This window comes from Peromyscus maniculatus, chromosome 7 (genome assembly GCF_049852395.1).
Source record: "Peromyscus maniculatus bairdii isolate BWxNUB_F1_BW_parent chromosome 7, HU_Pman_BW_mat_3.1, whole genome shotgun sequence".
NCBI classification, from domain to species: Eukaryota; Metazoa; Chordata; class Mammalia; order Rodentia; family Cricetidae; genus Peromyscus; species Peromyscus maniculatus.
Window position 1 is genome coordinate 117400594 of NC_134858.1, and position 144179 is coordinate 117544772.

Consider the following 144179-nt stretch of genomic DNA (forward strand, 5'->3'; position numbering starts at 1 on the left):
CAAGAGTAGCAAGCGCCCTTAACGGCTGGGCCAGCCTCTAACTCTAATAGTTTCTCTTTAGATTATGTTGGATATTTTATGTACTCTACATCATTTTCTACAAGTTATAGCTTATTTGGTAATCTTACTCATGCACTTTTTTTATCCTTGCCTTACTGCACTGGCCAGAACCCACTCCGTGTAGTTGAACAGATGGGACTCGATGATATTTATTTTCCCTCTTTGATCTCAAAGTGAGATCTCCAAGCTCACAATTAACATTGGATAAGTGAACATCCTCTTAGGAGGATACTGCTTTTTGAAGAAGTGATACTTTTTATCAGAGTGTGACAATTTCTTTCTGTTCCAACTTTTCTAAGAGTTTTGAAATCATAAACGGAAATTGAACCTTATCAAATGGAGTTCCCTTCTGTATCAGTGAAAAGGGCCATGCACTCTCTCTCCCTTTACTATACTAACAGAGGTGGAGCATTTTATTGCGGCATGTGTTACTTTTAAAGTTAGCAAGAATGAATGGTGGGAAGAGAGAAAGCTTTTCGGAGACCCTGTTGTTACATCCAAAGGCTCGAACAAGGGCAGGAATGCCTGCCTCAGCTGGGGTGACACATCTGTGTTTAGAAAACTCTTTTGTTCTCAAACAATAGAGGTCTCATGTGCCAACCAGAGACACTGGCACCCTAGAAATGCTACAGTCCTTTAGAAGCATCTGAGCCGGGACAACTTACACACCTTCAGCCATGGATTATTCTGTGGCCATATCCCAGAGCCACTGTTCATAGTTTTTTCTTAGTTTGCCCCACCTCTTCAAGTATAGGCCTTCCCAGAACCTCATTCTCACATGCCTGTGTGTGTGTGTGTGTGTGTGTGTGTGTGTGTGTGTGTGTGTGTGTCTGTCCGTCCGGGAGGACTCACTTGCCCAGGGCATTACAGTCTAATGAAATCAGACCTTCCAGGCATGGGAGGTTTAAAGGACCTCCGTAAAGTTCCACTGTGGCGTTAAGGTTGAGAACCACTAATCTACACTGTCTTGAAGTTCAAAAACATATGTGTGCTTAGGAAATAGGCACACAGAAGAAACCTGACCATTGCAAAGTCAAGTGGGCAACAGAATTCAGACTCATCTAAATACAAACTAAGTGATATACAAAGGCTGCTAAGAAAGAGAAGACAAGGGAAAGACCCAGAATGGGGACGGTTTTACTCACTCGATTTTCTCTGGAAGATCGTTTTGAGTCATACACACACAGTTGAATAGAATAGTGATGGTAATAAATATGGAGAACCAGCTGTGAGGCCATGTTAAGGACAAGTGGGAGTCTCCATCGGCCCACAACCCCCATGTCGGATCACCTTGCTGCCGAATGAACAGTTCATGACTCAGCTACTATCAGCGTTATGGTCCTGTCCTGCGGTTGCTGTTCACATCTGCTGAGTACCTAGCCCATCTGAGAACTCGGTCTTTATTACAATTAGTAGAAGCAGTTGGAATAGCAATAATGAGGGTGTTGGTTATTGAACCCATGGCCTTGTACTAGGCAAACACTTGACCATTGAGCCAAATTTCCAAATCCCGTTCACATTATGCCTAGTACTAACCTGTGGGTAGCTTTTTATCATTTACATCTAGGATCTGAGCAAACAGCATGAAGAGGCTTAAATAGCCTTTCTGAATCATGCTGTGTCAAGCAGCCTGGTAACCATAGTTACCAGGTGGAGGTTTGTTACTTTTTATGAAAATCTGTTTAGTTAGATTGTTTTCCTAAGCTGAGATCAACCACATTGAAGCAATGGATTCTGGGTAGGGATGGCCAAAGCAGGCTGAGGAAGTGAAATGCTGGCTCTGGGAGGCTATTCCAAGGAGAATAAGAAGTTACTAGCCAGAGAGAGACTCTTAGGAACAGAGATTTGGCTAAGGGATACTCAGAAGGGGAGGGAGGCTTTGAAAGGAAGCAAATAAATGGAGGTAGCGAGAATCTACAAGCAGACCTCTCCTAGGCGGACATTTCCTCAGGGCTGATGAGCTCCAGCAGTCTCTTCTAAAGGAAAAACATCTCTCCTGGAGAGAAGTTTTACCTACAAGGTAAGGATGGTACTCATCCCTCATCATTTCCACTCAAGCGGAAATATTTAAAATCATTTTAGTTTTCTGTAAATACCTTTCATGTTTTTGTTTTAGATTAACTTAGGAAAACATCTGTCTGAATAGGGAAATTCTACTGATGAAAACACATTTTCCTCTTGATTTACAATTAAGAAATATGTTCACCTGGGGGAACAACACAAGGATAGAAATTTAGATCACATCTTCAGTTCTGTAAACCTTACAAGTTGTGTGATATCACATGTCTATGAAGGCATTCACACAAATGTGACGGAGTTCTGCTTTTGATTGATCTTGTTTGGGGCTGTAGTGACCAAACTGATTAAAATTAAGTATACCTGTGCACACTTTGTGAGGAGGAGACCCCTCAACAGACTTTCTGTCCAACTGGGACTCCACCAGGTAATTAGTTATCTATCAGATCTCTAGATAGAAAGACTACTCGCTGGTCACTTGGCTATTGATAGAGATTTTATTTCTAATTAGCCGTTATTTACTTATCTCAATGTAATTCAACTGGGATCCATGGAGGACAGTTTGTGCATTGGCTATTTCTCCTTATTTGAGATTTCTGTGGAGATATATATATATATATATATATATATATATATATATATATATATATACCTTTAAAACATAAAAAGACATTTTGATGAGTAGTGTAACTTTTAAAGAGCTGAATGAATGAAGTATGTTTAAAATCTTGAGTCTCGGTGTACTACTATTTTAAAAATAAAAGCCATGCTTTGTTTTATGTAGAACAATATAATTTATAAAGTAGATGGACTATAATGGAATGACTTGGTATAGTTTTAAACAGAAGAAAACCTGGAGAAAATTCAGTTTACCAAACCCCAACCTGCAAACAATTAAAAAAAATTCTATAAAATGTGTCCAAGCAACAGATGTTTCCAGTGGCCAGTTACATCTGATCACTGGTGCACTGAGCCCAATGGCATTTAAAAGAAAACCCAGATTTCCCATTCACTGTCCCAAAGCAGGAACACACTGGAGTCCTTTCATTGAAAAGCTGGGTCTTGCTGCTTCAACACCCAGAAGCTTAATTCAAATGTATTTTCAAAAAAAAGCAACACTTTGCTGGAGAAGAGAATGCCCACTGAGAGAATTATTACCTTAATCTCTGTCCATTCACTTGCTGTCTACTTCCTCGCTGAAGACACTGCCCCTGAGATGCCACAGGCTGGACCTGTGACCTTGGGACATTTATAAAATGCCTCTGAGTGTTGGTTTCATTATCTGTAAAATGAGGTTCTAATCTTTCATCCAAGACCCTTTTCCAGTGCCAGTGTTGACACTTGGGAAGTAGTTAGCCATTGGGGGCCCGCGATTATCGTAAAGTATTCTAAAGAATCTAAAATTCCAAGATTCAATTCGGAAAACAGAACTCCTGTTGGGTAGCCACAAAGATAACCGCAGCAAGGAAAAAGGCTGTACATCATCAAGCAGTTACACAGTGAGCGTGTGGATGGTTCTGTTCCAGGCTTCCTAGTTCAGGTGCCGTCGGGCAGTTTCCCAAGCTGTCCACTGTGACTGGGGTGGGGTAGAGAAAGAGAGAATCCTTTTCCACTAATGCAAATCAGGTATAGCAGCTGGCTACCATCTGTCATGCAACAGGGCAAGGCTGTTCTGAACATGAACTTCCCGGAAGCCAAAGCCGGATTTGCCGCTAAGAGTTTCCAGTTTGGAAGATGACTGGAAGCCAAGCCCAAGTCCTCCTTTGTCTAACTGTTTTGACTTGGGTTGAGTAAAAACACAAGACACTGAAGGTGGCTTCTGAAGCACCCTAAAGCAGCCAAGGTAATACAGACCTGGGGACAAAAATGTCTGATTCCGCTTCTCTGTGGAAGGGTCCTCAGACAATCATCTTTAACCTGCTGGTCGTTTGTGAGTAGTTCACGGTGTTGGCAGAGCCCCGTGATCAATCAGTGAGGTCCCATGGAAGATGATCGGGGCTCTGGCTGTCGTGGAATGTTCTCTTTGTTGTCGGGGAGACTTTGCTCTTTGGGGAATGAGCAATCACACACCCAGCATGGCCAAGGATAGTGTAAAGGGCCTGATGTCTTCTTGTCGGTCATTGTGTCTGGGGAAAGCGGGCCATCTTGATGGTAAGGCTGTGCCTGGGGCATCAGTAAAACTCACCTCATAAAGAGGACATTTGGGGGGTGTGGAGAGATGGCTCAGTGGCTAAGAGCACCAGGTGCTCTTCCAGAAGACCTGGGCTCAATCCCCAGCACCAACATGGCAGCTCACAATTCTCTGTAACTCTAGTTCAGGGTATTCTGGCATCCTCACACATACATGCATGCAAAGCACCAATGCACATGAAATAAAAAAATGAAATTAATGTGTGCACATAAAATAAAAATAAATAAATTTTTTTAAAAAGAGGACATTTGGGGTTTGGGTGGGGTTTCACATAGTCCATTCTGGCATCAAAGTCATTCTGTTGCTGAGAGTGATGTGGAATTATGATCCTCCAGTATCCAGTTTGTTAGTGAATGCTGGGGTTTTATATATACTTTATATAGACAAACCATGCCACACACCATCATGCATGGTTTCTATGGTCCTGGGGATTGAACCTTGGACTTCATGTGTTCAGGGAAAGCACTCTATCAGCTGAGCCTAGCAAGAAAATAATTTTTCAAGTTGTGTTTCCACAGCTGAATCCAGGTGAGTCTGCAGTGAACCTGAGCCACGCTGGTCTGTGTGAACATTTCTTCTGCTTGAGACTATTTGGGGGTCTTTGGGAACACCAAAATCATAAACAGAGGCTGGCAAAATGGCTTGGTAGGTAAGAACCCTCACTGCTCTATCACTGCTGGGGTCTCAATTTCAAGACTCACATCAGGTGGCTCACAAACATCTGGAACTCCAGCTTTGAGGGACCAGAAGGTCTCTCCTGGCTTCTGCAGGCACCTGTGCACACACAGGTGTGCATACATACACACAACACAAATAAGATGAAATTGAAAAAGCACACAAACAATGTTTTCATTGTGGTGACGTCACTGGCTCTCCTGCTAACCTCTAAGGAAGGCACCTGACGGCAGGGGCCGAGCCTGAGTCTACAGTGCAGAAGGCATGACTGTGCAAAGGATACGAGTGGACGGACACTTTGATGGCTGTTCTTCTGATCAGGTTGAAGGGACTGAAGAGCCACAGGGCCCAAGTGGCGCTGAACCTGGAAATGGTCCTGCCTTTATTCAATACCATGAATGTCTGCAACAAAAGCAGAAATGGACTGCAATGAGAAACGAGATCCTGGGTGGCCTCCTCTCAGGCTCATGAGCAAGACCTGTTGGAAGAACCACAACTCAGTGGCTATCTAGTAGAGGTGTAGAGAGTTAGAGAGGGTGAGGGAGCAGAGGCCACATCCTCACCCTCTCTGCAAGAATTTGGACTCCATGACTGACTGTGAGCCAAGGCAAGCTCACTGAGAGTGCTTCATGGACAGGCTGCTGACTCAAGGGCTGGATATATGCAGCATGCCCAGGAGCAAATTCTGACTGCAGATGGTTGAGCTCAGTTGCATTTAATTCATCGTGTGTGTGTGTGTGTGTGTGTGTGTGTGTGTGTGTGTGTGTGTGCATGATTTGAGAAGGTAGGGATCAACCTCAAGTGTCATTCCTCAGGATCCTTCCACCCTTTTTATTTTTTAAACAGTCTCCCACTGGCCTGAGGCTCACCAAGGTGAGGCTGGCCAACCAGTGAGCCCCAGGGATCCACCTGCCTCCTCCTCCTCCTCCTCCTCCTCCTCCTCCTCCTCTTCCTCCTCCTCCTCCTCCTCTTCCTCCTCCTCCTCCTCCTCCCCAGGAGTGAGATTACAATCATGTTCCACTCTGCCTGGCCTTTTTTTCCCACACGTGTTCCAGGGATCAAAATCAGATCCCCATGCTTGTTCAGCAAGCGCTCTGCCGACTGAGTCATGTGCCCAACCCCAACATTGAACTCACTTCCAGCCCTATGCAGCCCTGCTCTCCACTGCCCAGGTCTCTCTCCAAACCATCTCTCGGTTCCCTCCTCTGTGCATTTAGAAAGAGTGGGTTCTTGGCAACAGAGAGGATGGAGAAAAACCATGGCTCTGTGTCTTATCTCTTTTACAAACTGCATTTGCAATGGCTTGTTCCAGCTCCTTGTCGGTTCCAAACATGTACTTACCATGTTTGGGCTGCACAGAGCCTCTAAGGCGCAGCACAGGAGAGGAAGCTGTCATGGGCCCCTCTTTGCACTGTTAGCTCTCAACCTTTTTGATTTAAGAAAATCATTGAAGACTCTAGTTAATTATGTTCATACTTTTTTGCTTTGCTCATGTGTGTTTGTGTGTATACATATGATAGAAATTTATATATGTATGTATGCATCTATGTAACTCATCTGTCTGTATACCATCTACCATCTATCTATCTATCTATCTATCTATCTATCTATCTATCTATCTATCTATCTATCAATCATCTATCTATCATCTATCTATCTATCATCTATCTCCCCATCTACCTACCAACTTATCTATCTATCTACCTTCCTATTGTTGTCATGGTCTTGATCTTAGCGCTCAAAGCTCATGTATTGAATGAAGGCCTGGTTGTCAGCCTGTGCTGCTGCTGTAAGGCAATCAAAGCCTAAAAAACATGGGGTCAAGGGAGAGGAAGTTAGATAACTAGAGGTATGCCCTTAAAGGGAATCAGGGCCCCAGACTCTTCCTCTTTCTCTTTTGGCTTCCTGGCACTGTGAAGTGAGTGCTTTTCATCTGCATGTACCTGCTACATGATAAACTGTTTCACCCAAAGTGACAGGGCCAAGCAAGCACAGATGAACAGACACTTCCGAAACTGTGCACGAAAACCAACCTTTCCTCCCTTGTCTATTTCTCATGATATTTTGTTACAGCAAAGGGACACTGACAGGAACACACACACAATGTACATATCATGTTTGTATGTGTGTACACACCCTGTGGTGGCCAATGTTGTCAATTTGACATAATCTAGAATTCCCCAGGAAGAGTCTTGATGAGTGGTGGTCTAGATTAGGTTCACCTCTGGGCATGTTTTGGTGGGATTATCTTGATCGTGTTAATTAAGGTAGGAAGACCCAGTGTGTGTGGGTGGTACCGTCCCAGGCAGAATCCTGGACTGTGAGAGGAGGGAAGCCAGCCGCGCACTAGCATGCATGCACACATTGCTCTTGTCTTCAGACGACAGACAAAATGTAACCAGCTCCCCCAAGCTCCTGCGGCCGTGGCTTTGCTACCATGATGGAGTGGAGCCTGGAATGATGAGCTAATAAACCTTTTCTCCCTTTAGTTGCTTATGTCAGGGTATTTTATCAAGGCAGCAGGGAAGTAGGGCCCATGCCATAGTCTTTTTTCCCCTTTCCTTTCCTTTCTTTTTTTTTTTTTTTAATTTTGATTTTTGAGACAGGGTTTCTCTGTGTAGTTCTGGATGTCGTGGAACTCACTCTGTAGACCAGACTGGCCTTGCACCCACAGAGATCCATCTACCTCTGCTTCCCAAGTGCCACCACCGCCCTGCTCACATGCCATGTTCTTAAGAAACTTTAAAACCCAGGAGCACATAGGCACGCCTTCCAGTGGCTGTTGTTGATGCGGTCCCCTTGGTTACCACTGCAGGCTCACAAGACAATATAGGAAAGACAGTTGAGAGCAAACTATTATTTCAAGACAGTTTTGGCTTCAGTAACCCATAGAGAGCTTGGGAGACTCCAGGGGCTCCAAGGCTTCAGAGATCCCTGGCTTGGGCATCCCTCTCTCAACTTCAAATTCTCTGCTCCTGATCTGCAAAGAGAGCCAACACCTCTAGAGGCCCTAGGCTAGGTCTCACGCATGGGAACAAGCAACTTTCCATGCAAGTTCTGCAGCAGCTGTCTGCTTTGGAGCTTTGGGTTTTGTTTGTCCCCATCACAGAGTTCCTAAAGATCCAGAGAGAGGTGCGTTCAACTTTCCTTTCTCAGCCTTCTTTAGCCAACAGCCACTTCACCTGGGGGTAAGGACTTCCTGGGCGGGGTGGGACTGAGGCCTGCTCACCGAGAGCCAAGCGCAGATGTTCCCAGGGGCAGTGCTTACCCGGTGGGTGCTGTAGAATGGGTCTAGGTCCTCCAGGGGCTCCCCGACCAGTTCTGCCGGGAGCTCACCGTAGAACCTGGGCAGCTGGTTACAGGCTTTCAAGTCGAGCTGGGGCCTGGGCTTCTCATCCTGGCCCTTCCGCTCGCCGTGCTTCGCCCTGGCCTTCTTGGCAGCACGATGGGCAGCGATCTGCTTCTCAATCTCTGCCAGCGACTCCGGGGTGAACCGCCGGAAGTTAGTAGTTTTCAGGGACCCAAAGGGGAACTCCATCTTTTCATTCTTCTTGGGGAGGAATTCACACTCTTATGGGAGGGAAATAACCACAGAGAGATGACAACTTGCCCGCCGGAACTCTCCCTCCCCCCGCCCTCCTTGATTGCTAGAACAGCCTCCATCCTTGTCGCCGGCTCCTCACATAACCACTCCTGCCCCCCACTCCCTGCCCCCCAGGCCTGACAGAATCCCACCCTCTGCAGGCCCTTTACAGGATCCAGGTACGGAGTCTCCGCTCTGTATGCCCAAGCCATTGTCCCCTTATCACTGTAACAAGCCCCACCCTGATCCCCTCAAATCAGCTTTATACATGCTGTCGTCTTCCCTCATCTCCAGGGTGGCCTGGCTGCAGCCTACCCCTGCCTCACCCAGGACTTAGGATCCTGACCCCACCTTGAGTCCCATCCTGCTTTCTGACCAAACATTTTGTCTGCTGATATTTTCTTCTGTTTCTCCCAATTTTTGGACTTCCTGTAAGCCTCACTGTCCACAGCATGAGAGTTTTCTCCAGAACCACATTAGATTAGACTCTCCCACTCACACCCCAAGCCCAGGCCAACCTATATCAGTTGAATTCTGTTTTCTTTGAAATTAGGCTGCTCTAGGTTGAAGCGGTACAGTCTGGGGTCAGCTGGATTCCCTGGTCAGCAGTTTCCTCTAGTCTGAGATTTTAAAGACTCTAACTCTTTGCTAACTACTCCTGTCTCTTCATGGAGAAAGCCGATGGCGTGTTTTCTAGTTGATGGATAAAAACAGATCCCCAAATCTCTGGCTCACCTCCTGTATCCACAAGCCCGTCTTATGAGAGTATTGTCCTCATCCCAGCCAGGATCAGACCTTGCCTTCTCCTTCGGTTCTTGTCCCCTCCCCATCCCTGCCCCTTTCTCTCCCAGTCTCCTTTCTTTCCCAACCCCTTCCTATCAGCAGTTAGAGATGCTTAACTCTTTTCTTTCTTTCTTTCTTTCTTTCTTTCTTTCTTTCTTTCTTTCTTTCTTTCTTTCTTTCTTTCTTTCTTTCTTTCTTTCTTTCACTTTAACAATATTTGTTTGGGGCTGGTGAGCCAGTTCAATGGATAAAGGCGTTTGCTGTACAAGCCTGACAACCTCAGTTCCATCTCTGAAAGCCATGTAAGAAAGAAATTACCCCAGAAACTTATCCTCTGACCTCCATACATACTCTACGGCATATGTGTCCCACACACACACTGTGCACACGTGTGCATACACACACAAGTTAAATTGCAAATTTTAAAATATTTGCTTGGGGCTGGTGAGATACCTCAATGGGGGAAGGAGCTTGCTGTGCAAGTCTGGAAACCTGAGTTCCATTCCTGAAATCTTCATAGAGGAGGAAGGGGAGGACAGTCTACACACATGCACTCGAGTGCGCGCGCGCACACGCGCACACACACACACACACACACACACACACACACACACACACACACACACACGCCTGATACACATCCCCTGCTGCACTCTCCTCCTGTCCAGTCTCATTCTCTGCTGGTTTCACAGAGGGCTTGCTCTCACTGCGGGTCTCCAGTCACCCGACATCCGTGCAGCTGAGCTTTTACCCTGACTTCACTGAAACACTGCCAAAGACACCGGAGGCCTACTGGTGGCAAACTCAGGGACTGTTCTCCTTCTCCTCTTCATGGTCTTGTTGGCTGTTGTGACCACCCCCCACTTACAATCCTCTCGTCCTGGGTGCTGTATCACCTCTTGGATTCTCTCCTTGATGTCTGCTTCTCAATCCTTCTCCTCCAGCTTTCCATGCACATTGCTATCAACCTTTGGGTTCTCTATTATGCTGTGATATTTTAGAGAGTAGCAGCCCCTGCATCACTGATAATGGCCAACATTTATGGAGATCCCATTATGTTCCAGACTGTGGGTTAAGCAATCTGCACACATTATCACATAACCATCATGGGACCCTCTCAGGTATTAGCACAGACGGAGAGGTGCCATCAGACTTTCCAAGATGACGTGGCTAATGAGTGGTGGAACTCGGATCTGATCTCCAAAGAACAGCTCGTCTCTTCCCCCAAGTCAATTCTCATTGCTGTGCAACAGATTCCCTGAGTCTTTGTCTCCAGTGCCCACATCTGTAGGGCCCACAACCTCATTTGGTGTCTCCTCTTGAGGGTCTCATGGGCACCTTAAACTTAGCCTGCCTCAAACTGAGCCCATTTTCATCTTGCCACCCTTTCTAATCCTTGACTGTCTTCTATGACTCTCTGGCTCTATGAATGGCCCCAGAGAGCCTAGCCTGTCGGCAAGCTGTGTCTTTTCCGTCTCATTCCCTTCTACAGCTGCATGCTCCTTCCTTCTAATGTCTTCTCACCGCTGCTGCAGTCCCCAGCCATACCCTACAGGAGCTTCTCCTTGAAGTTCACCCCTTTCCCCCCAAGTCTATCTGTGTTCTGTTTCCTGCACCTGCAATCGCCTGCCCCTTTTCTTTTCCTGGATAATCCTGTCAGCCTTGAACTCTTCACTGTGAAACACCTTCCTCCTCCTTATATGAAGTTCTGTGCTTAGATTCCCATTTCATGCTTCTAAAGACTTCTCCATGTTCCTCCACAAACTTATGATCTAGAATTGCTTCTTGATTTTCTAGTTTCCCTACTAAAGTATAAGTACAGAGAAGCCTGGAAATGACCCCCTAGAAGGTCCAACATTTGGAAGCTATCACCAGTAGATTTTTGTTGAATGGATGGCAGGGATGATAAAAATGGACACGTTTCCTTAGAAAAGTAGAGGCAATCATCAAGTCCACGGAACCTAAGGAACAACGAAGTTTGGTGACTGTTTTATGTACTAATCAATTAAATCAGTTTCCCCAGCCCCATCACAGTTTCCCCTCCCTCCTCTCCTCCCAGTCTCTCCCCCAATCCATCTCCCCATCCACTCCCTCTCCCTTCCCTTCAGGAAAGTGCAGGCCTTCTAAGTATATCAACCAGCCATGGCATACCAAAGTGCAGCAAGACTAGGTACCTCCTCTCCTATTAAGGCTGGATGAGGCAACCCAGTAGGAGGCAAGGGTCCCAATAGTTAGAGACATCCTTGCCCCCACTGTTAGGAGTCCCACAAGAAGACCAAGCTACATAACTGTAACACATGTGCAGAGGGCCTAGGTCGGTCCCATATAAGTTCTCTGGTTGGAGGCTCAGTCTCCGTGAGTCCCCATGAAGCCAGGTCAGTCGACTTCGTGTGTTTTCTCGTGGTGTCCTTCGTCTCTCTGGCTCCCATAATCCTCCCTTCCCCTTTTGCACAGGGTTCCACCTAATTAGCTCCACCTAATGTTTGTCTGTGGGTCTCTGCATCTGTTTCCATCAGTTGCTGGATGAAGCCTCTCTGATGACAATTGGGCTAGGCACCAATCTGTGAGTACAGCAGAACATCATTAGGAATCATTTCATTGACTTTTTTCCTTTTGTCAGCCATGTTTGGTTCTATCCCAGGTCTCTGGGCCATCCAGCCTCTGGGTCCTGGCACTCTAGGCAATGTCAGCGGTGGGCTCACCCTCATAGTAAGGGTCCCAAGCTGGACTAGTCATTGGTTGGCCACTCCCATTTTGTTTCTGTGCCACCTTTGTCCCGGTTTATCTTGTAGGCAGGGCAAATTGTAGATCAAAGTGTTTGTGGCTGGGTTGGGGTCCCAATCCATCCACTGGAAGTCTTGCCTGGTCATGGGAGATGACCTGTTCAGGCTCTGTATCTCCCATTGCTAGGAGTCTTAGCTAGGGTCACCTTCATAGATTCCTGGGAGTTTCCTTTGCACTGGGTTTCTAGCTCATCCCAGAGATGCCTCTGATTCCAGTTGTCTCTCCCAGTAACTCTCTCCCTCCATCCTCCCATCATCTGACCTCTCCTGTTCCCATACCCACCCACCCCATCTAGACCTTTCCCTGCATCACCTGTGATGTCTATTTTATTTCCCTTTTGCCATGAGATTCACACACCCCACCTTGAGCCTTCCTTGTTACTTAGCTTCTTTGGGTCTATGGATTGTAGCATGGTTGTCCTTTACTTTACAGCTAATATCGACCTATAAGTGAGTACATACTATGTTTGTCTTTCTGGGTTTGAGTTGATCTTTTCTAGTCCCATCTATTTGCCTGCAAATTTCATGATGTCATTTTTTATGTCAATGGAGATGAGTAATACTCCATTGTGTATATGTACCACATTTTCTTTATCCATTCTTTAGTTAAGAGGCATCTAGGTTGTTTCCAGGTTCTGGCTATTATGAATAAAGCCACTATGAACATAGTTGAGCAAGTGTCCTTGTGGAGTGGTGGAGCGTCCTCTGGGTGTGTGCCCGGAGTGCTATAGCTGGGTCTGAAGTAGATTGATTCCCGATGTTCTAAGCAGTCGCCATATTGATTTCCAAAATGGCTATGCAAGTTTATACTCCCACCAGCAATGGAGGAGTGCTCCCCTTGCTCCACATCCTCTCTAGCATGAGCTGGTGCTTCTGTTCTTTATCTTAGCCATGCTGACGGGTGTAAAATGGAATCTCAATGTAGTTTTGATTTGCATTTCCCTGATGGCTAAGGATGTTAAACATTTCTGCAGGTTATTTGAGTTTCCTCTGTTTAGAATTCTGTTTAAATCTGCACCCCATTTTAAGTTGGATTATTTGGTTTGTTAATGTCTAGTTTCTTGAGTTCTTTATAAATTTTGGAAATCAGCCCTCTGTCAGCTGTGGGGCTGGTGAATATCTTTTCCCATTCTGTAGATATTGGTGTCCTTTGCCTTACAGAAGCTTTTCAGTTTCATGAGGTCCTGTTTATTAATTGTTGATCTTAGTGCCTGTGTGATTAGTGTTCTGTTCAGGAAGTTGTCTCCTATGTCAGTGTGTTCCCCACTTTGTCTTCTATCAGGTTCAGAGTATTGTGGTAATATATTGTGTACCCTAATAAACTTTGGCTGAAGATCAGAGAATAGAACAAGCTACTAGATTAAACATAGAGGCCAGGCAGTGGTGGCACACACCTTTAATGCTAGCATTTGGGAGGCAGAGATCCCTCTGGATCTCTGTGAGTTCAAAGACACCCTGGATTACATGAGATTGACTCAGTCTAGGAAAGAAACAGAGCCAGGCAGTGGTGGCACACACCTTTAATCCTAGTACTTGGGAATCACACACCTTTAATCCCAGCACTTGAGATCTCATGCCTTTGCTTGGGAAGCACACACGCTTTTAATCCCAGGAAGTGATGGCTTGGCAGAGAAAAGTATATAAGGCTTGAGGAGACAGGAACTAAAGCTTTTCTGCCTGAGGAGTCCTAGAGGTAAGAGGTGGCTCTTTCCTTTGTTTCTCTTATCTTCAGACAAATTTTGTTAGGTTACACAATATGTAACCACAGTGTATCTGGTTTTAATGCTGCGGTCTTTGATCCACTTAGACTTGAGTTTTGTTCAGGGTGATAGATATGGATCTATTTGCATTCTTCTACATGCTGACATCCAGTTAGACCAACACCATTTGTTGAAGGTGCTTTCTTTTTTCCATTGTATACTTCTGGCTTCTTTATCAAAAATCGGGTATCCATAGGTATATGGATTTATGTCTGTGTCTTCGATTCAGCTCCATTGATCAACCTGTCTGTTTTTATGCCAATACCATGTGGTTATTATTTCTACAGCTCTGTAGTAAAGCTTGAAATCGGGGATAATGATACCTCCAGAAGTTCTTTTATTGTACAGGATTGTTTTAGTTGTCCTGGGTTTTCTGTTTTTCCATATGAGGTTGAGTATTATTCTTTCAAATTCTGTAAAGAATTATGTTGAATCTGTGAATTGCTTTTGGTAGGATGGCCATTTTACTATGTTAATCCAAACAATCCATAAGCATGGGAAATCTTTCCATCTTCTGATATCTTCTTCAATTTCTTTCTTCAAAGACTTGAAGTTCTTGTCATAAAGGTCTTTCACTTGCTTGATTAGAGTTATCCCAAGGCATTTTATATGATTTGTGGCTAACATGAAGGGTGTTGTTTCCCTAATTTCTTTCTCAGCCTATTTACTGTTTGTGTATGGAAGGGCTACTGATTTTTTTTAGTTAATCTTGTATCCAGCCACTTTGCTAAAGGTGTTTATCAGCTGTAGGAGTTCCCTGGTAGAATTGGGGATTGCTTATGTATACTGCCACATCATCTGCAACTAACAATACTTTGACTTCTTCCTTTCCAATTTGTATCCCTTGATCTCCTTCAGCTGACTTATTACTCTAGCTAGAACTTCAAATACAATATTAAATAGATAGAGAGAGTGGACAGCCTTGTCTTGTCCCTGTTTTAGTGGAATTGCTTTGAGTTCCTCTCTATTTAATTTGATGTTGGCTATAGGCTTGCTCTAAATTACCTTTATTATGTTTAGGTATGTTCCTTGTATCCTAATCTCTCCAAGACTTTAATCATGAAGGGGTGTTGGATTTTGTCAAAGGCTTTGCTGGCATCTAATGAGATGATCATGTGGGTTTTTTCCTTTTCAGGTTGTTTATATGGTGGGTTACATGAACTGATTTTTGTATGTTGAACCATCCCTGCATCTCTGGGATGAAGTCCACTTGGTCATGGTGGATGATCTTTTTTATGTGTTCTTGGATTCTATTTGTGAATATTTTATTGAGTATTTTTGCATCTTTGTTTCTAAGAGAAATTGGTCTATAATTCTCTTTCTTTGTTGAATCTTTGTGTGGTTTGGGTATCAGGGTGACTGTGGCCTCATGAAATGAAGTTGGCAATGTTCCTTCTGTTTCTATTTTGTGGAATAATTTAAGGAGTATTGGTGTTAGCTCTTCTTTGAAAGTCTGGTAGAATTCTGTGCTAAAACCTCCTGCTTCTGGGCTAGGTTTTTTTTCCAGAAATTTTAATGACTGCTTCTATTTCATAAGGGGTTATAGGTCTACTTACATTGTTTATTTGATCTTGGTTCAGGTTGGTAATTGGTGTCTATTGAGGAAATTAGTCATTTCTTTTAGATTTTCCAATTTTGTGGAGTATAGGTTTTTAACCTGATAGAAGAGAAAGTTGGGAATATCCTTGAATGCATTAGCACAGGAGAGGCAACCTCTTGAACAGAATACCAGTAGCACAGACACTAAGATCAACAATTAATAAATGGGACTTCATGAAACTAAAAAGCTTCTGTAAGGCAAATGGCACTGTCAACAAGACAAAACAACAGCCTACAGAATGGGAAAAGATTTTTACCAACTCCACATCTGATAGAAGGCTAATATCCAAAATATATAAAGAACTCAAGAAACTAGATATCAACAAACCAAATAATCCTATTAAAAATAAGGTACAGATCTAAACAGAGAATTCTCAACAGAGGAATCTCAAATGGCTGAGAAACACTTAAAGGAATGTTCAGCATCCTTAGCCATCAGGGAAATGCAAATCAAAATGACTTTGAGATTCCATTTTACACCTGTAAGAATGGCTAAAATAAAAAACACAAGTGACAGCTCATGCTGGAGAGGACATGGAGGAAGAGGAACACTCCATTGCTGATGGGAATTCAAGCTTGTACAGCCACTTTGGAAATCAATATGGTAGATCTTTAGAAAATTGGGAGTTGATCTATCTCGAAATCCAGATATACCACTCTTGGGCATATACCTGAAAGATGCTCCATTCTGCCACAAAGGCACTTATTCAACTATGTTCCTAGTGGCTTTATTTATAATAGCCAGAACCTGGAAACAACCTAGATGCCCCTCAACTGAAGAATGAATAAAGAAAATGTGATGGTACATTTACACTGTTGTTCAAATTTTTGATGGTCTTTTAATAATAATAAAAAAAAACCCAGAACCAGTTATCAGAGTGAAAGCAGAGAAGAGCAGAGAAGCAGAATGGCTAGCCACTAGTTCTTACCTCTATGAAATCCTCAGTATAGAGTGAGTTCCTGTTTCCTCACGCTTTTTATACCTTTCTCTGCCCAGACATCACTTCCTGGGAGTAAAGGCGTTTATTACCACTGCTTGGCTCTGTTTTTCTCCTAGACTGGATCAGTCTCATATATCCCAGTGTGGCCTTGAGCTACAGAGATATGGATCTCTACCTCACTAGTACTAGGATTAAAGGTGTGTGCCACCACTGCCTGAGCTCTATGTCTAATCTAGTAGCTTGTTCTGTCCTCTGATCCTTAGGCAAGTTTATTAGGGTACACAATATATCACCACATTATACAGTGGAGTATTACTCAGCAGTTTTAAAAAATTGACCCAGAAAGACAAACGTGGTATGTATTCACTCATAAGTGGATAATAGTTGTTAAGTAATTGATAATCATAACACAATCCACAGACCCAGAGAGACTAAGTAACAATGAGGGCCCTAGGGAGGATGCAAGGATCTCCCTGGGAAGGGGAAATCAAATAGATTTTGCAGGTGGACTGGAGGCAAGTGAGGATGGGAACAGGAGGGATCGGGTTGGGGAGATGAAAGAAGGAAAAAATATGGGAACAGAACTGAAATTGGAGAGCATTTGGAGGGGGTCAATCTGGAAGCCTAGTGCAGAGGAAACTACCTGAAATCTATGAGGATGACCCTAGTGAGGACTTCTAGTAACGGAGGACATGGAGCCTGAAACATCCATCTTCTGTAACAAGGCAAGGCTTCAAGCGGTGGGACTGGGACACCAATTAACCTACAATTTATCTTGCCTGCAAGATGTGCTGGGTAACGATGACACAAAACTTGTGGGAGTGACCACCAAAGACTGGTGGCCCATGCCATGGGAGAGGGAGCCCATGCCTGACGCTGCCTGGATGACCAGGAACCAGAGGCTAGATAGCCCAGAAACCTAGGGTAGAACCAAACACAAATGGCCAAAAAAGAAGAAAAAAAAGAAAAGAAGATGTTCTTAATGATGCTCTAATATATTGATATACTCATAGATTGATGCCTAGCTCATTCATTATCAGAGAGGCTGCCTCTGGAAGATGATGGAAGCAGATGCAGAGACCCATAGCCAAACATTAGTCAGAGAGAGAACCAAAGTTGGAGGTCTCCATGGGGTTCCTCCCCTCAGAACCCCCAGGGAACCCTGCAGAAGAGGGGAGAAGGAACTGTATAAGTCAGAGGGGTCAAAGACACTGGGAGACCACAGCCTTGGGAATCAGCTAAGCAGGGCTCATGAGGGCTCACAGAGACTGGAGCAGCAATTGCAGAACCTGTGTGGGTCTGCACTAGGTCATGTTTGTATATGTTATGGTTGTTGGCTTGGCATCTTTGGGGAACTCCTGACGGTAGGAGTTGGGGGTGTCTCTGACTCTTTTGCCTGCTCTTGGGACCCTTTTCCTCCTACTGGTTTGCCTCACCCAGCCTTGATGTGAGGGTTTGTGCCTGGTCATGTTATATTTTCTGCTGTATTCAGTTGATGTCCCTGGGGGGCTGCTCTTTTCTGGGTAGAGAGAGGAGGGAGGTGGATCTGGGAGACAGAGGAAGTGGAGGGGAACTGGGAGAAGTGGAGGGTAAGCTGTGGTTGGGATGTATTATATAAGAGAAGAATAAGTAAAAATTAAAAAAAAAGAAACTTCATACCAATTGGAAACTCTTTCAGTCCCACATGTAGTCTCAGGTATCCCTGGTCCCTGGAGTGTAGCTATACACACTCCTCACAGCCATGGCCAATGCCATCCATTCCATTGCCACCCATCTCTACCACTGGGCCACCGCCCCATGACCCATCACCCTTCACCTGGACTGTGAATACATTATCTGAGCTTGTTCACTGCCCCACTTTCTGGCCCCTCTGAAGCCTACACTTGTTGCAGCAACCAGAGTGATCTTTCAAGCACACACCCTCTGGTGTATTCCCACGAATAGTCTCTCAGTGTTGTGATCTGGCATCAGTCTCTTGCTTCCAGGACCATGGACTGCCTCAGGGACTCCCTCCCTCCCTCTCCATTTCTCTCTGTCATTCCCGTTCATATGTGTGTGTGTGTGTTCACACACGATTGTGTGTTTGCATGTATAGTGCAGACACATACACACACATAAGTGTGGAGACCAGAAGACAGTCTCAGCTGCCATTCTTCAGATGCCATCTACCTTTTTTGATTCTTGAGAGAAGGTTCCTCACTGACCTATAACACACCAAGGAAACTAACCTAGCCACCAAGCCCAAGGAGTCTACCTGACTCCACCTCCCAGAGCTGAGGCTGTAACTGCACCGCCATGCTTGACTGGGTTTTGTTTGTTCGTCTATATGGTTTCTGGGGAGTCAAACTCAGGTCCTTATGTTTGTAAAGCAAACATTATACCAAGTAAGCTACCTCTCTAGCACCTTACCTTGCTATTTCTTAAACACAGAGAGCATAGTTTTTTGAGTCAGACTCTCACTATGTAGCCTGGTCTGGAACTCACTAAGATGCCCAGGCTGGCCTCAAATCTGCGATCCTCTTGCCTCATCCTCCGAAGTGCTGGGGCTACAGTGGTTTGGCCACCACACCTGGCTTATAAAGGTCATTTTGCCTCAGCATTTCCAGGTTCTGTTCCCACTGCCAGTATTCTATTCCCGTTTCTAAACACACACACACACACACACACACACACACACACACACACACACACACACCTTTCACAATGGCCTGGCTAGTCATGGTTCCCCCACACTCTTTCCTGAACAATAGTCCCTGTCCACTCTCTGTCCCTTTCCCTTCCATGCTTCTTATAGCATTTTACCACCTGATGTTAAGTGTCCACTTGCTCATTATTTATCACCTTTACAGGAATGTTTTCTCCAGAGTATGGGGTTTGTCTGCTTGTTAGCTGTGGAACCCCTAACACTGAAAAGAATACCCAGTGCATTGTAGGAGCTCTACAAATATTTGTTGAACAAAATTGATGAATAGTCAAGGGACCTGAAGGGGCATGAATAAAATATTTATGGACTATAATTTGTCATCTGTCCCAGGATTAAACTTTGGAAAGTCAAGAAAAAAAAATCAAATGTTTTTGAAATGCCAGTCTAGGGTGGTTAGAGACTGCCTCATGTTGCTGTGGGGAAAAAAGTGTCTTATATTCAATAAAAATGTACTAAAATCTACCCTGCTGTGCATAAATATGATCCTCTAAACAGAAGGATAAACCGGTGGGGGCTGGAAATGGAGGGACACTGGACAACAGAATGCCCAGTACATGGCAACAGCAGCCGGCAGGCAAGTTTTAAGAATGGATCGGACTTGTTTGGTGATTGTAGTTCTGAGGGCCACGAGTGAGTCAGCTCCCCAGAACAGAGACCCAAATTAGCATCAAGAAATGAAGAGGACACAGCTGGATTGCTGAGTTGCAAAGAGAGCAAAACCAGTATATTATACAAGTATAAATATGACCAAGCTGACTTTAAGAGTCACCCTCAAAGTGAAGCCATATGTAGTTGCAAGTCCTGCTGGCCAATGTGAGGTAAGTGTGCCCTGAAGGTGATGAGGTGGGGGACTGAGGCTGCTTGGATCTTTCATGTCTCTGTGAGAGTGACTGAGCTGGTGCCAGGAGAAAGCAGCTGAGAGTGTGCCTGAGTGAGAGTGACATGCCTGATGCTGGGGTGTGTTATGTCATAGAGAAAATAGAAGAGCTAGCCTGAGCACTGGCTCACACTGGGCTTTCCACTGCAGTGGGAATGTGGGGTTAGATGTCCCGGGTTTGGGAGAGATGGGCAGTGTGGACCAACCGATCAAGACTTAGAGGTTGTTTCTGAGATTCATGTACATGTATGTGTGTGTGTTCACATATGCACATACATCATATATAGGATGCTTTGTCGTGAAAGTTCTATCTTTAATGTGTCGTTGGAATAGCAGGGTTTCTGCATACATGAACTGTCTAGGTAAGAGACAGAGCAGAAGCAGCTATCCCATGAGGAAAGCAGGCCAGGTATGATCACACAATGAACAGAGGACAGCACTAGCCATGTCTCTGCACAGTCCCCACAGATGGAGCCTCAGCTATCTATGATACCAGAAAGAACTCACAGGTCAGAAGAGCCGAGTATTCTAGTTGTGTCTGTCATGGGACTAGATCTACCCTACTGCAAAAGCACGCCACCCTGCTCTGTCCATGGTGCTGATCTACAGAGTGAGGGTGGCTGTGCCCTGAGTCGGGGTTTTGCGCAAGCCTTGGGAGGGAATAATTTGCAGCACCAAGTGAGTGTGTCTGGACGGAGGCATGAGGATCACTGCATCTCTGTGGGAGTGAAAAAATAAGCAGAAGTTAACTGAAAAACTAAAACAAGGCTGAGTGTTTGGTTCAGGGAAGGGCCCAGTCAGTTATGAAGCCCAGATGAAGTTGAAGAAAAGGAACATTGATTCTCAAGAGCCCTTTTTCCCCCTAGACTACTGAAAATCAAAGAGTTTGTTTGCCAAGAATAAAAAAGATATTCCCGATCATATGATCTGGGCATGCTGTGGCCCCAGAAACTCGGAATAATGAGTCAAGTCAGAGCCACATAGTTTGAATTTAATTACACAGAAAGCCGAGAGATGGCTCTGCTGGCAAAGTGCTCACCTTGCATGCAGAAGGACCCAGTTCAATCCCCAGAGCCCATGTTTAAACAAACAAACAAACTGGGTGTGATGGATTGTGCTGGCAATCCCAGCGCTGACTGAGGAGGTAAAGACCGCCAGGACCCTGGAGCTCATTGGCTAGCCAGCAGCCTGCATGGTCAGGTACACACCAGGAGAGACCCTCTCTCAGAAACAACCAAGTGAGTGGTGCCTGGGGAACAACCCCGGAGGTTGTCCTCTGCTCTCTACATGTACACGCATGCACACAAACACATGTGCATCTAAACACACATGCACACACATGAAACACAGAAAGGTCCCATGGTTTTGTCGAAATAGCCACTGAGCTTGGAGACACATAGTATGAATTTGGACCCTTCCTAGGTCTTTTGAAATTCCATGACCCTCACTTCTGTGTTTCCAAACTGGAAGTGATTCCCTCTGCCCTGCTCATCTGACGCGGCTGTTGGGAGGAGCAGATAATGTATGTGAGAGCATTTGTAAGCTAAGTGCCACGCAAACTCGGAGTGCCGATGTTAACATTCTCATTACACGTGTGATTTAGTAGCCAATAGCCACTTAGCCTATTTCCATACCACACTGCGGCTCCCAGGCACATAAATTAAATAAACATGTGGGCTCATTTGCAATTAAATTCAATATAAAGGACTTACGGTGTCCCACTTATTTCTCTCCACGCCACTTTCAGTGTGTGAATACCTTTGAATAGGATTCAGCTGCCCAAAATAAAAGCACTCATTCCATGAGGTAATTTAAATGACAATAACCCAAAAAAAACTGAAGGAGATTTGTGCTGTGGGCGAGTTTGCTTAAAACATACAGAATCTACTTTCTTCTTCTTCTGGCCCAATCTTCTCTCCCCTTCACCCAGCTCCTGTGCTGCTCCACAGGGCCGATCTGAATACATCACTCACAGAGCTCTGGGAGGAGGGTGGCTGGCAAGAGCTGAATTCTTATCATTTTTAAGACCACAGCTTTCCATTGTCAGGTATATTTAAATAATGCAAAGATTCTATAAGGATGAAGCATAGACTTCATTCAATGGAACACTGAAATGACCAAGGTAAACAATTCCTTGCTATTTATAAAGTTCTGGTGATCAGTGAACTTCCTGGTAGAGAGCTGCTTAATAATTGTTAAGGTGTGTGTGTCTATGTGTATGGGTGTAAATAATGCATGTGCATATGTGTGCAGATGTGTATGAAAGCCAGAGAACAACCCCAGGTGTGTTCCTTTGGGTGTTAGTCACCTTACGTTGTTTTGTTTTATTTTGAGGCTGGGTCTCACTATGTAGCCCTGGCTGGCCTGGAACTTATTATATGGACCAGGCTGGTCTTGAACTTACAGAGATCTGCCTGCCTCTGCCTCCTGAGTGCTGGGATTAAAGGCGTGCGCCGCCACCTCCAGCTCACCTTGCTATTGAGACTGCCCCTCCTCCTCGTTGTGGGATTACAAGTGCTCACCATGAGGCTTGGAATGTTTACACACCATGAGGCTTGGCATGTTTACACACCATGAGGCTTGGCATGTTTACACACCATGAGGCTTGGCATGTTTACACAAGCTCGAGGCACAGACACAGGCCTTCGCGCTTGTACAGCAAGCATGTTACTGACCAGGCCACGTCCCCAGCCTTGGTTAAGCTTTTCTATGGAGGTGGCATCACTGGTTACTGCAGAGGACACGTGTGAAATGCGTCCATTCATGCTGTGCCTCTCAGTCCACTCCCTGTTCTCCACGGCCCCTTTCAACACAGCTTTTACTGAATGGCAACAACCACCAGGGTGCCAATTCCAGGCAGGCTCTCAGGCCTCTGTTTTTGCCTGTCTTGGCAGGATATGACATAATTGAACACTCCATTTTCCTTAAAATCTGCTCTGTGTGTTCTGTGTGGAACTTCATTAAAGGTTTCTTTTTTACCAAGCCATTAAATATTGGAGCTTCTTGGGATTCTGCACCAGCGCTCTCATACATGTCCTTTCTCAGAGTAACCTAATCCTTTCTCCTTGGGCTTCAACAACCACCCACACCTGCCGCCCATGCCAAGCCTGACATTTAACCTACTTGCTCTTTTGGAATATACCACTCTCCTCTAAATTGACTTCTTCTTCTGTATTGTCTACTACATTCAATGGTGCCATCAAGCACCCAGTGGCTTTACCATAAACCTATAGATCCTCTGTCCCCTGTTCCGATCACTCTCTCCCCTGCCCCAGCACCAAGTCCTGGTCATGTTGTTTAGCTTCTGGGTTTGTTCACTCATGGGCCTCTCTCCACACTCTTTCCCCCTATATTTGTAGCAACCAATATAATTTTTAAAAATACATTTATTGGTTGATTTACTTATATGTGTGTGCCCATGTGTGCATGTGTGTGCACATGCATGTGCACACATGCTATGACATGTGTGTTGAAGAGTCACTTCTCTCCTTTCACCATGTGGGTCCCAGGGGTCAAACAGGGGTCATCAGGTTTGGTGGCGGCCAGTGCCTTCACTGCTGAGCCCTCCCATCAGCCCCCAACACGATGCTTGAAAATGGAAACTGAATGGATTTTATTCCTATGGTTATAACTTTCGAAGGCTTCTCGTCGACTTCAGGCCACACTCACTCATGGGCACAGTCTGGTGTGTGCCGGCCCCTCCCCATTTTCACCCCCATTTTTCCTGGTTTCCTCCCTGGGAGTTCTCAGCGTCTCAGTTGCAGGACTTCTCCAGGTCGCTTTCTGCCCTGGCCTTTTCACACCTGCTTTGTCCCAGCACTGTTCCCCAACCCTGCTTCTGTCTGTCCTCTGAGCTGCCTTCTGCTGTCCCTCAGCTTCATGTAAACGTCCTGTCTTCAGGACAGTCTTCCCCGGTCCTCCAGACTAGGCAAGCTAGCTTCAGTGCCTTTCCACAGCAGCCTCCACCACGATCTGCTGAGATGCTCGCTCGTGTCCTAAAACATTCCGACACCCACCACCACACCGGTCCTTCTCCTTCTGCATCCTCAGCACCCCGATAATGGGACAGAGGTCACTGAATGATTCTTTGAGTAAAGAGATCAGTGGATAGATGTAGGGAGCTCTCCTAGAGATGCTTGGGGTAGAGTATCGTAAATGTGAAACAAACTTGTTCCGTCTCGTGTCTGATGTCGGTGTCTTGTTTGACCTGAGAGTGACAGCTATTGTCCCACCCCCATGAGCAGGACTGGGATTCTCTTCTGAAGGAAGAGGGGTCTGGAGCTGAAACATGAAGCTAAGAAAACTGAAGGGGGGGTGAAGGTAAAGTAAGAGTCACGGGATGCAGCGAGAAAGACTGATTGGAGAGGAAGAAAATCTGGAGGTAGCTAGCCCGAGGTTGAGCCCCGTTGTCATCTCTGAGAAGCAGTTACCACACAGAAAATGGCAGAGATCTATCTCCCAGTGTCCTCCTGCCTTAAGAGCCTGGAGGGCTTGTGAGGAATCCAAGGCTTTGCCTGGTTATGGGGAGAGTGAGGACCATAAGACAGAGGCTTCTGGGAAAGTCTGTGTCAGGGCTGGGTGGTCATGCATCCAGCAGGAGTATCGCTCACTAACATTTTTAAGGTGTCACTTTCTGGAAACAGCTCCTGGAGGAATAGAAACCACCATATACATCCATTTGAGTAAACACAGACTTCCATATTCCTGTCCGCAGCTAGATGTGGACAAGGCCTTGTTTCTTGACAGCTCGGGGCTTCTCTCTTGAAAGTGTCATGGACCAGAGGAGGGAGCTCGGTTCCTATAGGATGTTGGATGAGTCTGACTCATTCTTTCTCAATCTGTTACTTCATTTTCATTAATTGCTGAAATCCAGCTATGTACCGGATGTTATTAGACACCAAGGAAGGCAATATTGAGAGGAAAGAGCTCTGAGCTGGAAGTTGGGTGGCTGCAGCCCCAGACACAGGCTAACAAGCCTGACTCGACTTTTGGACACCTTCTGGGTCTGGATCTTTGCTTTCTCACATGTACAGTGAAGGGACTGGTCTAGGTTGTACACTAACATCTTCCATCTCAACAAGACACCATGTTCCATATTTTGCAGACCTATTTTGTGATCTATTCAGAGAAATAATCCCTAATAATCAGGACAGAATTAGAAAAAGAAATCATCATGTGGCTCTGACCATGCAGTTTTAAATAAAGTAGTTTAAAGTAGTAATAAAGTAGTTTGAAGTGTAAACGAAGTAACAGAGATGTCTGTGAGTGTCCTGGCTGAGCTATTAGTAGAGAGCTTTAAAAACAACAACAACTTTGTGAGTGTGTGTGTGTATGTGTTCCTATGTACAAATGCAGGCATACCTGTGCCAGGGAATGTGTGGATGTCAGAGCACAACCTCTAGTGTGGTTTTCCCTTTGCCCTTGCTTGAGACAGGGTCTCTTTGTTGTTCATTAGTGAATATACCAAGCTAGCTGGCCTACAAGCTTCTGGGATTCTTTGTCTTCTGCCTCTTATCTCACGACAGGAGCATGGGAATTAGAGATGCATGGAGGTGTGCAGCTTTGCATGAGTTCTGAGGGCTTGAACCCAGGCTCCTATCTGCATGGCAAGCACCTGCCCACTTAGCTATTGCCTTAACCTGAGTAGAGTTTAAATGATAGTTGTGTTGCGATATGCATGATGCTATCGTGCTGGCAGAGGCATGGTGCAGCCTGAGCTCTGGGACCCTGTGGGAGAGGCATGGTGCAGCCTGAGCTCTGGGACCCTGTGGGAGAGGCATGGTACACCCTGAGCTCTGGGACCCGTGGGAGAGGCATGGTGCAGCCTGAGCTCTGGGACCCTGTGGGAGAGGCATGGTACACCCTGAGCTCTGGGACCCTGTGGGAGAGGCATGGTGCAGCCTGAGCTCTGGGACCCTGTGGGAGAGGCATGGTGCAGCCTGAGCTCTGGGACCCTGTGGGAGAGGCATGGTGCAGCCTGAGCTCTGGGACCCGTGGGAGAGGCATGGTGCAGCCTGAGCTCTGGGACCCTGTGGCAGAGGCATGGTGTACCCTGAGCTCTGGGACCCTGTGGGAGAGGCATGGTGCAGCCTGAGCTCTGGGACCCTGTGGGAGAGGCATGGTGCACCCTGAGCTCTGGGACCCTGGAGATTATGCAAATTTACACCTGTCTGGAGGCCCCCACTGGGACCTTTTCCCTCTAAACCTGGTTTCTGTTGGTTATATCCTGAAAGCAGGGGCACCTATGTGGGACCCCTGTCCATGAAGCAATTCTATGGTTGTTAATCTTCTTAAGCATTAATTATTTTAGAGCCAAATACATTTCTTGCAAAGAGTAATTCCCCTTTTCTTTGCTAAATTTCTAAAGAAAAATATGCAAAGTCTAATAAAAATTGACAGGTAGAAATGGGTTTTGGACACAAAGTTCTAAGGCAAGAGCACTGTGAACATTATGTAAATGCCAAGCAATAAAATGCAGCCTTTTGGTTTATTCTGAGGAGGTAAAGGGCACTGGGAAAATCCCGAGCTGCCTTGCAGCTCTTGGCATTGAAGGAATTCGCCTTTTGTTCACAAGTCACATTTTGATTTTTGTGTCCAAATGAGGAGTTCTAACAGAATCATGCATCTTCTATTTGACACAGCCTCCGTGTGGCGTCCTCGGTGAGCCTTTCTGGGTCCTGCCTGTCTGAAGTAGGTGTGTCCAGGATACCTCCTGAAGAACACTGTCCTGCTATTCCTCATCACACTTGACAGTTGTACTTACCTGTGGGTTTGCTCAGTGTCTGTCCCATTGTCTGTGAGTTCTACACAGGCAGAAGTGACATTTATTTCTTTCTTATCTCTGTTCTCAATGCCCAGCACTGTGACCAGCACATAGCAGATGGTCCAAATGGGTTTGCTGATGTTTGCATCAAATGTTGTCATTGGATTAAAACCACGATCCAAGAAAAGCGTTACCTTTTATATTTTGGTTGTGAGCCTAGCCTTTAATGGCTAAGCCATCTCTCCAGCCCAAGAGTTACCTTTTAAAACTTGGTAACTAGTATGTTTAGTTTTAGACCTTCCAACATACAATAGATTGAATCCAACCTTCGCATTTCCTGAGGAATATTCCCTACATGTTTTTATACTTGTCACATAATCTCTTCCTGGCACAACAGAGCATGTGTCATTGATTAGGAAATCAATATTTAGAGAGACATCAAGTGCCATGGTGAAGTTGATAGATTGGGAGCCAGGATCTTTGGCTTTAAATCCCCGCTTTAAGGAATAAAGGGGAGGAAAAGAAGAGGGGAAGGAAAGAATGTAAGAGTTGGAGGGTGGGCAGGAGAGCCATGAAATACTGTCTTCTAGGTAAGGTTTGGCCATTTCATAGATGAACTCACAGATGCTCTGGTTACCTGTACAAGACAGCACATGACCTGCCAATCAACATTCCAGCACAGACGGGGGAGGAACTTGCAAAGCCCTGCCCCTAGCTGAGGAAACACTGACAGTTGATGACTCCTGAAGGAGAGAGAGTCCCTTTTCTTTGGGGACACAGTTGCTGGCAGGTTGCCGTACCCCGGGGCACATGGCAGTACTGAAAATAAGAATGTGAAGTTGGGAGGGAAGTTGTGTGGGGATGAGGGCCTGGTTGGATGGAGCTGGAGAGAGGTTAAGGGTAAAAATTATCAAAATTCATTGTATACTTGTATGAAATTTTCAGAAAACAAATCAAATATTAGTTAAAAATAAATGAAAAAACAAGCCCCAATTTACAAACCACTAGCTGTGGATTACGGGAGGTAATAGCACTTATCTGTGCCTCAGTTTCCTGGAAGCAGTCATGATAGCAGTCACCATGAGGCAGTCAGGTGAATTAATCAAGTGAATATAAAGATATTGCTTAAAAGTTCATTTCATTGTCGGTATTATAGTTGTTAAATAGTCGACGTAACAACAGCCAGCCTACCTGATTCACATCAAACTGTACAGACATTCCGAAATATGACTGTCTCCCTGATAGGCAGAGAACCTGAGAGTCAGGTGAGTCATGGACCCGTCTAAGGGAGAAGGAGCGGCAGACTAGCTAAGGTTTCCAGCACTAGTTACACCCTGAGTCAACACAATCTTGAGATCCCTTTCTCCTGCCCATATGCTGGAATCCCACAGGTCATGACTGGAAAGGACTGGCTCGGCAGTGTCAGGATAGCCACCCCACTGGCCCCCAGTAGCCTCTGAGTCAGTGGCCCAACTAAGCTGTCCTGAGTCCTTCCTCCCCCAGGGGGACGGTGAGCCAAGAAGCAGCCACTACCCAGTGCTCTGCTCATGCTTGGCTATGACCATCCAAGGCTCCAGCTAACGCTATAGGAAAGTGCATCTCAGCTACATCTGCTTAAAAACACAAACACAAGTAACATGGCTTTGCTAACCACACTGTTTGCCGTCTGTGGGCTGAGCACAGTGTTAAGCACTGCACACACGCAGAGTATTTTAATCCTCGCACCAGCCTACGAGGCTGACCCTTTTAACCCTTTTCTGACGATAAGGCACAGTCAACCTGGAGGCTGTCTTAGCCAAGGCCAAAGCCCGCTGGAGATCTGTCTTGATCTTATCTCTACTGCTCAGTAATGAGGAAAATACGCCAACACTGATTGCTCTTGGGGCGTGGTATTAAACACACACACAGTCTGCTTATCTTAAGCTGATAGTTGGATGTTTTCTTCCTAACGGTGCGGGCACCCCTCTGATCACCACCATGACTTGACACACAGAAAATCTCCCAGCAGAAGCATCTGAGCCAATCCCAGAGGCACACGTCTCCCACCTAGAGGCGACTGCAGCAGTTCTGATCTGTATCACCACAGTCAGCTCCTTCTAGGTGCTTCTGATGCTCTACCTACCATGGCACCGTGAGTACTCGGCTTTGCTTCTACCTAAAGCTCACCCACCATTCAACCACTCAAGTGCCCTTCCCTGGCCCCCTTTCTTGGAAAAAAAAATCCTCTGATTTATGCTGATAATCAGCTCTGTGAGCCGCACAATAACAAAACAAACACTAATAAAGAAAACACAGCTCATTCCTCCTTCCCTTTCCTTGGACCAGGTCTAGGACAAGGTCAAACTACACCCCGTGACACATTTCTGTGGGTTTTTGAACGCCTTGGCTTCTCTCTCCAGAGTGTGACAAGGCCTTGGACCCAGGCAGTGCCGAACCATGTGGTGGACAGTGGACAGGGCTTCTTGTTCTCTGTGCCAGAAATCAGTTCTGTGACCTGGATTAGTCATCAGAACAGAGAGTCCAGGTCTCAATTTCCACTGAATAACCCTGGGCTCTGGAGCTGCTGGGAAAGGCTCCTCCCTTTCTGTGCATCTGCCTGCTTAATCCTTACAGTCATCTTGTGACTTGGGTTTGTGGTCATTTCAGAATTGTAGAGACAAAGGAAGAGGGAGGCTAACCTATGGTGCTAATAACAGCCAAGTCTGAACCCCGAGGTCTGACTCAGGCCATGGGCCTGTGTTCTTAGTCACTGTACCCTGTGCTGGGCCATAGTCTCCTCCACTAGTTCATAACTCATGGCTTTCGTTATCTTTGGAGATGAAGAGAAACGCACAAATGAATACAAGGTAAGATGAACAAGTGTGAGATATGAGGAGCAGAAGGGACCAGCGGGACATCCGAGGACGCGGTGCAAAGCCTCTCAGAAAGGATGCTGACCGGGAAGGGAGGGGTGCACTTGCTTGAGCAGGGATAACAAGAGTGTGCTTGCACAGCTGAATCACATTCTCACGCACATCAGGACACCCAGCCACGGGTTTATTCAGTCCCTACCTATGGAGCTACTAACACATACAATGCCTTGATGAAGCTATGAAAACAGGAAGCTGAGACCCTGCCCTACCTAACCCACAGTTGGGCAGGAGATAGGCAAACAAAAGCAGCATTTCCACGGGAGATGTGAAAATAAGCACAAATGGAAAGGGGTGTCGCAGAGAAGGGGAGGAGGGCTGTGCCTGTGGGGGACAAGTGTGGCGGAAGTGGCAGAGAAGGCAGCTGTGGTCGGCAGTGAAGGAGAAGACGTGAGGGGCCGCAATGGGGACGGGGGCGTGGCAGAGGAAGAGGCTCCAAAGTCACAGGGTCGCTTCCTGTCTGCTCTGAGAGCAGGGGCCTTCTGAGAAGTGCAGGGCTGACGCTGAGCTTCTTAGGAACTTCCTGACTCGATTGGGCTCTGACACTCAGGAACATGTGACTCCACATGTCCAGACTAAAGACTGGCTTTCTCCTCCTGGAACAGCATTTCCTTGGCAATACTTATTAGTGGGGCTATAAAAACAACCTCTTTGCCACATTTTACCATTACAGACCATTCTAAGATTTCTCTTCCATTTCCTTCTGTGGTTATTAGGACCAGCCTTGTAGATATATGCTCTTTCATATGCGAGGGGAAATATGCTGGAAATCTCTATGATTGTGTATTATCATCATCATCATCATCATCATCATCATCATCATCATCATCGGCTTGCTGAGCAAGTGGACAAGGAACCAGGAAATCACATTTGAAGACTACTCTAAAAGCTCCTAACATTTCAAACCAACTTTATGCCATTTCAAAACAAATTTACCCATCAGTCTAAAAGCAATTCATTTCTCTATGTCATTTCAACCTTCCTCCCACACTGTGTGGTTAGAAAGCCCAACCTTTGGCTTCTGTTACTGAAAATATGTATCTGTGACTCCTTCTGCCCGCTTCTTTTTGCAGTAAAACTGATTCAAACTGCGCTTTGAAACCGCAGGCAACTGGCCTTCCTCTTTTCTTGTGGCACCAATCCAATCAGGTAGTCTCAAAGAACAGAACCATGATTAAAAGAGAAATTTTACACTAAGTGTACTAGGGCAAGAGGAAGAGAAGAGGAGGAGGAAGAGGAGGAGGAGGAAGAGGAGAAGGGGAGGAAGAAGAAAAGAAGGGGGAAGAAAAGAAAGGAGATGAAAGAGAGTCAGAAAGAGGAAGAGGTGAAGAGAGAGAGAAGGAGAAGTAGTTAGTAGTAATAGTAGTTAGTTAGCTGCTGCTGCTGCCCAGACAAAGCTAGAATCCCAGAGAGATCTGAATGAGTGGTTTTTCCTGGTCTCAGAGTGGTGACTATCACCCATCTCTGATTGCTTCTCTGAGAATATGTGAACATCCCACAGACGTGGGTCTGGTTGGAAAATTCTCTTGGCACCTCATCACCAGATCACAAGGCTCCACTGCTGTCTTTCAGAACTTGGAAAACTACAGATTCTCGTCTGTTACCCCTGAGAAGTCAGAGCCTTTCGGACCAGCGTGGTTGGTCCTGAAACATCTGTTGACTCTGGAGTGTTTCCAAACGGAAGCCACTGGTTTCCCTTTGCCTGGATCTCTCCACCAAGACTGTCTGCTGCCTTGAGATGGAGGAGAGGCTGAGGGAGGCTCTGGTGTGTGTCTCTTTTTTAGATTTAGACCTCGTCGTCGACGCCCCCAGGATTGGTGGCAGCTGTTACCATTGTTTTGGTAAAACTTTCTGAAATCACACCATCTAAAACATTTTTATATCAGTGCAACTCTTCGGAAAGCATAGACTTGATAGAGAATTCGGAAAAGATCAGTGCTTGAATTAGCCACAACCTTCCCAAAGGGAACACCAGATCTCTACACACATCAGTGAGTGTTTTGTGAAACATACAAGACTCACTTTGTTCATGGGTAAAATATGAACTTCTCCTCCTGACACCCCTAAGCGCGGGTCTCTACATTACCACTCACAGACTGGACCCTGAGCCCCACAGTCAAACCTTTGCTGCTCTCTAAGTCGGAGGTCTCTTCGCATCCCAGGTTGCCTCCACTGAAAACCACCAGCTCCTGGAGGAGGTCAGCTTAGCGCATGGCAAGAAGAAACTCCACCTGTCGTCTCTTCTCCAGTCCAAAGGCCTGGGGCTGCATTAGCAGAAGCGAGCTAGGGACCCCAGCTCTGCAAAACTTACACTGTCCGGGCTCCTCTGTGAAGGTGGCTGGTCGTGTCTGATGGGAACCTCACCCATCACTCAAGGAGCTACGAGGAATCATGCCTTCGTGGGTGCCGTTCCCATTTCCCGTCACGAGTTCCACCCTGCTTGCTGGATGGAGCTTCAGAAAGCACACTCTGGATGGGAGGAGGGTGGAGGGTATGGGGAGAGGCTTATGTGTGATTAGATGGTAAAGTAGCAAATGTGATTTTAAATGCTCTCCTGGGACACGCTGAAACCTAAGGAAGAGAAAAGGCTGCAATTAGATAATGATGCCTCTGATGCCTCTGGCCGCCATGACAGACGCCCAAGCCTGGGCCGGGCTTCGTCCTCAGCAGGATGGGCTGAGCCCTGCCACTGCCCTGGTATGGCAGAGTGGCACCATTGAAAGCAACCTTCTGGACTCTGGGTGTGTGTTCCAGAATAAACATTCGCCCCCATCAAATGTGTTTTGTTCCTCCGCCAAAAAGAAACCAATTTTAAAAACACTTTTTTGGGGTGGAGGGGGACGATTTAGAAATACTTCACTGAAAGGGTTTGGTGTTGTTTGTGTACTCTTTTTGCAGATTCAGTGACGAACTGAGTCCTGTGAAACTGCGGCCTCAAATGAAATGCTGAAATAAAAACATTTTCAGACCTCAGATGAGAGTTGAGAAGAAAACAGGGTAGGGGAAGTTCCCTATCTCCGGGGCTGTGGGACCAAAAGTGGGGAGGCGGCACAGGGGTCCCCAGTCTGAACCCTCAAGCCTCTCTGCGAGCAGCGGGAAGCCGCTCTACACTGCAGGAAACTGGTTAGGCGCCATGATTGTTTCCTTACCGCTTCGTTTATTCAGAACTCCGGAATCGACTCAAAGGCAACCTCTGTGGGTCAAGACTCCACTCTGTTTGGGGAGGTGGCTGTTTGGTTTTGATTTGTTTGATTTTTAAGGTGGAGTCTCTTTCTGGAGATCTGACTGGCCTAGAACTCACAGAGATCCACCTGCCTCTGCCTCCCAAGCACTGGAATTAAGGGTGTGGGGCACCACACCTAGCAAGACTGAATTGTAAGGGAATGGAGGGAGGGAGACGAACACTCTTGCTCCGACATTTTTGAGGTTTTATATGTATACAGTAGAATTATGGGCAATCCTAACTACTTTATTAAATTTCTTTGACAATTTCACACATGTATTCTGTTGCTCTCATTCCTACCTTCTCTCAGCTTCCTCCATCCATGTCTCTCCTTCCCCACTGACTCTTCCCTGCTGACCTCTTCCCTGCTGACCTCTTCCCCGCTGACCTCTTCCCCACTGACCTCTTCCCCACTGACCTCTTCCCCGCTGACCTCTTCCCCACTGACCTCTTCCCCACTGACCTCTTCCCCACTGACTCCTTCCCCACTGACCTCTTCCCCACTGACCTCTTCCCTGCTGACCCTTCCCCGCTGACCTCTTCCCCGCTGACCTCTTCTCTGCTGACCTCTTCCCCGCTGACCTCTTCCCCACTGACCTCTTCCCCACTGACCTCTTCCCCGCTGACCTCTTCCCTGCTGACCTCTTCCCCACTGACCTCTTCCCCGCTGACCTCTTCCCCACTGACCTCTTCCCCACTGACCTCTTCCCCACTGACCTCTTCCCCGCTGACCTCTTCCCCGCTGACCTCTTCCCCACTGACCTCTTCCCTGCTGACCCTTCCCTGCTGACCTCTTCCCCACTGACCTCTTCCCCGCTGACCTCTTCCCCACTGACCTCTTCCCAGCAGTCCTTGGTTGCTTTATGCTCCTCTGAGTTTGACCAGTGCCCCTGTGTGTTAAAAATCTTATAGAATTTGATGGCTGTGGAAGCTTGCTTCTGTAATCCCAGTACTTGGGGGGCTGAGGCAGGAGAATTGCCCCAAGTTCAAGGTCAGCCTGGGACAAACAATGATAAGTTCCAGGCTAACCTGGGTGACAGTGTAAAAATGATGGGAAAAAATTATCACGTAGAAGTTAGTGCGTGATACTTGGAGTTCTGTCCTAGGTTCCAAATAGAGTTTTCACCAAACTAGTAGCACTGTGTTAGTAGCACTGTGTTAGCAGCACTGTGTTAGCAGCACTGTGTTAGCAGCACTGTGTTAGCAGCACTGTGTTAGCAGCACTGTAGTAGTCCGTTTCCTCACTTGACAATGTACTCTGGTTAAGGCAGATATCATAACTGAGGGAACCGGGCTGGGGGTACATGGAAGCTGTGATGGTTTTGTAACCTTTTGTGAATTTTAAATTATGCCAGAGTAGAGTCAAGGATTTTTAAATGTCAGGGCTGGAGAGAGGACTCAGTGGCTAGGAGCACTTGCTGCTCTTGCAGAGGACCTGGGTTCCTTTCCCAGAATCCACACGGTGGCTCACAACTGTCTGTGACTCCAGCTCCAGGGCATCGAACAATCTTTTTCAGCCTCCACAGGCACCAGGCACACACATGGTGCACACGCAAACATACAGGTAAAACACACGTTCACATAAAATAAAAACATACAAACATCTGGAAAAAAGTTAACCTGCACATGGTTCTCATGTCTGTAGTCCTAGTACTTAGGAGACTGAGGCAGGAGGATTGCTGCAAATTCAAGATCAGCTTGGGCTGTTGTGTAAGAGCCTGTTTCAAAAAACAAAAACATACAAAGAATTTACTAAAAATACATGTTTTAAATTCCAGGGCAAACTGAAAGCAAATGGAAGGGTTGGAGATTGTCATGTGGAGGGCGGGAAGGCTGGTGAATCTCTGTCGTCATAGTACCTTAATCACTCCGGCACAGTTGTTAGTGTGTGTGCAAGTGTATGTATGTATACATACATGTGTGTATACATACATACAAGCATGTTTAAGTGTGTAAGCATTCATGTGCACATGTGTTTCATGGTGATACTTGGAGTTCTGTCCTAGGCTATGGTGGTATTTTATTTGTACTGAAATGTGATTTTCACTGTATGTTAATAAATAAAGTTGCCTAGGGATCAGAGCTATTAGAGCCATAGCAAGAGTGTGGCGGTGGTGGCACACGCCTTTAATCCCATAGATCTCTGTGTGTTCAGGGATACAGCCAGCATTGGAGACATATGCCTTTAAGACCTGGAGGGCGGTACTTACAGGGAGTGACGAGGCAGTCATGTGTTTGGGTTTACAACCAATGAGAAGGCAGAACAGAAAGACTATTTAAAGACAGACACACAGAAAGTAGCTCTCTTTCGGGGAAGCTAGGAGCACTGCAGGAGGTAAGATTTTAGCTCTGAGCTCTGACCTCTCGGCTTTCTCTTTTACATTGGTTCTGTGTTTCTTATTTTAATAAGATGGTTGGTTACATCTACACTAGGCTCCAAGGTTCTGTTGTCTGGAAAATGCTGTGGTCACACCGATAGACCTTCTTCCCCAGAAGTCTGCTGATCACATCTCGAGCAGGGCGTCTTGGTCAGCTGTCCCATAGGAATCAGACCAAGGGACAAAGGAGCAAAGGAAGCCGCTATTCAGTGTTCCGTGATGTCTGGGCTTGGGCGACACTTGTGGGTGCTGGTGTTAGAGGTAAGAAGGAGGCCTTTTCTGGAGGGTCCAGACTCCTGCTGTCGAGATGACGTATCGGCCTCTGAGTGATGATGTTGGCTGAGTGTGTGATGGGGAAGATTATCCTAAAGGCTCTTCAACGTGTCACTGGATGTCATTCCTCTCGCCGTCCTTCCAGAACAAACTGGATGAGACAGGAGAATGGGCACCCTGAGTGTATTGATTTAAATGAGATGTCCTCATAGTCCCCAGACATTAGAGTACTAGGTTCCTAGTTGGTGACGCCGTTTGGGTATTTTAGGAGGTGTCGCCTTGCTGGAGGGAGCATGCCACTGAAGGCAGGCTTGCAGGTTTTAAAGGCCACACACCATTCCAGTTTGCTTTCTCTGCTTCCTGCTTACAGTAAGCTCGTAGCCTCCCGCTCCAGCCACCATGGTTGTCTGCTACAGTGCTCCTCGCCATGATGGCGATGTGCTTGCTCCTATCCTTCTGCAGCCCTGAGCTCAACCAAAGCCTCTCACCCATGAGTTGCCTTGGTAAGATGCTTTATCACAGCAGCAGAAAAGTAACTAATACCCCAAGTAAGGAAGATATTTAGATCAGAGGCAGCCCTGGGACACCCAGAATCTTAAGAGGTTTCTCCCTGTGGTCATGTGATTCCCCTCAGTTGCTCTCTCCTCTGAGGGGTTTGGTATGATTGGCCGCATGGTCCTTGCAGACACATTCTGTTCTCTTGGCTTCTATCTCCAGGGAAGCTTCTCTGGCCACAGCTGCCTCCTCATCTTCTACCTGGCTGGTAGCTATGGATTCATTTTAAGATTCCTTATGAAGCCTCTTCCCCAGACCTTCAGTCCCCTCCCCCTTGAGATGGCACCCAAGTCTGTCATCTCCATCATAAATCTCCCCCCTGAATTCCAGACTTAAGTATACACTAATGTGGTGTAGTCCTGAGTTTCCCCTCATAGGCACCCCACCAGCATCCAGATATGTTTACAAATGAACTAACCATTTGTGCCCTTTTACACCACCTAAAATGATCCTCAGGAGCCCCTCCAAGAATGCTACCGCTTCCCTGGACACCCCAGCCAGGAGGCTAGAGATTATCCAAGAATGTCCCCGTCCCTCACCCACAACCCTAGCTCTCCAGGGCCTCTAACGTGAACTCCTGGAGCCCCCCTGAATGCATCAGCTTCTCTGCATCTCTGAGGCTGCCATCATGATGAAGTCACTAGATGACTTCAGGAACCTGCCGACAGGCCTCCCCACCGCCCCTCCGTGTTCCTCTGTTGGTGAAATTATTAAGGCCACTCCACATAGTTAAAAGGGAGGTTTATTTAGTGGTGTAACTTACAAATGAAGGGATAGGCAGGTTGCAGGGTCTTGGAAAGACACAGCACAGTCCGGCAGTGTTCTCTGGAGAACTCTGCTCGGTCTACCTCCAGCATCCAGGGTCCAGGAACTAGGAGAGACAGCGCATCCGGATCTTGGATCTCCAGGGTCGTCTCTTGGCCCCGCCTTGTAGGTGTGACAGTTACCGAAGCCTCAATGGGGGTGGTACTTCCAGGTCACGGTTGGAATGACTACCCACTAGAATATTCTCTATGAAAACAGCTGACTGATCAGAAAGTGCCTGTCAGCCCATTGATGCTACAATGAAGTTCCAGATCCCAGAGGTGGCTCAGGAGAGCTGTCTCCATGACTCTTGCATATCACTCTCGCTTTGGCACCCCAGCAGGCTGCAGCGCTTGCGGGTACCCAGACGCCCCACACTCCTGCAACGGGAGCCTTCTCGGACATTGCTTTCTTGTTCCCTCGCCTATCGCCCGTCTCCTTCCTCCCACCTGCTCATTTTGACCCATCCTTCTAGACTAGACATCACTCCCTTGAGAGCACCTTTCCTGCCCCTCCACATCAAGGTGGGTAAGGAAATTGCATTTGTTTGCTTTCTGTTGCTGTGATGAACACCATGGCCAAAAGCAGTCTGGGGAGGAAAGGCCTTGTTTTTCCGTACAGCTTACAGTCCATCACTGAGAAAGTCGGGGATGGGACGCAAGGCAGGAACCCAGAGGCAGGAACTGAAGCATGTGCCATGGAGGGGCACTGCTTGCTGGCTTGCTCCCCACTGGCTTGCTTGGCCTGCTTTCTTAAACATCTTAGGCTACTTGCCCAGGGGGACACCATCCCAAGTGGGCTAAGCCCTCCTACATCAATCATTAATCAAGAAAGTGCCCATAGGCTTAATCACAGGTTGATGGAGGCATTTTCACAATTACGGTTCCTCTTCCCAGGTGACTCTAGCTTGTATCAAGTTGACAAAATCCTAACCAGGACAGTTGCTCTTGTACAGCAGCAAGAAAGAGACAGACGAAGATGGAGACTGTGCCCCAGTCACCTTAATGTCGCAAGGGCCTAGCACAGACGGAATGCGCTGTGATCAATAAGACATAGCTCCAAGTGCTGAAACCCACCTTTGATTGGGGTGCGGCAGGAAGGCTAAAGCACCCCAAACCCAGCTTTCTTCTCTCAGGCTCTGAGACTGAGTCGAGCTGGTGGAGCTGCACAGAAGGGTGAATTTGGGCATCTGATCGCAGGTAGCATGTGTCCACAGCTGTCCCCATGGGAACGGTATCCAGCAAATCTCCAACTCCGAGCGAGCAGCATGTCCCAGATCTAAACTCCCTCCCTCCTGTCACGGCCCTAGAACCCAGCGGGGGCTGATGTGGGCACAAGGCCAGCTCAGGGCACCCATAGCCCCCGCCACAGGGCCTGTGGGGGGCTGCAGCTGCAGGGACAGGGTGGGCAGGTTGTCATGGAAACCAAACTGTTGGCCTTTCTCTGGTGTTTAGAGTTCTGACAGAGGCCAGGCTTTGCCAGCACAGACTCCCCCCGGGCTCCTCCCCGCCTCCTCAGCCTGTGTCCAAAGGACCCTGCAAGCAGAGATGGGTCAGAGCCAAGGAACAGGGGAGCAGAGGGACAGAAGATAGCCACAAGTCTCTCTTTTCTGACTCTGACCAGGTACAGCCATTGATAATTACAATGGACTGTGGCTGGGCAGCAGAGCAACTCTGAGATGGGAATGTGAGGATTCCCTCACTCTGAAAATTTTCAGATGAAGGGGACATCCCAGATGAGGGAGAGCCTACAGAGGCACATGCTGTACAGATCACAAAGTTTGGGGTGGAAACGGGGAAGCAGGGCACCTTCCTGGGGGTGAGCAGGACCTTCTAAACTGAGCCACCGTCTACAAGACTCTGAAGAGGTGGAGTTACATCCCACAAGACAAGAGAGGTCAGTGAAGTGTAGTGGCACACACACAGAATCTCAGCACTCAGGAGGCTGAGGCAGGAGGATTGTGGGTGTGAGACTCAGGCTTGAAACAGCAGCAGAGCAAACAATGGGTAGAACACTCTGTGCGGAAGGAAGTGTCTCTGAGATGGTACATTTGAGCAAAGGGGGAGGGCCAGGACAACAGTGCAGCTGCAGACATCCAGACAAGGATACAGAGGTGGGGGACCAACCACAAAGTCAGCCCCTGTCACTGTCAGGTGTGGCCAAGGCACTGGCTCTGTGCTACTGGAAATGACAGGAGCAGAAGCCAGTGGGACACTGGCGGACCAGGCTCACTCCCCTGCTCCAGGAGGTCGGTCCTTGAGAAACGCTCAGAGATGAAAGGCTGGGGAGTTAAAGAGAGTGTCCTTGATTCAGCTCCGGTGGTAGGGAGGCCTGGAGACAGGACTGGGGGAGACAGGCCTTTAGAGGCAGCTCTAGAGCCAAGGTTCTGCTAACACTGGCCGTGTCCGGTGAAACGCCCGGGTCAGCAGGTATGGAGCAACCTCGGACGGGCACAACCTAGGTCTAGCGCCCAGATGGTCCTGGTAAGGCTGACAGCTGCAGTCTGCCCTCAGGACTTCCAGAGCTGGTCTGGGAGTTTTCACTGGATATCCACGAATGGTTTAGGCCATGAACTCTGCAACAGTTGCCCTGCTCACTGTGGGAGTCTCAGCAGCTCTCAGGAATGGAAAATGAGTGGGTTTGGATGAAGCGGTCCAGACCCCATCTCCTAAATTGTGGCCTGTGACCTTTTATGGGGTCACATAACTGAATGCTGGGAGGTTCACAAAAAGGTTGGCAACAGTATAGGGTTTATGAATGCTCAGCCACCTAAAATTAATTAAAAATCAAAGACCATGAGTCCGAGGTTTTTCTGGCACATCAGCCATGTTGTGTTACATAACTTCATTGCAGCCTAACTTCTGAACACACATATGTGCACTTTGTATCACACACTCCCTCACACTTCACACCATGAACATTGCCCAAAAGACCTCAGCTCAGATTCAAAACTATTCCCTCTTATGAACTGCAATGTTTTTATTACAAATATGAAATCTGCTCTTACAGAAACATAGTTTAATTACAGAAAACAGAGGCTTTTCATATTCTCTGCCACTGTTACTCAATATGTAAGTATCAAGTTAGTACAACTTTACATTGTATTGTACCAGAATGCTTGGTCTTAAAAGCTAGTAGTTGAGTTGCTGAATTGAGTTTCATTTTTAAAAAAATTATTCAGTGAGCCAGGCGGTGGTGGCGCACGCCTTTAATCCCAGGACTTGGGAGACAGAAGCAGGTGGATCTCTGTGAGTTCGAGGCCAGCCTGGTCTACAGAGCGAGATCCAGAACAGGCTTCAAAGCTACACAGAGAAACCCTGTCTAGAAAGAAAAAAAAATTATTCAGTGAACTTGGGCTGGCCCTAAACACATGTCTACCACTTATACTATGAATTTATGCAAAAAAAACTGTATTCTTAGAATTGATGATTATAAAAAGAAAGTATCAATCCGTTCTGAAAAGCACTCAAGAGGCCCCATGTCCTCAGTATCAAATGTTCTGTCAAGATTGAATTCACATGTAAAATAAACAAGCATGGCCACCTCATGAGTATGTAAATTTTCTTTTGTTTTTAATAAATGGTAAAATTATATGTACACCAAAGAATTGTTTTAAATAAATGTATGATTTATTATCAGTGAATCTTTGATTTGTAAACCTATTTTATACACCTGTGTATCAAGGACTGCATTAAAATATATTGAATGCAAAGAGATTGTGAGTGGATAAAGTTTAAGAAGCCCTACTCTTGAGTCCTCTCGGGCTTGGGTCTAAGCTTGTGTTGCAGCCTCTAAGGTCAAGAGGCCGTAATAACAGCAAAAATTCTAAGGTGCTGGCACACAGCAGGGCATAGACTCCGGCTCTTTGAAGCATCTCATGAGACTGGTAGGCTTGTTAGCTTGTTCCATAAGAGAGAAAGCCGGGGTCAGAGATGTGGTGTGTCCTGCTTGAGCCCATGGTGCGTGGTGACGGAAGTGAGGCCTGGCATCCATGTCTGGCCCGTGTGGGTTACCTTCACCGAGCATCCTCGCTATGGCAGTGACTGGCTTCCAACCTGGCCCCAGACTTGTGGGAAGATATGGAGGATGAATGGAGCTAAGGAGATGGCCCAGTTGTTAAACCACTTACTGTGCAAGCGTGAATAACCAAATTCAATCCCCTTGAACCCATGGAAAAAGTAAGGCATGGTGGCATGTGCTTGTAATCCCAGCACTGATAGAAAGGTCCCTGGGGCTTGCTGTCCAGCCAGTCTAACCTAGTCAGTGACTCCCCAGACCAATGAGAGACCATGTCTCAAAAACCAACTAAGAACTGACACCCTGGGTTAATCTCTGACTTGCACATACACACACATATGTATATACAAATATGCATGCACAGAGACTTGGGAAATGAATATGTTAACTTGCCATGGGAACACAGGTCACTCAAAAAACCTTCTAGGGATGAAGCATGGAGGACCCTTCTCCTTTGCCCAGGCTGTGTGTCTAGGGTCCAAGACAGCTCGGCTTCCATCCCAAGGGCCTTGGCAGTGATACATGAAAGAAAAGATGGTATTTGAGGGGCTGAGGATGTAGTTTAGGTGGTAGAGTACTTCCCTAGCATGCATCAGAGCCCTGGGTTAAATCTATAGCACTACATAAAATGGACTTGGTGTCATATCCCTGTAATCTTAGCACTCTGGGGGTAGACAGGAAGATAGATGCTATCATCCTTGACTACATAGAGGGCTCAAAGCCAGCCTGGGCTACATGACTTTGTCTCAGAAACAAAACCAAAGGCAACCTTGAATCTTGATAAATGCATCTACATGGGTTTGAAGCACAATCCACTCAGTGAATGTGGGATGGGTTGGAGAACCAAGCTCTGAGAACTGTGCAGTTCACGTGGATAGTCTCCATCTAGGGTCTCCATCTCCTTCCCTTGTAAATACCGTGGTGAGGTGGACGCCCTTGTTTGGTCTACTGACAGCTACTTCTCTGCTCTGCCAGGCATGGGGACCTTTGCTTGCTTCACAATCAAAGCAGGTGCCACCATTCCAGTTCTACAGAAGAGAAAGTTGTCCAAATCACACAGCTGTTGTGAAGCAGATCTGTGTGCAGAGTGTCCATCCACACCGCCCTGGCAGCAGACAGACTGACAGGATCTGGATCATGGCGGTGGTATCACAGTGGGCACAAGTTCGCATGCTCCAGCAAGAAGGAGGGAGAAGGTGCCCAGAACTGAGGGCTGCTGGGGTTGGCTGCTGGAAGCTGAGGCAAGGGTTCTTTCTGAACCAGACTCCCCAGGTGGCACTTGAAGTCAGGAGAAAGGACATTGGGGGTGGCTGGTTTAGGGGGGTGTCCCAGGGAGTCTGGGAGAGCATTTGAAGTCTGAATGGCAATGAGTTATAGCTCAGGAGACCTGCTCTCTCCGTCTGGGTCTCAGCGTTCTTTAAGGCAGGCCGCAGGGTGCCCTCTAAGCCCTGCATGGTGCCTGGAGCTGCAACAGCCCAGAGTTCATTAGAACAACCTGGGGTGCTTGCTAAAGTGGATTAACCCTGAGCCCCACTCCAAGGATCTGACTCAGGAGGCCAGATTTTGAGGGAGTTTCCCTTCCTAAGAAACCTGGGGCAGCAGTGAAATTGCTGCCGTGCTGGGCTCCTGATTCACTCCCTGTGTGGAGCTCTGGGTACCCGCCTGCCCTGGTCACTCAGCTTCCCAGCCTCTCTAAGACTCCCCACTCCCACTCACTCAGAAAGGGCCAAGGTGGTCTTTTTGCTTTGGGAACCATGATAGAGAGTGGCCACAGCTGAGCGTGTGTGTGTGTGGGGGGGGGGGGGGGGTCACCATTGGATTTTATACCTCAGGCACTGTCTACCTCATTTTTTAAAGTTAGGCTCTTTCACTGGCCTGGATCAGGCCAAGCTGGCCAGTTAGCAAACCCTAGAGTTCCACCCATCTCACCTTCTCAGCCCTGCAATTACAGACATGCACACAACCAGCCCCGGTTTCTTCTAACACCGGGATCCAGGTCTGCATGCTTATCAGGCAAGCAGGAGCGCTCTCCCCAGCCCTGGGTGTATGTGTTTTGTTGCTGGTTTGTTTTTGTTCCAAATTTACAGATTCAAACCCAGAGCTCAGAAAGGCTTTTAGTCCAGGAGGCTCCCAAACTCACCAATGCTAGAGTCAGTGCCAAACCCTGGAGCTACCTGAGACCTTAGAGAGTCAGACACAGCACCACAGGAAGACACATGTGGGACCCTCCAAGGCCTTGAGTGGCCGTTGTTCTGTGGGGAGGTACAGAGGATATTTGGGAGGCCTGGGGCTCCAAGGATAGCAGATTCATTGACCTAGCCCCTGACCCAAGTGCCTGGGACGAGAAGGATGATGGGACAAATGAGGTGGAGTCTGTCCTCTGGGTCAGCACGGGTCACCTTGTCCTGCTGGGGTTCGGAGTTACCAGGATGGAGGTGAAACCAGAGTTACCAGGTTCACGGAGGTGAGAGCCGCAGAGTTCAGGAAGAAAGCCCTTCTCAAGGAGCAGCTGGGAACCCGGGTCACGTTCGCTGGAATATGAAAAGAGGTATGTTTTGTTTTGTTGCCCAAGCTCCTTCCTACAATAGCCTGGGATGGGGGTGGTGTTGGGAAGAAAGCAACACGCGAATTATGATCGTTTAAAATAGATTCATATTTGTTGAAATGACAATTGTTTCAGAGTCATAATTGATTCCTGTTTTTATCATTCAAAGTCTGAGGGAGAAAGTAGGTAAAAGAAGCATCACCTAAGCGGAGACGCCTTGGCATCTGAAGCTGCCGCCTTCCAAACAAAGGCACCTTTTGTAGAGAGCCGGGCTCAAAGGAGGCCTCCTCTGCTGCTGCGGATGCTGTGGGGCTTCTGTGGAGCTGCAGGAAGCCGCTGCCGCTGTAACAGAAGCCATTTGAGATGTCTGCCCTCCCAGTTCTGGGCAGGAGGAAAACTCAGAGAGGGCTGAAGTAAGCGAGCAAGGGTGTGCCCTAAGAGCTACGGCGTGCCCAGGAGAGCTGGAATCGGAATGCAACTGCATCTAAATGGACAAAGGAAATACTCAGTGGATGTTAATGGAGATTTCAATCTAAGAGGAAATTTGAGTACAAGGAGCATTTCAGTATAATATATATTTAATTGAAATGAACTACATATCTTAAACCAGAAATGATGTAGCAATTCCATGCAGGATGAGAACTGCCCTACAATCTTCCTTTTCTCTGTCTGTAATGTTCATTTCAGAGAAGACTGTTAACCCAAATATTTGCTGAATTAATGATTTGCTTAAGTGAATGAATGATAGAAACTGAAATCAGCAAAGAAGGCTTTTAAAAAATATCCTTTGAGGGGATTGAGGACAGAGCTCGTGGGTAAGAACATCTGCTGGTGCACGCGTGAGGATCTGAGTTAGGTCTCAGCACCTAGTTTAAACCAAGCAGAGCTGCATACATCCATGACTCCAGCCCTGTGGGGAGCAACAGCCAGCAGAGTGGAAGCACACTCTGAGTTTCTGAGTTCTGAGTTCAATGAGTCTCAAGAGACTAAGGTGGAGAGTATTAGAGGAGAATATCCAACATCTTCCTCTGGCCTCCATGCATGTGCACATACTTAAAACATACAACACACACACACACACACACACACACACACACACACACACAAAATGTACCTTGAACGATGCAATTAATTTCCTGTGCTTTCCAGGCTTTCCCACAGTGAAGAGATATTACTTTGATGATTGGAATAGATTGAAAACTGGATGTGGAGGAAGAGTTCTGGAAAGGAATTCCCTGAAGGGAACTGGTGAGATCTCCTGGGTCAGAGACAGTTCCCATGAGCCAAGGATAAACCATGAAGGGACAGTTGGAGGAGGATGCTGGTCACAAGACTGGGCCACCAGCAGCTGGGACTGGGCTCCTCTAAATAGAAACTGTGGCAGACAAGGGAGCGATATTAATATTTATTGCACATCACTCTCTTTGAGATTGTGATGTACACTGCAAATGCAGAGCTGGGTGAGGCAAGGCACCGGGCAGGTCTGGGGCTGGGATTTGACCCCTCTGATCACAGTAATTGCTACACTTCAGACACCTGTCCAGAACACAGCCGGTCTCTCTAGTCTCTTCCCGGCCTTTGCTCCAGCAACTACTCACCGAAACAATTGTGTATTGTAAGAGATTCTATTTTTTTAATCCATGTTTGGACCTTATCGTTCAGTATTTTCCATGTTTAAATCTTTTCTTTTTAGTAGATTATAAACGAAGACACTGGTTTGAGCTGTTGCATTGCTCGTGGCAGCTTGTGAATAATTAATTTTCAGTTGTTAGCTATTGATTTGATTTTCGTGGGTGTGAAGGAAATAATTCACAATTGAGCTGCCCTGAAATATAAATCACAGAATCATTTTTGAGGTATTTAAGATATGTAGAGTTCATAGGACTTTGTGAAATTTAGATTACACTTTTAAAGGTGTGTGTGTGGCGTGTGTGTGTGTGTGTGTGTGTGTGGCGTGTGTGTGTGTGTGTGTGTGTGTGTGTGTGTGTGGCGTGTGTGTGATGTGTGTGTGGTGTTTATGGGGGTGTGTGGTGTGTGTCTATGTGTGGTGTGGTGTGTGTATGGTGTGTGTCTATGTGTGGTGTGGTGTGTGTGTATGTTGTGTGTGTGTGTGGTGTGTGTGTGTCTCTGTGTGTGTGTGGTATGTGTGTGTATGTGTGTCTCTGTGTGGTGTGTGTGGTATGTGTGTGTCTCTGTGTGTTGTGTGTGTGTGTGTGGTGTCTGTGTGTCTATGTGTGTGTGTGGTGTGTGTCTCTGTGTGGTGTGTGTGTTGTGTCTGTGTGTGTGTGTCTGTGTGTGTGGTGTCTGTGTGTCTCTGTGTGTGTGGTGTGTGTGTGTCTCTGTGTGTGTGTGTTGTGTGTTGTGTGTGTGTCTGTGTGTGTCTCTGTGTGTGATGTGTGTGTGTGTGGTGTGTGTGTGTGTGTGTATGTATGTGTGTGTGTGTGTGTGTGTGTGTGTGTGTGTGTGTGTCCCACAGTGCCCTGGTATACGTGTGGAGGTCAGAGTTGAGCTGGCAGGATCCACTTCTTCTCTTTCACCGCGCAGGTGCCATGGACTGAACTCAGTTGTTAGGCTTGATGACAAGCACTTCTACTGCCATGTTCCAGTCCTCGAGGGACTTTTACATTAGAGATTCAGGGACATTGGTGGAGGAATAAACAGAATGCTGATTCTGAGAAGGTCTGTATTGTTAAGAATTTGAGTTTAAAATTTTCCTTACACACACACACACACACACACACACACACACACACACCGGAAGGGCACACCGATGACCTCTCCCTCCAAATGTTCAGACTCCCGTGAGTCCAGAGCCAACTGTCCATGCCTGTGACCGTGAGGCCGTGTGTGGGGTGGGAGTGGGACTGAAGGGCAGCCGAGGGCCTAATGAGAAACTGTGAAGACCGCAAAGACGCGTAGGCCACTGGTCAGAGATGATGGGGACCGGGGAACCACTTTCCATGTCTTCCTGTGTTTCCTGGACTCAGCAGAGGATCCGTGTAAGGATTTCCCTTGGAGCTGGGATGAGAGGGGCCTGGCCAGGGTCCCCAGCAGGTCCATGTGTAAGAAGTGAGAGACAGGGCAGTGTTAGAATCGGAGGTGTCTCCCAGTGTCTCACATGTTGAAGGCTTTGTCCCCAGCCTGTGGTGCTATTGGTGGGTGTGGGGACCTTTAAGATGTGGAACCTGATGTGAGGAGGTCGGGTCACTGGGGGTGTGCCCTTGAAGGGGACACCGAGCCTCTGGTCTCTCTTGTTGCTTCCTGGTTGTTGTGAGTGAAGATTTCTCTACAACACACTGTCCTTCAGCAGGCTCAGGCAACCGTGGACCGAATTCACGAGCCAGGGTAAAGCTCGCCTCACCTAAGCTGCTCCTGCCAGCTGCAGTTGGGGAGAGGACATAGGACCAGCAAGAGAGGCCTCAAAAGTAACCCGAGGCAGCAGATGAGCAGGAAGTCTAGAAACCCCTGCCCCCCAGGGCTACATGCCGTGGACAGAGCATGCACAAGAAAAGTGTGTGTTGTGTACAATGTATGTAAATGACCTGTAAAGGGTCATGACCCCCACCTACCCCCTAACCCCCATCCTAGGGCCTTTGGACTTCTAACCACTCTTTTGGCCCACTTTATTTTCTCTTTCTTAATAACCGTTCCATTTCTACCGCTATCCACATGTACCTGGGTGAATTCTTTGTTCTGAGACATCAGAAGCTGGAAATTCCAGCAGGTGCCCTCTGCCTTCCCACTCCCTATAAAATCATGTCATGGGGCAGAAAACTGAAGACCACAAGCAAGGATGGCCCCAGGATCCTCTGGAGGAGTGCCCTGTGTGGGCTCCAGAACCACCCAGGAGCCACCCTACTCGGTAAAACCAAGTGTCCTGTCCTGCTGACCAACAGCTCCCAAAATGAGACCAGAGGAAGCCACAGGAGGGAAAATTGTCTGATTATAGGCCCCAACTACACCTTAGTTCCCAGGTCCTGACCTAGGCTGACAGCAGGAGTCACTCTCAGGAAGATTAGGAACACGTTCACTAAGGCTGTTTCTTCTCCTGAGAGGCACAACCTGACCTGAGCCTAAACAACCTCAGTGGGCAGCCTCGGAGAGGCAGACAGCAGTGGACCCTCATCAGACCTCATGACGGTAGGTGACAAGGACAGCCCATGTGCCCCACCTTCACCTGGGTTCTCTGAGTTCCCACAACAGCCCCAGCTACAGTCGGTCCTCTGTCTTGTGTCTGTTTGCTTGTTTGTCTGTTTGTGATGGGCTCTCACGTAGTCGAGACAGACTGGCCTCAACTCCTGAGCCCCCGCCACCGCCTCCCGGCCATGATTACAGGCCGGCACCATGTCTGGCCTTCTCTTGCATCTTAAACAGAAGCAGTGATGTGCTTCCTCCGGAGGAAGGCTAGCTGAGATGCTGAGGAGGCCTGGCCCAAGCACATGGGAAGTTCTTTGGGAATCCCCCAGGTCCGCAGGTCCCTCACACGTGGCTCCCCTCTGCAGCTGGACCCCAGGCTGTTCTACAGCCTCTCACGACTTCTTGACAATTGAGGCAGGAAGCCATTATTCCAGGAGCCTACTTTGCACCCTATATCAACCCTTCAAAGTTTAGCAAAAGTGCAGAAAATGCAATGAATATTTGATACAGCCTAGCGGTGTTCGATACTAACCGCTACTTTGCTTATGGCGCTTGGCTGCCTTGCAAATCGCCATCATTATCGCCTTTGGTTTTTATATGATTAGAGCCTTAGAGAGACGAGGAGCGGGGCCAAGGTCACCCACTCACTGTCCACCTCTACTTCCGTCCAGAGAAAGTCACACTCTGGAACCACTGAACACTCCGACCCACAGACCAACCCAGCCAAATCTGTCTATTTCTGGTCTTTTAGAATCCAGTTTCAAACCCATTATTTCATTCTGGGAATAGATTTATACAAGAGAACATTTGCATCCCCCTTCAGGTTTTATGACACACTATCGTATCAGTTAGAAAATCCCCACAACCACTTGAGGAGAAGCTGAGAGGCTTAATGAACACTCGGCATCCTTTGCTCTGACGCGATGTGGTGCGCAGGAGCAGGTGGCCCCAGGCTAATGCTGCAAAGCCACCCTTCTGTCAAGTCTCACCCACATTCCCTCCTTTAGCTTCCGTTCTACTGCAGCCCTGCTTTCACATCTGTATTCCAGGCAGCAGGAAGGAGAGATAAATGGGGTATGCTTTTAAATTGTACATACTCATGAATTTATTTTTTTAATTGTATTTCTTTATTTATTGGGGGATTCGTGCCACAATGTGTTTATGGAGGTCAGTTCTCTCTTTCCATCATGTGGGTCCTGGGGATCCGACTCAGGTTGTCAGGCTGCATGGCAAGGGCCTTTGCTGGCTGAGCCATCTTGCTGGCCCATTACTTGCACCTTATCTGGTGACCTCTATCTACACTTTATGGCTGGAGCTTAGCTGCAAGCTTTCATGGTCCGGGAAACCCAGTGCAGAACCTGGAGGCAGGAACCGAAGCAGAGACTATGGAGGAATGCTGCTTACGACTTGCTCCTCATGGCTTGTTCAGCCTGCTTCCTTATAGCACCTGAACCATCCGCCCAGGGATGGCACTTGCCCACAGTGGGCTGGACCCTCAAACATTGATCACTAGTTAAGAGAATGTTCCACAAATTTGCCTACAGCCCTAATGGAGACATTTTTCTCAATCGTGGTTCCATCTTCTCGGATAATGCTAGCCTGTGTAAAGTTGAAACAAACAAACAAACAAACCAAAAACAGGATAGGAATGAATACTGAGCCTGGTTCCCATCAGGCTGTGGCTTTGCTCATGTGTGTCAGGGTTTGCTCTTTGGAACATTTCACAGAGGCTAAGCTGGGAGTCACTTCCATCATCAGAAGCCTTGAGGGGTGCCTGCCTCTGCTTTAAAGACCTTCTCCCACAGCAACCTTCCAGCAAAGCCCGGGTGGGGCAGGAAGGGAGAAAGAACGCCTTTGGCTTGGCGGTACCCTGGTCTGTCTGTGCCCAAGGCCCCTGAGCCAGCCTTAATACCACTCATCTCAATTGGATGGTGTTGCTATCATAGAATACTTGAGACAGGGCAAGATGAAAAGAAGATAAACATTTCCTCGCCATTCTAGAGGCCAGAAGCCCAAGGCTGAATTGGGCACCTGCTGAGGCTTTTTTATAAGTCAGAGGGCAGAGAGAGGTGAGGGGCTGTGCACACCGATTAGAAACATTTATATTAAGATCATTGATCCTAGCCATGAAGGCAGATCTCACACAGTATAATCACCTCTCAAAAGTGCCGCATCTTGGGGCTGGAGAAAGAGCTCAGTCGGTAGAGTACTGAAAAGGTAAGAACGTGAGCTTGAGTCCACAGAACACACATGCAATCAGACATGGTGGTGTGAGCTGTGATCCCAACTGTAGGGAGGAGAGACACTCACCAGCCAGTCAGATTAGCCTACTTGGCTAATTCCAAGCCAGTGATGGACAGCCCCCATGGAATGACATCTGAGACAGAACCTTTGACGGTTGCCTGTGTGTGCGAATATCATTAATAAAAAAGTCTTGCCTTGCCGGGCGGTGGTGGCACACGCCTTTAATCCCAGCACTCGGGAGGCAGAGCCAGGCGGATCTCTGTGAGTTCAAGGCCAGCCTGGGCTACCAAGTGAGTCCTAGGAAAGGTGCAAAGCTACACAGAGAAACCCTGTCTCGAAAAACCAAAAAAAAAAAAAAAAAAAGTCTTGCCTTCAATGTCAACCTGTATTTAAAGACTACATACACATGCACGCACACATGGATGCAGACAAGCATGTCTCTCCGTCTCTCTCTCTCTCTCTCTCTCTCTCTCTCTCTCTCTCTCTCTCTCTCTCCCTCTCTCTCTCCCTCTCTCCCCCCCCCCCCTCACACATGTTCCATCTCTTTAACACTATTGCAATATTACTAAATGCCAACATGCATTTTGGAGGAGTCAGGCCCCCGAGCTATAGAACTACCTGTCTAGAGATCTCATTCACTCTACGGAGTCCCTGGACTCGTAAGCAGCTTGACAGTCTCCAGAGAGCCATTGGAATACAGTCCCTCTGCCCACCACAGCAGTAAGGAAATCAGACTACATTTGCATTTTCACAAGATCTTGGGATGCTCACACTGCAATGAAGCCTGAGATGCACTTGCCTGAGGGCTCTGGGACAAGCAGCACAAGGCTGATCACAGCTCCTGAGACGCCCTGCCCCTCCCTGACTGCAGTCAGGCATCTATCTCTGAGCTCAGTCTCAGTCTTCCACTGCAGTTTGCACTCCAAGCTCTTGGCTCCTCGAGTGCGATCTTGGAATGAAGCATCAGTATCAGCACTACCTTGAGAGATGTGGAGCCTAAGACCCCACTCTGAGGGACTGAACTGGAGACATGCTCATGCCCTGCACCCAGAGCTCTGGGAGCCCTGGATTAGGAGTGGCATGGCAGCTATTCCCAGGCGTCCATCCAATTACATAGAGATTGCTTCCCAGAGCCTCAGAACTCAAGTGAGGTGGAGATGAGCCCCCTTCATGGCAGGCTCATGGATTTGGGAGCTGTAAAAAGGCCAAGGCATTGGGCTGATGCTGTGGCTGTCTGTGCCAGGTCTTTGGGTTCTACACCTGCCACATCCCTGTTGCTAACTAGATACATGGAGACAGAGACAGGAGAGCCAGGCGAGCTTTGGGGATGGTGCTGAACCAACCCCCACCCTGCATCCTCTCTTCTCCCCAAGTGAGATAGGCACCCTGAGGTACACTAGGCGCTCTGAGGTGCACTAGGTGCCCTGAGGTGCACTGCACTGGGCTCTTCCACCAGCTCTGAACTTCAGGAGGAAACAGAGCCTGCTTTCTCTGCCCATCCTGGCAGGAAGGGAGACACTACAGAGAAGCTGTGCCCTCCCCGGGCTATCAGATACCAAGACAAGGTCTCCAAGGAATTGGAATGCTGAGCGAAGGAAAGAGCTACAGCCTGGTGCCAGCCAAGGAGAGGACTCCTTGTCATACAGGAACATCTGGAGCTGGGACAGTGATGGGTCATGGCGGGCGGGCTACAACTTGACCGGGGCTGCCTAGTGATGCCCTTCTCTTGCCTTCTAGTTACTTATGTATCTGTGTGTGTGTGTGTGTGTGTGTGTGTGTGTGTGTGTGTGTGTGTGTGTGTGTCTGTGTGTGTGTGTGCTTGTGTGTGTGTCTGTGTGTGTGTGCCTGTGTATGTGTGTGCCTGTGTGTGTATGTGTGTGTGTGTGCCTGTGTGTGTCTGTGTGTGTGTGTGCCTGTGTGTGTGTGCCTGTGTGTGTGTGTGCCTGTGTGTGTGTCTGTGTGTGTGTGTGCTTGTGTGTGTGTGCTTGTGTGTGTGTGTCTGTGTGTGTGTGCTTGTGTGTGTGTGCCTGTGTGTGTGTGCTTGTGTGTGTATGTGCGCGCGCGCACGTGTGTGTGCACTGTGTTCATGCAGTGCCCATGGAGGCCAGAAGTGGGTGTCAGGTCCCCTGGAACTGACACCATGTGGGTGCTGGGAACTAAGCCATGGTCCTCTGGAAGAGCAGACAGTGCTCTTAACTGTTGAGCTGTCTCTCCAGACCCATTCCTTCTGTTGAAAACTAAACTTCCTTCATATGAAGGACCCAAAGATGGAGTTGAGGGTCAGCAGACCTCTAATTGTTCACTTTCCCATTGTAGCCATGTTGAACAAATCACCTTTCTCTATGACTTGTGTGCTTAATGGGCCTGTTGAGGATGGTGACTGAGCCTGGTTTGGGTCACCAGGGCCCAGGCTCTGACACTAAAAGCCTGGTAGCAATTTTGCTGGCCTTCTTGCCATGGGAGATCCATTTGTTAAAAGGAACCCTTTAGAACCGTTTGGTGCTTGGGGCTAAATAAAGCTACGTTCTTGCTCCAAGTGAGTTCATAATGGAGTCTAATTTTAAAAAGAAGCCAATTAATAGCTTTGTAAATACAAAATCAAGGATCTCTGCCCAGCTCTCCCACCACCACTTCTTGACCAAAAGGCCCCAGAAGTTAGTCCTGCAAAAATGTCAAAATTTGCTCTAAAGAATGGCAGGACTTCTTGGAGGGAAATAACAGGAAATGAGTCACAGAGGACACCCCGAGGCTGCTCAGCCTCACAAAGGGGCCCCCTGTGCAGTAATGCCTGGCTGCTGGCCTCAGCCAACTGCAGGGAGGAAAGTGTCCCGCCTACAAGAGAGGACATTGCCATCTTCTCCAGGCGGGGCTGCTCCATGGGGCCCTGAGAGCTGCTGGCAGGTTTGCTGGCAGAGCCAACACAGCACCTCAGCGTGGAGGCCGGGCAGTCAGCATTTGGTGCCTCGATTATTCACTTTACGAGTTGCTGAGACAAAATACCTGATTTCTTAGGTGGAGAAAGGTTTGAAGGTCTGATCCATCATGGGGGGTGGAATCCGAGGCAGCCAGAGCACAGGGAGGCAGCGGGTCACATGGCACCCACTGATGGGTTCATCCCAAGATGCAGAGAGCTGCAGATGCTGAGTTCAGCTTGCATTCTCCTTTTTATTCAGATCCAGCAACCAGCCCAGGAAATGGTGCCCCACACAATTAAAGTAAGACATCCCAGCTCAGTTAACCCAATCCAGATGCTCCCTCACAGGGCTGGAGAGATGGCTGAGAGGTTAGGAGCGCTTACTGTTCTTGCAGAGGTCCTGGTTTCGGTTCCCAGTACGCACCTACGTGAGAGTTCAGAACCATTTATATCGTGAGCTGAGGGATCCAAGTCTTCTGACCCCCATGGGCTCCAGCATGCACATGATACACAGACATGCACACAGACATATAAAATTAAATCAATAGTTTTTAAGAGATCGCCCCTCCTCTGGATAAGCGAGACAGTTGTTTAGCTTGAACTGTTTAGGGGGCCCCCAGGCAGTGGGGTCAGGACCTGTCTCTAGTACATGAGCTGGCTTTTTGGAGCCTAGTGCCTATGGTGGGACACCTTACACAGCCTTGGTTCAGGGAGGAGGAGCTTCGACCTGCCTCAACTGACTCTGCTGACTCCCCATGGGAGACCTTGCCTTGGAGGAGGTGGGAATGGGGGGTAGGTTGGGGAGGAAGGCTGGGGGGTGGGAGGAGGGAGGACAGGGAATCTGTGGTTGATATGTAAAATGAATAGAAAAATCTCTTAATAAAAAAAATCTAAAAAAAAAAAAAGAAAGACAGAAAGAAAAGATAGCCCCTCCTAGACATAATACACATTGTCTCCTGGGTGATTCAAGAGCCTGTCAAGTTAGTAACCAACGTCACCCATCACAGTACCGTACCTGAAGGGAAAACTCTTGCAAGTACTAGTCAGTAGTACACAGTGTCACTGGTCTGGGGACAAGGTGTCACCTTCACGATGTTCTCTTGGGCTCCTGTGTTAGCCTCACTTGAAGTGTTAGGTGGTTCTGTTGCAGAGCAGAGAGACCCTGAAATGAAGGTTCCCTGACCCTTATGTATTAACTCAGGTCTGAATAGTGTGTGTGTGTGTGTGTGTGTGTGTGTGTGTGTGTGTGTGTGTGTGTGTTCATGTGTGGTTGTATATGAAGGCCAGATATCAACCCTGGTTGATCCTCAGGCATCATCTACCTTGATTTTCAGACAGTCCCTCTCATTGGCCTGGGGTCCTCCAAGTAGACTCAGCTGACTTATTAGTGACCCTTAGGGACCCACCTGTCTCTGCCTGCCCAGCAGTGAAATTACAAGTGCATGTGGCCACACCAGGTTGGTTTTTTGACTTTTTAACATGAGTTCTTGACATGCAATTCAGAGGACCTGCTCCTCATTCTTGCATGGCAAACACTAGGTCTGAGTACCTCCGTGGCCTGGCCTAAATTTTATTCTTCTCATTTCTTGTTCATCCCCTTCTTACTTCCTCCTCAGCCCTGATGAGGCTGGGACTCTTTCCAGACTTCCTAGGTACTTCAGGGACGGGTGACAGGAGACTCAGGTCAGAACACCAGCACCGCCATCTTGTCTCTAAGATAACGGTGATGGTTTGAGTCGTCAGGGTCCCTTACAGGCTCATGTGTTGAATGTCTGGTTCCCAGCTGGTGATGACATTTTCAGAGGTTCTGGAAACTTTGGGTTGTGAGCCTGGATGGTGTAAGTGGGTCACTAGGGGCTGGCCTTGAAGATGACACCCAGCCTCTGGTTCCTGCCTTCCTCCAGCACAGATTCCAGCAGCCGTGGCGTTCTTCTGCCCAGGTAAAATGGAGTCAAACAGCTGTGGTCTGAGTCATTTTGAAGTTGTGAGCCCAAATAGCTCCTTTCTCCTCTAAGTTGTCTGCATCCAGTATTTTGATCACATAAAGGCGCAGTGTGTTCCTTCCATGCAAGCTGCAGCCTTGAGCTGTATTAGCCAGCAGAATCCCCCTTGGACGGTTCGGGAAACAAAATTTGACTGTACAGGTACCCATGCAGCCTTGTTAGTCATCTATATCTGGGTAACAAGTCACCCCAGCACTCGGCAGTGCACAGCAATCACTAACAGCTTCTAAGAGAGAAGAATCTGAAAACATTTGGCTTTGCCCAGTGGCTATGGCTCAGCCTATCTCTCAAGACTGTAGTCAATCTGACTGCAGAGGTGACTATCATCCACATCATCTCAAGACCTTCCCGTGGTTGCAGGTCTTTCTAAAGTGACTCAAGGAATTGTAAGCAAGCTGTCATTACTTGCTGATCAGGATTTAGATGCTCTGTATTTAGACCCCTGGGGCTCTTTCTGTACAGCAAGTCACAGTCTGGAAGCCTGGGCCAGAAAGAAAGCCAGAGGGTATCCAAGACAGAAGCCACGTTCTTTCTGTGCATGTGTGTGTTCACGTATGTGTAGGCATGAGTGAGCAGGAGTACATATACAAGTGTATGCATGTGCCTGTAGAGGCTAACCAACAAAAGAGCAACTTTGAATGTTGTGCTTGCTCTCTCTCTCTCTCTCTCTCTCTCTCTCTCTCTCTCTCTCTCTCTCTCTCACACACACACACACACACACACACACACACACACACACATTTTGTTTGTTTGTTTGTTTTAAGACTGGCCTGGAACTGGTCAAGTAGCCCAGGCTAGCCAACCAGAGCTGGCCAGAGAGCCCCAGGGACCTTCCTGTCTCTGGCTCCCCAGCTCTGAAGTATCAGATGAACCAGCTGCTTCCTGGAGCCTGCCACAAGGAAGAGGCCTTGAGGAAGCTCCCTGACCACAGCTGTCTCCTGCTGAGTCCTCCTGTTGCCTGGCCCAACCGAAAACCAGGCAGCAGAGGGGATGAGTTGATACAGCCTGAGCGGGGCTCTGTCCTCAGACACAGATTACAGACAGGCAGAGGTGGGTCTGAGATGAGCTTGTGGTTGGAGGACTCTGGCCAGCACCTCTAAATGTTCTCTCCTTACACATCCACGTCCAGTAGAACTTGGGGTCCAACAACAAAAGTTTCACACCTGGCCACACCCTCATCAGCCTCCTGCCTCTCTTGCGATCAGCTTCAAGGACCCTCTCAAGAACTCTGGCAGCCTTTCTGTGACCAGTGCCCATGACTTACCAGGGGAGGGGCATTTTCAGTATTGCCTCTGGCCAGAACTGGTAGCTGAGAAATAACAAGGACCAAAGAGAGTTCAGTCTGAGGAGTGCTGTGTCAGAAATCTGCCACCCATCCGCTGGCCCTTGTATTGGGAAGCTGGCTCTTCTTTCTCCCTGACTCAGGAAAGTCGGCCATTTTAGATTTAAGATGGAACTTTCCAGATCACCGAATGTTACCTGTAGGCCAGCATGTTCCCACCCTTTCTTCATGTGTGTAGGTGCTGTGCATGTGTGTGCCTGTGATGTGGAGGTCCAAGATTGATGGCAGGAATCATCCTTGATGACTCTTCTACCTTATTCATTCAGGCAGGGTCTCTCAATTAAACCCAGAGCTTGCCAATACAGCTAGTCTGTGTGTCTAGCTTACTCTGATAATCCCACCCCCACCTTCTGAGGCTTTAATTACAGGTAGGTCATCACACTCACCTGACATTTATACAGGTTCTGGGGATCAAACTGTGCTCTTCATACCTGCTTGGTTATTTTGTTTCAGAGACTGGCATACTTTGTAGGGTCCCATACTTTGAGGAGGACTTTGCCATGTCCTCAGACAGAGCTAGTTCCATATCCACAATCATCATAGGATGAATGGAATTAGCTATAGGAGCTTCTAGAGACTGATTGCAGAGCTCTCCAGTGAAGAGAACTGGTAAAGGGGAGGGTGGGTTTTCAAACAGAAACCACCAATGGTTTAGATGGGAAGGCATTCTTGGGGCCTGCCTGAGCCAATCATCAGATGCCTGAGACCAGCTTGGCACCTCTGGACCTACCAAAGAGAGGTCTGTGCTTGGGGAACTGAAGTCAGATGTTATCCTGAAAAAGTGCCACATCTCCTTTGCACACTGGTTAGAGTACGCTTAGTCTCCAAATGCTCAGTCCTCCCAGAAGGTTTCCTTTTGGACCTGAGGTTGGTGGTGTTCCTGCCTACAGTCCCCCCTCACAGACCTATGACTTGGTGTGTCTAGAGTCCGAGCCCATAAGGATAACTAGATGAAGCCCACACCATCAAAGATGTCAGCCACAGTCAGTGTTTCCATTTTTACAAATGTCAAATCAGGCCCAGAGAGGGGACACTCTTGTTAAGGTTACTTAGCAAGTTGATGGGAAGGAAGAAATCTCCCTGCCCTGCCTTTGAAGAAAAGCACCGAGGCTTTCTGAGCATACTGGGTCGGGGAGAGATGCTAGCTGCAAGCGGTCAATGGCTCATCAGAGCATCCTGAAGTGTAATTGACTTTCAGGCATTAAACTTTTACCAGAATGAGCTCACATGGTCTTTGGGGAGAGGGAAAGAGCCTCTACCCCCTGGGGGCAGCGTCTTGGGTGCAGAAAGCCTACAGCAGCTATCGACAGAGGCTTCTCCTGGGAAGGATTGAGAGTAAGGTCCCTGGAGAGACCATAGGAAGGATGCAGAGTGCTCAGTGGCCAAGGGTCCCTCACTAACTCTGGGTGGAGCCAGGGACTGTGGAGCCAGCAGCTCTCAAGAGCATGGTGTGCTACCATGAGAGAAGACAGCACTATGAAGAGAAAAGATGGAGGCCTCCATCCTTGCCCCCAGCCCCACCCCTTCCCTGAACCCACACTCCAAAATCTGTTCCCACACCCAGAGCTTTAAGTCAGTACCCGTCTCTGGGTACCAGATTCTGGCACCTGTATGATGAGGAGTCAGACAAGGTGATGCCTGATTTCAAAGATTCCTAACGAGGGAGCTAGTCTAACTTACATCAATCCCCCCCAGCATGAAGAGATTCCTAACGAGGGAGCTAGTCTAACTTACATCAATCCCCCCAACATGAAGAGGGCCTCCACTCCCTCTTTCCACTCCCTTTCTTTGCATGTTTTCCAGGTAGTTGGAAGGTGAGGAGGCTTTAGCAGCCATCCCTGGAACAGCAGCCAACTTTCCCTTCAGATTTTAACAAAATGAGAGCTCCAGAGGACTGGGGAGAGGACCATTTAAGGCTGAATTTTTTAAATAGGCTCTTTAAGCTGGGTGTGGCACTGCCTGCCTGTAAGCTCAGTGCTGGAGCCGTGGAGACAGATGGATCCCACGGGCCTGCTAGCCAGCCAGTCTAGCCAAATGGTGAACTCCAGGTCCAGTAAAGAGAGCCTGCCTCAAAAAATAAGGTGGAGACCACTAGAGGAAGATATCACACAAACACACACACACACACACACACACACACACACACACACACACACACACACACGTGCATTCTCTCTCTCTCTCTCTCTCTCTCTCTCTCTCTCTCTCTCTCTCTCTCTCTCTCTCTCTCCCCCCCCCCCTTGAAGTTAGACTGTACATGTTTAAACAGTACAATCTGAAGCTGAATCCAGCTCTCCGGAGGCAGAGGCATGTGAATTCAGGCTATCCACAGCAAAACCCTGTCCAAAAACAAACAAAAAGGTGCAATTTGACAAATTTGATATTTGTCTCTTTACCAGTGACGCTGGCACCACAGTCAAGATGGTGATTAACCCCGTCTCTGGAAGTTTCCTCATAGAACTCTCTTCAACCTTGCCCCTCCCAGGCCATGGCCAGTTTGCTTTATATCGCTCTAGCTTAGTTTATATTTTCTAAGATGGTATGTGAGTGAAACCATCTTGTTTTAATCTCAGTTGCCTCCCTTGTCCCGATTTTCCTGAGGCCGCTTGTGTGATAGATCGCACCATTAGTCCATTGCTGTAGGTTTGTTGACTCGGCATACCACGCACATTTACCCTTCCTCTGTTGATGGACATTGTCTTCAAGTGTTGACTATTTTAATAAAGCTGTTACTGCCTGGAGTCCAAGTCTTCTTGGGCGTGTGTTTTCATTTCTGTTAGGAACTCTCCAGTGGAACAGCTTTAGGTTCGCCTTGGTCAGTGGACATTTAACTTCCCAAGAAATAAGGAAGCTGTTTCTGCTGCGGCTGAACCATTCACAGCCCTACCCCCAGCAATTAGGTCCAGTTTTATTTCTTCCTTCCCTCTTTCCCTCCCTTCTTCAATTCTCTTCCCTTTCCTCTTCCTTCCGTCTTCCCTTCCTCTTCCTTCCTTCCATCTTCCCTTCCCTCTTCCTACCTTCCTTCTGTCTTCACTTCCTCTTCCTTCCTTCCCTCCTTCCTTCCTTCCTTCTGTCTTCACTTCCTCTTCCTTCCTTCCCTCCTTCCTTCCTTCCTTCCTTCCTTCTGTCTTCACTTCCTCTTCCTTCTGTCTTCCCTTCCCTCTTCCTTCCATCTTCCCTTCCTTCCTTCTGTCTTCCCTTCCCTCTTCCTTCCTTCCTCTTCTTTCCTTCTGTCTTCCCTTCCTCTTCCTTCCATCTTCCCTTCCCCTTCCTTCCTTCCTTCCTTCCTTCCTTTCTTCCTTCCTTCTGTCTTCACTTCCTCTTCCTTCCTTCCTTCTGTCTTCACTTCCTCTTCCTTCCTTCCTTCCTTCCTTCTGTCTTCACTTCCTCTTCCTTCCTTCCTTCCTTCCTTCCTTCCTTCCTTCCTTCCTCCCTTCCTTCTGTCTTCACTTCCTCTTCCTTCCTTCCTTCCTTCCTTCCTTCCTTCCTTCCTTCCTTCCTTCCTTCCTTCCTTCTGTCTTCACTTCCTCTTCCTTCTGTCTTCCCTTCCCTCTTCCTTCCTTCCATCTTCCTTTCCTTCCTTCTGTCTCCCCCTTCCCTCTTTCTTCCTTCCTTCCTTCCTTCCTTCCTTCCTTCCTTCCTTCCTTCCGTCTTTCCTTCCTTCCGTCTTCCTCTTCCTTCCTTCTGTCTTCCTTTCCTCTTCCTTCCATCTTCTCTTCCCATTTAGACGAAGTCCAGTTTATCGATTTTTTCCCTCCTGAAATTAGTGCTTCATGTGTTGTATTTTTCAAACTTTTGCCAACTCAGGATCACTAAGCCTTTCTGGTTTGCTTGTTTGTTGGCAGATGTTTGTCTAGCTGTGCTCATAATGCTGCCTACGTCCACCTCAAGGTAATGCCTGTGTATGATATAAGCAGGATCTCACTATGTAGCACAGGTTGGCCTTGAACTTGCAATCTTCTGCTTCCTCATTCCAAGGGACAGAATTACAGGAGTGTACCACCAAACCTAGCACTGTAGGGTACAGGTATATCCAACTATTCTTCAGCCATTTATTTTTTTAACCTATTTATTTTTAAAAATTTATTTTAATTTTTTTATGTGTGTGTGTGTGAGTATGTGTGTGGGGGGGTGGTAAATGCACATGCGTTCAGGGCATGAGGCCAGAAGAGGGCATTATATCCTCTGGAGCCGGAGTTGCAGGTACTTGTGAGCTGCCTGGCCCACCTGGGTGCTGAGAACCACACTGGGTCCTCTCCAAGAGCAGCGTGCACTCTTAGCTGCTGAGCTGTCTCTCCAGCTCGAGTTCTCTACTTTAAACTATTCTGTTATGGTGGTAAAAAAACAAAACAAAACAAAAAAAAACCTACCTGGAAGTCTGGTGAGGGTTTATGAGTAAACAGAGTATGAGTGACTTGGCTCCATAGTGATTGTAAAATACAAGAGCTTAGCTTATGGGAAGAGAAGGGACTTGATCTTGTGCCAGCACAGTGGCTTGTCCAGGGTGACTGGAGTTGGAGTGCTGATGGGGGGTGGGGGACACTAAAAAAGATGCCCCCTTGTGATCCCACTGTCTGAACGACAGACTTGAGTTTATAGCAGTAAAATTCTATTGCCCGAGGCTGTAGCGGTCACTCAGTGGGTAGCGCTCTTGCCTCATGGACGCAAAGCCCTGTGTTCAATCCCTGGCATTGCATGAACTGGGTGTGGTGGTGCACATCTGTGATGCCAGCACTTGGGAGGTGGAAGCAGGAGGAACAGAAGCTCAAGACCATCCTTGGGCTCTAAGTTCTAGCCCAGCCTGGACTACAAGAGACCCTGGATGTATTACTCTGGGAGAGGGAACAGGGCTTCTCCCCAGTGTACTAAGAGGAAGACGCTGCACACACACACACACACACACACACACACACACACACACACACACACACCATCAGCTTTACCCGCTTCTTTTCTTTCTGTCTTGTAAAGATTGACAGCTTGGATCCAGAGCCAGATGTTTGAGCTTGAATCCTGACATGGCTATGCAGCCTTGAATAAGTCTCTTATTGACTTTACAGGCCTCAGTCTCCTCATCTAGATGAGGTAGGCTAAAAACAATTTCTCTCTAATGGATCTTCGGAGAAAACCGGTGAGGTGTCGGGGTGGCGTGACGACCCGGCCCAGAACACGCTCTCAGTAAATGTTAGCTCTTTTCTCACAGCTGCTTTGACTGCTCCTTGTGTGTGAGGGACAGGATTGCCCACTGAATGACCCCAGAGGTTCTATCCTGGTTGCCAGGCAACAGGCTACCTGAGCTCTGTCTCCTCCTTCTCCATCAACAGGGGGAGTGTATGGGACTTGAACTTTTCCTAAGGCTTGGGGTGCTTGAGGCCGACATCCTATGACTGTTCCTGGAATAGCCGGCTCCTGAGCCTGGCTGTTCGTAAGACATTGCCCCACAAAGCACACAGACGTAAGGGCATCGCTCTTGGTGCTTGGTGGGGGCACTGAGAACATGGGGTTCTGATGCTCGTCTTGTGAGCTCACACAACCAGGTGTGGCATTGACTTTCAGCAGCCAGCCTACACCCTGAGCTGGATTCACCCCACCTCACCAGTTCAACTCCCCTGCCTCCTGCGTCCAGCCATGCTCTCTGCCATGATGTCAGCTGCTCCTGGGGTTTCAGACACCACCCTGGGCAGAGAACTCCTGTCCACACCTGACCCTATATTGCCATGCCTGGCTAGAGACAGACGCACCTTTGACCCCGCGTCTTGAACCAAACTGAATCAGTTTGGGGCTTCTTCCTCTCTAACCATGAAACAAGAGACTGGAACAAAACCTGGATCTCCCTGTCCTCATTGCCTTGGTAACTTGTTTGTTTATTTTTCCCCCTTAGATGGTATTTATGTATGTGTTTATTTATTTAGCGTGTGCAGTGTATGTACATGTTGTGGGAGGGGGTGCATGCCTATGAAGAGGCCAGAGGAGGGTGTCAAGGAACAAGTGTCCTGCTTGTTTAGGGCCCCTCCCTAAGCCTGGAGCTAGGCCTGTGGCCAGCAAGCCCTGGCGACTCTCCTGCTTCTGCCCCAGTGCTGGGGTTACAGGCAGCCGGGCCATCCCCAGCTGTGCACGGGCGCTGGGGATTCGAACTCAGCTCCTCACGCTTCTGCAGCAAGCGCTCTTCAGCGCAGCATCTCTCCAGCCCCACCTCGGGAGCTTCCTCTGCCATCTATCTTGCTACCAGCCCCCAACTCCAGGGGCCTCCCAAACTCTTCTTTTAAGAAGCTGGTCCCAGCATCACGGCCACACTACCTTGCCCCTGTCCCCTCCCCGGCTTAACATTTCTTCCCCACCAGGATGGCTGGTCTCTGTTGTTTTCTTCTCTCTGCCCACCCTGTCCAGGCATTTTCTCTGCACTGCTCCAACGCCTTCAATGCCACCTCATTACCAACAGGGCTGTAGCTTACTCTGGTACTTGAGGCTCTCCACGAAATAGTCCGTGTGTGTGTGTGTGTGTGTGTGTGTGTGTGTGTGTGTGTGTGTACAAATGGATGTGTGGTGCACATGTGTACATGGATGTAGAGGTCAGATGTCAACTCGGGTCCACCTTGCATTTTAAGACAGTCTCTCACCTGCCTGGAACTGGCCAAGGGGTCCTGTACCAGCTTCCCCAGCTCTGGGATTGCCAGCCTGACATGCACCTGGCCTCTTCTGTGGGTTCTCACGTTTGCAGCATGAGCGCTTTGCTGACAGATATCCCCCCAACGCTGGAGGGCCCACTGCCTGTGTTCTAGAGGGCCCGCTGCCTGTGTTCCACTCACTACACTCCGTGTGCAGTCCCTGGGTGAGTCAAACTGCCTTATCTGTCCTAGCCTCCATGGTGCTGCTGGGGCTGTCTCCTGCACCGCAAACACTCTGCCAAACCACCTCAACTTGTCAAAATCCTGCCCATCCATCAAGCTCACCCAGCTGTCACTCTCCCCTGAAGTCCTCCTCCATCCACATCCCGAGAGCAGAGCTGTGCCCGGTTTCTGGCATTTGTTATATTACTGCTTTATCGTCATGTGAGCACGTGTGTGATTCTCTTCCTAATGGATGCTCTAGAGGTCAAGGGCTACTGGTTAGCAGCTGTTACACAAGGGGTGCCAGGCTTGTCCTCAGGACATGACTGTTGACAGAGGACATTCAGTGTGTCCCCACCCCAGGAGAAAGAGCCCCAGCATCATTTCAGCTTACAAGGCAGCATCTGATTTCCCAGCACTGGGGTTACAAGCACATAGCACCACCCCTGGCTTTTCCACGAGGATTCTGGGGCTTGAACTCACATCCTCACTCGTGCAACCTGAACCCTTACTGACTGAGGTGTCTCCCCAAGCAGGCAGTCCCCTCCTAAGGACCCCCTGGTGCTTGCCCAGGGAGAGCCTTCTCTGGGAAGGATGAGCTTCCAGTTTTCTCCAAGGCTTGAGGAATTCTCCATCCTGCCTTGGGTATCCTCCCTCGGCCTTCAGGCTGTGGTAGCATCAGGCTCTCCAGGATCACCGTGGGGCGCTTAGGAAGAACCAGTTGGGTGTTTGCTGCCATCTAGTGAAGGAAGTGTAGTCCAGCCTCTGGCTGGAACTGGTTTTGCCTGCAGAGGCAGCCCCAGGAACCCATTCTTGCCTTGGACCCATGTGGGGGAGGATAGACGTATGTAAGGGGGACTGGAGCTTCTGCACGGAGAAGATCATATTTGGGACCCTGAATGGTGCTCTGTAGGGACAGCAGCCCGCCCTGGTCGATCCTCCCACCTTCAGCAAAGAGGCATTTCCCAAGAAAGCAAGCCAGCCCTTGAGAAAACTTGGTGTGTGTAGGGGAGGACAGTGGGGGGGGGGGGGGGCGTCTAGCGCTGAGAGGCCAAATGCACATGAGCTCTCATCCCTAACCAGGAAGCTGTCTCCAGCTGACACACTTGCAAAGGACAGGCCCTATGCCCGCAGTAGATGCCCAACACAAAAAACTCAATGGATTTTTTTGTAATTTTTTTTGTATTATATTGCTCTATTTGGGCATTTTTTAAATCTTATTTGTCTTTTGCTTATATGTCATGGTTTCCAATTTTGTGTTTTCATGAGTTCTGTATGTGTACATGTGCATGCAAGTGTGTGCATGTGTCTGTGTCTCTGTGTGTTTCATTTTCATTTCTTGTGTGCTTTTTCTTTTTTTTATTCTGTTCTCTTTTTTGCCTGTTTGTTTTCTAAAGGGAGAAAGAGAAAGGAGGTGTGGAATTGGATGGGTGAGAAGGTGGTGAGAATCTGGGAGAAGATGAGGAAGAGGGAACTGTGATCAGAATATATTATATGAAGAGAGAAACCTTGGTAGGGATCTGTAAGGTCCCACTCTAGAGACATTGTCTAGGCTGCTCCATCAGCTACCACCTGGACCCTAAGGAGAACTTGACCATGGCTTTAGAACTGGTGATTTCCTCATGGTCTTTACAGTTCTGCTGGAAGCCTCATGGGAAGGCTCATCTCAAAAGATTCCTGGTCCTGCAAGAGCCTCCTTCTTCTTCCTACCAGGGTACCAAGGGTTGATGTGCTCTCTGTCACTGTGATAAACACCATGACCAAAGACAACTTGGGGGAGTGCGGGTTTGTTTATTTCAGCTTCTGTCTCCAGGTAACAGTCCATGATTGAAGGAAGTCAAGGCAGGAACTGAAGCAGAGATCATGGAAGAATGCTGCTCACTGGCCTCGCCTCTGGCTCATGTTTGACTGTCCTTTTATACCCCCCAGGCCCACCTGCCTAGGGATGGTGCTTTCCACAGTGGGTTGGGCCCTCCCACATCAATCATCATCAAGACAGTTCCTCACAGACCTGGCCAAAGAGCAATCCGATTGAGGCAATTCTTCAAAGTTCCCTCTTCCCAAGTAACTCTAGGCTGTGTCAAGCCAACTATAAAAACTAGCTAGCACACCCTGTCTCTCTCCGGTGCTGGGGTTCTAGGGGTTCACCAACCCTACGTGACTGACAGTTCCAGGAGTGCTGGGGATCAAGCTCAGGTCCTCACGGCTGCCCAGCAACCAAGTTCCCAACTCAGCCATCCCTGGTCCCTTGCTCTAACTCTGCAGGTACTGTAACAGAGTCAACCAGACTTCCTTGTTGGTTCTAGGAAATGGTGGGCTGGAGCCAGTTCGAGCTAGCTCTTGAGCATTTAATACATGCATTTCTTCCCAGCTCCTCATCCAGTAACTTCCGTGTTTGTGCCTCGGAACCAGTCATGGTGGGGACATTCACATCACAGAAACCTGTGACTGCTGAGACACAGGCCTCTTCCTGGAGAAGAGTCCACTGCTAATACCTTCCTGACAGATGGCTGGCTCCAGGCCATATTAAACCACAGCTTACACAACCACCCACCAAGAGGGACATTTCAGCCCACTGTCCCAAAGAACCGCAAACTGGATGTTTCGTTTATCTGTTTATTTGTTAGACACCTATACAGAGATCAGAGCTTCTGAAGATGGTGCTAACTGACAAGTCAGGATCATGCTTCTGGTTTGAGCTATACACCCAAAATACTTAGAGCTGGTAGAGACAAATGCAACAAGCTATTTGCTTATTGCAGGTTTTGACTTTTCATTTAACATGCAAAAGAGACATGAAAAATTAAATAGACACCTTGGGAAATGTACCAAGAACACAACCTAAGATTTTCATGTGATGTTTTCCTTCTCATTCTTTTATATTTACATAATTTGAACTGTATTTCAAGCCTACCATTACCGTGGACGTCTTTTGTGCCCTTTCCATGTCTTTCTTCATTAAACCAGCCCCAGTGATTCCTGGGTAGCTTTATCTTAAATCCCTTCGAGCATCATTTTTAAATGAACACTAATATATATGTATCACCTCTTTTAGCACAGAAAACAAATGAATGGCTCGTTCGGGGAGTCCACTGCTTGTTTGTAGGCTGAGCTACGGCTCCCCAGAGCTCAGAGGCTGGAGGCTAAGCTGTGAGGCTGTGAGGTAGGGGTGAAGGTGAGAGCTCAGTCATAGTGAACCTTGACCTTGGCCATATCCAAGCTAGACAAGTCTCCATTGCAAAATGTTTGGTGTGATGAGCTTGACCTGTCTCGTAGCTTCAACTTGATCACCTTCTCCATGTGTTTTCGGAAGGCCCTTTGGATGACAGCGGCACACAGCTCCTCCTCCTTTCTCTTGGTGGTGGTGACAATGGGCTCGTACAACTTTCTGAAAGGATTGGCCTCCATGAACTTCTCCTCCATCATTGTCTTCATGGTATCTAAGCCACTAGAGTTCCCGAGGACCCTGGTGGTGAAGGCAAAGAGAACATCCATGCAGTGGAGGCGATCACCGGTCACCATGGGCAGGTCCATCACTAGAAACTGAAACTTGTTAGGCTTGGCCACACGCAACGGCTCAGGCAGAGCATCGGCAAAGTCGGAGAGGGCCGAGTACTGGATGAACTGTGTCGCTTCAGGGTCAAACTTCTCCCAGATCTCATAGAAGATTTCAAAGTCATCTTCACCCAGAGGGTCCTCGCTTTCTTCTGTGGCCGTATTGAAGTTCTCCAGGATCACGGCAATGTACATGTTGACCACGATGAGAAAGGAGATGATGATGTAACTGACGAAGTAGATTATGGCTATCAGTGGCTTCTGACAGCTGTCTCGGGAGGAGGAGTTGGAGGCTTTGTAATCCAGCATGGGGCTAAGGAGAGCATCCCAGCCAGCTGAAGTGGTTATCTGGAAGAGACAGAGCATGCTGCCTGAAAACGTTTTAAAGTTGAAGATGTCATCGATTCCAGAGCCGTTCTCCACTCTGGAAAAACAGTTCATCCCAAAGATGGCATAAATGAACATGACGAGGAAGAGCAACAGACCAATGTTGAAGAGAGAGGGGAGAGACATCATCAAGGCAAAGAGGAGCGTCCTGATGCCTCGGGCCGCACGAACCAGTCTGAGGACTCGGCCAATCCTCGCCAAGCGAACGATTCTGAAGAGCGTGGGTGGGAAAGGAATGTTACTGTGCTCCAGGCCAGAAACCAAGGTACCTAGAGAGGGAGGACCAGTGAATTCCCAGCATGCACTCCAGTTTTGAACCCAGCCAGTCTTCCATCTCAGAATCCCACTGGGGACAACATGTTATCCACACTTGGTCATTTATATATAAAACTAAGAAATGTCCACCTGTATTTCAATTTGAAAAATAGTCTCTAAGGGCCATACAGTTATAGATGGGACTTTCGATGGGGTCTGGGAGGCAATTTATAAAGGGTTATTACCTATGTTGCATTTTCTTTTTAGCTACCCATGGGGCAACACCTACCATGATTTCCCCTATTTACTTAATGCAGATGGAAAACAGGCCATTTTTTTTCTCACATTGAGTGTTTCAGAGTGCATGGAGAAATTTCTGCTGAAGTTTGGCTTAAGCCTTGATTGAGCTACAGAGAGAAATTGTGGAGTCTGAGAGAGCCAGGTTTATCTGAAGGGACAGGTGTTTATCATCTAGGGTTCCAATACAGCCCTCTGCAGGTGAAGACAGACTAGCTGCTGTGGGGGTGGGGAGCTGGAGGGAGGTGGCGGCCCTGAGATGCTCCTCTTTAGTCCACAGCTGCCCACTAGGCTCTCATGTTTGACATTCTGCTCACTCCAAGGACACCACTGAGGTGTCCAGACTCATAAAGCTTACACATGCAGTTGAGAGACATTTTCTCTGTTGTGGACACCCCAGAAACAGAGTCCCAAACAGAGCTTTGCACAAACTGATGAATATTTGGGCCTAAAATGTCACACTGTTCTTGCCTTGCCTGCTTAGCATGTAAGAGCCAAGGGGCATTAAGGAGTTTACATTTTGGCCCAAATATTATAGAATGGCTGGAACATGCTTGCCTTGTGTAGACATGGTTTTCCCCTCGCTCTGAGGTCATTAGGGATCACGACAGTGAAATGTTTCTGCCAGTCTCCTAATGACTACAGAGAACTCACTAGCGGTACCTCATCATCTGAGTGTGTAAAAGGAGTTTGCTCATTGAGCAGATGATCCTAACAAGGTATGATGGCGTCAACGCAGCACCAGCAGCCCTTTCAGGCTTAGCCTTAAATACTTCCTGGACTAATCAGGCCTGTGTGACCTGCCCTTTCTCTGAGTGCAGTCTTTGTGAACCTCATGATTTGGTGTTCAAACTAAAATGAGTGAGTCCTCTTCACCAATTGGACTGCTAACTCCGAGAGAGAGAGGTTCACTTCTGCTCACACTCATTTGGCACTACTGTGGAAGCTGAGGAAGGAGCTTGGGAAGGTGTGGAGGGCAGGTGTTGGATGGATGTGGACACATAAAGGTTCATGGAGTTCTGCCCACGCTAGGAGCTGTTGGATCTCAGAGATATTTCTAGAAGCTGCACAATGCCCAGCACGTCCTGGAAGGGGCGATAGAATGATGCCCCCCTTTGCACATGGGCAAAAGGGCTCATGGCCACTCCCTTTGGGGGCGGGGGTGCACTCATCTGATAACCATTCTCTAACTTCTATTGATGTCAGTTTCACCAGAACTTGTGATTGGGACTGCTTAATAAAGATCATAGGTCTATTTTGCTGCCAATACATGGGTCTAAACTATGCACATAAACCTCACAGCTTTGAACCCAGGCAGACTCTCTGAGACAATCTGCATCACCTAGTAGCAAGAGAAACCAAACACTTAGCTCTAACACCTGTGACGCAGCCTCTCCAAGATGGGACTGAATCACTCATTTGTAAAATCCAGTTCTCCTTGTCTTTGTTGCATTCTGAACTATGAGAAAGCCTCTTGCTGCTGCCCCTCACCCACAACACAATGTAAAAAGTGAAGTTACGTCAGAGGTGACAGCTCACGCCGGTACTCTCAGCTCTCAGGAGGCTGAAGTAGGGGGTTAAATGAGTTTGAGGCCAGCCTAAGCTATATGATGAATTCCACATCAGCCTGGACTAGAGTGAGACTCCATCCTAACATTCCTCCTCACATAAGAGAGGAAGTTAAATTAATGGATTAGTTAAAATCAAACCTCAGAGGCCCACATAAACTAATGGTTTAGCCGTGTGGAAGCATGCTTAACATGCACAAGGGTGAGTTGATTCTCAGCACTGAAGGGGAAAAAGTAAGAGAGAGGGCTGGAGAGATGGCCCACAGGTTAAGAGCATCAACTGCCGCTGCTGTACACTTGGTCACCAGCACCCACACCAGGGGTTTACAACAACCTGTGACTCCAGATCCAGATAGTCAATGTCTTTGGCCTTGGTCTCCTTGGTCACCCATACACATAATTTTAAAATGATAAAAATTAAAATTTTCCAAAAAAGTAAGAAAGAAAGAAAAACAAAAAAAGAGAATAAAGTATATGGTAATAATTATCTTTCTTCCATTAAGCTTTGTGGTTTATGGAACATGTCTGTGGTTATGAAAAATCCACTGATTATAGAAAGAGGCTTGCTGGCGAGTGGGGTCAAAGCAAGACAAGTATAACCCACACGCTGGCTTGTAAACACGGATTCAGGGTAAAGAATAGCGACTGTTTATCATGTGAGGCAGTCTTGACACCTGAGTGGGGGGCAAGGGAGTCCCAGAGATGCCACGTAGTCCAACAGCTGCTCTGGTACCCTTATGGGTTTTGAACACAGGCACCAACATTGGTACTAATGGCCAAACTCCTAAACCACAAACCGCCCAATGGGGCTCATGGTGGCACAGAAGAGGTAGAATTCCAGTGCACCCACCTGAACAAGCGGATTCAACTGTGTGCACAGTCAAGAAAATGGAAATCATTGCCTTGTGGTGACTTCCCAGCAGGGCATGACTTCCATAGCCCTCCCCCATTTCCCCAGAGACTACATTAAGCCTAATCTGTAGCTTTGTAGAGAAGCTTGACACACTTCCAAAAGATTATCTTTAGGTTTACTTCTGCCTCACCCTGGAAAGTCCTGGCTACTGGTTTTACTTACTAATGATAGAAAGAACCACGACCACACAATCAAATAAATTCCAGCCATTGGTGAAGTAGTACTGCCTCAAAGCAAAGATTTTGATGAGACACTCTATGGTAAAGATGACCACAAAGGCTATGTTGAGAATATCAAAGATTTTCTTCACTTGTTCGGTCTGGCCTTCAGATTCAGCCATCATGATAACCATATTTAGGATAATAAGACCCAAAATGATGACATCAAAGACCTGGCTTGTAACCAGGTCGAACACAAAGGCTTGACATTTGTTCTGAGGAGGAAAAAGAAAGAATAAAATTATGCCATTAAAATAACAAAATATGTCTTCTCTTACAATGAAGGCAGTTCCTTGAAATATACACAGACCCCTTTCAAAGGACAAGAAATTCTTATAGCCTCCCATTGTTACTTTGTTTCAAATTCAATTGGGTGACTGTTTTTATGTGCTTAGGCTTTTCTTTTAATTCTACTTTAAAACAAAAACAGAAATAAAAAATATCCTCAATAACAATACAACTTCAGTGGTGTGATGGACTATGATATGATGGACAGTGATGTGATGGACTATGATATGATGGACAGTGATGTGATGGACTATGATATGATGGATGGTGGTGTGATGGACAGTGATATGATGGACTATGATATGATGGATGGTGGTGTGATGGTCTATGATATGATGGATGGTGGTGTGATGGACAGTGATATGATGGATGGTGGTGTGATGGACAGTGATGTGATGGACAATGATGTGATGGACAGTGATGTGATGGACTATGATATGATGGATGGTGGTGTGATGGACAGTGATGTGATGGACGAGGCTGTGATGTATGGTGGTGTAAAGCTGATATAAAACAGCTCATGTAGGCTTCAACAATATAAAGATAAGCCTCAATGTCATATCTGCATTTACCTAAGAGAAGAATGCAGAGAACATCTACTTATCTTGGACAAAAATGGAGCAGACATTTCCAAGGCTCTGTTTCCATTCAGAATAATTAGAACTTCAGCAAAACTCTGCATTAAAGCAGTTCTCAAATGTTAGTTGTTAATTCTGGTTGGAATAGGCTAGAAAAACAGCATCCCAGCCCAACAATTGCTAAAGATGGAGGACTGATTGTTTCATAGGATGACTGGAGGTGATGCTGAACATGATTTCCTTTTTTTTTTAAGTTTTAAATTTTTTAAGATTTATTTTAGCTGGTTGTAGTAATGCATATCTTTAATCCCAAGCACTTGAGAAAGCACTTGAGAAGGGTCTCTATGAGTTTAAGGTGGCCTGGTCTACATAATGAGTTCCAGACCAGCCAGAGCTACATAGAGAGACCCTGTGTCAAAGAAAATAAATATATTGTTCAGGCTCTTTGTAATGAATATGCATGTCTAATTTTCCTAAGGACTTGGGTGCATCTTTTTTTTTTTTAACGTTCGAAGATAACATGTATAAATATTTTAAAGATCCTAGGGGCCTGGAGAGATGGCTAAGTGGTTAGGAATGTATACTACTCTTACAAAGTGTCAGAATTCAGTTCCTAAGCATCTGTGTCAAGTGGCTCACAACTGCCTTTAACCTCTGCTCCGGGGGATCTGATGTCCTCTTCTGGCCTCTGTAAACACAGCACTCACATGAACATTCAGATACAGAGACACATTTACACAAATCATTTAAAAACAATAAAAAGAATACTTCCTTTAAAGTTAACAGGAGATTTTTTTTTAGAAACCTGTGCCCCTCACAATCTTACATCCAATGTGAGTGTTTAGTGTCAGATGCCCTCACCAGTGGCCTTGGGATGGGTTTTTGAGGTTTCTTGGTTCCTAACTTTTTCATTGCATTGTAGTATTTCTTCTGTTCTTCTGTCATAAAAATGTCTTGGCCACCTAAGTACATGGAGAGATCAACAGCTAGTTAGTCACTGCTAGCCTAAGTACACGGAGAGATCAACAGCTAGTTAGTCACTGCTAGATATGTTTGCGAATCAAGTCCTGAATTTTTAAAAATAATTTTAAAGTTACATGTCACCTTTATCAATAGTTCATATTCCAAAGGGAATTGAAAGAATATAGACTCAGAGACCAGAAGGAAATTTGATTTTAAAATAAGGGATAAAAGAGAAATAAGGTCATTTCTTTTTTTTTTTTTTTTTTTTTTTATTTTATTTTTGGTTTTTCGAGACAGGGTTTCTCTGCGTAGCTTTGCGCCTTTCCTGGAGCTCACTTGGTAGCCCAGGCTGGCCTCGAACTCACAGAGATCCGCCTGGCTCTGCCTCCCGAGTGCTGGGATTAAAGGCGTGCGCCACCACCGCCCGGCGAAATAAGGTCATTTCAATCAGTTATAGCTCACTTTTTAGAACATAAAGTTTACACTTTCTTTATACAATCTTTTTAAAAACTAAATACAGCTCAGCTTGTATAAATTAAAACATAATAGAAAATATGCTATATTAGACTTCTCTACTAGTAATTAGCAACAAAAACCTTAGAATAAAATCCTATAGAAGAGGAAGGAGATGCAGGGAAGGGGGTAAAGGAGGAAGGGGGTGTGACTAAAGCTCATTACAGACATGGATGAACATGTTAGTTAACATGAACCCACAGTCATATGCACAGACAACTGGGTGAAATTTTAAAAAGATAGAGAAAATGCTATAAAAATAGAACTGAAATTATCTTAAATAATTAATGTAACATTTCTACTAAAAGTTAATTAAAATCTTCCCAGAACAATTCTTAAGAAAACATATGAGTTTTAAATATTTTCACTACTGATAAGGAAAACAAGCCAGGATTTTCATTTCTAGAAATTCATGGAACAAAAAGAATCTAGAAATCTCAGATGAAATAGAACATAATTCTTTAGAAACATGTACCTGAACTTTTTGGGGGGGGAAAAAGAAAAGAAAGTTTCCAGGCTCTGAAAATTAAGAGATAAGAAACAAAATGGTAAGTTTGTCCCAAAGCCACTGCTGGAGGCTGGAGAGATGGTTCAATGGTTAAGAGTGAACTGCTCTTGCAGAGGACCTAAGCTTGGCTCCTTGGCTCCCAGCACTGACATCAGAGAGCTTACAACCATCTGTAACTCCAGCTCCAGAGGATCCCATGCCCTCTTCTGGCCTCTTCAGGCACTGCACTCATGTGCTTGTACACACACACACACACACACACACACACACACACACACACACACAAATAAAAATAACATCTTTTTTTTAAAGGGAAGGAAAGTGTCTCCGGACAATGAAAGCCAACAGAAGACTCAGTTCCCACTAGCAGTAAAATGCTGCTCTTCTCCAATCATTTGACTGCAGGCTCGTATCTACTGGGCTTGGGTTTGAATTTTCTCATGTAGACCAAGCTTATACAGTTCTAAAAATCAACCTAGTTACCTGGTTGCTTTTGGATGCTGGGCAGAAGTAAATCATATTCATTATGTTAGCTTGACTTCTTGGGACTGTAATACATATGCTTGGGATAAAGACAATGAATAACTGTGTACATTTAAAATATTTATTTTTGTTTTAAACTATGTTGTGTGTATGTTTGTGTGTGGGTATGTTAATGTGAGTGCAGTTGCCTACAGAGGCCAGAAAAGGGAATTAATGCCCTAGAGCTGGAGTTAAAGACAGTTGTGAGCTGTTCGACCTGGGTGCTGGAAACCAAACTCTGGTCCTCTGCAAGAGCTATGCATGATCTTAGCCTCTGAGCCATCTCTGTGGCTCCATAGCTGTAGAAATTTTCATTTTTCATCATCTCCTATGCTCTTGAGACCAAGTTTCTCAGTGTAGAAAAGAGAAAACACATCAGAAAAAAGGGGAAGTGAACCATTAGACACCTGTTTCTACATCTGCATTTCCTTGTAGCTTTGAACTTGAAGTAACACTCTCTCTCTCTCTCTCTCTCTCTCTCTCTCTCTCTCTCTCTCTGGAAAGGCCTAGAAACAATGACAGTGCCTGTACCAGAACATGGTTTTGAAAACCCCCAGCATTCACGAGCAAACTGTCCGATGCAGACAGAGGGAAGAGGGTTCATCTTAGACCTGCATCTCCTGTCACTCAGACGCAGAAATGCTGCCAAGTAAAGGGACTTGTTTTATCTGAATCCTGATTTGGGTCCAAAACTTTAATATAAAGAAACAAATAAAAAGGTAAAAATTAATAAATCAGGAAAATTAAAGATATCTGTGAGTGTTTACATTTAAAAAAGTCAGTGATCTCAGGTGAAGAACTTAAGGCTGTGTCTGCCCAAAGGACTTAGAAAAACAAGGACAAATCAGGAGACGGGAAGAGATAAAGTGGGTCATGGCAGCAATTAATGAAATGGACAATAAGAGAAGAATGCAAAGTGAAGGAACTGGGACTTGGTTCTCTGAAAAGATAGACAAGACTGAAAAACTTTTCGTCACTATTAGTCTCTCTAAGATTAAAAAAACCCAACTAGCCGGGCGTGGTGGCGCACGCCTTTAATCCCAGCACTCGGGAGGCAGAGCCAGGCGGATCTTTGTGAGTTCGAGGCCAGCCTGGGCTACCAAGTGAGCTCCAGGAAAGGCGCAAAGCTACACAGAGAAACCCTGTCTCGAAAAAACCAAAAAAAAAAAAAAAAAAAAAAAAAAAAAAAAAAAAACCAACTAATTAACTAATTAACAGAGCTAGAGACATAAAGGAGCCACACCCACCCACCACATACCCAAAAAATTTTGCCAAAATGAAATTCATTATTTTGTATACTAACTTAGAAAAAAAGCCACACATGGTAGGTAGATTGTGTATGTAATCCTGGTAGTTGAGTGCTGAGGCAGAAGGGGGCCAGCCTGGGCTACCCTGTGAATTCCAGGCTAGCCTGTCTCAAAATATCAACAACAATAATAGTAATAATAATAATAGCAGCAGCATTGACTATCTTACTAAAGAAAATTAAAATGGCATATGACACCTGAATAGAGGCAATTTGATGAATTTGAAAATTCATGTGAAGTTTCTTGGGTAATGTAGTGACATTGTTGTGGTTATGTTTGAAACCAGACATGTGGGTGTAAGCAAGAGGGTTCAGCAGGTGAAGGAGCTTGACTCTGCCTCACAAGCCTGGAGACCCGAGTTCAATCCCCAGAACCCACATAAAGATTGAAGGAGAGAACTGATTCCACAGAGCTGTCCTCTGATTTCAGCATGTTCCATATACCCCAGTATACCATGCACATGTACATATAATAATAATAATAATAATAATAATAATTAATAATAATAAAAAATGACGTTTAAAAACAAGTTTGAAAAAAAAGTTTGAGACCACCCTGGGCTTCATTGTGAAACCCTGTCTCAAAAAAATGATCAATAAAAAACAGCAGACTCCAAAATTTAACTCTTCCTGGGACTGTTCTTTGTTTTTCTGTGATAAAAAAACAGATATGTTTTGAAATATTTATGATGAAATGAATCCCACAGTAGGAGTCTGAGGGGGTGTCTCTGGCAGGAGGATGTTCTTCAGTATTAAATGTTATGCTGGGTGCTAGGTGTTTTAAGTTCATTCTAGAATATTCTTATACACTTGAAATTTTCCAAAATAAAAAATAATAATAAAACAAAAAGATGCTGCGGTGTGATCCACAAAAGGCTTCCCAGCTGTGGGGTTAAGTCGAAGCCGCAAGGCTGACATCCAAATTGCTGGTATTGATTGCAATCAGGACGAGCGTGACAGAGGGGACCCACAGTCACTCCTCCTCTCTGCACAGCAGACTCAGTGAGCCTGTGCCCCAGCAGCACAGGACTTCCTGCCGATGCTGAGGCTAGTCAACAGCAAGGTGATGTTCAGATGAATCAGAAGAGGCCAGTGGAAAAATATAGCAGAGCCTTAGCATAGTTACAACAACCAACGAAGAGCCTTAGCATAGTTACAACAACCAACGAGCAAACGCTGGGCGGAGGGGCTGGGAAGCACCTTCTGTTCTCAAAGAAAAGAAAGCCCAAGGGGGAGTTTGGTTCCGAAAAACACTCAAGTCTCTAAGTTTAAAAAAATATGTTAATGCAAAAATGTGGAAAGTGGGGGAGGATGGCTCAGTGGGTGAAGTACCTGGTGTGTAAGAATGAGAACCTGAGTGTGACCCCTGGGACCCACATAAAAAGCCCGTGGGGCTGGGTGTTGTGGCTAAGTGGTAGAGCACTTGCCTAGCATGGACAAGGCCGTGAGCGTCATCTCAACACTGAAAAAATAAAGCTTACAAAAGCTGAATGTGGCAGCACATGCCTGTAATCCCAGCACTGGGGAGGCAAAGACAGGCAGACGCCTGGGGACAAATCAGTAAGTCCCAGTTCAATGAGAGAGAAACTCTGCCTCAAAAAAATAAGGTGGAGAGATACTGGGAAGATCCCAGTGTCAACCTCCAACTTCCACATACATGTACACAAGTATAAACACACACACACACACACACACACACACACACACACACACACTGTAAGAAGAAAGTCACAAAACAGACTTAGTAGATTAGATATACATAAGAAAAGGATGACAATTTGTCTTTAAAATAGCCAAAAGATGTGAACAGATGGTCCTTACTAGTAGTTAGGACCACTGGTCTATAACAAGGCATGAACCTCACTGCTGAGCAAAGAAAGGAGCAGAAAAGCATGAGACACTTTCTGCATCTGTCTAGGAAAGAGACTGTAAATGAGCAGGTGGTGAGACTCAGTGCAAGGCAGTCTCTGTCTGGAATGTCCCTGGACAACATCTCTAATGTTTTCATTACAGGAACTTATACTAAGAAAATAATCAGAGATAACCAGAATTTTAAGAATGCTCATGATTTGTCAAGCCAGGAAGAAATGTAGAAATGACTTAACCAGTAAAACAGAGACAAACAATCAAGAGAAATTACGGTCTATAGTTCAGCTCCTGTGTGTGCTTGTGTGTATGTGTGTGTACAGGTATGTGCATCCTTGTGTGTGCAGAGGCCAGAAAAAGACACTGTGTGTCTTGCCCTACCCCTCTCCACCTTCTTCCCCTGCAGCAGGGTCTCTCACTGAACCTGGAGCTAGGCTGGAAGCCAGCAAGTCCCAGAGGCCCTCTTGTCCCTGCGCCCTGCAGTACTAGAGTTACAGGCATGTGGGAGCTGTGCCCAGCCCTTTACATGGGGATGGGGATTTGAACTCAGGTCTTCATAGTTGCACAGCAAACATTCCTACCCACGGAGTCATCTCTCCAGCCCTGAAAATTCTTAAAATGATTTTCTAAAATAGGCTATGACTAATGAGGTCATACACCTCAAAATTAAAAGTATAAGATAATCCCAGTATATATATGGTTAAGAAGTTGGCTGGGAAAATGGCTCAGTGATTAAGAGCACTGGTTGCTTTTAAAGAGGACCTGGGTTCAATTCCCAGCACCCATGTGGTGGTTCACAACCATCTGTAACTCCAGTTCCAGGGAATCTGACATCTTCTTCTGGCCTCCATGGGTACCACACATATGAGGTACACAGGCATACATTCAGACATACCAGCACACATTAAAAAAATTTTTTTTTGTTTTTTTTAACTGAAGAAAATTATTCCAAAGTATGCCAAAATGGTGAGGCATTGTCTAAAGTGGTCATCATTTGATGACTGATGTAGAGGAATCTAAATTGTCTTTTATTTTTCTGAATTTGCAATGTTAGTCCAGAGCTCCAGAGGTTTTCAGGATCAGAAAAAGAAATATCAGATTGTTACTGTCTGGGATGGGAGCCTGCCTAGCTCGCCTCTCCCTGCCATCTGTCAGAACAGCTTAAGGAGACCTCCTCAAGCTGGTGGGAGCCAGGACACAATAACTCAGAGAGGAAAGCCTTTTCTCTTTATTGTGCATAACAAAATACTCTTGAGATGTTGTTGATATATGACTGCAATGTCACACATGTTAATCATGCTGGTCACTAGTCTCTTCAGGGCCAATTAGCAGCAGCCTGAAACTCAACAATAATAATCTGAATTAAGACAGAGCCCAAATGCCATGTCTGAGCAGAATCCAGATTCCCTGCCCTTAGCTTTGAGAAGACCACTCTGGTCTTCTCCAGGCTAGAGAAGGCGGGATCCCTGGCTGCTCTTGAGCAGACTGGATTGGCTGCCCTGAACAGCCTTCTACATGAGAATCACATTCCCTCCAAACCTTGGCAGGACTGGGTGAGACAGCCCAGCTGGGCCAGCATGCACACTTATCTTTTTCTGCTGCTGATTGAAGTTGTCAATAATAACTCCAATGAAGAGGTTCAGGGTGAAGAAGGAACCAAAGATGATAAAAACCACGAAGTAAAGATACGCAAGGTGATTCGCCTCAAAGCTCGGCTGCTCATCTTTCTGTTGGGGACATTTTAATAAGAGAAAATCGATTACTGAAGAGGATTCAAGCCACCCTAGCTGCCTTGTTCAGAAGACCTGAGTGGATTTCCCCGGCAAGTTTAACCACATAGCATCTTGCTGGCAGCTGTGAACCGCTGGGCGCCTCTGGTTTGGTCCCTTGCTTAGCTCAAGGTGCACAAAGTGGGGGGATAGGAGGCAGGATGTTAGGGCTTTTCTCCCAAACAATGAGAAGCATTAAGGGATGAAAAGAGGAGAGGACTTGTCTGTTGAAAGTCTCCCAAATGTCTGTATGGATACGCCATTGAGGATGCCCCAGCACTGGATACATCCACCTTAAAAAGGGGTAACCAGACTCCACGGCTGTTCCACACACCCCAGATGTCACACTCTGACTGTGGTTGCATCTTCTCACACATGGCCAGCACCTGGCACACCTTCTGAGAGTAGATTCTCAAGACACATGGGTGAGCATGCAGATGAATAGGTGGGTGAGTGAGCTCCTGTGTGGTCAATAGCTGGTGACAAGCATGTTTTCCCAGCTCAGGGCATGCTTGAAACCACTCAAGACCCTTCTCAGCCAGGTTTCTCACTTCATCTATCTGTCTGTCTACCTAAGTACATGTATGTTATACGTGCATCTGTATATGCTTGTTCACACATGTTGTGCATATGCTTTTAAATTTTATTTATTTATTTATCTACCTACCTCTCTCTCATTGTGTGTGTGTGTGTGTGTGTGTGCGCGCGCGCGCGCGCGCGCGCGCGCATGTGCACCATAGTATGTGTATGGAGACCAGGACAACCTGCAGGAGTTGGTTGGTTCTCTCCTTCCACCATGTGGGTCAGAGGGGGCAAACTCAGTTAGTGGCAAATTCCCCACTGACCCATCTTTCCAGGCCCCGCTGCCTTGGCAGAGTCTCTCATCTGAACCCAGATCTCACCAGTGTGGCTGGTCTGTCTAGCCCGCTTGCTCCTGAGCTCCAGCTCCACCTTCCAAGTGCTGGGATCATAGGCAGGGAATGTTCCCATGCCAACCCAGCACCTATATGGATTCTGGGGATCCAAACTCTGGTCCTCAATCATACACACATATCATACACACAAATACAAACAATAAAAAATTTAAATTATATATGGCATATGTAATTATGTGATTTAAATATTACGATAAATTATATCATTAACAGCTAAGTATCTACTATTAGCTTTGGCTTTCCAGGAACGAGGCTTTATTAATGTACTGAGAATTAAGATAGTGATTTGTTGCTGTGCATTATCCACATATAAATGCCAGTCTGTGAAATGATGATGAAACAGCTATGCACACTCTCCTCCCTCAGTGCTGCATCTCTCCTGTTCCCAGTCCACCTGTCTGCAGCCCTCACCTCATCTCAGGCATCAACTCTGAGGATCCCCAATACAGTAGCCACACATGTGTCATGATAAGAAACTAAGAAAACTTCCCCCACTGCTTCCACTCTTGACTCAATCGTCTGTTCACTGTCCAGCTCCAGGGAACTCCCTTCCAGTCCGTCAACTGAACCAAATGAGGAACAGGAAACAGACTAGACTGCTGAGTGCATTTCCAGCTTTGGGACTCAATGCTCACTTTCTCTTTCACTGAAACTCCACAGTTGGCAATCATCGCCTTTACTCCCCAATGAGCCTGAAGTCATGAGAAGTTACTCCTTTGCTCCAATTTAGTTCAGTCTTAATGCTTCTCCGTGGTTAGGACAAGCAGACTTTGAAAGGTGGTTTCCTGTTCTCCATCACTTGGAGATGAGCTAGAGGAAGTCGGGGTACCTTGCTATGATGCTCAGTCTCTGTCAACTTGACACAGACTAATGTCACCTGGGAAGAGGGAACCTCAACTGCCAATGGCTTCTGTCAGATTAGCCTGGGGGAAAGTCTGTAGAGCATTTTCTTAATCCCTAATTGATGCAGGAGGACCTACCCCTAGGCAGGTGGACCCAAGTTATATTAGGAACATGGCTGAGCAAGCCAGAGGAAGTGTGCTAGTTTTACAGCAACTTGACACACACTAGAGTCACTGGAGAGGAGGGAGCTGCAATTGAGAAAATGTTTCCATAAGATGGGGTTGTAGACAAACCTGTAGGACACAGCAAATTGTGGGTGGTGCTCCCCCTGGACTGAGGGAGGGGTTGTCCTGGGTGCTATAAGAAAGCAAGCTGAGAACACCATGGAGAGCAAGCCAGGAGCAGCCCCTCCACGGCCTCTTCATCGGCTCCTGCCTGCAGGAACGGCCTCTTCATCGGCTCCTGCCTCCGGGTTCCTGCCTGACTTAAGTTCCTGCTTTTGTCTCCCCCTCAGTGAACTGGGATACGTAAGTGAAACAAACCCTTTCTCCCCTTTTGGTCATGGAGTTTCATCACAGCAATGGTAGCCCTAAGAAGAACGGGAAGTAAGCCCGTTTTTCTCTGGGGTCTCTGCTTCAGTTCATGCTTCCAGTTTCCTGCCTTGAGCTCCTGACCTGGTTTCTCTCGGTGATAACCTTTAACCTGTTAGCCTAAAAAACAAACAAAAAGCCTCCTCCTCCCCCAAGTTGGTTTGGCCAGAGTTCTATCACAGCAATGGAGATCCAGGACACATGTGGTTGTCTTGTTCCTATTAGGAGCCCCATCTCTAAGTGAGTGGTTTTCATTTCTTCTCTTGCCATGCAGAGGAAATGTTGGGCTCTATGGGATCCTGGGGTGTCGGGCTCAGCAGAATACATTAGAGCTTTTTTGTCAGGCAATATCTATACCATCATTTTGCCTCCAGAAGAACAAGACAGAGGATCTGGGATAATAAAGCCGTCATGCAGGAAGCTTGGGGCTGTCTGTGTTCTCATATCATCTCTGGTTTGAGCATCCCATTCTAGAACATAGTAAGACATTGACTCACCCCTCTGGAATCAACAGCAGCATTCATAATGTCCAGCCAGCCCTTGTATGTTGCCTGAAACAGAATAGAAAAACAGACACAGCTGTAGACTTTTTTCATGGACAGATGTGTGCCCTGCAAAAGCTTGCCAAACCCGTGGGCAGGTGTCCATCCTGCCCCAGAGAGAGTTCCTCACAAAAAACACAGTAGGAAGGATGGGAGAGGGATGTTGTACATTTTCTCTTTCTTCTTCATTCCCCCAAGACTAAATAAATTTTTAAGCAAAATATTTCTACACTGTAGGTTGCTTGGGAAGGGTCTTTCTGATAGCACATGGTTGTGCTACCTGCCTAACACCTGGCTGCTGGAGCTTGAAAAAAGAGCTGCTGACAATGTCATGGCCTGTACCAAAGGATCCTTCTCTCTGGCAGGTGTTCTGAACAGCAAGCGAGATGCCATAGAAGACAAGGCAAGCTGAACAGACCCTGAAAGGGGTATTACCATGTGTGATGGCTGATCTTCATTGTCAACTCGCCTGGCTGTGAAATCACCTAGGAGACACACATTGGGGCGTGTGGTATAGGTGTTTCTGAGGAGGTTTAATTGAGAGAAGACTCATCATGAGTGAAGGTGGCACTATCCCACAGGCTGGGGGCCCTAAGTGAGTAAAAAGAAAAAGACGATCTGGGTGCCCAGATCCATCTCTTTCTGCTTCACTTCCTGACTGTAGAGCCGGTATGACCCATGACCTCACGTTCCCACATCTTGAGAATTCTCACCACCACATCTTCCCCACCATGGTGGTCTAGTCCCTCAAACCACGGGCAAAACTAACCTGCCTTGAGTTGCTTTCGTCAGGTGCTGTGGTTAAATGAGAAATGCCCCCCACAGGCTTGTGTTTGAACACTGGACCCCACCTGTTGGTGCAGATATAGACCTTAAGAAGGTGGGCCCTTGCTGAAAGAAGTGTGTCACTGGGGACAGGCTTTGAGATTTATAGCCTGCCTTTCCTCCTGTGTGCAGATGAAATGTGATCATCCAGCTTTTGAATCCTCCCCACCACACATTCCTCTGTGATGGACTAGATGCCCTTTGGAGCTATAAGCTAAAATAAAACCTCTTCCCCAGCTTGCTTTTTGTTGAGCATTTTAGCATAGCAACAGAACAGTGACTAACGTGTCAACTAGTTTGTTAAAGAAATGAGAAAAATAACTAGACTAGACACTCTCCATGAAAACGAATTCCCAAAGATGCTCCCCACCCCAATGCCGCCTCCGAGAATAGGACTAGAATGCAGTCTCAGTGGAGTTACTATGTTTTTAGTGACTGATCAGTCTTCCCAGTTTTCTCTCCCCAGATGAAGACAGACCACAGCACTTACCACTTGCAGCAGAGCGAGGTAGGCATTCCCCACATTGTCAAAGTTGACTTTCGGGACCTCCCACAAGTATTTGCTACCTTCACATTGGCTTCGGTTTTGAATTTTGGTGTGACTGATGTATTCTTTTATATCTGTCCCATTAATGCATCTTCCAAATTTCCCAGAAAAAAAATTTACTCCCAGGATGCAAAATATGAGCCAGAAAATGAGGCAGACCAGCAAGACATTGAGAATGGCGGGTATGGCGCTGATGAGGGCGTTGACCACAACCTTGGGGAGGCAAGGCAGAGAAAACATAACAGGCAGGACACCCCAAAAGCTCTCCGTCTTCCCAGGAGGAACCCAGTGTGCAGGACTGGACCTCTGGAGTTATTTTGTCTTTACTATGATCATCTCTCCCCCAGCCCATAATGAGCTCTGCTTTCTGCTCATATGGCCACCAAGGACGACCTCAGAAGTGCCCTGTGAAGATGACGTTAGACACATGGGGCATGTCTTTCCCTAGGATGCTGAAGGGAAGACAGAGGCTGCCTTGGCTGTCAAGACACAGACTACAGCATACATAGTCTTTTCTGTGCTTTCATAGTCCAGGCCCTGATCTGGTTACATAGGACCCCAGTAAAAGCTTAAGGAAAGCCCGTCCTGTTAGCTAAGTTTCCACCCATCCATGTACCTTCATTCCTTCAAACTGAGACAGCGCCCGCAAAGGCCTCAGTGCTCGCAGAGTCCGGAAGGACTTCAAGCTTGGTGAGTTCGCGAGACTGACCACAGATACCTGTGGAAGAGACAATGCTTGGTGAGGACAGTTGCCTAGGCAGCCAGAACTGCCAGTGCAGATTCAAAGGCTCTCTCTCTCTCTCTCTCTCTCTCTCTCTCTCTCTCTCTCTCTCTCTCTCTCTCTCTCTCTCTTCTCCCCTTTGGTGTGTATACATGTACGTGTCTGTCTGTCTATCTGTCCATCTGTGTACCTGTGTGGGGGTGCATGTAGAGACCAGAGGTCAACTTGTGGTGCTTTTCTCAATTTCTCTCTACCTTATTGAGACAGGGTCTCTCACTGAACCTGGAGCCAAATGGACTAGAATGACTGGCCAGTGAAGCCTAGTGTATACCTGTCTCTGCCTCCCTGGTTCTGGGATTGCAGATGTGTGCTGCTGTGCCTGGGTTTTTACATGGATGCCAGAGATCCACACTTAGGGCCTCATGCTTACGTGACTCTCTCTCCGGCACTGTCGAGGACCCTATTTCTGAGATGTTAAGTACAGCAACAAACCAGGTCTGGCTGGAAGGGCGAGAGCAGTTGTAGTGAGAGGGATACGTTTGTGTCATTTGAGTCACAAAAGACAATGAGAAACTGGTGTGAATTCAAGGAAACCAGATGGCCATGACATAGACACACAGGACAAGATCAGAAATCAGACTGGGGCAGGAACATGTGTGAGATGGCTAGATTACAAAATCTGTGATCAACATTAAATGTTTTTATTTAGATAATAGTAAAGTGCCTACCTCCCAAGCATGTGGACCTGGGGGTGGATCCCCAGTAGTCATGTAAAGAGCCAGGTGTGGAGGTACACGCCTGTCACTCCCAGGACGGAAGGTAGAGACAGGAGGATCCCGGAGGAGGCCAGCTAGCTTATGTACATGGTGAAGTTCCAGGCCATGGAGAGTTCCTACCTCAAATGGAAGACACCTGAGGACAGACACCTGCGGTTGACCTGCCAGCCAGGCTAGGCTGTGCACATGCAAGCCCTTAGGTGCACTCACACAAATTCACATGCATGTGCACGCATGCCCCAAAAATAGAAATAAAAAGTGTTTTAATACATCATTTTTTAAATATGTTTTTATTTTGTTGGGAGAGTATTGAAGCAGTTTCCAGCAAACTGGACTCTGCTTTACCCTACTCAGAGAGAAAGGACGGTGAAGGGGAGCTGTTCTGGAGTACCAGAGCAAGACTCTCATATTGAGGGGACACCCCATGGGGGCATATGCACCTATTCATCTGAGCCTCAGGCTAGTTGCTGTTCCATCAAATTTGGAGATAGCAATCAGATTCTCACACTAAAACAGCCATGATCTTTTCCACTCTCAATCACTGTTCAAGGGGGCAGGTCTTCTAGTGTGACTTTGTTTTTATTTGTATTTTTTCCTGGCTGGCATTGATCATTCTGCTCTTTTTTGAGACCCCCATTAGTGTATAATATATACAATTTATATATAATATATACAATTTGTATATGTTATACAATTCATATTATACACCATGGTATACTATATGATTTGCTACTTCTTCCCCATGTTTTGTACATATGTGAGCACCTGCACTCCACCACACATGTAGAGGGCAGAGGACATCTTGCAGGCATATCTCCTCTCCTACCATGATCTGGCTCAATGCAAGCACCTTCACCTAATGCGATAACTCACTGGCCCACACTATTCTAACTGCCGTGGAATATTACAGGACACAGCAGTCACATTATATGGACCTGTTCTCCTTTGATGAATAGCTAGGCTACCTCCTTTTCTTTGTTATGAGGAATACCATAAGCTGACAGACTTGTTTTTCTTGGGTATATATCCAAGAGTTTCCATTGGATCTATAATAGGAAGTGGCATGCCTAGACTATAAATAGGCACTATTTGTAATTTATCCAACACTGCAAAACTTTCCCCATAATGGCTATCCCAATTAAATTGTTAGCAGTGATTAGAGATTCTGATTTCCAATACTCTTCTGACACAGGTGTCACTTAATTGTGAAAGATGTTTTTCAATCTGAGTGATGCGAACTTTCACTTTCAAATGCATTTCTGTGTTGACTCATGAATTCAGTCTGCAATTATTCACACGTGAATAAATGCAACCGGGTTTCTCCTGTCTGTGTCTTCGCTCGTTCTCACCTTTGGGTGTCATTTTCCTTGTGATCTGTATTATATATTAATACCTGCCATGTACACAGCAAATACTAAGTTCTGGGGTCTGATTTGTCTTAATTACAATTTTAGCATTGCCAAGTAGAAAAATAGAAGTTTTACATTTTAATGGAGTTGGACTTACTTATTTTTGTGTTTTAGGTTTGTGTTTTTCTACTCCAGAATAAAGATCACTATGTGGACGCTCTTAAACTTTTTTCCATTTATTAATTTATTTGTTGGAGGAGGGCATTGTGTGGCACTCAGAGGTCAGAGGACAACTTGCAGGACTTGGCTCTCCCCTTTCACCACACAGGCTCCCGGGATTGAACTCGGGTCATTGGGTTTGGTGGCAAGCACCTTTATCAGCTGGGCCATCTCAATGGCCCCCATTGTATGTAACCTTAATTGATTTGTGTGTAATCTTGGTGGTTTTCATAAGAATTTCACCCCCCCACACACACACACACACACGCCCTTGTAGGCTCAAATGCCTAGTCACCAGGGAGCGGAATTGTTTGATAGGATTATAAGGATTCGGAGGTGTGGCTTTATTGGAGGAAGTTATCACTGGGGGAGAGGGGCTTTGAGGTTTCAAAAGCACATGCCAGACCCAGTCTTGCTCTCTCTCTCCCTGCAGATCGGGATGTAGCTCTCAGCTCCAGCACCATGCCTGCCATGCCTGCCGCCATGTCCCCCCATGATAATAATGTTCTAAGCCTTCAAAACTGTAAGCAAGCCCCCAGTTAAATGTTTTCTCTTATAAGAGTTACCGCAGTCATGGCGTCTCCTCAGAGCAATAGGACAGGGACCAAGAAACCTGCTGTTCATAGATGAGGAGACAAGACGCTCACAGGACCAGTTCCTAGTTTCAGTTATGGAGCTGAAGAGCTGTGAAACCTGGAGTTTCCTGCCACAGTTTATACAGTGTCAAGACCAACCCTGGGCCTCGCTGGTGGATTGTCTTCTCTGTGACTCATAGGCACATAATTATAAATTTACGTTATGCTGTTTACATCTGTTGTTAGGTTTTGTTCTGTTTATTTTCTTACCAATATTGCACTTGTCTTGGGTTGAACCAGCAATCCCAGCAAACAGCAGGTGAGGCAGGAGGATCAAGGTTCCAGTTCATCCTCAGTTCCACAGGGAGTTTGAGGCTAGCCTAGGCTACATGAGACCCTATCTCAAAAACAAACAAACAAGGGCTATGCTTGTCTCATTTGGATAGTTTGCAGTTTCCCTCTTCTGTTCTTCATAACAACTTGATTAACTTGAATTTGTTAAAACATAGTAAAACTTGCCTGTATAAACCATCTGGGTCTGTTGATGTTTTTGACACTGTGACTTTAGACTACTGTTTGATATATTTAAGGATTGCTGCTAGATTTATACTATCTATTTTGAATTTGCTAAATTTAAATTATTTATAGGCTTCACTTGTATGTTTTCGCCTTTATGTGCATGCACACTGTACGCACGCATGCAGAGACCCAAAAGTCAATGCCAGTGTTGCCCTCAACCACTCTCCACCTGATAAGTCTCAGCAAACCTGGAGCTCACCAGTTTGGCTAGTGAGCACCAGGGATCCTCCGATCTCCATCCGCTCAGAGCTGGAATTATCGCACCGTGTAGATGTCCCTGGCTCTTGTGCATGGGAGCTGGGGATCTGAACTCAGGTCCATGCTTGCCCATCAAGCACTTGGCCAACTGGGTCGCCACCCCAGCCCCTTCCCTACTTTCTTAAGTACAAGTGGAATCAACATAATGGTAGAAGAATGTATGTGTTAAAGCCCTGCGCCCTAGAGTGCGACTTCTTAGGTTTGAATCTCACCTCCACCACTTCTCACCAGGGAGTCTCAAATAGTTCTTAGCCTTTCTGAGTTATTTTTTTCCTCTGAATACAGGGAAAATAAAAGTCCCTTCCACAAAGAGTGACTATGACAAGAAGAGGGAAGAAGACATTTGGCACAGGTGGCAGAAAATGTGGCTGTTGGAAGTTTTTTTTTTTCTCTAAATGTATCATGATGCCATCTTGGGTTTGTGCCTGGTAGCCATGGCAACTAGAGCAGACAGGTAGAGTGCCAGCCAGGTCTGTGGAAATGCAGCTGTGGGCATTCCCTAAGGGATGGAAGAAGGGAGACTTGAGATCCCTCTCCCAGCACAGGTCATCTTGGGAGTAGAAGGCTGATTGACAGCAGGACTCCATGATGCACCTTCCTATAGAGGGGGTGGGGCTTTGCAGTGATGCAGCCAGTCTAGTGTCACCCACACACTGTGAGAAAGCCCCGTGGATTCATCCAGCTCACCAAGTGGAACTTAGAAATTGGACTTTAGTATATCGGCAGCCATCCAGGATGAGTAGACAGACATTGGTGGTTTCTCCCCAGGAAAAGTTAAGGTAACAGTGGTCCAGAGGAAGCATCAGAACATGCTCCACTATCCTTATTATTAACTTGAGCACTATAGGACTGGAGATGTGAAGCCCAGCATCACCACGAATCTGTTCTACATCCTGAAGCTAGTTGTTAACCTTCTAAGCTTCAGGATCCTTTCTCTTTAATGTGGCAGATATCATACAACACTGCTGAGCTCCCAACAACGGCAGTGCGCATCGAACAAGATAACATAGGTGAGCCTTCCTCTCCCACCTCCTAAACACCAGCACCAGAAAAATGGAAAAAGAAAAGAAGGTGGAAGGAGAAGGAAACATAGGGAATGTCCGCAGTTCCTCTGGGTTTTCATCAGACACAAGCAGGGTTCAGGGAGAGGGGGGCAGAGGAGTGTCATCATGGAGATGGTTGGAGCAGTGTTTTTATGAAAGGCAACTATGAGAGGCAGGGCCCAGGAGGACCCGACCACGGGTGGACAGACGACAGTTAGCAGTCAGTACTGTAACAGTGCACACTGTGATTTGAGAGGACCAGTATGAGGACCACAGGAAAGGCAGCCCCCCCCCACGGTCCCCTCTCCAACCCTGCCCCAACCCAAACAGGGCGCAGAGACAGTAAACTTACGATTACAATGAGGAAATCGAGCCAGCACCAGGCACTGGTGAAATACTTCCGAAATCCAAAGGCCACCCATTTTAGAAACATTTCCAAAATAAAAATAAATGTAAAAATATTATCAGTACACCTTAGTAATTGCTCAATTTTAGGCCGTGTGGAGATATTGAAATCTTCGAATATCTGAAAGAATAAAGCACAGCCATAGATAGGCCAGGTTGAATATTTGCAGAGTTCCTTCCTGACTTTGAATTTTTTATATTTTATATGGATAAAAACTAGTTGGAATCTTGGTGATGAAGTTTTTGTATAAAAAGATTAAGGCAGGTTTTTTCCAATAAAATGTATTTCTTCATTAAATAAATATGGAAAATTCCATGTCCGTGTTTCTATGACCCTGGTGATCTCACAGCGTCTCCTCATTGGCCCCCTATGATGGCTGATGTGGTCAAGTGACTAGAATCTCTTAGGTGACACACCTCTGGGCATGTCTGAGAGAATTTATAGGCTGGATTACCTGAGGAGGGAAGAATCTCAACTATGGGTGGTTCCAGCCCATGGGCTAGGATCCTGAACTAAATACAAGAGGAAAAGCAAACTGAGGACCACCATTGTCTCTCTGTCTGCTTCCTGACTATGGACACAATATGACCAGCTGCCTCACGCTCCAGCTGCCGTGACAGACTGTACCCTCCAAGTGTGAGTCAAAATAAACCCGCTCTCTCTGTGGTGGTGAACTGTCAACACAGTTTTGTTGTTAATTTTAACAGACACAGTCTTCAATCACCTGGGAAGAGACTCCATGATGGATTGTGCAGATCACGTTGGCCTGTGGATGTGTCTGTGTCTGTAATCAGTAGTCTAGATTGCAAGAATTAGTGTAGGAAGAGCCAGCCCACTGTGGTTGGCACCATTTCCTGGGCAGGGAGGGGATCCTAGATTGTATACATATAGTGTGGGTGCTAAGGAAGTATGGATGCATTCATCTCTCTGCTCTTAACTGAGGATGTAGCCTAGTGGGCCTAGCTGCTTCAAATCCCTGCTTTGACTTCCCCACAGTGATGGACTATAACCTGGAATTAAATCCTTTCTCTTTAAAGTTGCTTTCATCGGGGCATTTTTTATTGTAGCAACAGAAGTGAAACTAGACCATCCCCTTAAGTTGATTCTACTGGGTAGTTTCCACATCAGTGAGAAAGGTAACTGATACACCTCTGAATCTGAGTGTCTTCCTACATAATAGATTGCCACATCATTTTCTGGGCTGTATTCAGTGCCTTTCCATTCTGTTCCTAACTCTATACTCTATATCTCAGCAAGCCTGGAGTCCATCATCTCCCATGACTAACAGCCTTACCAATTCACTGCGCGCATGCACACATGCGCGCACATACACACTACAAATAATATCAATTTGTGACTGTCTTGTGACACACTAAAATGGAGAAGCTCTGAACCAAAACTCCTGGTGTATATTTGACTATCAAACATCCATTAAGTGTGATTATGGAAATGAGACCTGATGCTTTGAACCTTCTCCATGGCTACACCCAAACATTTCCCTCACCCACTCTGTGTGTGTGTGTGTGTGTGTGAGAGAGAGAGAGAGAGAGAGAGAGAGAGAGAGAGAGAGAGAGAGAGAGAGAGAGAGGGAGGGAGGGAGGGAGGGAGGGAGGGAGGGAGGGAGGGAGGGAGAGAGAGAGAGAGAGAGAGATATTGAGATTCTTCGGGGCCGACAGAGTTAGGTATGATCTATCATTTCAGCCTTTCTATAGTAAGAATGAAAGGAAGGAATGAGAGAAGAGGGTTGGTACTAACCCTGCCCAAGATATTTAAGAAAACACTGAAAGTGGGCAGAAAATCGGTCCCATTTTAGGTACAAGGTAGGGCCTCATCCTAAGGGGGAAAGAATTCAAAAGAATCCAACCAACTCACTTCCACATACCAAACTGAATTTTGACTAGAAAAAAAAAAGTCCTGATATTGTTTGGAAGTAAAATACCTCCCACAGGTTCTCATATTTAACAATTGGTTCCCAACTAATCCACTGTTTTTTGTTTTTTCGGGGGGCATATCACTTTTTTTCTGCTTTCTGATCCCCAAAGTTGTGAACAGCAGCCTCATGATCCTGCTGCCATGGTATTGGGCTGCTCCTACCTCCATGCCTTACTCACCATGATGGGCTGCACCTTGAACTGTGAGCTAAATACAAGGCGAAAAGTCCCTAACACAGCTCTTGTCTCTTCTCTATCCTGCTGGCTCCTGCTCAGCCTTGGGAACTTGGCTGAGCTGACATTCTACAGGAAACTGCCCTGTTCCTACAAGGCTGGGTTGAGCACAGATCCTCTTCACTACCCTTTGGCCTCTCCTGCTCTGAGCCCATCCCTTACAGCTGTGGTCTGTAATCACTATGTCTGTCTTCTCATCTAGACTCCATGCTCCATGGAGGCCAGAGACTTGTCTACATTACCTGCCTGTACAGGTACAATCTGGACAGCATTACAGGCTCGTTTTCTCTTTTTAAAGCTTAGCTACAGCCAGCTAAGCAGGTCAGAGACATGCAACTGAATTTCAAAGGTTCCCACTCAGCCAGGAACAATTTTTAATAAGAGATACTTGTTACTACTGTGCAATTGTCCAGACCCAACCATCTCAGTATCTAACAAGCCCCACATCATCTTGGGAACTTATTACAATGTAGGCTCTGATTCAGTGGTTCAGAAATGGCTCAAGACTCAGCATTCCAAACTAGCTTCCCATGATGTTGATGGTGTTGGATGGGCTTTCTCCTGGTACCCTCTACATGACGTGCTCTGAACTGCTCGGCCCAGCCTACACCTTCCTTTCTGAAAGCAGATTGGGAACTAGGACTCTCTGCCTGCTCCTAAGTCTCTGATCATGTCTTCTTTCCCGGACACCAGGGGGCATGTGTCTGTGGCCTTCTAACAGTACCACTGCCTTCCTGCTGCTTGGTACCATTTATGAAATAATATAAATGTAACCATGCTATTTACAACACACAAGCAGCAGAGATGTAATTACCAAAGACTCACAACCAAAGTCCATCAGGGGAGTTCCCGGGATGGTTCTAGAGAAACTCACATTTTTGTTTGAGGAAAAACTTCCACTCTATGTGGGACGAGGGGATTTATGCTGGTGCCAGTCCCGGCACATGATCTGCACTCCTTCCCTTCCCTTAGGATTACACACGTATAAAGCACGAGAGAGAAGGCACGGGACACAAGAAGGCACTTGTGTGGCATCCCTGTTACGACAGACTGACTGTGGAGTAATCTGTCACTCCAAATCAAGAAAGATTCTGTTCACTTGGCATACAAACAGTAACAATTTAGTGTCGTGTTTGAGCCATTTCAAGGGGAGATACAAGACAGGAGAAGGAGGACGGGAAACTGAGGAAGAGGGGAGCTAAGGAAACGGGAAATATGTAAGTGGAAAGGGGAGCTGGAGAGAGGATGGGAGTGACTGGAGAGTGAAGAGAGCAGAAAGGTGCCGAGGCCCCTGATGCTGAAGGCAGATAGACTCAGAGTTCCGCATCAGCCTCACTGAGAGTTACATCACACCTTGACCAGGAAAGACCATGAACAGAACATAGCATCTCCTTGTCCCTTAAGGGACCACAAGTGATGGGAAATATTCAAGCAACTGGTTATATCCTCATCTGTTCCCTGTAGACCTTCCCCTAATATCTTGTCTTAGAAAGCAACGTCATGATCTTCAGGGAAATTGAGAGTAGGAACTGTCTGAAGTATGTGATACAGTGGAGATGTCTAGGAATCCTCCAGAAGTGGGAAGCAAGTGGGCAAGCCAAGTCCAAGGGCTAGATAAGAAAGTACTTTCAAACACTGGCCTGAGTTAAACCTCTCCAACAGGGAAGGCACCTTCAGCGTGGGGACTCGGACTCTAGACGTGTAAAACCCTGCTCACTAGGGCGTCATCTGGACAGCTCCCTTTGCTGTCCACTTCCCACAATCACAGTCACGATGCAGTGCCCCCAGCTGCCCATTGGCCCATCGTCTCCCCGGAGGCATCCTTTACCAGTGCTCCACTGCTCAGCAGGATGATAAAGATTATAAAGCTCTCAAACCAGCTGTGCTTCACGATTTGGTAGCAGGTTTTCCGAAGATTCCACCACACAACCCAGGGGGACTTTCTCTTGTCTGTTTTGTGGCATAGAAAATGACAACTGAGGCCTGAAAGGAATCATTTGTCACATTAGTGTCTGGAGTGAATTGCGTTAGTAAACCTCAGCTCGTCACTTTATGTCCCACCAGAGAGGATCTCTTTCCAAAGCCTGAAATCTGGGCTCAGCTATGCTGCCCGAAAGGAAGAGGTGAAGAGACAATGTGCCAGCTCTGAGCTCTGCCTGTCTCCACGTGCCCTCTTGCACCCTCTCTTTAAAGGAGACAGCTTCAGGCTAGCCCATTGGTTCTCTAAGAAGGACGAGCATGTGCGGCAGAGGCAACTCCATCATGCACTCAAGCTAAATCTGCTGGCCCCTTCACTGATACCACGCACATGAACAAAGCCATCTACCTTTAGCAGAGTTGCCCAGCCAGGTCAACTGATGTGGACATACAGATAGTACCCAAAGGGTTTCAAGAAACTTGAGGGGAGACTTCCAAGGCTTTGTGGACTCAAGCCACATATGGAAGAACTTGATCAGTTATAAAGAGATTTGCAAGCAGCCTTTGCTCTCAACATAGGCACACCTTTATCATGGACCACACTCCCTTCACACCTCACTCCCCTCCCTCTCCATCCATTCTGACAGTGGACATTCCAAGGACTCTACAAATTAGCTGATATGTTGGTCCAGCTAGTTCTCCAGGAGAGCTTTCAGATATTCACACTGCTGGGCTGTGTGAACAGAGCTTACCTAAACCAAGAGTCTCTTGAAATTCCCTCTGTCAGAATCTAATAATCTAATACTAGTGACAGAAATAAGACATCCATCCAAACCACAAAGCTACAGAGAACACAAAGTCTCCTTAAGCTATGTGTGAAAATATGGCCACTTACCTTTGGGCAAGCACCTGTCTGGTTGCCTTTTGGGGAGATCTGTTCTTGGTAAATTTCTAAAGAAATCATTCAGGTCAATTGTGCTGCATTCTGAGAGCACACTTGCAGCATCAGACTTCTGCACGTCAGAACAGGGGAAGAAGGAGTCAGTCACCAAAACGCTCAGGCTAAAACCAGCTAGGCAAAGGCTTCTAGATTCAAGGATGTTAATAATAGGCTGTTCCTGTTGGGACTTTTTATTAAGTTCTCTATCAGCCTCACTTCAGGAGAGTATGATCTTGGCTCTCACAGCTAATAAGCAGCCAGGTATATGTGTTCACAGTAGCTCAATCCTTCTCCCCTATAAATCATAACCCTAATAGGCTGCCAATTAGAGGGGTAGATAATAAGAAAACTACTCTACCGAGACTAATTTTCAGCTATCCCAACTCATAGAATAATAGGTTAGGCCAGTGGCTCTGGCTGACTTAACCCTGTAGGAGACATTCCAGTAATGCCTAGAAACATATTTTTTTAAATAAAGGTATTTTTTCTCAGTATCTGGGCATCTTGGTGTTTTTGAGACAGGGTCTCTCATTGATCTGGAGCTCACAGTCTAGCTGGAGCTCACAGTCTAGCTGGAGCTCACAGTCTAGCTGGAGCTCACAGTCTAGCTGGAGCTCACAGTCTAGCTGGAGCTCACAGTCTAGCTGGAGCTCACAGTCTAGCTGGAGCTCACAGTCTAGCTGGAGCTCACAGTCTAGCTGGAGCTCACAGTCTAGCTGGCTAGTGAGCTCCAGCGACCTTCCTACTTGTGCTTGCATAGCACTGGGATTACAAGCATCCACCACCATGCCTAGCTTCTCATGTGTTCTTGAGATCAGACTCGGGTCCCTGTGCTTGCAAGACAAACAATCTGCCAACTGGTCCATCTCCCCAGAACTAGAGACATTTTTAATGTCACAGCTAATGGGATGCTCCTGATATCTGGTGAATGGAGGCCAAGGACCACTACTGGCAGTTACCCTAATGTTCACAGGAAAGCCCGCCACAGCGATCCGTTGTCTTGCCCCAAGTGTCAACGTAGCAAAACTGACAGACCCTAGCTTACACCTTTGTTTGAGATTCAACCCTGGCAATCATGTCTTCACACATTCTGTTATCGTCCCACAAGACTATTCTGTGGCATAAGCTAAGCTTATTCAAGGCTAAGCTGTGTGGAGGAGTCGCATGCTCCTCCCAACCATACCCTGGGAATATTACCTTCCGAGCACTCTTATGCAGGTCTTCTTCAGAAAACACTTCCATTTCCAAAACACCTGGATCATCTGGGCTGGTGGGCTGCTTGGTCTCCAGAGGGACGTCACAGGTCTGACACACAAAAGCCCAGAGTGGAGTTAATATTTCTCTAGACAGTCCACTTGACATGAAGAGAGTTTGAATTCTGCTCCTGAAAAACTCAACATGCAAGTATACTGGGAAAACTACTGAACAAAACAAAACAGGAATGTATTGTAAAGTTACACAATCAAAACAGTATGGCTCCAGTATAAGACTCATCCCATCCAATTAACTCAGAGATGAAATATCCCCGTGGGGTGGGGGTGGGAGATAGAGACTGTGTGTGTGTGTGTGTGTGTGTGTGTGTGTATGTGTGTGTGTGTGTGTGTGGTGAAATGATTCAGAAAGACACCTGATGTCTTTCTGAATCATTTCACCATCCTATTTTTGAGACAGAGTCTCTTACTGAGCCCAGAACTCACCAACTAGCTAGACTGGCTGGGCTGCAAGGGGCAGGGATCCCCTGTCCCCATCTCCCCAGTGCTCAAATTACAGGCACTTACCACCATACCTATTTTTGTTTGCTTGTTTTAATATGTGTGCTGAGGAACCTGAACTCAGGTCCAAACACTTACCCACTGAGACACCTCCCAAGCCGCAATATGGAGATTTAATATATTTTAAAATGCATCCATTCAGCTCAATAGCTAACTAATAAATCACTTAATAAATAATACTGGTATGTGCTGCCACAATTTAGTAAAAAGTAAAATTCACAATTACCTGATAGACCGTAAAGAGTTAGAAAAATAAAAAAAATAAAAAAAAAAACAAGAGTTAGAAAAATGAAAAGTAATTGAATACAGAGGGTTTCCTAGCAACTTAATGTGGTATCATGACAAAATCTAGAATCACCTGGGACATGAGCCTCTGAGCATGCCTGCAGAAGGTTATCTCGATGGTGTTCACTGAGATGAGAAGACAGCCCACTGTGGGTGGCACCATTCCCTAGCTAGGATCCTGGACTGTGTAAATGGAGTAGGAAGCTGAGCAGCAGCATGCATCCCTCTCTGCCTCCTGACTGCAGATGTGACGTGAGCAGCTGCCTCGAGTGCCTGCTGCCCTGACGGCCCCACCATGGTGAACTGTGAGTCAGAATAAACCTTCTCCTCTAAGTTGCTTTTGTTAGAGCATTATACCACAGTGACAGAAACGGATGCTAAAACACATAGGAAACAAAAAAGAACAAAGGAAAATACAAAAAGGCCACCTCATAAAAGTGGAAGGTTCGGTGTGGTGATCTGTAAGGACATCTAAAAATGGCGTGTGATGGTGAATCCTGGTTATCAACTTTACTACATCAGAATCAGCTAAAATCCAAGATTTGGTTAGTTAACCTGTGAGGGATTCTCTGACATTCTGTATCATGTTGCAAACACAGTGCTCATTTGAAGCCCATCCTGGGATTAGCCTGATGTATCAAATAGCACATACATTTTATAGCCTAATGTCCCCGAACAAAACCTAGAACATGCTGGTGACAAGTGTCCTGTGATGGCTGTATGTTTCAACCACATCTAACCTGAAGTGTGGACCTTCCATACCTGAACTTCAGCACTAGCCTGTGAGGCGGGTGAGGCTCTGAGTTCATCATGGCATTCAATGTCATCCTCTTCCTCTGCAAGCGGGGCCAAGCGAGCCCTGTCGTGCCCAGTGTCCAAAGTCATTTGTGCATCCAACTCCTTCCAGGGCTTTGTATCCAGGGGGATGATGTTTTCATTCGCACTGTCAAAACTTCCTGGGATCTCTTTTGGCTTTGGTGAATTTTGCCTCCTACATTTCTTGCAGCAAAAATTCTGAAGCGTGTGCGCCACAAAGGCAAAGGCCCGGCGGAACCGATCCAGGGCCAGCTGCACTTTGGTTTTCCTGGTCCCCCCTTCAGGGTTCCCATCCTTCTCCTCGTTGCTGAAGGAATTGAGCAGCAAGGCAATGAAGAGGTTAAGCACCTGGAGTGGGGAATAAGGGAAACTTGGCAAAGGAAGAGGTGCTTGGATCCCACCCCCAGGCTCATTCTAGTCAAATGAGACTTCCTGCTCTCTCCTCCATAGTGACAAGATGAAGGCTGAAGAAGGAACAGAGACAAGACACACAGCAAATGCAAGTTAAGGAGCACAAACACAGGAAAGGTGTTGAGGATGTCTTTCTGTGTGCTGTGAATGTGTTGCTCTGATTGATTGATAAATAAAATGCTGATTGGCCAGTAGCCAGGCAGGAAGTATAGTATAGGTGGGACAAGCAGAGAGGAGAATGCTGGGAAGTGGAAGGCTGAGTCAGGAGATGCTGCCAGCCACTGCCACCATGAGAAGTAAGATGTAAAGTACCGGTAAGCCACGAGCCATGTGGTAACTTATAGATTAATAAAAATGGGTTAATTTAAGATATAAGAACTAGACAGCAAGAAGCCTGCCACAGCCATACAGTTTATAAGTAACATAAGTCTTTGTGTGCTTACTCGGGTCTGAGCAGCTGCGGGCCCGAGCAGGACTGGAGAAACTACAGAAAGGTGCATCCGGAAATTGTTACACCAAAAGAACCCAGGCACAGAAAGACAAACACCACATGTTCTCTCTCACACATGCAGGTCCCACTCTTAAAGTTTTGTAGATGAGTGCAGATGTGAGTGTGTGAGTGTGCATGTGAGTACTAGTCATGAAATGGAAAGGAAACTACAAGATGAAGGAAAGATGGGTTCTTTAAAGGTGGAAGTAATCATAGAATACATGTGCCCTGGAAGCAGAAAGGGGGAGGGGACAACAGGAAGGGGCAGAGAAGAAGGCAACAAGAGCAAGCCTCGTGGGTTAGGAAGACGACTCAACACTTAGAGTTCAAATCCCCAGAACCCACATAAATGCCAGGTGGACTTTGCCCACCTGTGATTCCAGCCTCAGAGACAGCTGGGAAAGCTCCGGCACAAACCAGGTAGCCAGAACAACCACATCTGTGAGCGCTGGAGCAAACCGGGCAGCCACACACCTGGGCATACATACACACACGTGAACATTCATGCACACTCATGACACACCACTACACATGAAAAAAAGAAAAAACCCAAGTTATATACGTAAATGTCACAATTAAATATGTTTTATATAGTAATTAATTTTTTAATTTAAGATTTATTATTTTTTACTCCTGTGTGTGTGTGTTTGTGTGTATGTCTGTATATGTGTGCAATGTGTAACCAGGTGCTTACAGATGCCCAGAAGGCATCAGATCACCTCAGCTGGAGCTCCAGGTGGTTGTGAACTGCCCTTTGCCAAGAAGTACTTTGAGGGTTTGAACGGATCTAGTCCTAATCTCCAGCTTCACCAGGAGAATTCCTCTTCCCTGCACCTTCTCAACTATCTCAGTTGGCCACCCATCCTTTCTCAAGGCTCTCTTCCAACTCCCATAAGTGATTTCCGGCTCTCCTGAACCTGTCACCAGCTGTGCAGACCATTTATTGGGCACTCAGGACCAAGCGATCTGTTTGGACAGTTACTTATATCTGCCCCAAGGCCCCTACTTGGTTCTAAAGTTCCAAGCCCAAGGGTCCTCACATGTCTTTATCTCTTCATGTCTTCACTAATATGCATCTAATTAGCCTCTCTGGTGATATCTAAGCTGCTAGCTTCAGGGAAAGACTCAAGCTACTTACACAGTAAGGAAACCCAACAGTATAAGATGTCTGAAGAAAGAACAAGGGCCTGTTATAACCTACAGACAGATTAGTTCACATCATTACAGAATGCTTCTAGGAATCAGTCATGAGAAGACCCAGAGGGAGGGCCATTTTTCGTGTGTGTGTGTGTGTGTGTGTGTGTGTGTGTGTGTGTGTGTGTGTGTGTGTTGTGTGAGAGGGGTGTACAGGCCAGAGATCAACCTTAGATTTTGTCCCTCTGGAGCCATCTACCTGTTGTTTTGAATTTTGGAGACAATGTCTCTCCCTGGCCTGGCTCTTACCAGCTAGACTAGGCTGGCTAACCAGCAAGTCTCGGGGATCACCTGCCTCCACGTTTCCACAGCACTGGCATGGAAGGACCAGCTACCACACAGGCTCTTCATTTGTATTCATTCTGGGGTAGAATTTAGGCCCTTGTGTGTACATCAAGCATTTCCCACATGAGTCCTCTCCCTAAGCCCTCTTGTGCACATTTTTAAGAATGAAAAGCCCTTCCCATGTTTCCCCAGTGGGTATCTCTTTATATCTTATCCACCAAATCAAGTCATGCAGCCTTCCCTTAGCCCAGTGGTTCTCAGCCTATGCTTTTGACTCCCACAGAGGTCGCATATCAGATATGCTGCATATCAGACATTTACATTACAATTCATAACGGTAGCAAAATTATAGTTATGAAGTAGCAATGAAATAATTTTATGGTTGGAGGTCAGCACAACATGAAGAACTGTATTGAAGGTCGTAGCATTAGGAAGGTTGAGAGCCGCTGGCCTAGTCAATCACTAACCAAGAGAACATGGTTTCTACAAGCATCAGGGATAGACGCCATGGGACGACCCGTAAGCGATGTGATACACATGTCCCATGTGTTAGAGGTCTTGTCTCCTGTCTGTATCTTTATCAGGTCAAATTCAAAAGGACATTTTTTCAGTTTTATTTTTATGTGCATGAGTGTTTTGCCTGCATGTATGTCTGTTCACCACATGCTTGCTTAATGCCCAAGGAGTCCAGAAGAGGGCATTGGGTTCCTTGGAACTGAGTTACAGACAGGTGTGAGCTGCCATGTAGGTGCTGTGAATTGAACCCGGGTCCTCTGGAGGAGCAGCCAGTGCTCCTAACCAGCTAACCATAGCAGGGTAGCTGCACACACAAACTCACAGCAGTTATGACAGTGTGTACAAACCTGTGCAAGCCTAAGCCAGACCAAATCCCAGCCTGGAGAGGGGCAGGAACATGAAGTCCCACCCCTACCCAAAGAGATACGAGTACTTGACAGCTGCCAGGAGCGAGTCAGTTTTCTTTAAAAGTGTTGCTCCTGGGAAATTAACCACACTTCAGTGGAGGGCCACACATCCAAGAACATGAGCAGTGCAAACGGACTTGATGGGTTAAAAGAAAAAAAAGTTGCATGGGAGGGAGGGTGAAAATGATCGACACATACTGAATGGAAAGAAAACCTCAGTGACTCACCACAAGCTTTCCGACCACCATGATTGACACAAAGACGATGACACACAGTGTAGAGCCCTTCACGGCCTGCATACATTCCCACATGTTCTCAATCCATTCCCCGCAGAGGATGCGGAACACCACCAGGAAGGAGTGATAGCAATCTCCCATGTGCCAGCGCCGCATGCACGGCTCCTGTGCAGTACAGGAGGTCTTGTTGAAGGTGTTGCCAAAAAGCTGCATGCCAACCACGGAGAAAATGAAGACCACAATGCTCAGGACCACCGTCAGGTTTCCAAGCGCACCCACAGAGTGGCCGATGATCTTAATGAGAGTGTTTAAAGTGGGCCAGGATTTGGCTAACTTGAAGACTCTCAGCTGTGAAAACAGATAACGAAAAGGGAAGGAAAGGTACACACCCAGGGAGCTCATCTAGAGCATCACACACCCAGGGAGCTCATCTAGACCTGTGTCACACATCCAGGGAGCTCATCTAGAGCTGTGTCACACATCCAGGGAGCTCATCTAGAGCATCACACATCCAGGGAGCTCATCTAGACCTGTGTCCACACATGCAGGGAGCTCATCCAGAAAGCAAGTGACATTCCTCGACCAGGGTAATTAGGACTTTCAAACCTGGTCACATCCACTTGGCCCACAGTCGTCAGCTTCCTATCTAAAACACTAACTTTTCATTTAAATCTCTTTTTTATCTTTTTATTTTATATGTATGGGCTTTGCCTGTATGTGTCCTGCACGTGTGAAGTATTGGAGGAGGCCAGAAGAGGAAGTCATGTCCCCTCGGACTGGAATTATAGATAGTTATGGACCACCATGTGGGTGCTGGGAATTGAACCTGCATCCTCTGGAAGAGCAGCCAGTGCTCCTAATTACTAGGCCATCTCTCCAGCTCCTATTAAAATCTTTTAAAAATTATATTTATTCATTTATTTGTGGAAAGGGGGCACACACATCTGATGGCTGTCTTAGCTGGCCTCAGCTGTCATCTGAGGAAACCCCCATTGAAGGATTGTCCAGGTCAGATTGAACACGTCCACTGTGGGCAGCATCACCCCTACACACGTGAGTGCCTTGGGGTGTCTTTCTGTACACTGTAAATATATGTTGTTCCCATTAGTAAATAAATAAGCTGCTTTGGCCTATGGCAAGACAGCTTAGAGGCAGGCAGGAAATCCAAGGAGACAGACAGGAAAGAGGAAGGCAGAGGAGAGAGAGGAAAGAGAGAGAGAGAGAGAGAGAGAGAGAGAGAGAGAGAGAGAGAGAGAGAAAGAGAAAGAGAGAGAGAGAGACTCCAGCCATCACCGAAGGCACAGCAAGATGTCAGCAGACCAGTAGTGCCATGGCCAGGTGGCAACATGTAGATTTATAGAAATGGGTTGATTTAAGATGAAAGAGCTAGCTGGCAAGCGGGGGCAGGGGGAGACTTCTGGCTACAAGTGGGCCTGTGCTATGTAAGAAAACTAGATTACCCATGGGTCTGTGAGCCAGACAGACAGCCAGTAAGTAGCATCCCTCCATGATTTCTGCTCTGATTCCTTTGCCGTGAGTTCCTGCCCTGACTTTACTCGATGATGGGCTATGACCTGGAAGTATAAGCCAAATAAACCCTTTCCTCACCTAAGTAACTTTGGGTCAAAGTGCTGTATCACAGTAGCAGAATAAAACTAGAACACAGGTTTTTGCACAAATTCTAAATTGTCTTATAATAAAAACCCGGAGCCAGATATTGGGTCAATGCTGAAAGATCAGAGAGACAAACCACAGCCACTTCTCACCTCACCAACTCCTCAGCCGATCCTGTCTCCAGGAATCCTCTGACTGAAAGCCTCCAAGTCCTTAGCCGAAAGGCTCTAGTTCCTGTCTCCTCCCGCCTCATATACCTTTCTCCACCCAGCCATTTCACTCCTATCTCAACCTTCCTAGTGCTGGATTAATGGCCTGCGTGCTTCCCAAATACTGGGGTTAAAGGTGTGAGCCACCACTGCCTGGCTCTGTTTCTCTCCTAGACTAGATCAATCTCATGTAGCCCAGTGTGGCCTTGAACTCAGAGATCCAGACGAATCTCTGCCTCCCAAGTGCTAGGATTAAGGGTGTGTGCCACCACTGTGGCCTCTATGTCTCATCCAGTGACTTGCTCTGTCCTCTGATCTTCAGGCAGATTTTGTTAGAGTACACAATGTATCACCACGAGAGGTCAAAGCACAGCTTGCAGGAGTCAGTTCCCCTTCTACCATGTGGGGCCCAAGGATCAAACTCGGGTCATCGGGCTCGGCAGAAAGCACCTTTACCCCCTCATCTGAGCCATCCACTAGCCCTACAATTTTATTTTAAAATAGCAAATGCCTTGTTCTGGGGCTGGAAAGATGGTTCAATGGTCAAGAACATGTGCTGCTCTGTAGAGAATGGTAATCAAGATCTCAGCACCCACACTGGGTGCCTGGCATCCAGATCTGATGTTGTCTTCTGGCCTCCCAGGCACCTGCACACATGTGGCATGCATTCAGACACACATACATAAAACTTTTTAAAATTGTTTTTAATAAATCAACCTTAACTAGATAGTTATGGTGACACACACCTAGAATCCCCAGCCTTGGGAAGATTGGGAATTTGAGGCCAGCCTGGGCTACCCAGGGAGGTGGATATATGCAAATTTTGGATATATGTAATTAAGGTTAGATGGATTAGTCCAAGATAGTCATTGAACCCACTCAAGAATTTTTTCTATTCAGAATGTTAAGCTACACAATGAAATAAGAGGGGCTGGGGCCAGGTGTAGTGGCACACACCTTTAGCTTGGGAGACAAAGACAAGTGGATCCGTAGGAATTCACAGCCAGCCTGGTCTACATGGGTTCCAGGACAGCCAGGGCTACAGAGTGAGACCCTGTCTCAAAAAAGAGTAGGGAGAATAAGGAAGAAAAGTGGGGAGGGGGGAGGAGGGGGAGGAGGGGGGGAGGGGAAAAGGAGGGGAAGGAAGGGGAAGGGGGAGGGGAGGGGTAGAGGAGAGGAGGGGGAGAGGAAGGGAGGGGAGAGGAAAGGAGAGGAGGAGGAGGGGAGGGGAGGGGGAGGGAAGGAGAGGGGAGGAGGACAGGAGGGGGAGGGAAGGAGAGGGGAGGAGGACGGGAGGGGGAGGGAGGGGAGGGGGAGGAGAGGGGAGGGGGAAGAGAGGGGAGGGGAGGGGGACAGGTGAAATGGCTCAGTGGACAACGGCACTTCCTGCCAAGTCTTACACCCTGAATTTGAGCCCCAGGATCTGCAGGGTAGAAAAGCGTCATCAACTTTGACCTCCATTTGTGCACACTGCATGCACACCCACACACATGCACACACACATACATACACACACCCATGTGCACACACCCACACACACCACACACGTGCACACACACCCACACACATGCACACACCACACACGTGTGCACACACACACCCACGTGCATGCACCCACACACATGCACAATAAAAATAAGTTTAAGATGGAAAAACAGAACAGAAGAGAGCGACTCACCACTCTGAAGGAAGCCAAGAACCTGCGGTTTGAGCGGCGACCGTTGCTGTCGGTCAGGCTGTTGAGAAGCGCATCGGCGAGACTCACCAGCGCAACAATGCTGTCGAAGATGTTCCAGCCGTGACGGAAGTAGTGGTAAGGGTCCAGTGCGATAATCTTTAGACACATTTCTGCCATGAAAATCCCAGTGAAAACCTGCAGGGGACAAAGGAGACTCCTGCTGAAGGGTGGCCTGAGGGACCAGAGCAGTTGAGAAGAGATCATGAAGTCAGCGTGGCTGCTGCGGCCCCCAAGGTCCAGGCACCTCACTGTACTACACCGTGGCTGCAGCCCACAGGGAGGCGCTAAAAGCAGGGCCTCTGACTGCTGAGGCAGGGCTGCACCCTGGAGACCCACACTCTGCCTCCAGCTACATTTCTGCTTTAATCTGCTTTTATTGATTTCTTAAGTTATCATACAGAGCAGTGAGTTTGATGGTGACATTTGGACACACGCATGCCATTAGACTCTTCTTGTCCCTCCTCCTCGTGGCCCTCCCCCATCCCTCCTGCTCTCTCTCGCTACCCCCACCCCAAGAAAATACATAAACTGCAGAGTTTCCTTATTATAACATTTTAAAAGTATGCACTGCTTTTTCAGTTAGAGAAATGAAAGTGTACAAGGAAAAGACTGGATATTCTGGTAAGATTTCAATCCATTAATCCATTAGCTAATTAGAGTAAAGCAGCCACTGACTAATTGTGTGTTGTATCTGATACATGAGAGACTCGTCTTCCCTTGGGGAAAGAAAGATGCCTCCCGCAGGAACCATGAATGAAAGTGAGCAGTTGTTCAAAGTTCGGCCTCCTCTCTATCTTAAATTTTCCATTTTAAACCGAGACTCGATCTGTTCAGTAAGAATCAGTGACTCACACCCAGGAAGTCCCCACCCCTTCTCCCCCAAACAATTAATACACTCTCGGGAACACGATCCTCCCAATCCGCAGGCCTGGTTCATCTTCCTGAGAATTCACCTACGAATCAAAGCTGCATTGTTTTATGACAACGGTGTCCCCAGTAACACAGGGGCCGTGGAGGTCATTGCTGTGGGTCTCTGGAGATGGCTCACATTTTCTGTTTTCATGGGGGGAGGGAAATGTTGTGACACAGAGTCTCATGTAGCCCAGGCTAACACTGAATTTGCTATGTGACTGAGGATAACCTTGAACTTGTGATCCTCCTGCCTCTACCTTCTGAGTGCTGGGATCACAGACATGCATCACCACACCTAATTTATGTGGTGTTGAGGATTGAACGGAGGGCTTCATTCAGGCTAGGCAGGCACTCTACCACCTGAACTACATCCCCAGCCCTGGTTAGCATCTTCTGAATTTTTCAAACACTCAGAATGCTACTTTTAGTATTGTCTACTGTGGCTTCTACATGGCTAAGGAGACCTTACCATGCTAGAAGGTTAAACTGAGGTCCATGGAAAACCACAGAGGCAACCTGAGCCAAAACTCAGACCCAAAGTCACCTTCTGCCTTTATTCCATTTACAGGAACCAAGGTTATGGTTTGGTTATGTTACTGAAAATGCTTGCACTTCAACAGTTATGATTCAAAATTCTTTATGCTTTACAAGAGCTTAAAATTACCCAGTTTCCTATTTTCAGTAGATTTATAAAAGCGTCATCCATGTCGTGGTGTTCCATGGCCAGGAAGACGGTGTTGATTATGATGCAGATGGTGACGGCCAGCTCAGTGAAGGGGTCTGTCATCACGGTCCTCAGGACCTTCTTTATGCACAGCCACCGAGGGCTACAGTCCCACACCAAGTACTTCGATGCCAAGTTTTTCCCACATGGGAGACAAGGCTCCTGGGATCTTTCTTGTTCTGGAAGAGAATGGAAGGATGGGTAATGTGTTCGCCTGACCCAGCCCAGCTGCTCTCCGCCTGCGTCCGCCCCTCCTCCCTCTTCCCAGGGTTTTTAGAGACAGGTGGCTAGTCATCAGGTCACAGAGGAGATAATCTCTGCAGACAGCTAGAAGGCTGCAAAGTCAAGTGTCTCAGACACAGATGCAGAGACCACACAGATTGGCTACATTCCGTGAGAGAGACAGAGGCAGCGTAGACTCTGCTTTCTCAAGAGAGTGTACAGGAATGGCTACAACTGCACTGGGGTGGCCGGAGCCTGGGAGAAGAGAAGGTCAGAGAAGGGTGGGACGATTGAAAGTACGTGATGGCTAATGTCGATTGTCAGTTTGGCAGGATCTAGAAATACCAAGGGCACGGACCTCTGGGCATGTCTGTGAAGAAATTCCCTAGATTAACAGAGGTGGGGAGACCTACCTTAAATGTAGAGGGCACCATTTCACGGCGGAGGCTTGGATTAAATGAAAGAAATCGAGAACACTAGCAATCCTCTCTCTTTCCCTCCCTTCTCTCCTCCTTTTCTCTCTCTCCCTCCTCCCTCCTCTCCTCCCCTCTCTCCCCCTCCTTCCCTTCTTCTTTCCCTCTCTCTCCCCCTCCTTCCCTTCTTCCTTCCCTCTGTCTCTCCCATCCTTCCCTGTCCTTCTTGACCGTAGTCACAATGTGACGAGCTGCCTCTCATTCCTGCCTCTGTGCCCTCCTCATCATGATGGAGCTCTTCAGCTAGAATCACAAAATAAACCTTCCTTTCTTCCTCAGGCGGCCTTTGTCGGGTTATTTTGTTGTCAAAATGAAAAAAAAAAAAAGAAAAAAAACATACACAGGCACTCTGTCAGCTACTTAAGCTCAGGCCCTCAGGTACCTGCACCCCTAATTTGCTGGATTCCATTTCAGGGACTCGCAAAGGCCAACTACGGGCATATAATTATTCAAAAGTGCTAAAGGGCCCGTCCACTCCCAGCCTTTCACAGTCTTGAGCATCTGTCTATCCCTTGCCTGGGGCTCCACTGCTTGCTGTTAATCGGGGCTAGCAAAGGGTCTTGGCTTAACTATATGGCCTTCTTTGGCCCATACCAGGTTCCTGGCTCTAAATTTGATAACCACTACCGCTTCCTGGCAAGGTCTTGAGTATGCTGTTTTTGGCTGACTGTTGTCATTCAGACCTCCTGAGGTTGCCTTGTGAGGGGCTGTCTATACTCTCCAGCCAGGGGCCCACCTGGGGTGGGGGGAGCATAACTCTCAGGAAGGACCATTTCACTCCAGCCACGTTGCTGACATGCTCCTGAGACACAAGGAGTCTCTCCACAGTATGTCACTGTGGGCTGGTTCCCAAGAAACCTCCTCTGTGAGGGGCTTCTGGAGGGTTGTAAATAAGTCAGGCTTTCCTTCCAAGGGAGAACTTACCCTGCATGGTGATGGTCAGGATGCTGACGGCACTCAGTGCCCTCTGCCTGTGGAAGGGGTCTACATGCTCATCAAAGAGGTCCATTGGCAAGTTCTGGGACAGTCGTTTGGTTTGCTCAAGGAGCTGTGGCTATAAGAGAAAGCACAGCAGGCCTTCTAAAGGCAGGGGTCGACACTCCCCGAATTTCATAAAGACGTCAAATGAAGATGCTGAGCACTGGTACAGAGCGCTCTACTGTGTCTTCACAGCATGTTAGATGTTCAGTGTTCTTTGCCCATGTAGAACAGACCAGAGGAAGGGGATTTAGTCATTCGCTGTCCTTATACACGCACATTTCTGGAGTTTGGCCTTAAGTTTTACGGTTTATTCACTTTCAACAAAGAGCAAACAAAATACTCTCTACCTTAATGATAAGAATAACTTTGAAGGTTTAATAAAATATTAGCATAATTTTTAAAAGAAGAATAATTTTTACTACTGAGCATCACCCATATCTCAATTCTGTGTATCTCATGACCTACTCAGTATCTTTGCTGGGATGACCCATGGGCACCTCAACACTGTCCAAATGGAAATGGCCACCTTTTCCACCTCTGAAGTATGTCCTTTCTTGTCTCAACAAATCACTAACTTTAAGCCACAAGTCTGGAGTCCACTCCATTCAACTCATTCACCAGGCATCACCTTCTCACTTCATCGTTGCTTTTTGATATTTCCTATGAATGGTGAACACTCCCTCCCAGAAGGAGGGAGGCTCCTAAGACTCAGGAAGCTAAGGAAACCCTCAAGATTCATGAGATTTGGAAAATTAAAAGATCCACAAGGCCAAGTCATGAGGATTTAAAACATTTTACTTTGCAAGTGCATATGACAGGTGAGTAGAGTGGCTGTCAGAGGACAGCTTGAAGCGATTGGGTCTCTCCTACCCCACTACTGGGTCTCGGGGATTAAAGTCAGGTCGCAGGCTTCGGAGCCTTACCTTACCCAGGACCCATCTCACTTGACCTGCTTCCGTGAGACTGTAAAAGCAGTAAACAGTTGCTGGAGAAAGCTATGGCTGACTGGATACAGCTGACCATTGACTTCTGGGTATTTAACTTTTGGGAGTCATCACCCATGCTGGGGAGGGATTTTCAATGATACAGGTGTGTTTTAGTCCCCTGATGTGCCTATGAGACACCCCAATAAAATCACTGGGTCACTAAGCTAGGCTTGGATGGAATTCTTTCTTTGAACTGTCACTGATGCCCTACCTGGGTGAGGAGATGTTTTATTCTCCACAGGAAAAGCTACACATTGCTCCAGCCCTCATGCAAGCTGCTGCCACCTTTTGCTTGGGGTTACTGTGGCAACGTCTTAATTGGTTTCCTCTAGTCTCTCCTCCAACCCCCTCTCCTTGATGTGTTTGGCTTGTTGAAAAAGAAATTAGAGTTTCAGACAGAGAGCTTTAAATCATATAACTAGGCTCAAACATATCTTCATTAGTCAAAATAGCAGCTATTACAATCAACACGTTTTTGCCAACAAGAACTAAGTTTGTTTATCCAAATAGCATACAAATCCCTGCTTTGGGGTTCCATGGACTCTCAGAAAGCCTTCTCTGCATTCTGCTGGCTGTGGAATTGTGTTCCCTGCAAAAAGTTGTCAAGATGCTTGAAGACACGATAGAAGGTTGGTGAGATCAGGTGAATGCGGCAGATGAGACAAAATTGATTCCCTGTTCACTAACTTTTGAAGGCTTGGTTGCATGGTGTGTTCAGGCTTTGTAGTGGGAGAGAACTGGCCCCTTGCTGTTTGTTGGTCCAGGCCAGCTGCAGGCGGTGCGGTTTGGGATGCACCTCCTCTACTGAGCACATCCCTCACATGTGATGTCGTCGCTTCAGGAAATGAGACTGGCGGCAGTGCCCGGGACTTTTTCTGGAGCGGGCTTGGTTTTTGAAAGCGCTTTGTCATAACCAGTCACCACTGGATGTTGTATGTATCTGGTCCTTGGATGTCACAATTCAGTAGAGAAACGGTCTGTTGTTGTATAACATGAGTTCAAAACATGTTTTTTAGATTTTCAGTCAGCTCATGAGGCACCTACTGTTGAGTTTTCCCAGCTCTCCAGTGTGCTTCAAATGTCAGATGACCTTAAATGGTCCCTGTTGAGCCCATTGACAACTTCTCCTCAAGCTGGAAAAGGAGGCGCGTCGATGGATGCTCCTCATCCACCACCGCCCACCCCGATGGCTGGCCACCATACCCTTCACCTTCAAGCCTCTTGTCTCCTTCGCAAGGCTTACTGGACCTGCACTGCACAGTCACTAGGAGTCTCTGGGCTGGTCACTGATGTCATGAGTCGTCTCTGCTGCTTTGTGACCCATTTTAAAAGCAATCAAATTAAAAAAAAAAACCACTCAAATTTTCATTTTGTCTAACTTTGTTTCCACAGGGTAAGGCAGAGATTCTCCACCTGCGGGTTGCTACTGTTGATATTCTGATCCGCCCCTTGAAATCCCACCCACTTGGCACCACCCTGCGTCCTGACGTAAAGCCTCATTCTAAGGAAAAACTCCTCTCCTTCCTCTCTCTTTCACTTTTCCTCCCTCGAGGTTTGCACCCTCGACCTCTCTCTCTTCTTCTCTGTCTCTCTCCTTCCTGTCTTTCTCTTCATCTCTCTATTAGAATAAACTCTCCACGTGGATGCAGCATCTGGGTTGTGAATTACTGGCTTCCGCCTCCATGCCCGCATGCCGTGCATCTGCCCAGCCTGAGGCTGCATCTGCCCAGCATGTTTTCTTGCATGTGTGGGATACCCTCTGGGTCCCCCACTCGGCGCCCAGTGTCACCGGGCAATTGCACTGCTGGCAGTCTGAGGAGCTCTGGGATCCTGTACCATCTGCCATTCTTCAGGCTGGAGCACCGTTGGGAACTCTTCACCCTGCGGGATCGATAAGATCCCTCCTTTCCCTTCTGGCCATTTTCCCACAAATGAGGATTTGTCTTGTGTCACTCGCTGGTACCATGTGTCTTTCAGCCTCTAAGCCTATCGGCCATGTCCCTGTGTGACAGCATCTGGAGATGGCTTGTCCCCCTCAATTCCATGGCCCATAGCCTTTGTGACGACGGTCCATTAGCTATCTTGCGCCATTATCGTTGGCCCTCGCTGACCCTGTGGGACGCTGGAGGTCAGTCGGCTGGGCCTTATTGTGGAAAATGCACCTATGGCCTCCACCCCTACTGCCGCCGACCCATGGCTTGGGTTTGTTCCCCTATGGCTGCTTGTACCATGCTGCAACCGGAGTGGGGGGGGGTCCCTCTCTCCCACCCGGCTACTTCTCTCTCTGTCATTCTTTCACAAAGTCTATTTCCTATGTGCAAACGGAAATGTATGATTGATATGGCCATTTATATTTCTTTTTTTCTTTTTTTCTTTTTTTTTTTTTTTGGTTTTTCGAGACAGGGTTTCCCTGTGTAGTTTTGCACCTTTCCTAGAACTCACTTGGTAGCCCAGGCTGGCCTCGAACTCACAGAGATCCCCCTGCCTCTGCCTCCCAAGTGCTGGGATTAAAGGCGTGCGCCACCACCGCCCGGCCTCTGACTAACTTTTAAATGCTTCAATTTATCTGTTCCTTATCTGCTCAGGGGAAAAATGACCATGTGGTCAGGCACCATATTTGGAAGGCAGGTATGCTCACCAATATACCACCAATGCCGCACCAAGGCACCATATTAGATAGGGGCAATTACCTGATCAGGTGGCACCATTTTAAATAAGGGCAATCACGTGATCAAGGTGACATCTTAAATAAGGGCAACCACAAGGTCAAGCCGCCATCTTGGCTATCTAATGCCCATTGACATTCCAGGAAACTAGACCCGATATTGTCAATTGATATTTATTAATAAAATGGTTCTGCAATAAGACACTTGACCTTCTTTTTATGCAGAACAAAAGAGGTATTATATAACCTTAAGAAATTATTTTTATTTCTATATAAGTCATTCAGGATGGAGTTTCTGGTCCCCTAAGAGAGTCCTTTTCCTTTTCTCAGAGTTGGGCCTTATCCTGACTCACAAGCTGCTTTCTCTTGTTCTCATTTGGCCTTGGAATCTTTCTCTTGTCACTCTCCTTTGCCTTCTCAGGAGACAGCTTTAAAAAATTATTATTTCTATATAAGCCATTCAGGATTATAATCTGGCTGTACTCAATGATCAGAACTACAGCTACAGGGCCTTAAAAAGGGTAATAGATTCAGATATCACTGCCAACAGCTTAAAGAATGTCTCTCCTTGCTCAAGGTCTGTTCAGGCTTAAGAATGTGAGCCTCCCTGTCCTTGCTAACTTCATTACGCTGTAACTGACTGGGAAACCTGTATATTCAGATTAAGTCAGATATAGGCTCTCAAAGTTATAAATACATCTAACAGATTTTGTTCCCCCAGTCCTCCAACACCTGTAGAGATCTGAGAATACGGCATTTAATATAAAAGCCTTTTTATGATAAAGAGACATGTCAGCTCCTGGCAGCATCCTGTATCTCCTTCAAGAAGACGGATGGCCCCAGAAGAACTTCCGCCCAGAAGCTTATGGCAAGGCTGGCCATGCAGTAAAAAGCTGGGATCCTGTCCAGACTGTGAATAAGCGGAACAATGGAGGACCCATTGCCTCACGCTGCAAAGTCAAGGTGGGTCAGTCTCCCAAATTGCTACTCCACAAAAAAATCTGTCAGATCTTCTGGGCCTATCCACTGAACAAATGCTGCCTTTGGGGCCTCTGTCTCTGAATGACCACAGAGAGACTTGGGATTGCTGCCTAGGTAACTGGAAAGCTGTCACACTTCTTAAATTTATCCTTCTTAGATCTGACAATGTTTGATGACTAGGGTATCAGTTTAACAGCCCCAATCCCAAGAAAATATATATATATTACAGACAGGTATGCCTCATTCACAGACTTCATGGTACAGGATAGACTGGTTTCAGATATAACTCCAGAAGTTCAAAGTTTTGATACTGATAAATGCAGCTTTGATAAACTGATAGAACATTGACTACAAAGAGTTCCTAAGAGTCCTTACATGGATTTTTAACCTTTTTGCCATGATGTAAATCCATTCCAGCTATCTTAGAGATACTACAGGCTCCTGGAAAAAGATCTGCTACTGCATCAAGAAATCTGGTCTGCTGAAAACTAACATCTCCAGAGTCCATTTCTGACCCCACCTATTTTTCGAGCACACTTTGCAGATTCGCTGTTCCGGCCTGACCTCCAGAGAAACAGCAACTGCCATGGCCTCTATACTTCTGATTTGGTGTGCCGTCCCCCAAGCTCCTGGAACACCACTGCTGCAGCCTGCCTCCTCGGCTTCCTCAAGGAACGCTCCTGAGATTTTCCGCTGTGTTACTCCCAGTTCCCCCGCCCCACTCCGCCCCTTGTCAGCCTGAAGTAGCCTCAAGAATTCAGTGCCTTTGTTCCCCCACTTGCTTCCATAACTCACTTCTTTTTATAATAATCAAAACAGAGGAATGTTAGTATTCTAATTCACCCCTTGAAATCTCACCCCTTGGCACCACCCGGTGTCCTGACATAAAAGCCTCATTCTAAGGAAAAACTCTGCCCCCCCTCTCTCTCCTTTTTCTTTTTTTCTCTCTGTCTCTCTCTTTCCTATCTTTCTCTTCATTTCTCTATTAGAATAAACTCTCCACGTGGATGCAGCATCTGGGTTGTGAATTACTGGCCGCAGCCATCATGCCCGCATGCCGTGCATCTGCCCAGTCCATTGCTGCATCTGCCCAGCATGTTTCCCTGCATGTGTGGGATACCCCCGGGGGTCCTCCTGCACAATAACTCATAACAGCTACCCCTTTGAGGGTTTGAATGACCCTTTCACACAGGTCACCTAAGACCATCAGAAAATACAGATATTTATATTATGATTCATAACAGTAGCAAAATTACAGTTATGAAGTAGCAACAAAAACAATTTTATGGTTGGGGGTCACCACAGCATGAGGAACTATTAAAGGGTCACAGCATGAAGAATGTTGAGTACTGATATAAGGTAAATATAAAGTATATAACAAGCACTAAGTCATTAGCAAGAAAACAAAGCAGGAAATGAGCATTAAAATGATGTATAACTAGCCAGGCAGTGGTGGTGCAGGCCTCTAATCCCAGCACTCAGGAGGCAGAGACAGGCAGATCTCTGTGAGTTCAAGGCCAGCCTGGTCTACAGAGCGAGATCCAAGACAGGCTCCAAAGCTACACAGAGAAACCCTGTCTTGAAAAACCAAAGGGGGAAAAAAGATGTATAACAAATCTTTGCTTCTTAAGATTATATTCCAGTAACAAGCAATAAATTTTGACAATGCAAAATCACAGTTACTATTTTATCAACCTACATCCAGGATTTCAAAAACATGCATCTCCAGCTGGGCCTGGTGGTGCATACCTTTAATCCCAGGACTCAGGAGACAGAGGTAAATGGATCTCGGCAAATTTGAGACCAGCCTGGTCTACATAGCAAGCTTCAGGACAGCCAGAGCTACATATCGAGACCCTGTCTCAAAAAAAAAAAAACCACATATCTCATTCTCTTGATTAAAATCCTTCACAGCTTCCTACCTCTTACCCTCAGCATGAAGACTGAATGAACTCCTTGGCTTGGCTTTTTCGGACCTTTTGTGATTGCTCCATCTTACTAAGCTGGACTTGCCATTGTCCCCTAAACACACAGGCACACACATTTACACATTCATGTGTACACACATACATGCATACACACATATATGCACACACACATACATGCACATGCATACATACATACAAGTGCACACACACATGTGCACACACATACACACACACATGCTTTTAAATGGGCCATGTTCTCCTGCTCATCTTGCTTCCAGGCCTTGGCATGCACTGCTTTCTCCACTGGCAACACCTGCTCTTCCTTCTGCCTGGTGAATCCCACTTGGCTTAGACACCACTCTCCTGAGAACCTTTTCTGATTTGCTTCTAATTCGCTATTCTTCCTCCAGCTCCAGTCATGATGGTTTGTGTCACACAGATCCTGTTGGTTGCCCAACACATATGTCCCAGGGCCCCACCTTGAATACTTCCTCTCGTAACCGCAAACCCCCCAGTCCCATTACACAGCAAGTCAAAAACACAGCACAATCATGATCCCCAGTTTCTAGGAATCTGTAACCAATGATGGGCCAAAATTAATATATCTATAATTCAATATAAAAATAAAACAGATACAGATATAGATGACAGACAGATAGATATTCTCAAACACCCTAACTCCACGGGTTTTAACTTCCCGCTACCCTAGGTGGTAATGGCTCCATAATGTGCTTTCACTGGCTCCTTCCTTTCCACATGGCACACTCTACTCTCTGCAGGGGACATCTGCTCAGGTAATCTACCCACACTCTAATGCCTTTGGCTTCGCTTCAGAGGGAGCCAACAGCCACACTGCCCCTTCCAAATTGTCTGTGCCAAAGGACACACCCTTAGCCTGTCTGTGGCTAATCTACAAAGTTCCATTTGGGAGACCTAAGACCAGGCTCACGTGTTCAGCTCTTGGTCCCAATCTGACCTCAATATACACTGGACAAAGTCCACTGCCATCCTAAATTCAGAACTTGCAGTTTTAATAGCTAAACTGATTTAGATGATGTGATAACATGGAATGGAGGATGGTCCAAGGACCCCCTCCTATATAATTCATCTTAAGCCTTTCTTATCCTAGCCACTCAACTCTCATTATACCAAAGCCTGAATGCCAAACATTTCAACTGGGTGTCTGAACCTGCTGCTTGTAACTGAGATACAAAGTCTTTCTGTTCATGGGACTCCATTGTCTTATGTCTATGATCTGCCTTTGCTTCTGCCCACCAACTTGGATGCTTTTGCTTGTATTTTCATAGTTTTCTGTTAGATGTCCTCTAGGTTACAAGTATTTATATTACTGCCAACTTGATATCTTCATAAGAGAAAAGAATACTTGTTAAGCTTTTCAGGTTGTCTGTCTCCATCTCCAGACACACACAAACTAGTATGGATATGTAGGTCACTGGGTTCAGTCTTAGAGAGATTCAAATGTCTTTTGAGCATAAATAATATTAGAAAATCATCTTGTGTTTTACTTCACTGAAAAGCTGGCTCTGGAGATAGGAGTTTTGCCTGTCCACTTTAGACCCAAGCGTGTTTGTCTAAAAGTTTTTTCCAACATCTCTTTTCATGACTCTGTGACAGAGAAAACTACAGAACAGCCCAGGACAAGACATTGTATGCAGATAAGAGTCAAATCATTTCCAACAGGGATTGCTATTATTTATCTTAAAAAGGCATTTTTTTTTTTGTTTCAGTTTTTTAAGACAGGTTTTCTCTCTGTCACCTTGGCTATCCTGGAACTTGCTCAGCAGACCAGGCTGGCCTTGAACTCAGAGATCTACCTGCCTCTGCCTCCTGAATTCTGGGAATAAAAGTGCACACCACCACAGTGCGGTTTTACATTTTTTAATCAAGAGAAATTTACATCTAAATATTGAAATGGCTAAATTTAATCACAGATTTCTAACTTTCTGAAGACTCAAGATCATGGATATATGTGAAGCTATTGCTAGAATGTAAGCTTTCTTTATCTCAGGATCTGTAATACCATTGGGATGTGATTTTAAAAAGCTGTAAAATCCTAGGTAGAGAAAAAGTTAGCTTAAAATTTGTAACAAAAATGTTAATAGTTGAAAGCCTATGTACAGATAATCGTAATTTGCTACAGCATGCCATGAATATAACTTAGGTTCAACTCTTGTTTAGAAAAATATGAGAAAATATTAAATAGGTTTGAGAAAAATGTTCAAGTGGATATAAATTATAAGGTTATGGTTTTGGTTTAAGAGATGGGGTAAATATTTTGAGTAAAGATAGTTTTGCTTGTTTTTAGAGGCAAGAGTTTTTCTTTATAGCCTTGGAACTTGCTCTGTAGACCAGGCTGGCCTCAAACTCAGAGAGATCTGCCTGCCTCTGCCTCCTGAGTATTGGGGTTAAAGGTGTGTGCCACTATTACCCAGCTAAGGATAGTTTTTTTTTTATATGATGATTTTTGCCCTAAGAATAAAAAAATAGGCTGGGCGGTGATGGCACATGCCTTTAATCCAAGCACTCAGGAGGCAGAGGCAGGCAGATCTCTGTGAGTTCGAGGCCAGCCTGGTCTACAGAGCAAGTTCCAGGACAGAGAAAGTTACACAGAGAAACCCTGTCTTGAAAATCATAAAATAGTAGATGAAGACAAAGCCACAAAAGCTAAAGCCAGATCATAAACAGTCTGAATAAGTTATACAAGGTTTACAGAAAATAAGACTTAATAACATGTGTTTGATGATTAAGGTTTATAAATCACTAAGGTTATAATGGTCTATTCATGCTAACAAAGACTGATTTAAAGGTGTATATCTAACCACTTAAGTCTTTGCTAACTTTGTTAATTTTTAGCTATTTGGAGAAACTGAGTTATTTTAAAAAAACTGTGTTGTAAGAGAACACTATAAAGGATCAGGAAAATGAGGTTCCCTGTCTCTCCATGGACTGTGTCTATGGCTTAAAAATGATACTGATGCTAAAAGATCTTCAATTCAAAATTGTAATTTTTAAGACTCAAAATCTTAACAGGGATAAAATTATAAAATTCTAATCTTATAAAAGCTGCTAAATTGTTAAAGATAATTAAAACATAAAAGTTAAATAAATGATGGTCTGTCCTCATAAAATCCAGCCAGTTGTACAATTGCATTTAACCTTACTAAACAGAAACTATGATAATCTTAATGTAAAAACTTCTCCTCACTAACTTTGTCTCTTAAAGTTCTCCCACAAAGTTGTGCAGTTACCATCTCCTGCCTATAATCTCTGCCATCTGCTAAGTTTTATCGTGGCCCCTGGAAGGATGCTACTCTGAGACATTCTGACGTCAGTCCCTTCTACACCCCCGACACACACTTCATCAGCGTGAAGCAGCTAAGAGAAGCCAGTGCCCCAACCAGCTGGAAGTGGTTCAAGTGATCTCTGAGAGGGGTCTAACGGGACCTGGACTGGCCAACTCATCTCTCTTTGTCAGTCTAGACATTGTTCTCAGAACTAAACAGCTGGACTGAAACTCTCTTTGCATCAGCTAACCTCTGACTTCCCAAGCTCTCGGCTTATCCTTCAGAACCAACTGGACTCCGGCTGTTGTGGTATTCCAAGACTAGATCTGACCGCTGCTGAGGATAGGATCTGTGCCCTCCTCCGTGAACAATGCTGCTTCCACACCAACAAATCCTAACTGATTTAATACGGGGCACAAGGACCAGACGTAAATTCAGCCACAGGCCTCCTGTGGGGGGGGGGCTGCTGGGTCCCTCCCACTCTGGCTTTTCCCTTCGATAACTTCCTCCTTATTATCCCTGAGCTAACATTTTCACCCTGTCTTTTAAATGGCTTACTTATTGAACTCCCCACTAGACCCAAACAAAATTTTCCACACAGTGCCTCCCGATGGCTCTCGCCCTCCAACAGCTCCATTTGCTCCTGATACATCTGGGAAAGACCTTTTATGCTGTGGAGAAACTCTGGCTGAGGGAACCATCCTCCCTTTTACTCCAGGACAGACACAGTCTTCAGTCAGTCCTATCTTCTCCTGCTCCCTCCCTGTGATGCTCTGCAGCTCCCTGCTGCTTCTGTTGGCTCAGACTGGCTCAGACTGGTGCAGCCACCCTGGCAGGAATCACCCTGAACCTGCTCTAAACACTTTCCAGCTCACGTTGTCTCTCCACCTTCCTGGACAGTCTCAGTCTTTCTGCGTAACTTCGTCCTCAGACAGTGGTCCTATTTTTGGAAGGTTATGGACTCTCTGGAAGATGGTGCCTAGCTGACCGACATAGGCCACTGTGGGCTTTGAAGGTCACACCTCCCTGTTCCAGTTTAGCTCTCTGCTTCTTGGTCATTTGCCACAACATGACCAGTCACCATGCTACCTCATTCTCCTGCTAACATAGTCTGAGCTGATCTTGAAGCCATGCCTCCCCCACCAGCCATGCCTCCCCCGCCAGGTCGGACTGAATGCCATAAAGCCATGGACCAAAATAAATCTTTCATCCCTGAAGTCGCTCTACGGGAATTTTGAGGTCCAGCCTCTTAATTTCCTTCCCAGGGGCCCAGGAAAGATGCTACCAATGGTGGGGAAATGAATCTAGATACACCAAGCTCTTTGTCCATTTACTTTATTCCTCTATGACAAAATTCTATCTGTACAACTTCAGTTCCGTCCAGACTCGCAGTTCCTACTTTTTCTGTCCCCTCATAGCCCTGGTAATAACTAAGCCCTTAATGCTTTTGGTCTCATCTTTGTCCCCTGTTCCTTTGTCCTCCATCTTTTCTTCCTCTTCTCCTCTCCTGACCTGATTCACCTACAATCTACAAGAAACTTTTCCTTGCTCCTCACTCCTCAGCCTGAGCCATTCTGCCTTCCCACCTACAGAAACGCTGCCTTTTTCTCTTCTCTCTGGCCACACAACTCTCTGCCCCGCTGGAATTCTGCTCCAGTCCTTACTCCACCTGGTTATGTAAAAAGTCCTGTTGTCTCAGTCAGTCCTCTGGAGAGCCACTAGGCCTGAAGACAAGGGATGGTCTGAGCCTCACAAGAAGCAAAGCCATGCACCTGCAGCCTGCTTGTCTCCTAGACTCAGCCGGGGAGTTAGTCACCTAGAGGATCCGCAGGTCTGAGAAGCTGAACTGTTTGCCAAATGGTCTACTAGTATATGGGCCCACAGGCATTTCATAGCAGAAGACAGCTGAAATATTAAAAAATTAATAACACCAAATATTCCATGATAGATGGCTTCCTCTAGAAAAAATGTCTTGAAATTTCTAAGCAGAGCTTTAATACACAGCTGAATCTCTACAATATATTCTTGCAGCCCACAGATTGCTCCACTGTAATTTTGTCACAGTGACAAAGAATATGGCCCTCGCACACACTGTAACTGCTCACATAGATACATGTACTGTATATAAGCATGTACTGGTGTTGTGGCACAGATGAATGAGAGTGTGCACATGGACAGAGAAATGATGAGCTGACGAAGAGAGGAATTCCTTCTCCGTGGCCCTGCATGCACAACAGAACTGCTGATCCCTGGGAGAAGACTTACGTTTTTAGAGGAATCATCTTCTGAATCTGATGCTGAGGCTCGATTCTTCTTAGACTTTCCCATAAAGAAGGACTTTCTTGTCTTACTACCAAAAAACTTTCTCTTCTTTGGAGAAAAGGATGATGCTTGAAGGGAATTAAGTGAACTTCTGTCGATTCCCATGGCAACCAGAGCCTTTGAAAGAGAACAGAAGCAATTAATGAGCAGATTATTCCTTCCCATGAGCATGCAGACGACCTCAACCTCAGTGAGCTATTCTCCTCTCTCCCATCATCCTGAACCCTTCAGATCACTCTTTGCCTCATTTGAATGTGTTAGCTGGGCTGTTGTTCATCCAGAGAGTGGCTTGGCTTTGCACAGACCTCGCAGTCATCACAGTCAGTGTTAACTCTTGCACGGTTCCCCATGATTAACCCTAGGCTGTGCTAGGGATGATATGTATTTATGCCTGGGGACACTAAGGTCTCACCACGGGCTTCCATCTGACAAATCTGTGTTATGCAGAAGATAATGCAGAGTGTAAAAATACAGCTCCTACCCTGAGAATTGGAGTACAGAACGTAAGATGCCAGGTAAGCTTCTTGGAGTGGCCTGTAACTGTGATGGGTTCTAGGAATGGAAGAACAAGCCCGCCTCTGTGGTAGAGCCCCAGCCTTCCACCATGCAAAGGTTCTGAACAAAAATACTTTGAGATTCACATAAGAAAGTTTGCAACAGAGCCTAAATTTGTACGTAAATAAGTTACATCCAGTGGTCAGTAATTTGGTGCATGTTTTAGATGGTACAAACTTTCAGAATTCGAAAAGCATCGAGACTACATTCTCAAGAATCCTGTGTCCAGATCAGTTTGAGAATAATGGCTGCACAGCCAGCCTGCAAAGGACTCAAATTCTCAGTAAAACACAGGGGTGGGGAGGTGGGGGGGAACCAAAGGGCTAAAACCTGGCCGCAGGAGGCAGCCTTTGGCCTCCATCACACTGCCTCAGGTCCCCTCCGGCCCCTATAGCAGGCCACACTGTCTAATCCCCACCTCTTTCTCCTCCCTTAACAGCTGCTGGGCTTCTTGAAACATCTTTTCCTTGGCCTCTGTCTCTGCAGCTACATTCCGGTTCTGTTCTTCATAAGCCATGGTGACAACGGCCAGGGTTAAGTTGAGCAGATAGAAAGAACCCAGGAAGATGACCACCACGAAGAAGAAGACAAAGTAGATTCCAGAGGTCCGGAGGATCTGTGAGGGACGAACACAGCTTGTATCTGTTGTATCTCCCATAGTCCGGCATGGTAATACATCTCAGATACTCGGGCCTCCAGCAGGAGAGTCCAGCCAGTGGCCCAGGACAGCTCTGAATCCAGCCCAACCCCAAAAGGTGAACTTACTTAAAATATGAGCTATTTTGCAATATTTTATAACTCAGTCACATGGGGTTTTTAAAAGAATTTTTTTCTTTGTGTGTATGTCTGTGAGGGTGTGTGCTGTATACATGTACCAGGAAAGAACATTGAGTCCCCTAGAGCTGGAGTGATAGACAGTTGTGAGTTGTATGACATGGCTGTTAGAAACTGAACTCAAGAAGAGCAAGTGCTCTTAACTGTTGAGCCATCTCTCCAGCCCCAACTGCACAGTTCTGAAGAGAGAGCACTGTGGATGACAAAGTCCTGTGGCAACATCATGCAAAGGAAATATATGTGTGATCTCGAAATCTGCAAGCACCGTGTGGCCCGTGATAATTCCTCTTGGTCCACTGTGACTCAGAGAATCCAAAAGGTTGGACACCCCTTGCAGGCTCCCAGTCACAGAGCGACTCCTAACATCCTCTCTCACAGTGGAATTGCCATACATTTACAGAGAGGTCAGTCTCCCTGACTTGACTGTCCATAACTCTCTCAGTGATGTTTGCAGACTTTCCAAATAGAAAAGGCAGAAGAAAGAGAGAATATTGCTAAGGGTGGAAACATAGGCAGGGGTTAATGTGTGTAGAAAGAGATCTGTTTGTACTCTTCTTTCAAACACCTCTTTCATTGCCTTGAAGTTTCTGACACAATTTCTGAAGCAGAATTCAGTTGTTATAGATAAGCAATAGAGGCAAATGGGGAGCTGGAGGGCAGGCTTTAAATCAATGATAAACGAGTTGGTAATACAGGGGAGAAGTCAGGATGGCACGGGGGAGAAAGAGAGAATATAAATAGGAACCTGTCGATAAAGCTTCTCCCAGGAATCTTGAGTCATAACCCGGAACATGGCAAGAAAGGACCAGCCGAAGTTGTCAAAGTTCGTATAATTATAGTCGGGGTTAAATGAGGTTTTATTGCATGTATAACCATTAGGACAGGATCTAGATGTTGGAAATAAAGGAATTGAGAAAAGATTATATTTCCCCCAGCCCAGCTTTCCTGCCATGGCACCATGCTTCAGAGGACCATGGGCTCCCTCAAGAATACAGAGAGAAAGAATGGCCACCTCACCACTCCCCCTGTACTGAGTTTTCCTGATGTGCCCTCAAGGCCTCTCAATGACCCTTCCAAGACTGATGAAGAAATCATATTAGCCAGGTTTTCACTGAAAGATTAAATGCAGACACAAGGCACAATAGCAATATAAAAGCCCATGTCACAGGAGCTGTGGGTACCAGTCCAAGATGGGACCTGTCAACGTTCGTCATGGAAACAGAAGGAGCTTGAGTGGCCCCACCCTCTGTATGAGGGACTATCGACAGTTAGTGGTGGCTGGAGAATGGGTGTCCCTTTCTTCAGTGGTATGGCCATGTGTAAGCCACCTGTGCACCAGTAAATAACCTCCCACCCATGTTCCTGCAAGCAACCCTAGACTAGGTGAGATACACACACACACACACACACACACACACACACACACACACACACACACACACCACAAATGTAGGAAGGGGACATATTGGGGAAAAAGACAATTTCAACAGGAGAGGCAATGGGGGAAATCACTAAAATTCATTACACACACGTATGAAGCTGTCAAAGGATAAAAAGACAAACTGAAAAACAAAAATGAAATTGGAGGGAAGGAAAAGTGAGCCCTGGGACAATGATGATTTGCATAATTTAAAATGAAAACTTTGCAGCTTGAAAAATAGTATACGTAATGGTCTCTCCTTGTCCCTTGGTCCCACATAACTTAATTGCCAGTTAACAGTTGTATAAGCTTCCAGTTTTCCATGAAGAGAGAAACACATGCTGACTTACTTATTTGTTCATTCATCCATGCATATCTTTTGAAATAAGGCCGTGGGAGCGTGTCTTGATCACTCTCCTGCGGCTTTCTCACGAAAGAACATCTCCAGTTTTCTTACTGATAAATAGAGCTTTTTCTAAGAGTAAACAGGAGGTGTTTCTTTTTGTGTCTTATAGTTATCATTTATTTAACTTCTCAGTTACCTTTGAAAGACTTGAAGATACTTTCCACAAATTTAAAGTATCATTGAATTTTCTATACATTTCTTGTGAGCTACCAATTCCACATAACTGGGGAGAAACCTGTTATCAACACTTGGAAATAATTTGTTGTTGTTTTGGGTTTGTTTGTTTGTTTGTTTGTTTGTTTGTTTGTTTGTTTGTTTTTCAAGACAGGGTTTCTCTGTGTAGCCCTGGCTATCCTGGGTTTCGCTCTGTAGACCAGGCTGGCCTCGACTCAGAGATCCACCTGTCTCTGCCTCCTGAGTGCTGGAATTAAAGGTGTTCACCACTACTGCCTGACTATAAATCATTTTTATTGAATAATACAAGTCTAAGCATATGTAAGCTTGGAATGAGCATGTGCTGTAGTCCCACATGTAACTTCAGTCCCCGGGGATCTGACTCTCTCTCCTGGCCTCAACAGGTACTGCATGCATATGATGCACAGACATGCATGCAGGCCAAACACCCACACACATAGAAATGAATAAATTTTTAAAAAATAATTTAAAACTAAAGTAAATAAATAAATAAGGGACTGGAGAGATTTCTCCGTAGTTAAGAACACTGACTACTCTTCCAGAGGACCTAGGTTTGATTCCCAGCACCCACATGGCAGCTCACAACTGTCTGTAACTCCAGTTCCAGGGGCTCTGATGCTAATGCACATAAAATAAAATTACATAAACTATTTTCTAAAAAAGAGAGAATATGATTTTAAATAAATAAATCTGCTTAGACACAGGAAACTCATTCCTGGGAACTCCACCGCTGCATTAGCCATCACCTGAAGACTATTTGCACATATTCCAAAAGGTATTGGGGTGGTCGACATGGAAGGAATAGTCTAGGCTTCTTACCTGCTGCCCAACCAGGTGCCACACATCATGAAGTCATCACTGTTGTTTTCCTTTGCAAAGCAATCCTCTAAGACAAGAAAGTCATAGATTCAGATTTTTAAAAAAAGATGGACACAAAAAAGAGCAGCAAATATGTCAGACTATTTTTCAAGCAGCTGATTTTAATCCTCTGAAATGATCAAACGGGCATCCAGAGAGGAATAGAGCCTTAGGAAGAGAAGAGGAAGACAGGGAAGAAGGGAGGAGAAATGGGAGGATGGATCATCACCATCACCACAACTCTGTTTAGCATATAACATTCATCACCCCAAACGGACCAGAGCCAGCCCTGGGAAAGTGGGACAAGACTCAGCCACGACTGACATGAAGAGAACGCAACTATGTGACGTCGTTCAGAACTCAGCAGAGGAGTGAGTCTGACCCCGGGGCAGGGAAGGCGGCGCAGAAAAAGAGCTGGCGTTGCAAAACAGACAGACAAACAACAACTTGAAGTGCGAGGGTTCTTGGAACTGCCTGGTTCCCTTTGGCCAAGTCCAGGCCCTCTGCACCCACTCAGGAAACCGTGCCGAGTCAGTGGGGGAGAAGAAGGGAGGAGCTGTTGCTCTTGTGAACGTGACTTTGAGATTTTCCTTCTCCAGAGAAACTCAGAGAATGAGGGAATTCTCTACAAAATGTGTGTGTGCAGTTCAGGGTGGACAGTCTGCCCTTGCTCCTAAGGACAGAGAATCAGGTGGTACCAGTGGGGAGCAGATGGGAGTCAACCACACATAAACCAATGGGTAGAAGGAGAGAACTCACGGTTGGACGTAGGGTTCGGGCCACAGTCGGGCTTAATACATTTCTGGTTCAGAATTCCCATGAAGAGCTGCTGACCAACCAGGGCAAAGATGCTCAGGCAGAAGAGGGTGAGGATCATCACGTCCACCAACTTCTTCACAGAACGCAGCAGAGCCCCCACAATAACCTTCAGACCTGAGGGGATGAGACATTTGTTTGAAAAAACATCCCTCAGTCCCTGACCAGACATAAGCAAGGGTCAAGGAGGGATTAATGAAGGTCTGGGAGGCTGTACAGAAAGAACAGTGCTATCAGGATCAGCACCCCTGATCTCAAATTACACGACAGAGCCACAGTAACCAAGGCAGCCAGAGGAGGCAATGCAGGACCTGGAAATAAAACCGCGCAGGTACAGCCACGGATTTTTGACCAAGATGCTGAAGACAAACATCAGAAAAGGAATATCTACCTCTTCCACAAATGATGCTGGGGAAACTGGAGGTCCACTTACAGAATATCAAAACTTGATCTATACTTCTGCAAAAAATCTATCCCAAATGGATTAGAGACCTTACCACCGTGAGACCCCAGTCTCTGAACCTGCTAGCGGAAAATGGGGGAAAACAACGCCTGATGCAAGGGTCGGCAAGGACACTCAGGAAATGATGAAGGCTTGGGAGACCGAAGTTCCCAGAACAGCAGCAAAGGAACAACCAAGAAAATGTCAAAGCAGCTCACAGCAAGGGACAGACCTAGACCAGCTGCAAGACTGCAGAGGGATGGTCCGGAGATGCTACAAAGAACTCCAACAGTTAAGCACTAACAAAAGCATCCATGACCAAATGGGCAAGTGAATTAAACAAGAAATTTTAAATCAAGTGTATTTTAATTTTTCAAATCATAATAGTACTGTCGTAGAATGATTTGATACAGTCTTAAACAGAAGAGGAAATAGAAAAGTTTCAGGTTATCAAGCCCCTTTTCTCAAATTGTTTTTTTTTTTTTTTTTTTGGTTTTTCGAGACAGGGTTTCTCTGTGTAGCTTTTGCGCCTTTCCTGGAGCTCACTTGGTAGCCCAGGCTGGCCTCGAACTCACAGAGATCCACCTGGCTCTGCCTCCCGAGTGCTGGGATTAAAGGCGTGCGCCACCAACGCCCGGCCTCTCAAATTGTTTTTTAAAATCACTTTTTCTTAGTAGGTCATGGTGAGAAGTGCATTTGGCCGTGTCTGATTCTGATCGCACTAATGGTCCAGGGAATTCAATAGAAATCCCAGTGTCCACAATCACCACCTCGAAGGAGTAACACATGCCGGATTCTTTTGGTTGTGACTGGTTTCTGCTACTTCAAAAACAAATGGCCAGTTTGTGTATGGGAAAATGCTCAGCATCCTTAACCAGAAGGTAAATGCAAGGTGAAAGCTCACTGAGAGAAAAATACTTTCTTGAGGGGATATGAGTGTGTCAGGGTGTGAGTCACCAGCTGGAGGTCTTGCTTCTGATTACTGCTACAGGAGGGAGGGAGGGAGGGAGGGAGGGAGAAGGAGGGGAGGAGCGAAGAGAGGGGCTGATGAGAGCATGTGTCGGGGGAGAAGGAGTCCTTGTCCATTGCTGGTGGAAATATAAATTAATGCAGACATTATGAAAATCAACATGGAAGACCCTCAAAAACTAAACACAGAACCATCAGGTGATCTGGTTATGCCACTCCTAGGTGTATGATGACCCACGTGTATGGTGGTGTCATTCACAACAGCAAAACCAGATAGGCGGCTATGAACCCACCCAGTGGGGATGGTTCCTCTAAGAAAGCAGTAAGAGCTCCTAAGTGCGGAGCCATCTCTCCGGCCCCACACTTGGAAATGCTTCAATGTTAGAGAGCATTTTAGCTAAGAGTCAGTATTGGAAGGCCTACCTGAGACAACAGATATTGCTTTCAGAGCTCTGAACACTCGGAAGGAACGAAGAACTGAAAGATTGACTTTGGTTCCTGGAAAACAAGTTGCGATCCTAGAAAACAAAAGACGGGGAGAGCCCAGGTTGCTCAGTGCACGCATCTCCACGGAGGCCAGGGATTGGTGGCAGATGTCTTTTTCAATCTCTGCCCATCTTAATTTTTGAGATCGGATCTCTCCCTGAGCCCAGGGCTTACCAGTTGGGCTGGAGTAGCTGATGGGCAAGCCCCAGGGATCCTTCTGTCTGCCTGACAGAGCTGGTGTGTGTTACAGGCACAGGCCACCATAACCAGCTGCTTTTACGTGGGTGCTTGGGACCAGTCTCAGGAGCCTTGTACTTGCAAGCCAGCACTTTACTGGCCGAGTCATCTCCCCTGCCCTGGAGCCCATGCTCTTAATCACTGAGTCACACTGCCAACAGCCAGGAGCGCACAAGTGGTGATCTTCAAATGTAAAACTCTGAGATGAACAGCACCTGCCTCTAGTGACTTCTGGGACTGAAATGGGGAAAATATAGGCAAATGCTAACCACATTGTCTGGTACTATGTAACAGGTAGTGAACTATTGTCACACTGGTTTGATTTTTTTTATTGACTCCGTCATTCAGATGCCAAAACAGTGTTTATTTCCAGGAACAATTTCAACACCCTCCTTGAGTCATCCACAACTGATTCAAAATGGACCACGGAAGTTGGGGGTGTGGCTCAGTGGGTAAAGTACAAGACATGCAAACTTGACAACCTGAGTTCAGTGCCTGGAACCCACATAAAAAGCCAGATGCTGTGGCACACATCTGTAATCCCAGCATTCCTATGGCCATATGGAGGCAGAGACGGCAGGACCACTGAGAACTTCACAGGTCAGCTAACCTGGAGTATGCAGTGCAGCAGAAACAAGAGAGGTGTGGTGATAGTTTATTTGTGCTTTAATAAAGTTTGCCTGGAGATCAGAGGAAATAGCAAGCCATTTTAAGTAAACAAAGAAGTCAGGCAGTGGTAGCACATGCCCTTTATCTGATCACTTAGCAGGCAGGATCTCTGTGTGTTCAAGGCCACACTAGGGAACAGAGCCAAGGGCAGGTGGCACATGCCATTAATCTACCAACTATAGAGTTCTGAGGCCTGTACAGACTTGAAGTGACAGAGCTGTAGTATGAAAAGTTGGGTGGGGTGGGAGGTCTGGGGAGACAGCTCAGTGGTTACATGCTTTCCCTAAGCATGAGAACCAGAGTTTGGATCTCTGTTGGGTGGGTGGGGTGGTTTGAAAGAAAATGGCCCCCATAGGTTCTTAGGAAGTGACACTGTTAGGAGGTGTGGCCTTGTTGGAGTAGGTGTGGTGTTGTTGGAGGAAGTGTGTCTCAGTCTCTTCCTGCTGCTTTCAGGTCTGGATGTATAACACTCTCCAGAACCATGTCAGCCTGCATGCTGCCATGCTTCCCACCCTGACGATAATGGACCAAACCTCCCAATGAGATGTTTTCCTTTATAAGAGTTGCTGGGGTCATGGTGTCTCTCCACAGCAATAGAAACCCTGAGACAGTGGGCTCAGTAGCCCACCTGTATGTAATTCCAGCCTCAGAAGGCAGCCACATCGGTGAGCTCTGGGTTTGATGTGGTTCCTGACATCAATCTCTGGCTTCTACATGCATGCACATACATATGTATGCATACAAAAACATGTTTCAAAAAACCAAAACAAACAAAAAACACACATCTCATTCTCTTGCTTAAATCTCTTCACAGCTTCCTACCTCTTACCTCAGCATGAAGACTAAATAAACTCCTTGGCTTGGTTTTTTTAGACCTTTTTGTGATTGCCCCATCTTACCAAGCCAGACTCTTGCCATTGTCCCCTAAACATACATACACACACACACACACACACACACACACACACTAGACTGTAACACAGAAACCCCAAGTGGGAAATCACCTCATGCCATACGCAACAATTAACTCAAAATTAAACTTAAAAGCCCAAACTAGAAAACTTCCTGAAGGAACTCTGTTTGCCAGAGTCCTTGGTTCTCTGATACCCACACATGTGCAGCCCAATCCTGGTAACCCGCCAAGCATATTGTAGCAATGATTAATCCTCTCTCCCCGGTGCACTATGAGCTTTGCCATGGTGAGGGCCATGCTTTTCTGTTATTTTATGTTTTGTTTTTACAACCCTGTATTTACAGAGCCGGACTTGTAAGAGGCCACGGTTGGTCAGTGAAGGAGTGAAAACAGAAGAGATGGGTGTGTGCCTGGAAGCCTCTGGCCAGCGGCTGCCTCGTGTTCAGGATCAACCAGTGCTACACTGAGAGACCCAGGTGACCTCAGGTCATCTCAGCCATTCTTATGAATCTACATAGAGCCCCAGAGGAAGGGACTTCTTTCTCACCCTGAATGTGTCCCACAAAAGTCTTTTAACACTCTTACGCTGTTCCAATGACAATGAAATCCAGCCAGTTCCACGGGTCTCGGAGAAAGGAAAACTCATCCAGGATGAAGCCTCTTGCCAATATTTTAATCACAGCTTCTAAAATATAAATCCCGGTGAAGATGTATCTACAAAACAAATCATTCATAAAAAGAAGGGATGTGATAAATGATGAGAAAAGAACCACACTGACGATGTGGCTCAGCAGGTAGGGTGTTCGCCTAGCATGACTGGAACCCTGAGTTTGACCCCCCAGCACCTCATAAGCCAGGCTTGCTGGTGTGTGTCTATAGTCCCAGTGCTGGCGGAATGGGATAGAACAGGAGTTCCCAGCAGCCACACGGAGTCAGACAGCTGCTGGTAACTCTGTTTCTAGGGTATCCAGAGCCCTCTCTTCTGGCCTCCATGTGGCACACAGACATACATGCAAGTAAAACACACCTATACATAAAATACATAAATAAAAATAAAATAAATGCTCTAAATGCAGAAGAAACAAGAGTTGAAATTGAAGATAGAAAATAATATACAATACAAAGACTGTTAAGAAAGCTGAATCGGCCATGCCCAGTGTAAAGAAACGTTTAAAAAAGCCTTTTTTCACATAATCTCACTATGTGATCAAGACTGGTACTGGTCCTTCTGCCTCTGTCTCCCAAGTTCTGGGACTACAAACGTGCACTGTCAAGCCCCATATAAAGAAGTATTTTTTTTTAATTTATTTATTTTTATTTTATGTACGTTGGTGTTTTGCCATGGATATTGGGTCCTCTGGAACTGGAATTACGGACAGTTGTGAGCTGCCATGTGGGTACTGGGAACTGAACTCGAGTCCTCTGGAAGAGCAGTCAGTGCTCTTAACCCCTGAGCCATCTCTTCAGCCCCATAAAGAAGTATTTTTGAAGATTTATTTTTATTTTGTTTATGTGTATGTGTGCATGTATATGCGTGGGTATGTGCACATGAATGTAGGTGCACTCAGAGGCCAGCAGAGAGCGTCAGATCCCATAGAATTGGAGCTACATGCAGCTGTGATCAATCTGATCTGGGTGCTGGGATCTGAACCTGGTTCTTCTTCAAAAGCAGCAAGTGCTAACAATCACTGAGCTTTTTCTCCAGGCCCCATGAAATATATGTATTCTTTAAACACTTTTTTAGGTCAATTCTCATTGTATAGTCCAGGCTTTCCTCAAATTTACCATCACCCTGCTCCACCTCCTGAGGGCCAGGATTGCATGTTTCTGTCACCATGCCTGGCTAAGAATGTGAACATTTTCACCACAGAAAAATGTGAATGGAAAATGATTTGATTGGTTCCCGTGCTGATGGCGGCTGAATAAACTGATATAACTTTTCAGGAAGTGTTGTTAGCATATGAACATGTATTTAAAAGAACCATAATGTATATTTGATCCAGGAAAGCCATTTCTAATAATCTATCCTGAGAAAAATAATAATCTAAAAGTGGCTTATACAAAAAGATGACTGGGAGGATGCTAAAATACTAGATCTATTAAGTACTTACAGTTTACCAAGTACAATATTGCTGTGGATGATTGATTGATAAATAAAACACTGATTGGCTGATAGCCAGACAGGAAGTATAGGTGGGACTAGCAGAGAGGAGAATTGAGAGGACAGGAAGGCAGAGAGGAGGAGACACCAGCCTGCTGTCAGGGAGCATCATGTAAAGGCAGCAGGTAAAGCCAAGGAACACGTGGTGACATATAGATTAACAGAAATGGGCTGAGTATAAGAATAAGAGCTAGACTATGGTAGGCCTGAGCTAGTGGCTAAGCAGTTTAAATAATATAAGCGTCTGTATGTTTATTTTATAAGTGGGCTACGGGACTGCCGGGGCTTGGCGGGGCCCAGAGAGAACAACTCTAGCTACACAATATCATATAGCCATCAAAAAAGATCCTTATAAAACCCATGAGCACAAAGAAAACCACTTAAAATCTATGTGCAAAAATGTATGTGTTCAGAGGGGAGGCATATGATCTAAATACATTCATGTATGAGATTACCAAAGAATAAATAATGAAAAGTTTATATGTGCTTTTTGTTACAAATATTTTTTATGTTGCAAATATTTTTAATACTTCTAAAAGCAATTCATTTTTTTTAACTACTAAAATAAAAATTGAGTCTGCCAGCATTTAAGTTGGAGAAGTAAGATCCACAGTACCAACAATTCCAATTTAAGACAGTCTTTAAAGCATACATTTTTTTCATAAGAGTTTCACTGTAGCCCAGGCTGGCCTTAAGTTCATATCTGAGGATGACCTTGAACTTCTGACCTCCAGCTTTACCTCCCAAGTGTTAAGACCTCCAGCATGCACCACCATGCCCAGTTTATATAGTGCTGGGGTTGGAATGAAGGGCTTTGTGAGCCGCATCCCCAGCCCCTCAGCTAGACTGCAGTGACAGTACTCACTCTAAAACAGAGTCCTTGTCTGAACTTCTGTCCCCGTAATAGGCCATTAACATACAGTTGATGACCACCGTGCAGATGATGAACATGCTGAAGACCGTGACCGGTACTGATTAAGGCACATACACTGTTGGATGATCCTGACAGCCGTTGTGATGGGGATCTCTGAGCTGCTCGCATGCAAGTGCTTCTATTCTCTGTGAGAGTTTGCACCAAACAGTTGAGGCATATCCCCAGCTCTGCAGAAGGTCCCCTGCTGAACGGCAGCCTCCTCATCTGAAGAGCTACTCTTCCCATCCACACATCTGCCTGATGAGATTTAAATGAAAAATAATCTGGCCATAAACTGAGGGTGTATGTAGCTCCGTTGGTCCTTACCCAGCATGCACAAAGCCCTGGCACTCATCTCCAGCACCGCATGAACCAAGCACGCTGGCTCCCACCTGTAATCACAGTGCTGGTAGATAGAAGCATCACTGGTCCAACGTCATCCTACCCTCACAGAGAGCCCAGGGCCAGCCTGGGCTACAAGAGAAACTGGTGCCCTGTGTTCTAGACTCCCCACAGAGGCAGACTCGGGCTGACACAGCTAGGGCAGCAGCCTTGCCTGGTATAGCCTCATCCCATGCCCTGGCAGAGCTAGAAGGCAAAACAGAAAATCCTGAACGTAAAGAGGTGCTCTGCCCTGAGTACACCACCCTGCTCAGTGCAGAGAAGGACCTCTATCCTGAGTACACTCCCCCCTGCTCAGTGCAGAGAAGGAGCTCTGTCCTGAGTACACCACCCTGCTCAGTGCTGAGAAGGAGCTCTGTCCTGAGTACACCACCCTGCTCAGTGCAGAGAAGGACCCCTGCCCTGAGTACACTCCCTGCTGCTCAGTGCAGAGAAGGAGCTCTGTCCTGAGTACACCACCCTGCTCAGTGCTAAGCAGGAGCTCTAGCCTGAATATACTCCAAACCTGCTCAATGGTAAGCATGTGGTCTACCCTGAGTACACTCCCAGCCTGGTGAATGCTGAGCAAGCCTCTATTCCTGAGTACACTGCCAGCCTGCTCAATGCTAAGCAGGTGTCTACCCCCTGAGTACACTACAAGCCTGCTCAATGTTCAGCAGGTGCTCTACACCCTGGGTACATTCCCAGAATGCTCAATGCTGAGCAAATGCTCTACCCTGAGTACACTCCCAGACTGGTGAATGCTGAGCAAGCCTCTATTCCTGAGTACACTCCCAGACTGCTCAATGATAAGCAAGTGCTCTGCCCGAGTTCTCTCTCACTCAATGTGAAGGAACTGCCCTTCCCTGAGTACACTGTCAACCTGCTCAATGCTAAGGAGGTGTTCTGCCCTGAGAGCACTCCCAGCTGTGAGTGGTCTATCCCCTGAGTGCAGTTCAGCCTGCAAAATGCTAAGCAATTGCTCTACCCCTGTCTACACTGCCAGCCAGCTCAATGGTAAGCAGGTGTTCTGTCCCTGTCTACACTGCCAGCCAGCTCAATGGTAAGCAGGTGTTCTGTCCCTGAGTACACTGCCAGCCCGCTCAATGGTAAGCAGGTGTTCTGTCCCTGAGTACACTCCCAGCCTGCTCAATGCTAAGCAAATGCTCTATCCTGAACACTCCCAGCCTCCTGGGTACATTTTCAGAATGCGCAGTGCTGAGCAAGTGCTCTACCCTGAGTACACTCCCAGCTTGCTCAATGCTTTGTTTGTGTGTGCACAAGTGTGTGGTATGTGTGTATGTGTGTGTGCATTTCAAATGTGGCGGGGGGGGGGGGGGGGGGGTACATGAGCACAGTTGCATATCTGTGTTAATTTCAGGTTTCTTCCTTAATCACCCTCCACCTTATACAGTGAGGCAAGGTCTATCAATCAAACCAGAGCTCATCCATTCTGCTAGTGTAGCTAGACACCTTGCTCTGGGGATTCCCAGAGCTGGGATTCCAGGCAGGCTTCCATGGCTGCCCAGCATTGATGTGAGTGCTGGAGATCTGAACCCTGGTCCTCACACTCACATAGCAAAGACTTGACCAGCTAAGCCATCTAGTTAGCCTGTGGGGGGGGGGGGGGGAGTGGTAGGTTGGAAGGGTGGCCCGCGGGGGTGGGGGAGGGGTGGTGGTTCTTTTTTAGAGAAAAGCTGGAAATGGGACTGCCTATGCTAGAAAATATCTCTGAGATGTTTCCGGCGTTGTGCAGGTCCGACAGGGCCCACCTATCTGCTCTGGGTGCTGCACAGGGCCTCTGCTTCCCAGGCTGCTCTGGTGCCTCCTGGCGCTGCTGCCTCTGCTGGTCCTGCTCTTTCTGCGCTCACTTAGAAGAGCATGCCTGACGGTCTGGCTCCTGAAGCTGAGGCTCCTGGACCACGGCCACTCACATGCACCACCCCACACAGTGCCAAAGCACCACCGCAGTAACACTTTGGGAACAAGGACTATTTGCTTCCACTGAAACTGGAGCTGGATGAGGCCCAGCTGGCAGAGCGCTTGCCTAGCACAGGGAGGCCCTGTGTTCAGTTCCCAGCACCACGTAAACTGTGTGTGGAGGCGCATTCCTATAATCCAAGAATCTGGGAGGTGGAGGCCAAAGATCAAAAGTTTGAGGTCATCCTCTGCTACGTAGGGATTCCAAGGACAGCCTGGCCTATGAGACCCTGATTCAAATTAATCATAATAATAACAATAGTACACACATGGACCCCTGGGACTTGCCCACATTTCCCACAGCCTGGACCTGGGGAAAGGATATGAATGGACAGAGATTCGAATCATTAAACTTCTGACAGGATTGAAAGGTCCCAAAATGAACAAGGCCCGCTTGGCACTGAAGCGATATATTGTCCTCTTCTTGTTCAACACCATGAATGTCTGTGAAGAAATCACAACACAGAAATTAACACATTGGCAAACAATATTCTTCAAGAACACAATTAGAGAAAGTTCTAGGGAACCACGTCCTGAGCCCTGACTAGTATCTACAACCTCTGGTGGCAGAATTATTAACCTGTGACTCTGGAGGTCAACAGCTTCCATTACATGGTCTTGGCTTCGAGATGAGTGTGCTGTGGACTGTTTATGTTACAAGGCATGCTGGAGAATGCAGCCCTGAAGCCATAGAAAGCAGGGTGTGGGGTCACACCTGAGCAAGCCAACCTTTGATGTGGAAGTCCACAGTATGTGCATGTGGAGCAGGACCAGGAGCCCACACAGGCCCTGAGCTTGGACAGCAGCCACACATAGTGGGATCTTAAATTACTATCATTCTCAAAGACTTTTTGTAAATTTTTGTACTTGTCTTATGATGCAAAGAGATTTGGAATTTGTATGGTTATGTGGCAGGTCTGAGCAGTTCTAATGAAATTACAAATCTGTTCCTAACCCTTAAAACACTTCAGAGGCCGGTGAGATGCTCAGGTGAAAGTGCTTACTGCCAAGTCTGAAGACCTGAGTTTGACCCTGGGGACCCATATAATGGTAGGAAAGAACTGATTCTGGCAACAGACACATACAAAACACATGCACTAAAATTAATTGATGGATGGGTTGATTGATTGATTGATTGATTGAACAAATATTTAATCCTCCAGGGGAAAAAAGTCATCAAGCATGATGTAGTGTGATATATAATGTTGACTGTTGAATTGGCAATATCTAGAATTATCTACAAGTTTCTGGGCATCTCTGTGAAGGACTTTCTAGATTGTGTTAATTAAGGTGGGAAGACACAGCCTAAATGTGGGTGACACAATCTCATGGCCTGGGATCCTGACTGAGCAAAAAGGAGAGGGTGAACAGAGCAGCAGCGTTGATCTCCCTCTTCCTCACCGTGGATGAGATGTGGCCAGCCACTGTGACCTCCTGACCTCGCAGACTGCAGCCCCACAGGGGGAAGTCAGAAGGACCCTTCCTCCATGGCCTCACAGACTGTAGGCCTACAGGGTAAAGTCAAAAGAACCCTTCCTCCATGGCCTCACAGACTGTAGGCCTACAGGGTAAAGTCAAAAGAACCCTTCCTCCATGGCCTCACAGACTGTAGGCCTACAGGATGAAGTCAGAAGGACACTTCCTCCATGACCTCACAGACTGTAGGCCTACAGGATGAAGTCAGAAGGACACTTCCTCCATGGCCTCACAGACTGCAGCCCTACAGGATGAAGTCAGAAGGACACTTCCTCCATGGCCTCACAGACTGTAGGCCTATAGGGGGAAGTCAGAACCCTTCCTCCATGGCCTCACAGACTGCAGCCCTACAGGGGGAAGTCAGAAGGACACTTCCTCCATGGCCTCACAGTCTGTAGCCCTACAGGATGAAGTCAGAAGGACACTTCCCGTCAGGTGTTTGGTGACAACCACGAAGAGCCACACAAAGGTCCTCACTCTCTCATCCCCGACACAAGCAGGGCAAATCTATCCGCGGTCCTTACCTGCGGAAGGAGGTGGGTGCTGCCCCAGGCATGGAGGAGCCGCCATCTGTCAGTGAGTGGGTCTCTGCTGGCCCTCACTGGGTAGGTTCACGGGTGCTAGACAGGACAGACCTGCCAAATGATGAGTTCCCGCCTCTAAAGAGCCCAGTGGGCTATCTCAGTGTCCTTTCTGTTGCTGTGACAAAGCTCATTACCAAAAGCAGCTTGGGAGTAAAGGGTTTAAACATCCCAGTCACCGTCCATCATGATAGGAAGTCAGGGAGGAACTCCAGGCAGGAACCTGGAGGCAGGAACTGAAGCAGAAGCCATGAAGGAAAACCGTTTGTGGGCTTGCTCCCCATGGCTTGCTCAATTTGCTTTCTTATAGAACCCAGGAACATCTACCTAGGGGTGGCACTTCCCACGGCGGGCTGGGCCCTCCTGCATCAATCATTAATCAAGAAAATGCCCCACAGACTTGCCCACAGATCAATCTGATAGAGACATTTTCTCAACTAATTTTTCCCCTTCCCAGATGACCCTAGCTTGTATCGAGTGCACAAACAACTAACCAGCACACATACCGTGCCTAGTTCTTCCTAACATATGTCCCTGGGCCTGGAAACCAAGCAGCCCCGGGCAGCAGCTTACCACTCACTACTTCTACCACCTACTCCACACTTTTCTACTTAACGGCAGATTTGCTCTCCTGCTCGTCCTGAGACCAACGGTCACAAAAGCCTCACAGAGCAAGAGCCATCCCTGTCCCCCGACCCCTTGCTCCTCTGGTGTTAGGGGAAATCCTATGAGACTTCGTCTAGGGTGTTCTGAGATAAGAAAGGCAGACCATGACGTCCAGGCCCAAAGCTGGAAGAACAATGCAGCCCTGACTCCACAGCAGCTCCTTCTAGCCACCCCCTCCCATCGGTGAGTTGCTGGACTCTGACCTGGAAGCCCTCTGCCTGCAGGAGAACGCACGGCCAGAGTGCCTCTGTCTTAGCCCACACAGCAATATGACATGGGCCATGAGGTTCCTTCGCTGCTAGGAGGCTACGAGTCCAAGACTTCTTAGGAGGGTTGTGCCTTCCTTTGAGTAAGCAGCATTTCGGGGCAGAGTGGCCTTCTCTTTGAGGACGGTCACCCCTGATGACTGGGGAGCAATATGGTTCTGCTCCTGTACACTTTGGCTGTGCTGATTCTTCCTCTCACTGCTTTAATATTTTAGCTAATGGTGCATTTGACAACACTTGCCAGGGCTTTAATGACTAGAAGGGTGGGGACCAGCTCGTCTGACCTGCTTGCTGTCACACCTCCACCTCTCTCTGTAGGAGCCTCTAAGGGGGGGGGGGCGGCTAAGTTGCCAAGAACTAAATAACTCTTAAGATTAGGTCCTAGTGGATTGACCGTATAAACTTTGGGGCTCCTCCTCCTTAAGGTAGTGCACTCTCACATCAGTGCTGAGCACACACGTGAGATCATAGATGTGCAGGGCTCAAAACAAGTACCTGGCCTTCCAGTTCCAAGGGTGAGCCCAGGCTAAGAAGTGATGTCCCTAAAACCAGAGCCGGCCCCCCGCCAGGAGTCTGCAGCTCACAAAGCTATTGCCTGTCCCAAGGGCTTCCTACCCAGCTCCAAGGCAGAGAGAGAATTCTCCCACTCAACTCTTCTCCAACAACCATGCCTCCGAGAAGCACCTGGGATTCTAATGAAAAGGAGAAATGAAGTGTTTTCCCGTCACTCTCTGTCCCTTCCACATATATTTCCCATTTCCTCTAAACGGCCCATCCCCATCCCCATTTGGTCTGGCAACTCTGGTGTTTCCACTTAAAGGGCACACACCCGGACAACCACTCTGAGAGGTCAGGTTTCCACTGGTGTCAGCAAAAGAGACTCTTAGCACCACAGTCGTTCTACTAAAAACTCCCCGAAGCTCCCAGCTGACGGGGTAGGCTTTCCATCCCCTGCTGGATCATACAAATGATGACAGCAAGGTCTTCCGAGCCTTTTAAAAGAGGGGATCCTCGCAGGGTGGTGGCCTCACAGCCCAGGCTTTCAAGGAGCCAAGGAGAGCCCAGAATTCATACGTTCTCATTCTAGAATTTCCTGCAAAAATTACATCTGAGTGGGCTGGAGAGATGGCTCTGTGGCTAAGAGCACTGACTGCTCTTCCAGAGGACCTGAGTTCAATTGCCAGCACCCACATGGCAGCTCACAACTGTCTGTAACTCTAGATCCAGGGGATTTCACTCCCTCTTCTGGCCTCTGTGGGCACTGTACATACATGCTACATAGACATACATATATAGACACAATACCCGTGTGCATAAACAAAAACTAACATAGAAAAGGAAGAATTATACATAGGGATGGTGAGATGCTCAGCAGGTAAAGGCACTTGCCAAGCCTGACAACCTGAGGTTGGTCCCAGGACACATATGGCAGGAGAGAACTAACTCCCAAAATATTGTTCTCTGACCTCTACACATAACATATACCATGGCGCGCGCGCACACACACACACACATACCAAATAAATATAATAAAATTAAAAAGTAGAATTACATGTAGTAGATAAATCATGGAGGTTCCATATGTTCATATGGGGTTTACATATAATTTACATGTGCCCACTTAATTAGCATGCACTTAGCCTTCATTGACTGAGTGCCTACTCTATATCAATTATCAATTTGACTTTTATTAATCTCACTTAACAGCCTAGAAGTCCTATTGTCTAAATGTTTTTTAAGGTGCCACTCTTGCTGAAATGGGCACCCCTTCACAGTGCTATTAATTGTTGTTGTCAGTATGATGATCAGTTTATAAAGTGCTTCTGTGGCATGTCTTGCCTTGGGGTAGGGAGATCAGCCATTTGTTTCCACTTCAGAGACAGGAAGTGGGAATCTGGGTGGCCATTTGTCTGAAGCCAGTCTCAAGCAGTGGCCTGACCTCTGTTCCTCGCCTGCCACGCTCTTTTCAGACATGCCTCTTTCCTGTGTTGACCTTTTAACCTTTCTGCAGAGTCAGCCTCATCTCCCGACCCGGCCCAAGCATTAGAGAGAGCAGATAAGGTCCCAAGTTGGTTCTCAGAGCTACAAAGACAGGGTAAGGAGAAGAGAGTGCTGCCTGCCTCCCACACACCCCAAGAACCAGTAATGTAGTTGTGAACACAGAGCAGGGACACCCGATGTCCCTGTGGAAGTACCTTATGGTCTCTGTAGAATGGGTCCAGGTCTTCCAGGGGCTTCGCTGTCAGATCACGGGGAATGTCACCATAAAGCTTAGGTAACTTCCTGGAGGCCTTTAGGTCAAGCTGAGGCCGAGGCTGGGGCTCAGCTGCTGCCTTGTCTTTGGACTTCTTCTTCTCCTTTCGGATGGCAATCCGCTTCTCTATTGCAGCCAGAGAGTCAGAAGTAAAGGGGCGGAAATTGCGCTCATCTGGGAAAATCACTGGGTAGTACCTGTCCTCCATCTTCACCCTTGGGACACAGACGTGTGTCAGAAACAGAGCTCTCAGGATAGGGATAGAACTCAGTTTGCCTTGTGATTGACTTTCAAGGAGGTCTACAGAAATGGATGCTGAGGTGAGAAGGCTTGGGTATCAGCTGTCTGTGGGGTAGACCAGAAAGGGCTACCATATGGGCACAGTAGAAAGTTAGGACATAGACTTGATAGGGGACAGGAAGGACAGACAGGGACACTTTATATTCTGTATGCTTTTCATGTTGTAGAAAGGGTCCTGTGTGTATACAGTGTAAGCTGGTGCTCTGGAAAAGCAACAAGTGCTCTTCACCACTGAGCCATCTCTCCAGCCCCAAGAGTTAGCATCTTGACACACAAACACCTTCAATCAATAAAAGAATTGGAGAGATCAAAGCACCAAATTGATGACCAGACTCCAAGTATGGCTGAGGCCTGGAGACCTGCTCCTGCAGCAATAGATGCCTGAGGCCTGGAGACCTGTTCCTGCAGCAATAGATGCCTGAGGCCTGGAGACCTGCTCCTGCAGCAATAGACTCTGAGGCCTGGAGACCTGCTCCTGCAGCAATAGACACCTGAGGCCTGGAGACCTGCTCCTGCAGCAATAGACTCTGCGGCCAGGAGACCTGCTCCTGCAGCAATAGATGTCTGCAGCCTGGAGACCTGCTCCTGCAGCAATAGACACCTGAGGCCTGGAGACCTGCTCCTGCAGCAATAATGTCTGCAGCCTGGAGACCTGCCCCTGTAGCAATAGACTCTGAGGCCTGGAGACCTGCTCCTGCAGCAATAGACACCTGAGGCCTGGAGACCTGCTCCTGCAGCAATAGACACCTGAGGCCTGGAGACCTGCTCCTGCAGCAATAGACACCTGAGGCCTGGAGACCTGCCCCTGCAACAATAGCAGAGAGAAAGAGCGAAGACCAGGGGGCCTGGTGCCTGTCAGAGTCCACAGTATAGGGCACTGCAATACTCCTTTGGAAAACACATCGCTGCTGAGACCAGAACCAGAATTACAGACGGTGAAGCTCACTACCATGGTATGTCTGTTTGACATGCTGTACACCACACTCTTGTGAGAAGTACCCTCAGGATCTACCATGACTTATATTGACTCACATGCATTAATCTCCTCAAAAGAAGTAACAAAGAGGTTGGAGAGACGGCTCAGTGGATAAGTGTGCTTGTCACCAAGGCTGATGGTCTGAATCACTCCCCCGGAGCCTTACGTTGGAAGGAAAGAACAACATGAGTAAGCTGTCCTCTAACTAATCTTCACACGATGCTGTAGAACACAGGTCGGGGAGAGAGAAATGGAGGGAGTAAAATTCTGTTAAAGAAGTAACAAGGAAACGACTACGAAAAGCAGTCTGAAACCTCTCCAGTGCTTCCAGGAGCCCACACCTCCGGTCGCAGCTTTCAGAGAAGACTGTTCCTAAAAAGACTCACATGAAAGTAGAAAATATGGGGCTGGAGAGATGGCTCAGTGGTTAAGGGCTCTGACTGCTCTTCTAGAGGACCTGAGTTCAATTCTCAGCACCCACATGGCAGCTCATAACTATCCATAAATCTAGTTCCAAGGGATCCAACGCCTCTTCTGGCCTCCATGGGCACTTCATGCATGTGGTGCACAGACATATATGCAGGCAAAACACCCATACACATAAAACAAAAAACTTTAAAAATTACATTTTTTTAAATAGAAAAATACATCCATTCCAACACTGGACTATAACAGATACAATGAAGCAAGACAGCAGGATTTCTCCAGAAGTTAGCAATTCACTAGCAACTGACCCAAGAGACATTGCAGCAGATGAAATGCTATACAAAGAATTCAAAACAATTAGTTTTTTAAAGATCCGTGAATTGCAAGAAAATACAGGAAACTAGTGGGACGACTTAAGAAAGACAAAATAGGATATGAGCTAGAAATTCAATAAAAATATAGATATTTTGGAAAAAGCAAAAGCAAGTGTTGGAAATTAAATGTTCATTGAGCCAGTAAAAACATCTGAGTAGAAAGCCCCAAACCAGCTCAAGCAGAAGAGAGGCTCAGGACTTGAACACAAGTAATGAGTAGAGTAGTTAGTAATAAAGAAAAACTAAGAGAAAGTGTGAACAGAACATGTACGAACTCTAGAGGGTGGAAGCAGGAAGATCAGAAGTTCAAGGTCATCCTTGGCCACATGGGTGGCCAGGAAAAGTTTTACTCATAGGATATATCCAGCATATATAAAGAAGTACACCAAGTAAACAAGTAAGTCATTCAAGAAATAACTTGATAACAGATGGCTCTACAAGAGTAGGTACAAGTGGATGATATATAGGAAAGGTGTTTACTGTCTTTAACCACCAAGGAAACACCAATCAAAGACACATTGAGATTCCATCTAAGGTTGGAGCAATACCTCATTGTTGGAGTGTATGCCTAGCAAGTGTAAAGCCCTGAGTTTAATCCCCAGTATGATTTATAGAGATAGATAGATAGAAAGATAGATAGATAGATGATAGATAGAAATAGATAGATGATAGATAGAAATAGATAGATGATAGATAGATGATAGATAGAAATAGATAGATGATAGATAGATAGATAGATGATAGATAGATAGATAGATAGATAGATAGATAGATAGATAGATAGATAGATAGATCTTATCTCATCCCAATTAGACTGCCTATCATTTAAAAAACACAAAACAAAAAGAGAAAGTAGGAAGTAGTCTTGAACGCATTGGCACTGGAGATCACTTCCTAAATATAACACCAGTAGCACGAACAATTAATAAATAGGACCTCTTGAAACTGAGAAGCTTTTGTAGGGCAAAGGACACGATCAACAAGACAAAACGACAGCCTACAGAATGGGAAAAGATTTTCACCAACCCCACATCTGACAGAGGGCTGATATCCAGAACATATAAAGAACTCAAGAAATTAGACATCAAAATAACCAACAGTCCAATTAAAAAATGGGCTATAGAGCTAAACAGAGAATTCTCAACAGAAGAAGCTCAAATGGATGAAAGACATTTAAGGAATTGCTCAACATCCTTAGTCATCAGGGAAATGCAAGTCAAAATGACTCTGAGATACCATCTTACACCTGTCAGAATGGCTAAGATCAAAAACAATGAAGACAGCTTATATTGGAGAAGATCTGGAGCAAGGGGAACACTCCTCCACTGTTGATGGGAATATAAACTTGTACAGACACTTTGGAAATCAATATGGTGCTTTCTTAGAAAATTGAGAATCAACCTCCCTCAAGACCCAGCTATACCACTCTTGGGCATATACCCAAGGAATGCTCAATCATACAAGGACACATGCTCAATTATGTTCATAGCAGCACTATTTTTAATAGCCAGAACCTGGAAACAACCTAGATGCCCTTCAACTGAAGAATGGATAAATAAAATGTGGTATATATACACAATGAAGTACTACTCAGCAGAGAAAAACAATGACATAATGAGGTTTGCAGGCAAATGGATGGAACTAGAAAATATCATCCTGAGTGAAGTAACCCAGACTCAGAAAGATAAACATGGTATGTACTCACTCATAAGTGGATACTAGATATAAAGCAAAGGATAACCAGGCTGCAACTCACAACTCCAGGGAGGCTATCTAGTAAAGAGGACCCTAAGAAAGACATAGGGATTGCCCAGCGACAGAGAAATGGATGAGATCTACATGAGCAAACTGGGGTTGAGGAAGGGTAATGGAGGTCAAGGGTCAGGGGAAAGAGTGCTTAGGGGAGCAGGAGGTCCCAGCTGGATCAGGAACAGAGTGGGAGAACAAGGAAAGAGATACCATGATAAATGAAGACCCCATGGGAATAGGAAGAAACATAATGCTAAAGAGGTCCCCAGAAATCCACCAAGATACCTCCACTATAGACTACCGGCAATGGTCGAGAGAGTGCCTGAGCTGACCTACTCTGGTGATCAGATGGCCAAACACCCTAACTGTCATGATAGAACTCTCATCCAGTGACTGATGGAAGCAGATGCAGAGATCCATGGCCAAGTCCCAGGTGGAGCTCCAGGAGTCCAATTGGTGAGAGAGAGAGAGTAGGGATTATATGAGCAAGAGATATTGAGACCATGATTGGAAAAAGCACAGGGACAAATAGCCAAATTAGTGGAAACACATGAACTGTGAACCAATAGCTGAGGATCCCCCATGGAACTGGACCAGGCCCTCTGGACAAGTGAGACAGTTGATTAGCTTGAACTGTTTAGGAGGCCCCCAGGCAGTGGGAACGGGACCTGTCCTTGGTACATGAATTGGCTTTTTGGAACCTAGGGCCTATGCAGGGACACTTTGCTCAGCCTTGGTGCAGGGAGGAGGGGACTGGGCCTGCCTCAACTGAATATACCAGACTAGGCTGACTCCCCAGGGGAGACCTTGCCTTGGAGGAGGTGGGAATGGGGGGAAAAGCCTGGGGGTGGGAGGAGGGAAGACAGGGAAATCTGTAGCTGATATGTAAAATTAAATTAATTATAAAATAAAAATATTTTTTTAAAAAATAAGGCTGTTGAGGAGGCAAGGAAAGCAAACCTTACACACTGCTGGTGGGAATGGAAATTAGTTAAATCACTGTGGAGATCCAAGTGGAGACTCCAATGAAAATAGAACTACTGTGTGGACCAGATACAACACTCCTAAATTTACACCCGAACAACTCAAAGACAGCATCCAACAGAGCTATCTGAACATCCACAGTTGCTGGGGCATCATTCACAATATCCACGTTTGGACTCTACTTCAAAGCTCAGCAATGAATAAGCATATCTTTAAATGAAATATATGTGTGCTGTTCAACAATAAATAAGAATGAAAACATGTCATCTGCAGTAAGACAGATTGAACCAGAGATTACCACGTTCACTGAGATAAGTCAGACTCTGACAAATACAACATTTTTTCTCTCATATGTGAGATCTGGACAGAAGGACAAAGTCATAACAGGAAGACTATTGAGGAAGAGGAAAGGAATGAGTGGAGAATAAGAGAGACATGAATAGGATCACAGGGTATTGTGTGCACATATGAAAATACAGTGACACCCACTGCTATGTGCAGTCAATACACACTAATAAAAACATTAATAAATAAGCAGCAAGATAGAAGTGACAAAAACAGGAAGGGCCAGAGAAGGTGGAGAAGTAACTGTCAGTCAATTCCATCCTTGTCTTACTAACAGACAATTCAGTAGCTGCTACTTCAGCTTTGATAAATGAAGGACCTGGGCGTTCAGACATCAATGGCCGGGAGCAAACATCGGTAACGCTGAAGCTGCGCACAGGGATGAAGGTGGGCTCTGAAGAGCTAGTTATTGGCTAGGAGGAGAGAGGACAGT

The 144179-nt window shown here is 46.6% G+C and overlaps 2 protein-coding genes across 6 annotated transcripts in view; both read right to left on the minus strand.

Annotated features, from left to right (window-relative positions):
- The window catches only part of Scn10a (sodium voltage-gated channel alpha subunit 10), a 94264-nt gene extending 85722 nt beyond the window's left edge, over positions 1-8542 (minus strand). For all 5 annotated transcript variants that reach the window (XM_076577354.1, XM_076577353.1, XM_006986723.3 and 2 more), the window contains exons 1-3: positions 8211-8542; positions 5226-5344; positions 1206-1286 (exon numbers count right to left, since the gene is read on the minus strand). In XM_076577354.1, coding sequence (XP_076433469.1) covers positions 1206-1286; positions 5226-5344; positions 8211-8480 — 470 coding nt within the window. In that variant the 5' untranslated portion in view covers positions 8481-8542. The remainder of the gene's footprint in view (positions 1-1205; positions 1287-5225; positions 5345-8210) is intronic.
- A 56969-nt stretch (positions 8543-65511) lies between these two features.
- On the minus strand, positions 65512-121386 carry Scn11a (sodium voltage-gated channel alpha subunit 11). Its single transcript, XM_006986746.3, has 19 exons — positions 121249-121386; positions 120088-120285; positions 119058-119231; positions 106871-107000; positions 105192-105430; positions 103556-103750; positions 100046-100402; positions 96462-96863; positions 94840-94947; positions 93598-93715; positions 92614-92768; positions 88567-88740; positions 83311-83412; positions 82638-82907; positions 81278-81331; positions 78229-78370; positions 71827-71927; positions 70044-70314; positions 65512-67117 (listed from the first exon to the last, which is right to left on the minus strand). The coding sequence occupies exons 1-19, from the start codon at positions 121294-121296 to the stop codon at positions 66090-66092; spliced, it is 4266 nt and encodes a 1421-aa protein (XP_006986808.3). The 5' UTR covers positions 121297-121386; the 3' UTR covers positions 65512-66089.
- Between the last annotated feature and the right edge of the window lie 22793 nt (positions 121387-144179).

Excerpts from the sequence above, each read along its gene's own strand:
- Scn11a (XM_006986746.3), bottom strand. The coding sequence starts at position 121,296 with ATGTTCCGGGTTATGACTCAAGATTCCTGGGAGAAGCTTTATCGACAG. Across the intron at positions 88,741-92,613 it reads TGCTGAGCAGTGGAGCACTG|ATATTCGAAGATTTCAATAT; the intron begins GTAAAGGATGCC and ends TTATTCTTTCAG. Across the intron at positions 71,928-78,228 it reads TCAGCAGCAGAAAAAGATAA|GTGGCCAAGACATTTTTATG; the intron begins GTGTGCATGCTG and ends CCATGTACTTAG.